This window comes from Fistularia commersonii, chromosome 3 (assembly GCF_037954325.1).
Source record: "Fistularia commersonii isolate RoL2024-O1a breed Wild chromosome 3, RoL_Fcom_v1.0, whole genome shotgun sequence".
Classification (NCBI taxonomy): Eukaryota; Metazoa; Chordata; class Actinopteri; order Syngnathiformes; family Fistulariidae; genus Fistularia; species Fistularia commersonii.
Window position 1 is genome coordinate 17,525,578 of NC_141286.1, and position 128,425 is coordinate 17,654,002.

Genomic DNA, 128,425 nt, shown 5'->3' on the forward strand with positions numbered 1-128,425 from the left:
TAGGGGCTGGGCTGGAGGAGGTCAGGAGCAAAGACGGGGGCGTCGACTCACGTCACATACGCTGATCTATTTTAAGGCAAATACACTATTCCCAAACTGGTCCAAGTTGTACCTTTGCTAAAATGTATCTTTGGTTGAAATGTGATTTGTAATTTTTTTTCAAAGAAGAGCAAGATACACTTTGAAATCTCATGACACTGTTTTTTATTCTTTCCCTCTTTCTAAAATATTTTAAAAAGAATAAAATGAACAAATATTCACATTTTGAGAATTTCTTTATAACCGATGCAAATTTCTGATCTTACGGGCGAAATGATTTGTTCTCTCCAGCCGTAGGTTGATGTCAATGGGAGCTCATGTTTGCCTCCCACTCCCTTTAATTTGATTATCAGCTGGTTTATATATACTGTACACACACATACATAGCACATAGTGTGGGTGTGTGGGTGTGTGGGTGTGTGTGAGGGTGTGTGTGTGTGTGTGTGTGTGTGTGTGTGTGTGTGTGTGTGTGTGTGTGTGTGCGTGTATTTGTATACTGTGTGTACCTTGTATACTGTCTACACGGTATACTGTGTATACTGTGTATATGGGATATTCAGTATATAAACCACTACCACAAACAGAAGTATTAGACATCAGTTTTCTAAGTGTATGTCATGTGAGTCATTTTTCATTTTCACCTAAATTGCTCAAAATTAGCACCTAAAAATTTTACTCATATATTACATTTCACATTTTGAAGTCATGATTAACACAAGTTTTATTGTTTATTATCTCTTTGCTCCTTTCTGCCATACTTATTTTTAACAACTAATTTTATTGCTCTATCTTCCTCCACCAGGCACATCTGCAGTCCTGCTGTTTATCTGAATTGTTTCTGTCCTTGTTAACATAAATGATATATTCTTTTTCTAATTCTAAGGGCTATACGCGGGCTTTCATCCCAATGAGTTTCTCACAAGTAAAAATGCATGTATCAAAGAATATATCTTTATACACTGTAAACACACACACAAACACCCATACACAACATATGAATCTTTGAACTGACAGGTGAACAAAAAAAAAAAATCTGCCCCTTCAACAAATGTCTAAAACTAATTAGACTTTCTAACTAATGAGTCTTCGAGAACAGCTGTTATTAGAGTTGTTGTAATGACCGAAATTAGTCACGAAGATGCTCTTTTCCTGCCGGTCTGTTTGACAGTCAAAGGTGACTTATGTCCTGGTTGGGAACCCCGAGGTCATTAGTGACCAACTTTAATCTTGTACTGTTCACTGATATACATCATTCAAGTCGGATTGTCGGTCCTGCAGCTACATGATAGTTTCATGAGAAGAAACATCCAACAACATGATTGCGGTGGCACTCAAGAAAGTCTGAAGGAATATAAAAGCATCTTTTAAAATCAACTTGAGTGGTTCCAAAAAAAAAAAATTGAAAGTGACGGAAGTGACGAACAACACTGTTATTCAAGTGAGTAAAACTTTTATTGAATGTCAGGGTTGGTGACTACTTTTTGTCAGAAAACATTCCTTACAACATTGTTCTGTTTTTGAAATGTCTGGTTTTTTTTTCAAACATCAATCTTTAAGCTGACATTTAAGACAGACTTTAGTTTAAATTTTGTTCGATCATTGTCAAGCACTTAACTGTACAAAAGTATTACGGATGCTCCACTAAATATGAGTGATAAAACGAATAGCTTTTTGTATTCAGTTAAATGGATTTTCACTAAAGAGTATACAAGTAAACATAAATGTCAAGTCATGATTTGACGCATTAAAACACATTGCTGGTTACTGATCATTCCTACATCTCTTGGAAGAACACAAAATATGCACTGGTATTACAGTGGATAACATTTTTGCGAGAGACGTATTACACTATTCATATCTGTATAAATTCAATTCATGGTGTCTGGAGAAGCAGTTCAGCACAAATAGCAGCTAAATAAAAAGCCACATGAAACACTGTCCTTTTGATTTGGATGAATAATGTTTCAGTGACAGTGATAAAACTTTAAATATCTCATGCCACATTATGTTGTCCTATCTTTCAAACATATAATGAATCCTCAGCATTTTTCAAGTCTGATTGTGATTCAGAGTAAAAATCACGTCCTAAATAAGTGGCAAGTAAAACACCTGTAATTGACACCACAGCCACAAACACACACACACACACACACACACACACACACACACACACACACACACACATACGCATGCAGTTATTTGTCCACCCCAATAGAGAGCACTGACCCACAGTTATTATCGACAGCCCAGAGTTTGACCCTGACAGGACCTCAGATGAGACTTATTACTATATCTGGACAGAATGAATGGCATCCTGAGAACCAGTGCCACTGAAGTTGTTGTCAATACCAGAAAAAAAATCCCGAGAATTAACAAACAACGTAGCCTCATATACAGCCGTGGCATATTACAAATGTAAACCAATAGAAAACAAAGTTTGTTGAAAGCAATAATAAACTAGTATTTGGGATTTGAGGTGCTGGTAGTTTCGGTCATTTTAGCCTCATATACAGTAGGCTATTAGTCTAAATGCAGAATCCTAATCTTGAGTAGATCACATTTTGAGAGACCTCCAAAAATTACATCTTCATGACTAGTTTTTCAAAGCCAATTGTTACATATGAATGGGCATCCGATCAGTTATAAACTTGAAGATCATGTGTCTTCCATGCTCTTCAATGAAGAATACTACTGGCATAAAGTAGATGTAAAAAAGCAGCACGAGGACATTTCAAAGAGAGATGCTGGGAGACCAGAAGTTATAGCACACAAACAAAAGTATATGCATGACATTTTAGAAAATCTGATCATTAGCATCTCACGCCAACATACTTTGGAATACATGCATTCGTTTAATTCAAATTCAAATTTTTTATTTGTCCCTGGAATATCACAATTACGTATATGTATATGTATATATATATGTATATGTATATGTATATGTATATGTATATGTATACGTGTATGTATATGCGTATGTATATGCGTATGCATATGTATAATGTAATAAAACAGGCAAAATTCACTTGATTTGACTTTTTAGCACATTGTATCACAAGCACTGTCTTAATAATTCCTGTAACCTGGTGCATTCACTGAATTAGGAACATATTACATTTGTGTGAATAGAGAATGCCAAGTTTCACCTAACATAATCAGATTTTTCTGTCCAATGCAACTTCAGACAGGGAGGATTATCACCTACTCAAGTGCTGTAGTGAAAAAACCCTTCGGGGTTCTGATGGGATGCTTCAGCTCAACGTGCTGCTCAGTTATTTTCGATTCTCAAACAGTAATTACATGAGAAGAGGCAGCAGGAACCCTAAATGCAGTGAGATAAACTTGGATATTAGTGAAGAAACATCGCCATCTTTTGGAAGCACGCCATGGTGCACGTATTTCCTTTGACTTGTTTGTTTGTATTGTCATTTCGAGAAGAGCATTTGTCTATTTCTGTAAATGAACCCTTTGAGGTAAGTTGCTTGCTCATGTATTGGAAATCTGTATTTTCATCTGAGTATGTGCTCATATTGCTGTAAGGAATATTACAGTTTACACCTGGAATATTCTTACCTGACTTGCAGGGCTTCTACAGGACTGTCTTAGAAAATTAGAATATTGTGATAAAGTTCTTTATCTTCACAAAAATTACTTTTTCATGATATTCAAATATTTTGAGATAGGATTTTTGAGTTTTCTTAAGATGTAAGCCATAATCAGCAATATTAAAATAATAAAAGGCTTGCAATATTTCAGTTAATTTGTAATGAATCCAGAATGTATGACATTTTTGTTTTTGTAATTGCATTACTGAAGATAAAGCATTTTATCACAATATTCTAATTTTCTGAGACAGTCCTGTATATCAAAGTACTGACAGCCATTTTTCTTCAGTCTGAAGCAATTGTTAAGATGAGAATCAAACATGAGCATTTAGATTAAGGTTTTTCCCTTGCATTTTATTTGCATGATTATAAGATTATATGCAATCAAAGTAGTAATTAGTAGTTTAGACATTTTATCCACTTTGGTTCACAACTCTTACATTCATTTTCAAACACACTTTTGTTTAAAGGTGTCTCATGGTTTTTCCATTTGCATCAGTATCCTGGGTTGACATCGTGAGTATTCACATTGAAAATACAGAGTCCAATAACATATTTTGCCCAGAGATATGGATGATGGACCGTCTTCATAAGCCATAATGCTGTGAAAGCTGTTTGGGATTGTTTGTCCCATTCATAGAGACATTATGTTGACGTCACATTTTTCCACTTGTGTGTTTGATGGACCATTCACAAGAGGTTATTAACTGAGCACAAACAAAACAAAACGCAACAAAACAAAACAAAAATGGATCAGTATTCATCCATGTCATGAAAAAAACAGGAACAAAAGAGATTCACCTCTTCAAAAGCCTGATTAAAATGCAGTCTCAAACAAATTGTATTCTGTGGTTTTTAATATGCATGTATCCGACCACTACAAAGACTTGATAAGTTTGAGCAACTTTGGCATATGCTGTATGTAAAGCATTAAAATCCCTTGAATGTTTCTAAATGGTCACACTAAACATTTGTTAAACATAGATACAGCACACTAACCTGTCATTGTATTTCTATAACAATAACGTCCATCATAATAATAATGTGTTGCGAAATTACTGTCATTTTGGTTATAATTTTTCCGTGCAGCAGCGCATCATTTATACTATTACAGTGAGAACAAAATGAGAGCCTTGTCTGACTGACTATTCAGTCAGTCAGTCAGTCAGTTGTTGCTTTTTATTTGTCATTTACTTGGTCATTCACTACCTTTTGCAAATCAGGAAGTCAGTCCTTCAGTCTGTCAGTGGATCAGTGAGTTAATATGTCAGTGAGTCAGTAAGAAAGTGTCCGTTATTCAATTTGCCAGTGTGTTGTGTAGATATACAGTTTGTCGGTCAGTGACTCACTTTTTCTATCAGGAAGTTAGTCATTGGTCAGAGATAGTTTGTGGGTCACTCAGTAATTCAGTCAGGTTTTAGTCAGTCTGTCAAATTGTCAGTCAATATATGAGTGGGTTAGTCAGTCAGATAACAAAATCATTTGATGAGCAGCTCTTTGTAAAAAGTTACCAGTGTATTTATATTGGTTCAACTGTATTTAATAGTTCCCTAACGGTGAAGGAAATATTGACTGTTGCTATTCCGAGGTTAATGTCCTGTGATTAAATTTGTGATAAATATTGACAAATAGAAATCAAAATTCCATGCATTATTGCTATTCAAATGCCATCCCTGCTTGAAATGCAGCTGTTTGTAGATTAACAGTGTCAAATAATTTACTGGCATCTTAACTTCCAACTTTCTAAATCCATCCATAATTGTATTTTAGCTTTGAATGCAAAACCCTTGAGGATCATACATGCTTAAAATGTAATCAATTTTAACAGGGGAGACAAAGGCATATAAGAAAAAGTGCGTTTCAGTGATTCACAGACATTTTTTTCTCTTTCATAACTAGATAAGACAGTTTTATTATCCTCTTAACATGAGTCAGCAGTTCATCTTTGTTTTTTTCTGAATGTATAATCAGCCACAAGTCTGGAAGAATACAGTCCTGCTCGTGGGCATCAGTCATACCCCTCCTTTTCATACCAAGGTCAAAGGTTAACAACAGACCAGTCAAATGAATCTCTAGGCATCAGCCGAATGAGCCGGGTAAATGAAGTCATGTCAAGTTAGAACCAGTAATTGCTCTGTTCCTCTCTACTTCTGGGAAACATAAAAAGCCCCATACATGCCGTACCTAATAGTTAAGAAATGGTACACCCACTAACCAATACCAGGGTGATTATGACTAATCTTCTCATGTGGTGTGTTTTAATGATTAAGCAGTTCGTAAGCCATTTACCATCCATTTTAATTTTTTTTTAAACCCCCCTTGCAATGCTGTTCCTCTGTTAGAGCTGTTACAGCTCTCATTGCCCTTGGCTTCCAAAATAAAGGTGCCAGACATAGGCGGCCCTTATAAATCGTGTTGCTCTTTAGGCAATTTTATGCTTTCAAAAAAATTTTTTTTATTTTTTTGGGGGGGCAATTTCTCTGCAGATTTAATACTGAGGTGATCTGATGAAAATAATCGCTATATTGTGGGAAAAAAAAGGTGATTCCGTCCCAACTTTGTGGTAACTTCTTGATCCTCTGTAAAAATGTCATGATGAATCTAAGAGTTCTAAAAGCAACTGAGGTGAGAGTGGAATATGCATACTGCATGAACTTTGATCATTTATTGATTATGATATCACACCAACTTTCTTTTGGCCATCCAAAGACATAAAGCCATGCAACAGGCAGATGAAAAAAAAACTTAAAGCCAGCAAAAGTGAAAAAGAAACTTAATTCACTATTGACTTGTTTTTATTATAGGCTAAATTGCTTCAGGCATTGAACGGGGGAAGCATTACGCTGCTGGTTGTCTCCTATCTTTTCCTCAGAGGACCTTTAAATTAGCTCTTCAGTCTTTTATGGCTGTGCAGATTAAGACTCCTAGGCCAAATGAAGGGACGTATCTTCTGGCCTCAGGCCACATGCATTAGTGGTGTGGATTCTTCCTATCTATACTTTTTGTACTTTGATGATTTATATATATATATATTTTTTTTTTTTTTTTTTGATTGGGGGAAAAAAAGCATAGCTTTTGTCACAGCATGATGCTTTGTTTTCTTTTGTTACATGTTTTGTGGAAATGAGGCTGTATGACATTGTAAATGAACTATATTTAACTTGGAAACTTTGTATTTAAAACTCATAAAAAGATTTGTTGCATCATCTGCAAAAAAAATTGTTGCACCTTGATACTTTTACTTTATGACCATTCTAAATTCAGGCCTCTTTATATGTAACTGAGCATGATCAGTTTAGCACTTCTACCTTTTCCCACTCCACAATTAAGCTTTTGTACTTTTTAATAGATCAAAAGATACCTTTCATTTTGTTCTTCCTTTTATTTGGTAATGTTTTTTTCTTTTCAGACCTTTTGAATTTCAAAATCTAAATGTAAAATAAAAATATAATATTACTCCGCAACTTCTTCTTCTTCTTCTTCTTCTTTCGGCTTTTCCCGTTAGGGGTCGCCACAGCGAGTCAACTTTCTCCATCTAACCCTATTCTCTGTATCTTCCTCTCTCACACCAGCTACTTTCATATCCTCTCTCACTACGTCCATAAATCTTCTCTTTGGTCTTCCTCGAGACCTCTTGCCTGGCAGCTCCAATTCCAGCATCCGTCTACCAATATATTCACTATCTCTTCTCTGTACATGACCGAACCATCTCAGTCTGGCTTCTCTGACCTTCTCTCCAAAACATCGAACATGTGCCGTCCCTCTGATAGATTCATTCCTGATCCTATCCATCCTGGTCACTCCCAAAGAGAACCTCAACATCTTCATCTCTGCAACCTCTAGTTCTGCCTGCTGTCTTTTGGTCATTGTAACAGTTTCTAGTCCATACATCATCGCTGGTCTCACCACTGTCTTGTACACCTTTCCTTTTATTCTGGCCGATAGTCTTCTATCACATAGTACCCCTGACACTTTTCTCCACCCATTCCAACCTGCTTGGACCCGTCTCTTCACCTCTTTTCCGCACTCTCCGTTGCTCTGGACTGTTGACCCTAAGTACCTGAAATCCTCCAGCTTCTTGATCTCCATTCCCTGTAGCCTCACCGCTCCACCCGAGTTCCTCTCATTCACACACATATATTCTGTCTTGCTGCGACTAACTTTCATTCCTCTCCTTTCCAGAGCATACCTCCACCTCTCTAGATTTTCCTCTACCTGTTGTCTGCTCTCACTACAGATCACAATGTCATCCGCAAACATCATGGTCCATGGGGATTCCTGTCTAACCTCATCTGTCAGCCTATCCATCACCATTGCAAACAAGAAGGGGCTCAGTGCTGATCCCTGATGGAGTCCCACCTCCACCTTGAACTTCTCTGTTACCCCTACAGCACACCGTACCAGTGTCTCACAGCTAGCATACATGTCCTGCACCAGTCCAACATACTTCTCTGCCACTCCAGACTTCCTCATACAATACCAGAGCTCCTCTCTTGGCACCCTGTCATATGCTTTTTCTAGGTCTACAAAAACGCAGTGCAACTCCCTCTGGCCTTCTCTGTACTTTTCTATTAGCATTCTCAACGCAAATACTGCATCTGTAGTACTCTTCCTAGGCATGAAGCCATACTGCTGTTCACAAATGCTGACTTCTGCTCTCAGTCTAGTTTCCACTACTCTTTCCCATAACTTCATTGTATGGCTCATCAACTTTATCCCTCTGTAGTTGCCACAATTCTGCACATCCCCTTTATTCTTAAAAATAGGCACCATCACACTTTGTCTCCATTCTTCAGGCATCTTCTCACTCTCTAAGATCCTGTTGAATAATCTAGTCAGAAAATCTACCGCTGCCTCTCCTAGACACTTCCACACCTCCACAGGTATATCATCAGGACCAACTGCTTTTCCACTCTTCATCCTCTTCAATGCCTTCCTCACTTCACTTTTACTAATTTTTGCTACTTTGTGGTCTACAATAGTCACCTCTTCTACCCTTGCCTCTCTTTCATTTTCCACATTCACCAGTTCTTCAAAGTACTCTTTCCATCTTCCCATCACTCTTCTAGCATCTGTCAATACATTTCCCTCTCTGTCCTTTATCACCCGGACCTGTTGTACATCCTTTGCATCTTTATCTCTCTGTTTCGCCAACCTGTATAGATCATTCTCACCCTCCTTACTATCCAACCGAGCATACAAGTCATCATAAGCCCTTTGTTTTGCCTTTGCTACCTCTATCTTTACCTTTCGCCGCACCTCCCTGAACTCCTGTCTGTTCTCTTCAGTCCTCTCAGTATCCCACTTCTTCTTCGCTAACCGCTTTCTCTGTATACACTCCTGCACTTCCTCATTCCACCACCAAGTCTCCTTATCTACTTTCCTTCCAGATGACACACCAAGTACTCTTTTACCTGTCTCCCTGATAACACTAGCTGTAGTTGTCCAATCATCTGGAAGCTCACCCTGACCACCCAGACCCTTTCTCAACTCCTCCCTGAAAACCATGCAACACTCCTCCCTTTTCAGCTTCCACCATTTTGTCCTCTGCTCTGCCTTTGTCCTCTTCATCTTCCTTGTCACCAGAGTCATCCTACAAACCACCATCCTATGCTGTCTGGCTACACTCTCACCTACAACTACTTTGCAGTCACTAATCTCTTTCAGGTTACCTCGTCTATACAAGATGTAGTCTACCTGCGTGCTCCTACCTCCGCTCTTATAAGTTACCCTATGTTCCTGTTTTTTCTGGAAAAAGGTGTTCACTACAGCCATTTCCATCCTTTTTGCAAAATCTACCACCATCTGTCCCTCTGCATTCCTATCCTGGATACCAAATCTGCCCATCACTTCTTCATCCCCTCTATTGCCTTCACCAACATGTCCATTAAAGTCTGCACCAATGACCACTCTCTCATTTCTGGGAATATTCTGCATCACTTCATCTAACTCATTCCAGAACTTCTCCTTCTCTTCAGATTCACATCCCACCTGCGGGGCATAGCCACTAACAACATTGAGCATCACACCTTCGATTTCCAGTTTCAGACTCATAAGTCTATCTGACATTCTTTTCACCTCTAGGACGTTCCTAACAAACTCCTCCTTCAAGATAACTCCTACTCCATTTCTCTTCTTGTCAGTACCATAATAGTACAACTTAAAGCCTGCTCCTAAGCTTCTAGCCTTACTTCCTTTCCACCTGGTCTCCTGGACACACAGTATATCCACCTTCCTTCTCTGCATCATGTCGACCAGCTCTCTACCTTTTCCTGTCATAGTCCCAACATTCAAAGTCCCTACTCTCAGTCCCAGACTCTTTCCCTTCCTCCTCTCTCTCTGCTTCCGAACACGCACTCCACCTCTTCTTCTTGTTCTTGTTCTTCGACCCACAGTAGCCCAATTTCCATTAGTACCCTGTAGGTCATCAGTACCAATGGCGGTCGTTGTTAACCCGGTCCGCGACCGATCCGGTATGGTATAGTTTTGGTTGTCTCGCATATTTGGTTTTGGCAAAAGTTTTACGCCGGATGCCCTTCCTGACGCAACCCTCTGCATTTATCCGGGCTTGGGACCGGCACAGGGAGACACTGCTCCGTGCCCCCCCAAGGCAGGCTTGGAGAGGCACGGGCCAGTGCCGCCCTGAGGCTGCATTATTACTCCGCAACTAATAGAACCTAAAAGCTTTTCACATGAAAGCGATACGTCGATTCTGTCTTACAATTGCATCTGACAATTCCATGGCACCACATGAGTATAAATACTCCTTCTGTGACAGCTACTGTGCAGGCTATTGACTTAGCCCTTGAGGTATAAACCAGCATTTAGAGCTGTGTGTACATAAATGGGTAGTGGGTGTGTGTTAAGAGTCAAGTTCAAACTGGGCAATTCTTTTGTTTGTCATTCTTGTTAATGCCGCAAGTCAGGATCATGTGTTTCACTTCCCTTTGACATCTTGGAATAAAAACAGAGAATGGTACCGAGGTTTGACAGAGTTCTGTGTTATATCATTAGCTGGTGGGCTTCATTTGGAGTACTGCTGTACGGAGGTCTTGTCAGAGTGGGACAGTGAAGTGTGCAGATGGGTTATACCACTTTTTTTCATCAGGCACTTGTTTGTCCACTTAACTTTGTTGCTTTTGGATTCATCATTAATGATCAAGCAGGTCACCGGTGCAGCTTCACACTTACTGCTCATAGGCGAATAAGAACCACCTACAAAACTACCACACACGCATAAAACACTAACAACATCTGATACAGGTACATCTCAAAAGAATTATGATATTATGAGAAAGTTAAATAGTTTTTGTCACTTATTTCAGAGAGTGAAACTCATATATTACCGTAAATAGATTAACGACACGGAGTGAAATATTTCAAGCCTTTATTTCTTGAAGTTTTGAGGATTATTGCTTACAGATAATGAAACACAAAATTCAGTGTAGCAGAAATTCAGTGATAGCAAGATCAATAAAAAAGAATATTTCAAACAGATAACTCAGTTGTCTCACAAGTATGTTAATTTTTCTGCACTCGGTACTTGTTTGGGCCTCCTTTTGCGAATGAGCTGCATCAGTGGGGAATTGCATGGAGGTAATCAGCCTGTGACACTGCTAAGGTGTAATGGAAGCCCAAGTTGCCTTGATAGTGGCCTTCAGGACATCTATAGTGTTGGGTCTGGTGTCTTCCTCTTGTTAATACTCCGTAGTTCTTCATGGGGTTGCGGTCAGGCGAGTTTACTTAAAGCTTACTTAAAGCTTGTCAGCAGATGGGAGCATGAAGTGCTCTTTAATTTCCTGGTAGATTGCTGGATTGACTGTAGCCTTCAGAAAACACAGTGGACAACACCAGCACATTACATAGCAGCTCAAATCATCACTAACTTTGAAACTTCACACTTAATCTCAATACTCAAAATTATTGAATGGGATTTTAATTGACAATCCTCTGAAGGCTGCGGTTATCTCTTGCCGGTGCACATTTTCCTAGCACACTTCTTCTCTTAACTCACCTTTCTATGAATACGCTGGAATACAGTACACTGTTAACAACCCATTTCTTTTGCAATGACCTTTTATGTGTTTACCCTTCTTTAGGGGGGCGTCTGTCAATGAATTTCTCCTAGCCTTTTTTCAAGTCAGCAGTCTTCCTCATGACTACTAACCCAAACTGAGACAATTTCAAGGCTCAGGAAACCTTTGCAGGTGTTTTGAGTGAATTAGCTGTTTAGGGTGTGACACCATGACTTTCTAACATAACTTTTTCACAATAGTCTAATTTCTTAGACTCCGATTTTTTGTTTAATTGAAAGATATAATCATGATTTAAAGACATACAGGCTTGAAATATTCCAAGCAATATGTGCAAGAGCGGCACATGGCGCAGTGGTTAGCACTTTGGCTTCACAGCAAGTAGAACCCTGGTTTTTGTGTGGAGTTTGCATGTTTGCGTGGGTTTCCTCCGGCTCCTCCGGTTTCCTCCCACAGTCCAAAACCATTTAGGTTAATTGGAAAAAAATGGGAAGATTGCCCCGAATGATTGAGTGAGTGAATGTCTATATATGTGGCCCTGGGATTGACTCCAGGGTGTACCTCGCCTCTTGACCGATGACAGCTGGGATAGGCTCCAGCACCCCCTGAAACCCTGAGTGCAGGATAATGGGATGGATGGATGGATCTCTATGTGCAATGAGTCTATATAATATATGGCTTTCGCTTTGTGTCAGCTCAACTTTGTAGTGATAGCCTAATTTTTTGAGATAAACCTAGAAATATTGTTCCTGTTTTGTAACAAGGATTGTCATGCAATTTAATAGGTTTGAAATATCATTTTATTGATACGATGAGATTGACTGGTGTCCCTCCCAGTGATGAATGAATTAAAGATCATGTTTGTGGCCCTTCTGATAAGGCTTTTTTGAACTTACAGGTCTATTTTTATGTCACATTTTCAGGTTCACTCAGATTCTTTTTTGAGTAAACAAACATTAAACACTGAGTATAGAAGCAGAGAAAACTAGCTAGCTTTTCACCCTATTTGACAAAAGGAATATCATTTATGCAGAGCCACTCAGGAAGAGGCTCTGTAGAGATGGCTGCTTGTGTAATTTATGGCAGTCCTCCGCCTGTCCCATTAACTGACAAAAACTTACAATTACTGCAGAAATTTACAAGTGTTGAGGGATTCAGAGGGACATGGGTGCTCTGTCACATTACAGCTAACTGCTTTCAATGACATGATTCTGTCCTTCCAGCTGAACACACGTCTTGTCTGCTGTGCAAGCAAAACATAAACAAATAAAGTTTGCTTATGTTTGCATTTGCACCTGAACTTGGCAAAAACTGCTCATTACATCCTCATAAAGTGAGACGCTTTTTTATTTTTGCTGATCTCAGTAAAACTGACAGAGTTGCTGCAAGAAGTGCAGAATTAAGCCGTAACATGGTCCCAAATACGATGCTTTCCCACTTTTATTATTATTCAGGATGATGAGAATATATTGTCATATTTAACTTGAGGTCAACTTCGAGTTAAATATGATTAGAACTGAAAACAGAACCATCCTAGGGATGTAAAAACGAATCCACTCATCAGGTTTTACGAGTAAATAAAATAACAACAGATATCTTGATATACAGTATATGTTTATTGGGCATGAAATGTTGACATGCTACATTACATAACCAGGAATGGCCACAGAACAAAACCACATTTTTTTTCTTCAGTCCACGAGGGTCTACAGTTGATATGAGAAATGATATTTGAGCTGAAACACAGACATTTGTGTCTTTTTGGAAGCTAAGGGAAGTTTATGCAAATCTGTGTCTCTAACAAAAATATTTACAAATGAGTGACTCAGATGCACTTCAGCAAATAAGAGTTGCAGTTGGCTCCTCTGCCGCAGTCACATAGCTTTCCGATTCGAGGCCCAAACTTCATGGCACAGCGATCGCCCATCCCGCACTGAGGGCAGCACACAGGAGACACACACACTTTCGTAAAATAATTTTCATTAAACATTCAGGATATTCTTTGTTAGGTTCTACTTTTCTGCCATGTCACTGGCAGTTGAGTTTTTTAATGTGATGTTAAAAAATGGGGGTCAATTATATTTCAATCCAGTTCATTAATGTCAGTGGGGCCAGTAGCTGAACGCCTTTTTCCTTGAGGAGACATTCAGATGATAGCTTTTTTTAACTTCTTCAGCTCCTTGCAATTTGACTGCAACACTAATTAGTCTGTAATTGAACTCAATAAGATAAAGCCTTCGCCATGTTCTTATTATCTTTTAATTAACGAGAAGTGTCTTTGGCTAATCAAATACCAGCGACATAATGCATGAAACACACAGCAGTGACTGAACACTGTATTATAGCCACGCATTTTCCATTGTGTACCTCATGCCGCTTTGGAAATTAATTGCCTGAATATGTAAATGAAATGGAGTTACCAGTGGAATGCTGCCTCTTTTCTCAGTGGAAATCCGACTGTTGATCCTGCCAAGCAAAGACTCGAGGGCCTCGATCTGCACACAAGCAGAGAAAGGGTGAAATATTCGATTAATGGCAATATTATCTAAATGGCTTCCCATGCTTTGTGACTGCTTTTCAGTAAAGCCCTGCTCAGAACAGTATTCAAAGCAAACTATTTTTTTTTTAATTGTGGCAAAAATCTCTTAGAAGAGGATGCACAGAAGTGAGTACCATTTCTACTTTATAACCTCAGAAATCCAACTTGAAATTCCATGAATACTGTAATACGCTGAAATCTAGTTGAGTATATGTTGGATTTGGAGAAGTAAAGTATATAACTTTACTAGTTGTATAAAATTTTACTTTGGAAAACCCCTGATAACTTGAAAAATAAATTAAGATGACTTTTGAAAGAATCCAAATTAACATACCATAGATTGGAAAAAAAAAAATCATAGGGATACTGGACTTAAACACTGAGTCAACTCTATCCAACTAAAGTTAAGAGCATAACACTCAATTTTAGTACCGAAATGTATATTTTATTCAGATTTTCAATTTTTTTTAATGATTGATTTTTGTGTTTTTTTCCCGCATTATTGAACTACACTTAGGGTTAGGGTTACTTCACCACAATTTACCATATAATTTTCCTGTCCTATTTTATTGCCTTTTATTGTGCATCTTATACATTGCAAAAAAATAAATAAAGGGAAGCAATTAATCAAACTTGTGTTTTCATGATTTAATGCCTAAGCTAGTAAGTTATCATTAAGATGATTTCATTAATCAATTTGAGAAGTTTCTATTGCACACACCACACACACACACACACACACCCACACACACACACACACACACACACACACACACACACACACACACACACACACACACACACACACAAACAAACACATTATATAGCCATGTGTTGTACCTTTGGCACCATGACAGCGCACAAGTGGCTTTGCACAAACTTAAACTGCAAAGTTTTCTTCTTCCACGCCTGCAGGAACCGCCTTATTACTAGATAATCTGATCGCAATATAAAGCTACGAATCGATATTCTACACGCAGACGTTTCCTCGTATACTGACCAGATCTCTGTCTGCAGGTGGTTCCGGCCCACCCAGGTCCTCTGCGGACTCTTCCTGGGACGCCTGGCCTTGACACAGCGCGGACAGCAGGCCGACAGCCAGCAGCCCGCGGAGCACGCCGGAGCTGTCCATGGTGCTGGTCCCAATGGACGGGGGGGAGGGCGGGGGGCGGAGCGGAGCGTAGGTCCAGGGAGGCGGCGAGGAGACGAGGAGTGATGGGGAGGACGGCACAGGGTCCGCATGAGAGTCCCTTACTCACCCAGAGGTCGGTCACTCTTATACTGAACCTTAGCCCCGCCCGGGAGGCCACTCAGGAGAGTTGTAGCTGGAGGACCAGAAGCTGGATGTGTAGTGACCTACTGGTCCAAATGTCAACACCGCCGGAATCCAAACCCCAAGATGAACGGTTAGAATACAGCTGGAGATTATTTGGTGGAGAAAACCTATTTAGTGATGGATAAAGTAGCCAGATCCTTGTATTACCGTTAATTGTTCATTAACTTTAGTACAAGGATCTGGCTACTGGAAGCAACTGGTCAATTGGAGGTAAAACCCTACCTTTCATATGTCATCCTCATCCTAATCAATAAAATAATTATCATCAAAATGTACTGAAAGAATACAAGTGTATAGTAGATATTATAGAAACGTGTTATTATGACGTTTAATCTCACATTTTCATCCCTAAAAATATACAATGAACTGGTTTGATTGTGGTTTGTCTATATCAAGCTAAACTTAAATACCTTGGATGGATTAGTAGAACTGGATATTAGTTTCATTCATTCATTCATTCATTCATTCATATTCATTCATTCATTCATTCATTCATATCCCTCTTCCTGCACATCCTGCAGGGCTGATCCCAGCTGTCGTTGAGTGAGAGGCGGGGCAAACCCTCGACCGCTCGCCAGTCAACCACTGATTATTATTATTGATATTGTTGTTGTTGTTTTGAAGAAAATTTGTTGATCACATTTCATAAAATAGATTTGAATCACAGATATTGAATCATAGATAATATATTTGAATACTTTAACAGGTTTTAATCCCTTGAAAGTCTCCCAAAATTATTAAAACTCATTCATTTGCTTTAAATGATGACCATAAGAAAATGGTAAATACATAGACTGGAGGAAAGTAAAAGGATTGATAATAAAATACAAAAAGCTTCAAAATCGCTAAAGAAAACATCATTCATCCTCAACAATAATGTTTTTTTCAATCTCATTCACATTGGAAATCTTGGACTGCTTTATTATTTTACAGTGTACGAGGTAAAACATGTGTTACTGAATATCAGAATTCATCTTTTTCAATATTCTCTCATTTTTTTAGGTTTTTTAGGTTTTTCTATTTGAGACAAGTAGCTTTAGAAGAAACCCCAGTAACTGAAGTTCTAATACGTAATATTAGACCTCCAGGTTAGTCTGTAAACAATGAATACAAACCTTTCTCTAAAGTAAAATAGATTTTCCTTAGATTACATTTCTGCCGAGGGGTGAAGTGACAGTTGTAAACCCTCGGCTGGAGGGGTATACTTGATTCTCCATCAGTCACATTATCCTCTGTGATAATGTCAACATCACTTACAGTTTACAATAACAACAGAAACAACTAATTTTATGAGCGTAGATGTGAATAATGATTTTCCATTTAAATAATAAGGATATTATTAGGAATAATTTCACTGATCGACATTTGTCTGCTGTAATAGGAAAGTAATAATATGATTTAGCGTTGCCAATTTCTCTTCTATTTTAGAAGGGGTCTACTAAAATATTACCAACTACAACACTGGGGCTTGTATTGATTATGTCAAGGATTTGTACTCTGTTAAAGATCTTAATTTAGGAATTTCTAATGCACTTCACACTATTCATCAGTGTGTTACCACATCCTACTTGTGATGACCGCAGATATATGAGATTTAAATTGAACCTTAAGATTAACCTTGGATATCTAAGTCAACTATAGGCAAAGATGGAACTGCTGATAATGAAAAACATACAGGAAAGTCCCTTTAAATTCATTTGGGAAGGCATTCTTCTTCTACATGTAAGATCTTGGTTGGAGAGATCCGCAGGATCATCCAACATTGTCAGTGCCACAGAACAACATTCGCCATATTGATTCACCTCCAGGTCACCCTGTGTGAGTGCATGTGTGTGTGCTTGTGAGGATGGGTGGGCAGGTCCCATGGGGTTGGATTGATTATTAATTAAATTGATTTTTAAAAGATGACCTTTCCAAGGCCAGCGTTGTTGATATGTTGTCTGAATAACTTTAAAACCATGCATGCACACACACATTAGCACGCATGCAGGGGTGCACACACACACACAAATACATGCACACCCACACACATACACCATCCGAGGATTTGGTGTGTGTACACTAGATCTCTGCATTGTTTGTTACAGAGCTTTACTAGCTGTATAGCCCAAACCATCACTTATGAGTAATAATAATAACAGTAAGGAGAAGAAGAAGAATGGTTTATTTGTAATAGCTCCTTTCATGCAGATTGTCCCCATATGGCTTGATGCGACTGTTAACTGGCACCATAGAAAGATTAATTTGTTGAAAACAAATAGAGCTTTTTAACATTTGCAATTTTGTCTTTGCATAGAGGTGGAAAATGAGCAGCAAATTATTCATATATGCAAGAGATACCTAGGCACAACATCAAAGAAAATTCAATGTTGAAATTAAAATGATATTTAAGCAAAATATTCCGGTTAAATGTGCTGTGGCAGGAAGGGGAACGTCAAGATTGTTTGTTCTTGAGCTTTGCACTGTGGAATTCAGGGCCTCTTCATTCAAAGGTAAGAGCTGTAGAGGCTTCACATTCATAAAACTAAAATATATGCAAAAAATTGGACAATAAAAACATCAACATTTTTGAGAGGTTAAACCAGACACACATGAAGTGGGATCAGAGTGTCTGTTGTGTTATTAGATCAGTATTATTTTATATTCCCATTCAGCTCTAGTAAGGACTTTTTTTATTATTTGATTCACTGAAGTAAAAAAGTATTTTGGAGTGAACGTCACATGGGAGTTTCTATAATCTATGCAGCTTTGGAAATGTTTAAAAGAAAGCAAGCAGAAGTGAAAATAAAAGTGGGCCAAAAGAGTTTCCTTTGGCAACACCCTATTGTAACTGTAAGCCCCACCCACAATCTGTCTGGCAAAAAAAGGCAGTGAAATTGACAGAAAAAAGTTAATATAGATAAATTACAAACATATGTTCCAGTTTAATGTTATCTCAGTAGTCTTTTCCTGCAAAAACCCATGGTGATACGTGGTAATACCGCCACATTTGGACCCCCTCTACAGAAATTTCCCCGAAGAAAACTATCCAGTTAATCCAGTCAAGGGCAAACCATCTTCACTGTGGTGCAACAATAATTTGAAACTCACTCTATCAAAACATCCAGGAACCATAGATCACCTGAAAACATTGCAATAATCTAGTTTATGAATGTTAAGACATGATTATTAGCGATAGAAAATACATTTTGAAAAGATTTGTTCTGATACTGTTAAAAACAACCCTATATTCTATTTTTTTTCTATGTTATCTGTATTCTTGGGGTCAAGAGGGATGAAAAACAACTTTCATGAGATATTACCATATTTGGTGTTTAAAAATGGTGGTGAAGCAGTGACTTTGAATGCCAAAGCCAACAAATTACATTGTTTTCATTCTTGTTAATCCACAAAACAACTCCAGTCCACTTGTTTACTCAGTGATGTTTATAAAATGATGATGGAGAAAATCCTGGAGTTTGGTATTTTTAAGCCTTGAATATTTGTATATCCACATACACGACATGGCCAAAAATATTTACTCACCTGCCTTGACTCACATTTGAACTGAAGAGATATCCCACTCTTAGTACAGGGGGTTCAATATGACATCAGTTCACCTTTTGCAGCTATAACAGCTTCAACTCTTCTGGGAAGGTTATCAACAAGGTTCAGGAGTGTGTTTATGTGAATTTCTGACAATTCTTTCACAAGCACATTTGTGAGATCACACACTGATGTTGGACGAGAAACCCTGGCTCTCAGTCTCCGCTCTAATTCATCCCAAAGGTATTCTTTCAGGTTGAGGTCAGGACTCTGTGCAGGCCAGTCAAGTTCATCCAGACCAGACTCTGTCACCCATGTCTTTATGGACCTTGCTTTGTGCACTGGTGCACAGTCATGCTGGTAAAGGTTGGAGCCAGCACCAAACTGTTCCCACAAAGTTGGGAGCATGGCATAGTCCAAAATGTCTTGGTATGATGAAGCTTTCAGAGTTCCTTTCACTGGAACGAAGCAGCCAAGCCCAGCTCCTGAAAAACAACAGCACATAACAATCCCCTTCCACCAAACTTCACACTTGGCACACTGGAGTCAGACAAGTACCGTTCTCCTGGCAACCGCCAAACCCAGACTCGTCCATCAGATTTCCAGATGGAGAAGCACAATACATCATTCCAGAGAACATGTCTCCACTGCTCTAGAGTCCAGTGGCGGCGGGCTTTACACCACTGCATCCGATGCTTTGCATTGCACTTGGTGATGTGTGGCTTGGATGCAGTTGCTTGGCCATGGAAACCCATACCATGAAGCTCTCTGCAAACTGTTCTTGAGCTAATCTGAATGCCGCGTGAAGTTTGGAAGTCTGTAGCGATTGACTCTGCAGAAAGTTGGTAACCTCTTTGCGCCTCAGCGTCCGCTGACCCCGCCCCGTCTGTTTATGTGGCCTATCACTTCTTGGCTGAGTTGTTGTCTTTCCCAAACACTTCCGTGTTCTTATTATACAGCTGACAGTTGACTGTGGAATATTTAGGAGTGAGAAAATTTCATGACTGGATTTGTTGCACAGGTGGCTTCCTATCACAGTTCCCCCGCTGGAATTCACTGAGCTCCTGAGAGCAACCCATTCTTTCACAAATGTTCGAGAAAACAGTCTGCAGGCCTGGGTGTTTGATTTTATACACCTGTGGGCATAGAGGTGATTGGAAAACCTGATTCAATTATTTGGATGGGTGAGCGAATACCTTTGGCCATATAGTATATCTGCTCCCTTGCTTTAAAACATATTAACACTGACCACTGTCATAAACTTAAGGCACATGAAATCTTACTGAGAAATGCATTTTTAAAATTCATTAATTACAAATGTTGATTCTGCTATTCAAGAAATTGTGTCAGAGTTAATTATACAGCTTCATCCCCCATGTAAATAGGATAAGTTTGTATTCAGATGCCTGGTTGCAAAGAAAAGTCAAACTTTCAATTCAAGGTATTCATCAATAAATGACATGTTAGATGGTTAACAGTGTTCAGTTGAACCCTGAATTTGTCTTCATATGACATATATTTACCCAGAAAGAGATAGGCATAGTGTTAACTGCAACCATTACATTCTCCTTCTAACATGCAAAATAAACAAACAGATTAATTAAAATCAACTTCTTGACCAATTACATGTTTGTATTTGAAACTGTACAAAAAATAAATAAGACCCATCGCTTTATACAACATGAATGTGCTAAAGGTTACATTTGTATTTTAAATAAAAAGATAATAAAAAAGCAATGAAAATGAGAATGGTCTTGAATGTAATAAAGCAAAGTGTAAGCCAGTCAAAACTAAATATACAGATTAAAAAGATCCTTCAAGGAGCCTGCAGTGTCATGAGAGAAGAATTTACCTCTCACAGTTGCCACCGGGAAGGTGCTTTCAAGCATTCTGGCTAAAATATAGCATCTATCTGAGAGCCCTCATGAACCGAAGACTGCTAAACCTTCAACTAAATGACACCACTCCTGCATCATCACAAGGAAAAAAACAGGAATATTACCTTCATGCAAAATGAGGATGTGGTGACACACATGTGCAATGACCTTGAAACAAAAAAAAAAAATTGATTATGCCAGGATATGATAATCTCATCGTGGTGTTCTATAAGGGCAAGTGTGTGCATATGTATGATTTTACATTTTTTGTACAATGACTTTAAGGTTTTCTGATTAAGTTTCCTAATATTGTATTCGGTTTATAAACTTCGCAAACATTATAAATATTGACTGCCTGGATGATAGAAAGCAGCATATACAGTTAAAAGACACACCTCACTCCTGTTCTATTTGATCTGGACCCAGAGGAGGCTTTTACTTCAGATTGGAAGAAGTTGTTTAAAAGTTGCATGTGAGACACGTGTAAATATTTTTTTATATTATAATATTATTTTAAATTTTTCAAGTTTTTTCAAGTTTTAAATTTTTCAAGTTTTTAAAGTTTTCCATTATCTCAAAACTTCAGGATCCGTCGGAGGCCCATGAAGGAAACCTCAGATCCGGGTTGAGAAGCGCCAGCAGGGGGCGCTGCATCGACCGCCTTCAGGCTAACGTGCGCCGTTTCCTGAAACGCATACTTCTGGACTAGAAAGAACACACCCAGTGACATCAGTGGGGTTTGAAGAAGAAGACGAAAAAAAAAAGTTTTCAAGTCAAACTCTGCAGGAGGAACGAGAGGGCCGGAAGGTCCTTCCCGAATTGCTGTCGGTTTTTAAGCGGGATTTGAAGCTCTGGACACTTCGGGGGGGGGAAGCAACAGTTCGGGAACTGTACGTAAACTTTTGTTGAGAAGCTGACCGTGTTTCCGAAGAGAGAAGGATGTCAACTTCAGACGACACGGACGGGCCAAGGCCGAGATATGGCTGTAAGTTCTATCTTTTTCTGATGCCACAGCCCCCCCCAAAACACACACACACACATACACACACACACACACACGTTTGTGTGAGGTGGGAAGCGGCTCCAGACCCGCGTCCTGCTTCCGCCTCTACCGAATCCACCGAAACTCCCAAAAAAAACCTTTCGATTAATCCATCTCGCTCTCTAGTTGTAGTTTTTTTTTAATCCCCCTTATATCTGACAGCGTGGTTCCAGCCGTATCATCACTTCCGCGTTTTTTTTTTCTTTTTTTTTCTGTAATCCGGAGGGTGGGGTGGTGCTTTTACAGTATACTCAACTTTTCCCGCATTGCTCTCAAGTGTTATCAAGAAGTTACGGATCATCTCACACCAAGTCAAGGAAAACAAATTAAAAAAAAAAAAGGAATCGGAGACTTCTTGTAGCTCACAAGTAACTATTTATACCATACATAGATGTTTTAACCAGTAGGTTTTCTTCGGGCCGTCAAACTGACATTAACCGAGTCTCAATTGAAACCAGCATTTGTGATTCCACTCGAAAAGAGGCCTCTTTGCATTGCGCGCCTTTCTGGACCCCGTCGCCCCTCCACCCCCTTCCCCTCTGTAATTTGAGGAAAAAAAACATAGTTCTCGGCACACACGAAGGAATCACCCTGTCAGGGAAACCAGCCCACTGAGCTCAAACGCATTGTTTCAAAGAGATCTAGATAAGCAGGCATCTCCAGACAAAGGCTGGCCCACATCAGGCAGTCAAAGAGCCTGTGTCCCCCTTGTTGGTAAATATGTGTGGTTTCTCTGGAAAGAGAGGAACTTGGGGTTGGACAGACCTGGGAAGAGTTACACAACAATGCATGGAAATAATACCATGTCACAGGCTGCTTTATGTGGAAGTCGCCTATTGATTTTGTAATTCCCAAACTCTTTCTTACGCAGTATAGTACTGTATCTCATGTCATGGATTACTGTCTGATAGGCAATATTAATATTTAGTTGGTTTTTTTTTCAGTTTTATGCTAAGAAACTTTCCTGAAAATGAGCAAGAAATGGTTACACGAAAAAGACCAAAATAAGTATGGAAGTAAAATAACAATAATGGAAGTGATGGTTAGAAGATCAGATCAGTGATGCATTGGATTACAACAAGCCTCTAAAGACAAACTATCCAAAGACAAATTCAGTGTATTTGACATATCTCAATATATACTGATAACTATTTTCTTTATTTTTCCATGTGTCAGTTAATTCTCTGCAAGACAGACCCCATTTGCTTTAATTTGCTCTGTTTGGTTGTACACTGCATGCACAATTATTAGGCAAGTTGTATTTTTGAGGATTCATTTTGTTATTGTACAACTACAGTGCTCTTGGTCAATCCAAAATGTTAACAAACCCTCAAACCTAAACATTTAAGTAGTAAAAGTGAAGTTTTGGCTTTCTTAAGAGAATATCTATATGTACACCATTATTATGCATCTATTATTATTAAAAAAAAAAAAAGAATGATTAAAAAAAAATTGAAAATTTTTCAAATAATCATCAATGCAATTAAAAAAAAAACAACAAACCTCAGTGACCAATATAGCCACCCTTCTTTTCGATAACAGTCACAAGCCTTCCATTCAGAGTCAGTCACTTTCTTTATCTGGTCAGAATTAATTTAATGTGCCGTCGCAACCACAACCTCCTAGACACTTGCCAGAGAGGTGTACGGTTTACCTTCACTGTAAATTTCCTGCTTAAGAAGGGCCCAAAAGTTCTCAATAGAGTTTAAGTCGGGTGAAGAAGGGGGTCATGTCATTTCATCTCAGTTTTTCATCTTTAAGGCCTTTACTGGCCAGCCACACCGTGGAGTATTTTGATGCATGTGATGGAGTGTTGTCTTGCATTAAAATCAAAGTTCTCTTGAAAGATACAGACTTTTTCCTGTACCACCCATTGAAGAAAGTTTCTTCTAAAAATTGGAAGTAGATCTGAGAGTTGATTTTGAGTCCATTTTCAACTTAAAAACGTCCAACTAGCCCATCTTTCATAATACCTCCCCATACCAGTACCCCGCTTCTACCTATTTGGCGTCTGAGTGGAAGTTGAGCTCTGTTGAGCCAGTTACTGATCCAACCACGGGACCGTCCATCTGGTCCGGCAAGAGTCATTCTCATCTCATCAGTCCACAAAACCTATGAAAAATCTTGTCTTCAGATATTTCTTGGCCCATTCTTGACATTTCAACTTATGTGTCTTATTCAGAGGTGGTAGGGTTTCAGTTTTTCTTACCTTGGCCATGTCTCTGAGAATTGAACTCCTCGTACTTCTTGACACTCCTAGTAGGTAGCAGCCGTGGAATACGGTAGTACTGGAGGATAATGGGTTCCTGGTAGCTTTTCTGCTTGACAATTCTTGTGACCCTGTTGACTATTTCCAACAAAACGTTTGATGGTTCTGTGATCACGCCCCAATATCGTAGATATTTCAAAGTAGTATATCCCTCTGAAAGACTTAATACAATTTTTGTCTTTTCAGTGTCAGTTAATAGTAATTGTGCACACTGTATTTACTGTTGATATTTCGCTCTCTGGTGCTCCAGCGGTCCTGGATGGCGTGGAACGGCTCACGGCAGAGGAGATGGACGAGAGGAGGAAGCAGAACATGGCCTACGAGTACTTGTGTCACCTGGAGGAGGCCAAGAGGTAAGAGATTCATGGGGTGAGGAGATCAGGAGTGGAAGAGTTTGATGACATGGTTCTGAAACATGGCACAGCGTGCCTCTGCTGGGGCTATTCTCTCGGGATTGTGTTTCAAAATATTGAAAGTAGGATGCCCAGTCTTTCGAACCCATTAAATTATATGGGAAATATGACAGACGTGAAGATTCAAGTGAATTAATGGCAACACCAAATGGTAGGATTAAGTGCAGTTGGAATATTTAATCATGAAATACCTGTTTATAGCTCCACTTAAAAAGTTGGAAAATACCTGTAGAACCAGGTTTTGATCATGTGCAAAATGAAAATTATTTTATGTTTTTTTTTCTTCTGTGTATGGTATGGTGGTGCAGTGGTTAACGCTTCGGCCTCATACCATGTAGGACCCTATTTCGATTCCAACAGGGGGACCTTTCTGTGGGTAGTTTGCATGTTCTCGCATTCTGTGTGGGTTTCCTCAGGGTCATTCCCAGATCCCAAAAAACGTGCAGCAGGTAAATCGGAAAAAAATTGGGAAATTTGACCCTGAATGAGTGAGTGAATGTTGCCTGTCTGTTATGTGGCCCTGCGATTGATTGGCAACCAGTCCAGGGTGTACCCCGACTCTCGCTGGATGACAGCTGGGATAGGCTCCAGCATACCCCGCGATCCTGAGTGCAGGATAAGCGGCAGAAGATGTATGGATGGATGTTTTTTTTTTGTCTCCACTTTCTGAGGTGACCCTTGATTTTAGAGGGGATTAGTCATATTTGATGGAGTCTAAATGATGCTGGAGCCTAAATGATGCTGGAATCTCGGAGCCCATGCTGATATTTGGAAGGAAAATGGCTGTAATAGTGCATGCAAGTCCACGTAAAGTCAATTTGATCAATTACCCTTTCTTTTTTTTTTTTTTTTGCTGTGATTTTGCTGTGACAACCGAACCTGATTTTTCTTGCCACCCGTCATCCGGGAGACCTCTTCAGTTCACAAATTCATTCACTCGCACCTGCCTGCGTTCATTTGAACTGAATAAGCCCCTCGGATGAGAGGTGAAATATCTTTCAGAGGAAAAAAAACTGAAGCCCAGTAGCCACAACAGGAAGTTACAATACTTTATCGTGACATGGACTCGTCATGACTCTGTCTGCTAGTAAACCCTCCACAAATTTGCAACGATCTTTTCATGTCATGTCAGAATGTTATTTCAATGGACGCCAGAGTAGTCTAGATGTTAATATGGTTGAACGGACGTGTGACATCAGTGGTAGGACTTGTAATGGCAAGCATTTGACTTCAATAGTGATGTTTTATGTTAATATTACATTATCTTTAGGTTATGCAGCTCCTTTACCAGAACATCTCACAAAACATTTATGCTCACACAAAGTGACATTTAAATGTGCCACTTTGCATCTTTTTATTGTTAAGCTGACATCCGTAACAGCTGGTTGTGTAAGATAGTAAACTTACCGTGTGATTAAAATGAGCTCAACTGCAACGACAATTAATGCTGCTCAAATATCTGCTTATTCAGTGGGACTGGACCCAAACCTGTGTGACACTGCACACACACATACACACACACACACACGCACGCGCGCGCGCGCATAAATTCAGAAGTGTGCGGTGTTGCCTGAGCTTGTTAGCAGCTGCTTGTGTTTGCTCTGGAGTGGACCCGGCACAGGCTCTCAGTTTCAAAAGAGGAAGGATTGTGCATGACAGGAAGTGAGTCAGTCCCTGTTGATTCTAGAATCTCCCACTATTGCCACAGAAACGATCTGTTGTCATAGCAACAGGTTCCGGTGTGAGCGATGGCGTCCTTGCAGCAACAGTGTATGCTATGTGTAAAAGAAAAAATCTTGTTCGTTCTAAGGCTGCTAATATTGCTGCTAAATATTCTCTGCTGATTGGTTTGTTTGATCGATCTCCATCTGACCCTCATCTATTTTTGGTCTTTGAGGATTTGCCTGCTCTCCTATTTCCCACAGTGCTTTTGAGAATCAATCCATAACAACCACAAACTGTCCACCGAACAAAAATGAAAATCACTTTCTTGGTCACTTCTAGACAGAGAGAAAATCCAGACAAGTTACTGTCTGTGGATAAAAACAAATAAGTATCTCAATTATTGAAGTGAAATAAAGTTCATGATACGAGATCAAAGTTTATAACTGATTTCTAACCTCCTCAGCTTCCTTTTTTCATGATTCTTCTCTTCCGGTTTGCAAACCCTTAACACGCTGCTTTGTCACCACAGTTTCCTCCAGGAAATCAGTATATTGGGCCGGAAGGGGTCGGGGGGGGGCATTGGGTTCTGAAGAAATTCCGAAATATTTTTGTCACATTATCGAGGATGGCAGACTTTTTTGGTTTTCACAGCATGTAAGGACCATTATAGATGTCCCTGTGATCCAAAGGGTCTAGAGTCAGGGTAGCTTAAATCATTAGAAAAGCTACTTCATGTTTTTCTTTTTAACCAAAAAAATAGAACTGACTTTGCTGACATGAATGGTTTTCAACTTTTTCATGAGTTACCATTGATTTGGCGGATATCCTTTTGGAATTTTTCGTTCAAATGAATTACAAATATGTGACGGAATCGTGAGCCTGCTGCCCATACGACTATTTTTGAAGTCTACTTCCCTATATGTGCATAATGTCTTGAAATATGAAGAATGGCAAAATATAAAATGCAATATAAATATTTTTGTGTTTTTTTTTGACCTAAGAAAATGATTTCATATTCAATATTCTAGCTTTCTAGCAATATTCTCTTCTATATTTTTCTATCCTTGTTGCCTGTAAAAGTCAGTCTAAACACACTCTTGTTTTGTGGCCATTTGTTTTTGTGCTTGCTTGTCAACAGGAGGGATCACAGCAAGTCAACACGAACGTCATGCTAAATAAAGCAATTTTGGTTTCAAGTGCAGCATCTGTCTATGTGAGCTCCATTTTTCATGTATTTGCGGTAGAAGTGCGACCTTCCTGTCTGTTCAGAAACAAAAAAAAAAAGTTGTTGCTCATTATAAATCCTAATTGAACCCTCAGTATAACACTGTTGCAACCATGCTGATAATTTCCTCTTAATCTAATTAATTTTTACTGCTCCAAATGCTGGCCATTTATTCAGGATTTGTTTCCATGGGAACTCGGTAATCTGTGTGTATAGTCATCAAGGGTGGTTTTAAATCCAGCACAACAACTTTGGATAGGTCACTTTGCGGAGAGCAGGGAAAACAAACATTTCTCAAAGTCTTTATCTTTTTTCTAGTCCTAAAATTGCAATAAAGAGGAATAAAAGGAATGATAGAAAAAGGAAAAATAATGAAAAATGTCAATGTATTTGGCAATTTATCGTGCGTCGAATGTGGAAAATTTGGATCTGAATGTGTGATACTCCCTCCCCATCTTGCCCTATAAATGAAGAAACACTTCCTTGAGAAAAATGAACTCAGAAAACCCTTAATGAGCTGTTGCCCTTGTTGCTGCTGCAGAGTACTTTCACCCCTCCACCCTCCCATTGTGAGCCTCCTGATTGGCGGCCTGGGCTGTCTCGCTGTGGTATGAAGGGAATGCCTCTCCCCAGGTGCACTGCTGGGTGTGCGTGCGTATACCTGTGCTTTGAAAGAAAACGTGGTGGTGTTAATGAGAGGGGGATACTTCTGTCAGAAAAGTATCTGCTCAGAGAAAAACATGCATCTCAGAAAAAAGGGAGAGAGATGTAAACTATGTAGATGACCCAATGGTGATGTTGAAAACAGGATTATCACACCGTGTTTGAAAGCTTTTGGCTCTCCTCACAGCCTTTTTGAATTTCCAGGTGAAATTGAGGATTAAATGTTGCTGAACTTGCACTTGTCATGACTTTGAATTTACCATTAATGAATTAACAAACAAACAAAAAAACAAGCCCAAGACAACCTCTTTGCACTACTCTTTACATAGAATTTGTATATCCAAAACCCCTGACAAGCAGTTCATGATTATGCAATTCGGCAAGCCAAAAGTTATTCAGTTCCATTAGATTATACTGAATGCTGACCTTTGCATGGCTGATATGTTGAAATTTATTCACCGCGAAACCATTCTGAGATGTAATATGTCACTGCAGCCAAATGGATAAGTATTTTTTTAGAGATAAACCGTCTCTTTTGGCTTTCTGTTGAACTTTAGTAACATACATTTCATATTTTATGCGTTTCTGTTCCCATCATCATCCCTCAATCTTGCATCCTGGGAATGCAGTCCGACATGTTTTCTAGTATCTCACGTGAGTGTGTTGATCCGTGCACTGCTGCCCCTGATGGCACATTTACAGCATGTTTCGTCAGTGAACAATCCCTGGCACATTTTAATCATTTTGATTGAAATAGAAAACCAAAACCAACAACCCAACAAGAAGTTTTTTCAGTCATTTGTTTTTCCCGTCATGTCTCCCATCACTTTTTATGGCCAGTGCCCGGTTGCGTTGTAAATCATTCCAGCAGACGTTCTCAGCAGGTGATGTAGGTATTTTTGGGTGTAGCTGTTTTTGATTCTTGTGATGAGCCAGATTCCATCCTGACCTGACAGCACAGTGAGAGTGTGAGAGAAGATGATGTGACTGATAGGAAAAATGAGAACTTGTTCTGACAATTACATGGGTTGATATTGAATTTATGTAATATTTGTTGTTTTTTTTTCTCAATTTCTCTCTGACTTTACATACTGATTTTTAGTTGTTCTTTTTTTAGTTGTTTTTTTTTGGCCATTTTAAGAATGTTTCTTGCACATTTATATTAATTTTTTTTTAGATGCAGTGACTCAAATATTTGAAATTAAATTTACTGTAGAATGATGATCGTGACCCTTTGGTTGTGGGCTGTAAACAGAAAGGAATCTGACACATTAGGACTGATCACACTTTTAATTAAGATCGAAGTTTGAGTCATTAGCATGATTAAAAAAAAAAGTTTTTTCCTTGTTTTGCTTTTTAAACCTGCTATTTCTAGCCCATCATTTTGTTTCAAGAGACTCACTGGTTCTTGTGACATGACAATATTTCCAGTAATGCAGCAAATAAATTGGTAAATAAAACACAGGAATAGAAATTGTGTCCAAAGTGAAAGGAACCATGGCAGCAGTGGAATGTCATGCGTTTCTTATGCTCCTGTTGTGCAGTGGCCAAGAACATTATGTTTCATTTCAGACTTAAAAAGGTGAGCGCTTCATTACCTGCAGTGGACAAAAGCACTCAACTATTGGTTATATGTACCGGTATTCTAGGTAAAATGCAAGACAAACAGTCTATTTCTTTCCAGCTAGTCAGGCATTCAGTTTTACAGTTATTGTTCAGGCTAAATTGGCATCATGTGTGTATATGTACATAGATGCACATGATATTTACACAGCAGTAAGTATGAGCATTTGTTGTTTCTACACTTACAGTCATCATGAAGTGGTGTAGATGCTGCTCATGAAAGGTGCTTCATGAAAGTGTGAGTGCATACCTATAGCCATGAGAATATACATACCTATACCTATGTATACATACTTATTCTGATTTGTATGTTTTCCAATTGGTAATTTGCCATCAGAATGTCTCAACTAAATGACAGAATGAAGTAAAACCTGAACATCTGATTCTTATAAATGTCATCCACAACTCTATTACATTTTTTTCTGAACATGAACTCATCATCACTTCCTGGATGGTCTACTGGCTGCAATCTGCTATGCAGATTGTTCCTCCATCACCGCGGTTAAGTATCACGGTGGTGTACGGTCAGATCTATTTATGGCCAAGACATTTAACCAATAAGGAAGTCTAATCATTGCTTAATTTTCAGTGATCAGTCACACATTCAAATTGAATAGTTATTGAAGATCTGTCTTGTTTAGCCTTCAAACACACGCTGCACCTGGGGAACATTTAAATTCCCAAAGTCACCTAATTTGGGAATAAAAATCCTTATATCAACATATACAAAAGTTTGTAAAATGAATTTAGATTAAATGTACAATGGATAATGCAAAAGTACCAGTAAGTTTTAATTACATAACTTAAACTTAAACAATCTCAATACACATTAGAGGAGACTGAAAAAATGCTTTTTAAAGTCTGCCGCCCTGGATTTTGCTTTTCCTCCAGAAATAAAGGTTTTCAACTTATTTGACTTATTTGAAAAGGTTTTTTGTTTGACATTGTGTTGCAAATGCCATGGGCAGAATCAGTTTCCAGACATGATGGCTGAATAACTGGAGGTTGTTTGTTGTAAAGTAAAGCTCCAAAGTATTTTTAATAAAGGACTGCTATTTGAAAGGTGCTTAATAAAAACTTATTTGCAATGACGTCTGCCACGTGTCATCTGCTGCCCTCATCATTACGCTGATCATATTTAAAAGCCATTAGCACATTTTTCAAACCCAATAATAGTTTCTCCATTATGCCCCACAGTCACTGCAAGACCGATGGACTGTTGACTGTTTGCTTGAAAGAAATCTGATTAAAATCTTTGTTTATAATGATTTCTCACAAAATATAATTGTCCTGATCTCACCGCTGTACATAAGAGTACACTCGGATTGCCTGTGTGTCCATTTTTCCAGTATTTACCCTCAAATTGGATGATTGAGTCATGGTGTAACTGTGGTTAGAAAGTCACAGTTTATGTTATTTGGGCTAACACAAGTAAAATGTTAGTGAACGCACTCATGTATCCTCATTTGATTTTCTCCACAAACAGATGCTTTGGACCGGCTTAATTAACTTGTTTGTAAGGATTTTTGTTCCCGACAGCTTGAAAATCCTTCATTGTCCAGTTGATTTCATGCCAACAGTCACAGGAAGAATCAGTCTTTTTAAACAATGTTTGATACAGGATCTCGTTTTTAGCTTTGACTTTCCAGAATCCTTGAGTATCTGTAAAGCTGAGAAAATATTTTACAGAGATGTGTCAAAAATTCAAACACATGCTTACGCGTTCAGTCTTTCAATGAGCATTTACAGAGATGCCCATTGATGAGAAAGCAGTGAGTTTCACATTTTCATAAGAGAACTGGAATGCCATAAACAGTTGGTATGGCAATAATAACATCTACCTGTCCTTTGTTTTAATTTTTGTGATGTTTTTTTTTTTTTTTCCTGGGCTTGGTGCAGCAGACATTCAATTGTGGTTACATCATGGAGACACTTTGTATTGTAGACGGCTGCCAACAAAGACATGCCATCCTCATCTCATGCTCACTATTTGTAAATCAAATATTAGTAGTGGTTGAATTACAAAATTCACTTCTGAGTTTTAACACTGTGAGTTTAAACACTTGACACAAAAATTTGCAGAGGTTTTTCTTGTTGAAAAATAGTGTGCATTTGAAGTACTTATAGTATTTGTTAGTGTAACTGGGACAAATTCAGTGCAGTTTGGTTATTACTTGAAGTGGTCACCCTGACTGAAACTTTTGCAGGTAGTCAGTGTTTCTGTGTTCCTGTTTTACGTGTGTGAAAACGCGTTTTTTTGAAAACCACAATACCTTTTGTAAGGACAAAGGCGTGGCAAGTATCTGAGTCTGCTCCAGTTAACTCGCTGGCTAGTCACAGTATTGTTGGACTTCATCGCTGGTTGTTTTATTTGAGCTTTTTTTCCCAAAGTGTATTTCCTCTGTTTGATAGTCTGCCTTCTTTGGAAAATTCAAACTTTTAATAGTAAACCTCCCTCTTAATAGGGGAGCACAGAAGGCCTGTTTCTGCAGACAGATGCTACTGGAGATGTGTCTCTTGGTTGGCTTTTGCAAACTGCATCAGGAGACATCCCAGGAGACATACTGTTAATTTGCAGGTATGTCAAGATGATGGGGACAAATAACCTTTGTTTTCCCATGGACTGATATTATGAAACAAGCTGTTTTAGAATGGTGGATCACTTTTCTTTTTTGAGACTCACAACCCCTGATCAAATGACTCAAGGAACTATAATGATTGGATCAATTTGTTCCAGTGGAATTTATAAGTCTAAAATAGTCATATGATTTGATTATTGTATTACATTCAAGTAGCAGATGCCTAAATTAGATGTGATGTCTCTGCCGGTCTCGCTAAGCAGAAAGGCAGCACACTGGACTGAATTCACGTCATATTTATGTCAGGCACCACTAAAATCCATACAGACAACTGTTTTTGAGATGCATTTCTTGAATGCATTGCTTCTGCTCTGTTCATCACCTTCATTAAGACAGGCTGTAGGGTTTTGAAGTTTGTTTAAGATTGACATGTGGCTCAGCTTTGGTATCCTTTGAATCTGCATGTACATTTAAGTCAACTACCCACCCACCTGTTACCTTAAAATCACAACTATGTAAAGGGACATGTCTGTTCGAGAAACAAACAAGAGTAATGAAACGCTGAGAGGAATTGGACTTGAATATAGAAATCTATACATATCGAGAATGATTACAGTGACATGGAATTCATTGTTGATTCCATGTAGTTTCTGACACAGCCTCTAAAAGTCATGCACACAGTTGGAAACTGTCAACACTCCCTCAAAGTATCAGAGTATCTGTATCAGAAATCCTGTGATGACTTCTTTTTCATCAGCATGCTACAGTATATTGATAATATCTTGCCTGTACAGTCCAAAGAGAAGCCATGGGACTGTGCCTAGAGGAAACACGAAGCAGTGAACAGTATTAAGCTGCTGTATTCATTCAGTAATTAATAAAGAGCTAAAACTGTTGAGTGTATTTAACAAAGTTATAACATGTAATATCCAGAAGGCGAATATCACCTAATAATCTTTTGCAAAAACCTTTTTCAGGGTTATTTGGTAGCAGCTCGAGAATGACATTAAAATCTTTTCTTGCAAAAAAAAAAAAAAAACACACCTTATTATTTATTGTTGAAATCTTCTTGATTTTCTTTACTTGAAGATGTTTCACCCCTCTCCAGAACTGAAGAAGCCTCTCAGATCAACAAAAATTCACCATGACCTGGCTGACTGAGAACCTCCTCCGACATACACTTTATTAAAAATCCTTTATATGTTCAACATTTTATGACTCTGGATAAACATGAATATTTATTCAAATTCTCATTAATTCTCATCCCCTGGGGATAAATGGCCTCAGTAACATCTGAGAGAAAAGAATATCAGTGTGCATAATTTCTTTTTTAGGCGACAGTTCTGAACTCAGACGGAAATTCTAAGGAGAGTGCATACTTTCCAAGGGTTCTACATCAAATTCTGACACAATTACAAAACACACCATCTTACTACATGTGTCAATACTTTCTTTAAGAAGGATGAAGAGGGGCTGTTGGAATTGTCCTCATTTTAATCTTTCCTCAAAAGACAGTTTGTAAAGATAGACAGTTTAACAAAGCAAGATAATCCACTACCGTGAACAGAAAGCTTATCTCTATCTTGCCTCCAGTCTGTTCAGCGGAGATGCTAAATCAGAAGTGCATCAGATTACTCTGTGTTTGTCATTCGACTCCCACAGTATTAAACTGAACATCTTCAAGGTGTTTGTACTTGAAAAGCTGTCATGTCGATAGAGACTACCTACAGTTCCCACTGACAAAATACTGATTTAATAAGAGCCTAATCAAAACTGGATTTTCAGAAGCAATATCAATATTTGTTTGTTAAAATGTGTTCAAAATTTTGATTTTGGCGGAGCATTTGAATATTTAGAGCTCAATTCATTACAAATGTGTTGGATATGTGTGACAACATTACACTGGGCATTGATGTGTCATTAAAAGTCATTAATACATTGGATTTTTGGTTAACAACTGAAAAAAAAAACAGATCAATGTCATTATCTAATGTTTAAAACCCTTTATGTGTGGAAATATACATTCAACCAATCGAACCACATAGTGTTTATTTCATAAAAAGGACCACAAAATGTTCTTTTAGAAGTTGATGATCTTCAACCTCTCATTTAACCTAGTTCCTCTTACAGCTCCGGCCATTGGCAAACAATTTCCTGTTTTCAAGCAGTTTTCAAAGGCTATTTTCATTTGCTGCAGTGTGTATTACGTAATGTCAGGACAGTCTTTGTTTTGCTGTTGGTAGAACAATGGGAAGGAGTGATGTGTTGAAATACTTGCATCATGAAGCAGTCTGTTCTCAAGTAACCGACCCATGTGTGAATGTGTTTGTACAGTGGGGAAAACAAGTATTTGATACACTGATGATTTTTCAGCTTTCCCCACTTGCAAAGCATGTAGAGGTCTGTAATTTTTAGCGTCGGTACTCTTCAACTGTGAGTGATGGAATCTTTATGGGGCGGTGTGGCGCACGAGGCAGCACAATTGTCTTTGGAACCGACCATTCCTGGGTCGATTCCCGGCGTCTCCTAGTGTGTCAAAGTGTTGTTGAGCAAGACACTGAACCCCTAACTGCTCCCCTGGCGCTGGTCCACAGCAGCCTAATGCTCATGGTTCATCCATGATGGGTCAATTACAGAGAATGAATTTCCCCACAAGGGATTAATAAAGGATAAATTTTATATTATTACAATTATTATAAAATAAAAATCCAGAAAAATACATTTTTTTAAAGTAATTAATTTGCTTTTTATTGTATGACATAAGTATTTGATACATCAAAAAAACAGAACTTAATATTTGGAATAGAAACTTTTGTTGGCAATTACAGAGATCAGACATTTCCTGTAGACACACTGCAGCAGGTATTTTGGCCCACTCCTCTATACAGATCCTTCAAGTTTTGGGCCAGTCGCTGGGCATTATGGACTTTCAGCACCCTCCAAAGATTTTCTATTGGGTTCAGGTCTGGAGACTGGCTAAGCCACTCCAGGATCTTGAGATGCTTCTTACGGAGCAACTCCTTAGTTGTTTCGGGTCGTTGTCATGCTGGTAGATCCAGCCACAATCCATCTTCAAGCTCTTACTAAGGGAAGGAGGTTGTTGGCCAAGATCCTGTGATACATGGCCCCATCCATCCTCCCCTCAATACGGTGCAGTCGTCCTGTCCCCTTTGCAGAAAAGCATTCCCAAAGAATCATATTTCCACCTCCATGCTTCACGGCTGGGATGATGCTCTTGGGGTTGTACTCATCCTTCTTCTTCCTCCAAACATAGCAAGTGAAGTTTAGACCAAAAAGCTCTATTTTCGTCTCATCAGACCACATGACCATCTTCCATTCCTCATCTGGATCATCCAGATGGTCATTGGCAAACTTCACATTGGCCTGGACATGTGCTGGCTTGAGCAGGGGGACCTTGTGTGTGCTGCAGGATTTTAATCCATCCCCAGAACAAGGGAGATCGACCATCATCTTGAACTTCTTCCATTTTCTAATAATCGTGCCAACAGTTGTTGCCTTCTCACCAAGCTGCTTGCCTATTGTCCTGTAGCCCATCCCAGTCTTTTCCAGGTCTACAATTTTATCCCTGATGGCCTTACGCAGCTCTCTGGTCTTGGTCATTGTGTAGAGGTTGGAGTTTTTTTGATTGAGTGTGTGGACAGGTGTCTTTTGTACAGGTAACAAGTTTAAACTAGTATTAACCCATATTAACTGCACAAGTTAATACAGGTAGTGAGTGGAGAAAAGGAGTGCCTCTTGGTAGGTGATCAAATACTTATACCATGGGATAAAATGCAATTTAATTACTTAAAAATCATCCAACGTGTTTTTCAGGATTTTTGTTTTAGATTCTATCACTCACAGTTGAAGAATACCTATGATGAAATTTACAGACCTCTACATGCTTTGCAAGTGGGATAAGATGAAAAATCATCAGATACTTGTTCTCCCCACTGTATGTGTGTGTGTGTGTGTGTGTGTGTGTGTGTGTGTGTGTGTGTGCGCATGTGCGTGTGTGTTTACGAGCGTGTATGTGTGTGTATGCCTGTGCATGTGTGTGTGTGTTGTGGATTGATATTTATTTTGGATTTTGGACTTTTTCAATGTTGAAAATTTGTATGGAAATTTTGCCTTCTACAGCCAAGTATTTTTCTTTCTTCTTTGTGTGTGTGTGTGTGTGTGTGTGTGTGTGTGTGTGTGTGTGTGTGTGTGTGTGTGTGTGTGTGTGTGTGTGTGTGTGTGTGTGTGTGTGTGTGTGTGTGTGTGTGTGTGTGTGTGTGTGTGTGTGTGTGTGTGTGTTTTTTCTTAAATCCTAAATCACTTTTCTACTCTTGCAACTCACATGGTTGTATGAAAATCTTGTGAAAATGGAACAGGTTCAATAAATCATCTTCAAAATTCAGCAAAGTTTTGCCACAGTATTAGTTTTTTCAGATTATATCAAAAATGTGTGTGTTTGTAAGCAGTGGAAGTTATATATAGGGATGACTGAAAACATATGCTGTCGTCTTCTGGCTTTCTCTTCATGTCTTCAACAAATATTTTTGTAATTCATTCAATATTTTTAATGAGCATCAGAAGACTGATGTGCCCTAGCCACAGCTGTCATGTGGCTATTAAACGACACTCTGGTCCATTTGGACAGGCTTTTTACTTTATGCGCCTTTTTGAAATGAAAGTGGTTGATGAAATCATTTTGGCACTAAGGCCTCTTGGAAAATAGTCTTGTGTCACACAGTCAGCAAATAAGTAAATGTCAAAGAATGCAATGGGAGTTACAGGGAAAGGAGGGATCAGTGCCCCCATCCCACCCTTCCTTCCTGACTGTCGTTGCAACCTGACACCGCAAGGTTGACTCACACTTTGGATAGCCTTAACATTTTTCTTTTGTATTGGTGAATAACAATAAAAATTGCCAGTAGAAGTCATCTAGATGAAACTGTTGTCTCAGATTGCCCCTCTGGCCTACTTAGGTCTCTGTTTCTACACCATTGCATTCAGCTCCTGAAAGCTATTTGCAATCAGTTGATGCCCGCTGTGACCTGATGGCCAGAAACCTCCAGTATCACATATACAGTAGGTCAAAAGTCAGAACCAATACTGGCACTACCTGTTTTTCATTCCAAAGCCATTTAAATTTAAAAATTATAGAGTGTGTAAGCATCTTAAAATATGAGATTTAAATAGGCTAGGTGATAAGGTAGAACAATTGATACTGTTAAAATGAGACCTTATTTAAGCTCTTGCTTACATTTTAAATTTGATTGCCAGTTTACACATTAAGCGTCTGTGACTTTACAAATAATGAAGTTAAATTGCTTAGTGAAGTTTCCATATGAAGTTAATAATAATAATCTAATATAGCTAACACATGAGATCTCAGCATGGATGTACTGTACTTAACCTGTTACTTATGGTAGCTTTTCGTAGAAATTAATGGAGGTCATGTCTCTAGCAATTTATCAAGTTAAGATTATAAATGCACATGTGTCAGGTTTTTGCTACTGAACCCTGGAGAAAACTATTCTGTCCATTGAGGGTGGCTGTGGCTCGGCATATAGAGCAGTCATCATTCTAATCGGAGGGTTGGCAGTTTAATTTGCATCTTCCCCTGTCTGTATGCTGAGGTGTTGAAGGGCAAGACACTGCCCCTCAGGTGCTCCTATTTTCTGGTTCGAGTCTTGCATGGCAGCTGTCCCCCCATGGATGTGTGTATGAATGGGTTAATGTAATCCAGTTCATACTGTAGCTCTTTTAAACCCAGAGGTGGTGAAAGTGCTATATAAATGGAGACGATTTATCATCATAGCATGTACATGCCAGAATCAACAAGATCAGTTTGGTGTCATTACTTCACTTACAAGTGTGAAGTCGACTGGATGAACAAGAATACAAAGTACTCACAAACAGACTTCCTGTTATGTAAAGGAACAATAATAGTTAAATCAATGTTCCATCATGGATTCATGTTTCAAAGATTCAAAGCGTTTATTGTCCAATGTACGGTGTAGAAACAAGTTTCCCTGCACAGTGAAATTCCTACTTTGCTGTCTGCAGGGCATTGGGATATGTGCTGGTGGAAGAGTGTAAACATTGTTATAAATATGACTATAGATATGAATGTGAACATTGCAATAGAACAGAGAGTAGAATACAGTGCAATAAGATGTTTGAGTGCAGCTTTGTGAGCAACTCACAAAGTGCAGGTGCAAGGATGAGTGCAAATTAAGTGGCAGTAGACTTTACATTTGCATGTAAAGTATGTATGAAAACCATATGCAGTATTTGGTATCAGGACTATTTTAAAGCTGTTGCCATGTTGTGGTGATTATTAGATAGTAGGAGGTAGATTATTTCCCATCACTTTAACGCACCGTGCATTTCACACATGGACTGCCATGATTCAGTTGTACCGTTTTCAGGCTGCTTATATGTGAGGTCATTTGGTCCACAGATTCCACTGCTGCAGCAAAGCATGTAATGGACAATTTGGCTCTCACTCCTCTTTTTTCTCTGTCATCTTCTTTGCTCTATCCCCTCCCTTTGTGTGTTTTCTTTTATCAAAGGTTGAATACTGAATTGTAAAATCAGGGTGTTTCATTGTGCTTGAACTTTTCCAGAGGTCTAAAATTAGACTGTAGGTCGACCTCATGAGGTGAGAGGGTGACGGGAAGCAGAGACCCAGACTTTGTCTGGTAGAATCTAGTCAGATAAGAGTCTCCAAACATACTTTGCCGTTCAAACTGTTTTCTTAAAAGATCAAAGTTCTCCCATATTTATTCTCTGAATCATAGTTATGGAGCCAAAACAAAGACTAAGAATAGGACTCATTCACTCAGGCTTTGGACATATTTAGGCTATATTATTGATGTGTATTCACAATTTCCCACTAGCTCTCAGTGCTTCTGTTGTACTGACATAGAAAACAGTGTGTGCTTTCTTGTATGTGCTTTCGGAATGTTTCCTGAGTATTGACTTTCTGAAGACTGAAACAGAGGTTGGGGATTTTAGCTCAATTTAACATGAGCCCTCAAGCTTTTCAGCTAAACAATTCACAATGTGAAACTTGGAGAGAGAACATGAGTAATTTTAACATATAAATAGACTAAGATAATTTTCTAACATCATTAACAAACACCTCACATATCCCACTACCTATGAATGTATATTTCGAGGTGAATATTGATGTGTATATTCAATAATTGTGTTTAGAAAAAAAACAGTGTTATTTTTTGTTCTCCATCTAGTTTGGCATGGCTGGTAGTTATTGAGACAATGTGCAAATTTGACATGTAGCCTAAATGTCCCATTTTATGCGCCTTTCTTTGTTACCATTCATGTTGTTACTCCCCAAAGGGGAAAATGGTTACCTCTACCATTTCCCCATACAGTAGATTGTTGGGGTAAACCTGCAATCTCCTTCCTCTCTCCTTTCTGTATGTTACTGTTTTCTTGAATCACCTCAATAGGGGACACAATAACTTGAATTAAAAAATTAATAAATAGAAACGAGGCACAAAACTCTTGGTTAATCACCAATGATAGGACTTATCAAATCTCAGAGAGGAACAATTTCTGCTGCCTGATATTGATAATTATCAATTGAACTTTGATCGGTACATCTTCTTTTGGTGGTGGAGCACAACTTAATTAGTGATACCAGTGTTACAAACCGTACTTATAGTATAGTGGTATGATCTGATTGTGTGACACTAGCCTTGATATAATAGAGTGAATAGCACTTCGCACACAGAAAAAATTAAATGTGAAAAGAGCGTGTGGATGAAATCATCAACAACATGCATTCAACACATTTGTTCTTCTATGCTTGCTAAGATAAATAAAGTCAACTGTGCAATTTCTACTGTAATAGTGGAGATGATAAGAAGCAGGCAGAGCAGCAACATTCATACATTCCTGCTTTTAAAGCCATAATATGGGCTTTTTGTTCTCTGTTCATGATGATCTTCCAAATGCAGAATTTGAAATGATTGCACAGTCTTATCTTTTATTGTGGAAACATGCTGGTTTATTTCCTGATGACTGTAGCCTATTTTTAGAAAACCAAACGAGATCAAAACAAGATAAATGGATCGGAGGAAAAAAGAGATTCATAAACCTTTAATTGTGATTACAGATTTTGCCTTGACTGCACCTGTGAATAAGATCATCTGACTGAAATGGTGAAATGACAGTAAATATTCTGAACATTGCTTTATCCATTGAAAGCTAAAAAGACCTGATCTAAAGTGAACAACTGTTTCTAAAGCGCTTTAGCGAGTGTGTAGGTAACTAGATTATTTACATGTGTAATGACAGAAAAAAACACAAATTTCAAACATGTCAATATCATTTCTCGTAAAACCTACAAATAATATAATATTTAGCTCAGATATAGCAACATGTTTTTTTTTCAAGACAAGAGCAGCACAAAGCACTGAGATGTCTGCCAAGCTGTGATATCTGTGTGCGCTTACAGCAATGCTTTTAGCTCTTGAGGTCATTACTAGCTCTGTTTATGTCACAGACTGATGCTGGATAATATGAGTGTGAGCTGTTGAAAAGTCTTGCTCTACCTGACTGCCATCAGACTATTAAACGGCTGACATTTATTCTTGCACATGTAAAGTCTACTGCCCACTTAAACTACACTCATCCTTGCACCTGCACTTTGTGAGTTGCACATCAAGCTGCACTCAAATGTCTTATTGCAATGCTACTGCTCTATTGCATTGTTCATATTCATGATCATATTTATAATAATGTTTATACTCTTTCTGTCAGCACATATCCAAATGCACTGCGGACAGCAAAGTATGAATTTCACTGTACAGGGAAATATGTTTCTACACTGTGCATGTGACAATAAATGATTTTAATCTTGAACCTTGACTGACATAAGAGTATGATACTATACTGTATATTGTCCATTTTTTTTTCTATTTCCTTGGAACAACAGCAGTTTTTCAAATAAGGAAGCTGTTAAATTTATCATGCAGCTCTCTGATAAGGACAAGGAACAATGGCTCAGAGTACAGCAACGACAGCATGGGGTTTGTTAATATCAGCTTTATATTATCTAGCTGTTTGGCATTATTAAAGTTGTAGAAAAGACTATGCAGGTGAAAGTGAATCTTGGGAAAAGCAGGAGCCTACAAGTGATAACGTTGATAACGTTGTTCATTGATTCTTTATCTTAGAACCCTTTCATCATGTATCACTGATACATGGTGAAAGGATACTTTCTGCTGAAAAAATAGAAAATTTGCACATAGAAATATATAGGGATTCTATACCATGAGCATATCAAATATAGTCAATTATGATATATTACCCAGCATTTCCCCCTTAGACAAAATATTGCTTACTGGCCCCTTTCAAAGCTGCTGGCCAGGTGCCTATGTCTTCCTGTGGAGACAGGGGTCAGTAACTGGCCTCTTCCTATGAGGCTGACCCCTGAACTCAGCATGGACTTCAGTTTCCTCCCAGCTCGAACAGTCTTGGCAGGATGAGACGACCATTGTCAGCATTTCTACATTTGTACTGCCCAGCACACAACGCAAGCAGTGCAAGTGTGGTCTTACAAGTTTGATCTATCATCTTGTGCGTAACCTCCTCCTGCTTATGGTGGATGGTTGGTATTTATCAACTCGTAAAAGCACATGAACTAGAAAGTAACCAATTTTCTGTAGTATATCAAAAGACAATTGAATGAAATGTGTTTCTGACTTAATTCATACAGTTAAAAATCTAATCAGACATTGTGTCCCACATTTTCTTTAAATGCTGCACTAAGAAACTTTTTACAACTATTTGTATAAAAGTGGAATTAATTGAGTTTTCATTGTTCTGAAGAAATAGTTTTCCAGTTTCAGGCATGTAGGTTCCCATACCTAATTATATCTGATGATTATAAGGTTGTGGAAAAGGGTCTTCCAAATTTTGTTCTATTAATATGAATAGATAAATAGCAATATTGATATATGAGATCTCATCTCATCATTTGATATTAAATGTTCATATTCAAATGACTACACGCAGAAAACACAATGGTAGCTCTGATATATAAAATTTTTCGAAAAAACATGCAATCACTAATAGAATATTGACAATGCTAGGTTTTGTACTGCATAATTGCTTGAGTCTGTGAATCACGGCAACAATAGTCTTCAACATGCAGTTCACATTCTCGCTCTTTCCAATTTATCTCCTCCTAATTATCATTCTTCAGAAGGAGGTCTGTATTTGTGACTTTTTAATTTCTTAATTTTCCACCTGCCTCTTACCATCATTATCACAGCCATACAGTCTTCTGGCTGCTATCCACTTTTGTTAAACTACACATGTCAGCCTTCTAAAATCCCTTTCATAACTACTGTGCTTATTGGTTTAGTAGAGGGTGTGTCTCTGTTTGTGCTGGACCTGAAAGGGTGTGTTGCCCTGATAAAAGAACTATTAGCTAGCAGTCTTTATGGAGCCTTTCACTGCTCCAGTGTGCAGTGAAAGGAGGGGCTTGTTCCAACCCTGGCAGGCTCAGGCTCTGCGCCGCAGGTCGGCCACCTCGGCCTCAATGGCAGTCCTGTCCGGAGAGCCTGGAGACCCAGAGTCATGACTTCCTTGGAGGGGAGTTGTTTCAGCTGCAGGGGCATTGGCCTGTGCAGGGGCAGCTGCATTTGGCGTGTTTGTATATCCTTATGAGGTCCAAACTATGAAAGAATTTTATGCTTTCAAATATAAATCAAATATTAGTTTCGACTTGGCCGGATGTAGTCATCCAAAACTCGTCACTGTAGTGGTATAAGGTTGTATCTGTTTAAGATGGAGCTTCTGTGTATAGGATGTGTAGAAGAATCTTTTAATCTTACTCAGGATATCGTTAACCATGTTTTTTCTTGACAAAGACCAAAGCTGCACAAGAGCGGGAGTGTTTTCTTAGCTGATGAAAAGAGAGAGTCTGTTTGCTTTTTTCAGAAGGAAATGTTTGACCTCACTCCGTCTGCTCTAACTGTGTGAAATTCCTCACCAGTGATAAACTCAAGTTTTTCATGGTCAAATCTGATATTAGAAGGTCTTCATAAAGTGGGGCAGATGCACACATTGGCATTGCTTTAGGTTGTTTGAATTCATCACTGCTACACACAGTGTGTCTGTACTCTTCTGTGTTCTACATGTAGTTACTGTCCAGTACCTCCAACAGTATGGTATTTTCAATGTCTTAGTACAAGATGTACATGTTTAGTTAATCCCGAATCCAAATAGTCATTGGTCAAACAGAGGAAAGCCGCTATAAAAGAAAAGGGCAGTATCTCAACACATTAAAAAGAACTGCAAGATGTTAGTGATTATGACTTGGAGAAGACCATGGTGACATTACATAGAAATGTCTACATTTTGTAGCTGTTTATGTGTTGGTACATTATCTGTAAATAAAATCCAGATTTCAGTGCTATTTCTTTGAGAATGGTTTTCAATGTCTCACTGAGCACAAGGGTATATTTTCCACAGGTTTACCCCAAGTGCTGTGACAACCTTTGACATCCACAGTTACTGGGTGGTGAAGATGTTAAAGGCTGGAATCTGGTCCCACCAGGCCCATCCCAGTGCGAGAGCTCAGCATGCATCCTCTGTGGCCCAGGGCTAATTTGAGGAAAATGCAGGAATGTGGCTCCATGTTATGAGCTCAAAGAAATAAAATGTCACACTTGAGGAATGCTGGGAACTCTGTTCTTGGGGGAGGGTGTAACATTGGCAAGGTGTTTGTTGTTGATTGTTTGTTTTTACAAGGAACTGTGTTGGTAATACTGCACTTATATTTTACTGCAGTGTTAAACACGGTGCAGAGTAAATGTTACTTTCAATGCTCTATGGGCTGATTGTGTTTAAGAAAGAGGGAAGCAAAGTTGGAAAGTTATATAATTGAGGTGCAATCTGTCCCCCCTCTGTGCTGAAAAACATCCGTTTTACATTGTATTCACAGTGTGAATTGTGTTCTTGGGACAGAAGGACAGGCTGACAGAGTACATTTGTCAGTAGGAGACGAAAACAAGCCCTTTGTTAGAACCCACATGGACTGGTTTAGGTTTCAATCATTTTTAAATTTATTTCTCAAATAATAATGTGAGTATAGCGTCGCTATGAAAGTGTCATATTGATGTTTGAACTTTCAGGCAGACATGGATCTTAATTTGGAAACTGTTCCGATACTGAGGCAATTTTCTCCCCTGAATGTTTTACAGCAGGATCACATTTACCCTCCAAAACTCAACTTGTTGGCTTTTATGATGTCAACTGCTTTTGTCAACAGTCACTAATAAGATGTTAAATCAAGGCAGCTTGAAAACCATGGCAACCCATGAAAATGCAATACTCATGACAGCAGATAAGTGTAGGGAAGGACATCTTCTGTACATCTACTCTAAATAACATGTCGAGATATTATCATAATGATTACAAATCAAATCCCCTCGAAACTGTTTGGTGGTGATCAGTGAGTTGTTTTTTTAGGAAATGAATTAAATTCTATTTACCTTTTCTGAAGTTTCTGAAATTTGATCTTTAAATCTCTGTGTGAACAATTTACTTAAATATAAAGCTTTTTTTTGTTAAACATCAACACCATGACTTTTCACTCCCCAAATCCTGATGACACTTTCAGTTTATTCAGGCATTTTTCAACATGTTTTGCTGACACGTCCAACTGTGGAACAAACTAGGGAACATTCTATTCTCTTTTCATTTCTGTAATATTTTTTTTTCCCTGGCTGCTGCACAAGTTGTCCAAAATATTGCTTTAGAAGTTTATTTTAGTCATGAATTATTTCCAAAATGAAAATTTCAGTTGGATATTTCCTTAGTCTTTCATTAAGATGAAAGAAACCTCCTTAATATTTATATAATGCCATGATGTGTGTTGTGCTTTAGTACAAGTATATATTTTTAATAAAATATGTACTATGCTCTATTCTCAGATGGATCGAGGCATGTCTGGACGAGGAGCTGCCTCCTACTACAGAGCTGGAGGAGGGTCTGCGGAACGGCGTCTATCTTGCCAAACTGGGCAACTTCTTCGCCCCACGCACGGTCTCCCTGAAGAAGATTTACGACCGCGAGCAGACACGCTACAAGGTGGAGAAATATATACCGATCACAGAAAAACATTTCTGACTCGGAAGAGTGATCACACTGTTTAAAACTTGACAAGATCTATTACGGCTACATCTATTTCTTTTTAAAGATTTTAGAATAAGTCCCATGTAATTTTTCAACTTTCCCTGTTGAGTAAAACTGAGTTTATAACCTGAACAGTAATTCAGTATAATCTTATGAACTCTGCAGCAAATCATATTTACATCAGCGCAGCTGTTAGTTTGGAGCCATAAAGCAGAAAGGGTTGGGAACGATGTTGTCGTTGAAGATGATTTGCATATTTTTTGTGGGACCATTCAATTCCTGGTAGCCATGAATAGCCATTTGTTGATAGGATCTTTTTTGTTTTTCCTCAAATGCAGACTAATCCTGCCACAATCTTACAAAACAAATGCTGGTCTGACAAGTAAAATGATTTCTATTAAATCAGTTATTGTAGGAACCATTTAAATATTTAAGTTGGGACTGTTTTTAAATTAGTGAGAAGGAGAATGTATTGAAAATTGCTGTTTTTTTCAACGTGTCAGCCACCCTCCACTCAGAATGTAACAGATAACAGTTTTAATTCTGGTCATGACCCCCTGAGAGGTTTCCATGAAATCATTATAGTGATCATTAAATGAAAAAGAGAACAGTATGTTTTAGTTTTTGTGACTCAGGATTAAGGACATTTTTGTCTTTATTTCCAAATAGGTTAGTCTTTATCTATACTCCCTTTCAAAAGCATTAAAATAAGACATGCATTCCTTGTGGGTTTGACATGTGCCTTTGGGGAGTAATTTCTGGCTGGTTCAGAGTTTATTTTTGGCAATTTTTTCATGTCTTTCAGTATACTTGTTTTTAGAAAGTAGTTTGTGTCCACTAAACCGTTACTGAACTGCTTTGAGTTTTCATCAGACGAATGGAACTTAAGTCCATGCAGTCAGTTTGTTGTTATTTTTGTAGTGTAACTTTTTTTTTTTTTTTTTTACCTTTTTACAGGCCACAGGTCTCCATTTCAGACACACAGATAATGTCATCCAGTGGCTCAATGCCATGTCAGAGAAAGGACTGCCAAAGGTGAGTGTGTGTGTGTGTGTGTGTGCGTGTGCGTGTGCGTGTGTGTGTGTGTGTGTGTGTGTGCGTGCGTGCGTGCGTGCATTTGCGTGCGTGCGTGCGTGTGTGTGTCTTACACTAACACAGGCTCTATGAGCCCTAATTTATAATACACAGAGAAAAGTGTGACTATTAAGATGCCCTGTCAGGCAGAATTTCTTTAATCATCTTCACATTTTGTGTCTCCTGAGTGCCTTTTCCTCTAGGTTTAGTATATTTGGTTAAGAATGTTTGTAAATAAATTCTGATCATGTGATTAGTTCTGGGCTAGCATGACTTTTAGCTGTGAACCATTCACAGCTAATGTCACAGTAATAATGCACATGATTCAGTTTTCCACATACAAGGAATGCATTGGTTGTAGTTGATTTAACCACTGTGTGAAAGTAACAGGCAGTAACTTGTTCATGTGTGTGTCACCCTGGTGGATAAATGTACTGTTTAACTTTTGGGGAAAATCAAGCTGGGAAGCAACATGAATACACATTGGTCTTTTAGGGTATTTTAATCAATAAATTACATATTTAAAACTGTTTCAATAAATACTGTGTTGCTTTTACCCTTTTAGGTCCTGTTTTGCAGATTATTAAAACTTATTGCTAATTTAATATTGCCTTTTCCCCTTATTTGGAAACGTCATGCATATTTTCTAAATTACAAAATAAGAAAAAGCAAACTGGAAATATTTTTTTTGTAATAAAAGAAATACCAATTTGACTATTTGATTTATCTTGAAATACCTCTGTATTGCTCAGTAAGCTACATTCATGATGTGTCGTTAAACCACTAATTATCATACGAGGATCATCCCACACTCATCTTTCCAAGTCAGTTGATGACTGGGTGTGTAAATTTGAGTCACCTGTGCACACATCTTGCAACGTGCTGTCGTGTGCTGTTATGCTAACTTCCACATGCTGCACATTATTGTTTCAGATCTTCTACCCCGAAACCACAGACATCTATGACAGAAAGAACATGCCACGTTGCATCTACTGTATACATGCACTGAGGTACTGCTACTATGACCTGTTTTCATCTGATTGTACAGTTCAGGCTCTGACTATCACTCCCAGCAGTGTTAAGTGTATGACACACATTTCCATGTCAACAGAGAAATATTGTCTTTAAATGTTAGTGGGGGAAATCACATTAATTCCTCATTCAGAAGACATGATATTTCCTCACATACAAAGCTTGTCTTACTCTGAGTTGCATTCACTTCTTATCTTGTTACACCAACTGTGACGGGTTTATAAGGTAAGCAGTGCAATTTTTTTTTCCAGCAAAAAGACATTCAGTGGCACACGATTTCTTTTAGTTTAGCTTTCCAGCTCAGGTAAAATGTGTGCAGGAGCTTGCAGTGATTGCAAGGCAACATATTGATGTTCGAGTGCCAGGCCTGCTCACATATCACTAATACAGAGTAGCTCGCCAGGATTTAACAAGATTGCATACATTGTCAGTATTGTTTATCTAGCTTATAGCTGTTAGTTGACATCATTATTATTGACAGAGCTAGACTTTTTCCTGTCAAATCTACCAGTCCCATGTTGCTCACCCTCCCCTTACCTCACCCAAAACCATTTCACATTGACTATCATAACATGCACACACTATTCCAGTTATTGGCCACATTTTGAAAATTATAACATTAACTGCATAAGTGTCTCACATGACTGATCAAAATTAATATTCAAATTTCATATGAACAGTTCTAAGATTTTTCCTGTCCTAAATTCAGGATCTTTAATGATCTCTACTGTTTTTATTACCGGTAGTTTAAAAAATTTTTTGGTGCACCAAATGTCACTAGAGATATTAGTAATTCTATAATTGTTCAGTGTTTTCTCTTTGGGTTCATAAATCTACAGAAAAGCAGGCTATTTTCCTTTTTACTGATTCATAGGTTCCGTTACACATGCATTATTCCCTGCGCTAGTATGTACAGTAGAATTTAAGTGATGCATCCACCAACAAACAAAGCAAACTTTGGCATACTTGCTTGCAATGCTTGCAATAAGTTGGCATGTGCGTTTCACAACTTTAAAATACAGAGCCAGAACAAATAGGGGCTGCGTGTTGCAACATGGGGTCAAAAGCAGTTTAGACAAATAATCAGAACGTACCATGTCTTAAGAACACAAAAAACCTAATTAAAAAATCAGATATCTTTGTTTGACAATGCTGGAATTGAAGCAAGGCCGAATTCTACTGATGTAGCAGTTACCTGATATTATCAGTCTTTAAGAGATATCTCAGCAGCAGATATAGAAAAATTCAGATGTGTAGACTTTGATGGCCAACATTGTTAAGGGCATTGTCTTTTTACTTTTCAGTCAAATAGTGTCATAAAACATGTCAGTAAGGTATGTACAAAAAAAAATAGTTGTATAATTTATTGCAATAAGCTCATTCCTGAATGGTCAACATGTATCACTCAAAATACAGTAGCCATGACAACAGGATGACTCACCTCATCTCGCACTAAATTTATTTAGCATTTTTTATTAAACAGTTCATTATGCAATCAGAACAACACAAACACTTGTTTGTTAAATGTTGCGCTCGCAATGAGAAAAAGAAAGGCTGAGTAATAGAATATAATAAAGACAAAGACATATGGAAGAGAGTGAAACTGGAAAAAAGATGTGGAATATTAAAAAGAAATATGTATAATGAATGTTCTACACATTTCATGTATTTCTTTCCATGTAATCTCTAAACAGCTTTTTCCTGTGTGTTTCCCTTTTCATTCATATTTATCCAGTCTCTACCTGTTCAAGCTGGGCCTGGCCCCACAGATCCAGGACCTCTATGGAAAAGTAGATTTCACTGGTAAGACCCGCTCAAACTGGTGTTTCCAGTTTCCCTCTTACTCATCCTCTTTTCCACAAAGTAATCCCATGTCCAGAGCAGAGCATCACAAACCAATTGATTTCATGATGAACCTGGATGTATTCACTATAGTTGCACCTTGAAATCATGAACTGAATTATATGTTTTAGCCATTGTTGGTTCAAAAAAAAAGTGGGCCCAGGAGAATGTGAGAAAATAAAATCAGATTTATTCAAGTAGAACTTAAAATAAGAAAAATATGGTGATGAACTAATCATAATTTTATACATAAATTTCTCATGATAAAAACAAGACAAAAGAATCTAGAAGGCAGAAAGCATACAAATGATTTTAATTGCATGATTAGTTAAAGAGGTCATATCCCTTGGAGATTTGCCACTTTTATTTAACAGATGTCAGTTTTTCCTCCCAAAATGAAGCCTTTTTTTCCCTTCTCAAATTGTGAATATTTTTCCAACTGGCTCTGAAATTTATGTTACCTTTAATAGCCCCCGCCATGGAACTTTGAGAAGAGAGCACTGAGGGTTTTTCAGCAAGCTGTGGGTAAAATGTGAAAGGCATTAGTAATTGTGAGTGTGTTTCCTGTGTGTTGAGTTCCCGCTCAGTCAGAAGTCTGATTATCATATGTCAGCCAAAAACCGCCTGCCTCCAGTCCCTTCCCTAACCCGCCCCCTTTTACTTCTCTCCTCTCTGTTTACCATTGTGAATCGGTGGATATGTTCCCTCCTTCTCCCTCCCAGAGGAGGAGATTAACAACATGAAGAGTGAGCTGGAAAAATATGGAATCCAGATGCCCGCCTTCAGCAAGATTGGTGGAATCCTGGCCAATGAGCTTTCAGTGGATGAAGCCGCATGTAAGAGGGGCTCTTATATTGATGGAAGGGGGATAATCCCTAAAATTATATTTTATATAAAATTATAATTAAATTATTTAATTAATAATTTAATTTAGATTATTAAATGAATAATTGAATTATATCAAATTACTTTGAGTGTCAGATTTTCAACTACACAGTTGAAATGACTGCATAGCTTGTGAACACCCATTTACTTGTAGTGTTGAAGACAAAATGGACATTCCACCGCATGTGCCACACATTTACATCTAGAAACAGTGTTTGTGCATTTAATTGGTTTCCATCGGCAGTTAAGTGACTGAAATCCTGCAGCACCCGGCAAACACTGCTATTAAATCAGTGTTTTATCTGCCTATTTTTTTACATAGTAAATACTGATCATATCTGATGATAAATTTAAACTGTATGATGGTCTAATCCTCATTACATACAATACAAAACTCCTCCATGACTTCACATGACACATTTTTGTTTCATCTGTGATTCTTTCAGGCCCAAATAGCCATATTTGGGCCTAAAAGAACCATTTTTATGTGTGGACCCTTACTCCCATTGACTCTGATTAGAAAAGTTATTAATGCTTAAAATTCTTCACAATCAGTTGAACATATTCCTCCCTAAACATCTTCTTTCCTTCAGAGATCTTTCAGAAGTACTTCAGTGCAGACACCTGAGGTTTCAGTGTTTATATTCTACTGCCTTTAGTTTAGTGTTTAGTAACAGAAAAACCTGCTCCACTGTGCTGTGATCAGATGACTGAGCTAAGCCACTGAAGAATATCTAATTTATTGACCCTTAGAAACTCTCCCATCGTTTCACCGAATATTTTAAGTATTTATCCATCTGCTCCGTGAAGCTATTGTCAGTAATTAATTCACCATGGAATACAAATTGGAAGATTCTAACATTACATATTTATAAGTATTTAGACATTTTTATCTAACTGTATCAACAGTTCTGAACAATTTGGGACCGGTACTTTTTGCCTGTATTCCGAACATGAATTTGGCTATCGAAAAGTGTTGTTTTATGTTGCTATTCAGTTGTTGAGGGTTCCTAATTGAAACCATTTGACATTATTTGTTTTTATTTTTCCTGACAAGTATCAAATTTATTTATTTTATATTTGTTTCCAAAAAAAACAATGATATTTGAATAAACCCCCAGTATCAGTCAATTACTAAACAATCAAATTCTTATTGTATAATCCAATCATTACTTACAGCAGCTATTCCAAAAGTTACGTTTGTGTCAAGCCGTATTCAGACCGTGAGTTGTTTGTCAAAGGAACCTTTTTAAAGCATTGCTTGTGCTTTGATTATTTACCAAGGTTACTGTATCATTTGTCAAACCCTAGCTCAAAAGAATATTTCATGACAACATTTTGTCATGTGGAAGTTATGTCACAGTTTCAAATAGCTACAAGTGTCCCCTTGACTACAATATTGAGAAAAATCATTATTTTGACCATTCACTTCTACCAGCTATCTGATACATGATTGATGTTTGAATGATAATGCACTAATTAACATGAAAACTCTTGAAAGGATTAATTCAAGTATCTCACACATCTTCATCTATACCCTCAGTACATGCTGCTGTGATCGCCATCAATGAAGCCATCGACCAGGGTGTCCCTGAAGGCACGCTGGCAGCCATGCAGAACCCCAACGCCATGCTGGTTAACCTGGATAGCAAATCTGCCCGCCATTACCACGACACACTGTACCAGGCCAAGGGGGAGAAGGTTGCAAACTCACGTAAACGGGTATGAAGTTCAGTCCGTACTGCAGTGGTAGATCAGACAGTGTGAAGTAAATGTCGTGCACACGTTTCAGATGGCTGCATGTGAATGGTGGCCTGAGGCGCACTGCCCCCGAAAGACCATAAAATGGCCATAAAATGAAAAACTGTGGGCTCATTTGAGTCGGTGTCCAGTTTTTGATTGGAAAGTAATTGAAGTCAAAACATTGCCTCAAGCAGGCGAAAAATTGGCATCAGACTGTGAAATACATGTGCTGCCCGATCCACATGGGCCACAAAATGAAACAGCCATCACACTAAACCTGATGGCCAGCCATAGTGAAATAGAATCACCCCAACCTCTGCAGGTCTGCCACTTAACAGAAGATTGGGATGTAAAATAACAAACCTCTTTTGATGGAAACATATTGGACTTAAATGTTCTATACAGAATGGAAGAATGCAATCAGGGTTTCATTCAAATCTATCCCAGCTTTTAAAGACACTTTGAAAATATTTGCTAAATTAGATCTTAACTGCATGTGGTGCCGACCCACTGTCTGAATGCTAAATGCTAGGTTTTGATCTGTTATTACACCAGATTTAGATATTACGTTCTAAGAAAAGGGCTAGGCTAGAGTCACATGACTTTGGCTTGAGCCAGACTTAACTTGCAAAGTACTTACTTTTTGTCAGCGCTGTCAGTTCAGCCACTGCTAATAATGAAATCTCACCATTCATATATTTATATTCCCATTCATATAGGGCATGCTCATATTGCCCCTGTGGCACTTTCACCATCTATAAAATCCAAAATTTAGATTTTAAAGTCCAAGAACCTTTTGATGCATCAGGATATTTCACTAGGGATGTTAATATGATATTTGCCATCGTATTCAATGGAAATTCTATTTCTATGACCTCAACAACTTCCCTCATCATTGCCCTGTAGACATCTAACATGCAAAGTTATGAAAAAGTTACTGCAAGCCGAAGTATTCATGAAGAAACCAGGCTATAGTATTGTTTTGCACCAATACATTTTTCAAGTCCAAAATATAACTGTTTCCAAATGTTTTGACAGCAATTGGAGAACACAGAGTCAGAGAGAGACATCTATGATGAGCTTCTCACTCAGGCTGAAATCCAGGGCAATGTTAACAATGTCAACGGTCAGTTCACCGAACACCTCCACCTTCCTTATGCCACTGGATCTTTCCATGGGACCGTTTTTAAATGTCAACCCTTTTTCCTGCAGTTAGCAACGCATTAAATGAAGCTGAACAAGCTTTGGTGAGCGGTGATGAGGATAAATTGTATGAGGCGCTGAAGGCCATGGGCATCCACAACCTGCTGCCTCAGAACAAGGGCTGGTACCTCACACAGCTTCAGACTGACAGAGAAAACAAGAAGCAGGTGGGACTTCTGTTTTATTTTTCATTTGATAATCATATGAAAACAAGGCATGCATCTCTTAACTCTAATTTAATCCCAACATCGTCTTTGTTAGGTGTCTCCAAATGAAGCCCTGACAAAAGAGGACCTACAGGCTGGTGTGAATGTGGCAAATGAGATAGCAGAAGGCTACTTAAAGAGTATGATCACAATTATACAATACTTGTTTCTCCCTTTTTTGTCTTAGACCTTTGACCTCTGTATTTACTGTATCTGCATCTGTATTCTTTTCAATGCTACAAGTCTTTCTGAGACAGATTGTTCTTAGCTTAACTTTAGCAACAAAAACTCAACTTAAGATCAAACTGGTGATCAGATAAAGATGAAGTAAGGAGGAAAACTTATTTGCAAAGACTTATATTTTAGAAATTTTATTCATAGTGATAGATTGGGGGTGTTTTTTTCTGTTGAAAGATAGCATGAAAAAAGTCAACAAGAGGCCAAATAATCAGAACAATATTACATAAAAAAACAGTAAAAGTGTTTGAAATGAACACAAGCTTAATGAGAATATAGTGTGAAAGATCTGGGAAATAAAAAGAATGAAAAAAGAGGTTTCAGTTTGGGGAGGAGATTGAGGAGATGTTCCAGTTTCATCCTGGTTAATGCTTGTGAGGGTCAGATGCTTCTCAAACTAATTTTGAAAGACAAACTACTTTAAAAATGAAAAAGTTCAGAGGGGAAATGCTTTTTATCAGATGATTTAACAAAAGACTGGAAGTTGCAATAAAATAAACAATTAATTTCTCAACAATTTATTGTGTGGTGCTCAAAAGTCACAAGTGAGCTTTTCTGCATTTGGCAGGACTGTGTTGTTGCCAGGGATTTATATTTCACCAGGCAATCAAGCAGCAGTTCATAAATATATGACAGCAGGGGAAAAAATGAGTTTTTGTGTTGCTATGGTCAAAACAATAGTCTGGTTTTACTTGTTTTAAACACAGACCTTTTCCTTTCCAATCATTTTTCAGAGATCTTCTAAAACAACTGTTGTCATTCAAAATGCAACTCGAAAACACCCGCAAAACCTGTGATAAACAAAGGGGGGATAATTCTAGTAGTTGATTGTAACCTCATTGTTTGACAACGCAATGGTTCAGGAGTCACTTCATTTTGTTAGATTTCCTGAAATGTTAACATATCCTATCTTGCCATTATTATTCAAAAGTGATATAAAGAATCTGTCCTTTAAACGTATGTGTGTCTGTGTAGTGTTGAAGGCAGTTGAACGCATCAACAATGCTATTAGAGGAGGTGTGGCCGAAAAGACCGTGGAGGAGCTGATGAATCCTGATGCTCAGCTTCCTGAGGTCTACCCACAAGCTGCAGACCTTTACCAGAGAGAGCTGTCCATCCTGCAGGGCCAACAGGTCTCAAATACAAAGCAAAAATACACCACTGCTTTATTATTTCCCTTAACATCTTGTTAACCTTGAAGCATCTGTCCTGCAGGGTTCACTGTCACACCCAGAGCTTCAGGTTGCAGTAGAGATGCTGTCATCGGTGGTTCTCATGAACGAGGCCATGGATGTTGGAGACCGAGGCGCGCTCTTGAAACAACTGTTTAGCTCCATCACTGGGCTCAGTAATGTCGAGGATGACTACGCACAGAGGTGAGCATGCAGACACACACAAACATACACAAATTGAGAAAAACTGACAACTTCTCTGAAGAGATTAGGCCAGATGTTCTTCTCTGCTTGTCTGATTGCAGATACATAGATGAGCTGATGCGGCTAAAGGCTGCAGCCAGAGAGCAGGGCTGTGATTTTTTGACCTGGAATGACATTCAAGCTTGTATAGATCAAGTCAACGCAACAGTGCAGGAGGAGCATGAACGTAAGACCATAGGATTTCCGCCCATTGTCAAGTTTTGGTATCTGGAGACTTTGATATCGGGAGTTTTTGACATTTCCTTATAATCTGTTGAATGCTAGAGAAGAATAATACTAAAATTCCATATTAGCATGCCAGGTGTCTATAGTCTGAGCTATTACTAACTTGGACTTCTAAGTCATCACTATTCTGTCTTACTTTTCTCTGTTGCAAATAGACTTTTTCCAAGTTCTGCAAGCAGATTTATGCAGAGAGGCCTTCCAGATATTTGTGATATCATAAAAATAACAAAAGATGGAAAGATCCAGCTTTTATCACTTAATGTTGAAAGAAGCTCTTTGTCCACAAATGTTATTCTCCAAAATAGAATTTAAACATAGATCTGTAGGAATAAGAACAGAAGCACAGTTTGAATTGAAAGAAGACCACATCATAATCCACATCATAACATTACAACAATCACTGAGAACCTTAGACAGTTGCTAAATGAAAGGAACTGCTTGGTGGTTAAATTTCAGATTTTTTAGAAATATAGTAGTATTTCACCAGGTCTTGTCTGGAAATTAAAGTATTTAAAAAATATAATTAGAAATAAAGCAATGGTCTCCACTGCACTTCCTTTGTGTTTGCAGGAATCGCAGCTATCGGACTGATCAACGAAGCCCTGGACGAAGGGGATCCCATGAAGACTCTGGCCATGTTACAGAATCCCTCGGCCAAGCTCACTGATGTTGACCCGTCTGTGGCCCAGCACTACCATGATATATTGCTGGAGGCCCGTAGAGAAAAGGCTCATGTAAGACAATTATACACACAAATACACCTGTCTCAGAGCAGCATGATAAGATCATGATCATAGATTTCAGTCAACCCTGCTGTCAGTGTCCTGGCTTATTTCAAGGTTTTCTATGAGCATCTGGTAGACTAAGCCAGAGTCTACTGTAAACCCATAGCTTGAAGCTACATGCTGTGGTCCGTGCCTCGGCAATACGGATGTTTTTCCTTGGATTTAGAGCCGGTAAAAAGTTACATATTTGTACAATATTAGTGCAACTGTAGTGCACTAATATTTACATTACTTAATTCAACACAAACATATCTCCAAAACAAGGAATTTGAAGTGAGAACACAGTGAAGGCACACAAGATATATAACAGAAATGTAATACACAAACATTCGTAATATGAATGGGAAACAAAACGCCTAACAATACACTTTGCAGCTGTATTTTTTGAGTTCATGCTTGTGCTGGGCAAATTCCGACGCGTGCACCATAGTTCAATGAGGAAAGCTTCGGACTCCACCTTCGAATAACATAATTTCCCCCTGGGTGAACATTTCTATGTTCTTTACAAAAACTCAGGGCCAACTACACCAATATTTTAAGAGCATATGAAGTGTTGGATCTGAATGATCCTGCATACAGTATATAAATGTGGCCTTTCAACCACTGGCAGAAGGATCCAAGGCACACTACTGTTGCAGATGTTGCAACATGACTCAAGGTCTGAAACCCACATGTCTGAAACATATTGCTGATGTCATGGTGTGATCATCTTCCACCCATTCACTTCCTCCCACTCACAAGGAGAGTGTATTGGACTCTCTGCCTGTGTGGTTGTTGGTGACACCCACCTTTTCTGTTTACAAGACTTCATCCACCTCTCCTCAGAGACCAGGGCATAATAGACCTACAATTGACAAGTTCATTTTGTACTGTTAACATTTCAATAACTAGTCTAGGCCTTTTTTTGTTGTCTACAGTTTTGATGTATATTTTTATTGGGCCATCAACTGGTCTCTTTCTTTACAAATTCTGGTCAAGTTCATTGATAATGAAAACAAATGTAAGTTGTAGTCCTTCAATTCATATTCATGCGAGTGTTATTTCACGATTATGTGAAAATACCTTATTCATTCATAAGATAAATCTTCTCATGGTTTCCGCAGTGGCTTAGTAACACACAGGTTTGTGAAACCTATCGTGTCGTAGCCTGTGTGGTATTATAAAAGTAAGTCACTTATCTCTCTTTTTCTCTCTCTCTCTCTTTCTGTCATATATAGTCAATAGTCTAGTCTCTTTTTAACAGAAACTTGGCCAATTTATAATTTTAATGTATGCAACTAGTCATCAAAAAATTACTTACTGATAACTAGTAACCAGTTACAAAAGGATCACATAGCAATTCTTATAATTGGGAACTTAAGTAAAAAAAAATAAAATAAACTGTAAATATTTGAATGTGCTATCGATATCTGAATATCATGAAAGTGTTTTTAGCTCATGCGCTTTAAATACATAGATTTTTCCATCAAGACAAGCCCGCTATTTGTTTTCTCTTGTGTAGATACAAATTAAGGAAGTCTCTTATCAAGGTTAGACCTCTAAATATGTGCCGACTGCCTCAAATGTCAACAGCGGTCAATTTAATCCCAACCCTTTAACAACTTGTGGGAACTGGTCATACTTTTGGGACCCAGAACAAGGAGGTGAAAACAAACATCTTCCTGCCTGTATCACATCATAGGAAATCACAAGTAAGGCCTTGGCCATTTGTTTCCTTAAAAGGGCAGAAAACTGACTCTTACATTAATGGGGTTGGACCCATGGGCACTCACACACAGGGTCCTGTAGCTGTATGGTGGCCAATGTGGCAGTTAGGAGGATGTGGCTTGAGCCGTGGGGAGGGTTATCCCCCTCATCTGACTCAACTGTGCTGCTCAGAGTCATGCCGAAGTGTGGCTATTCACATGTGATCCCTGTCAGGTGAGGTTGGGAGATGAAGCCTGATGTTTCACTCTGTGGCCGTCTGCAGTGTTTTAAGCAGTGAGTCAGAGGGAGTCAGGCAGAATGGGCTTTGACTGCAGCCTGATCCTGGATAAACAGCAGCAAGTTGCGCCCAGACTCCACTGACTAACAAGCACAGAACGGTCTGCTGTGCTCAGATAGATACCACTTCATATTTTAATTACATCTATCATAGTTTGGAGATAATGAGGCTTTATCCATTCTAGCCCAGTCATGGACTTTGTTGAATGTATTACATGAGCCCAAATATGAATTACTCATGGTGTCTGAAGAACAAGGAACTGCATTGTAGAACAATTTAAGTATGATTACCCAACTCCACATAGTTTTCATCATCTTCTTTCCCCTTTTTGCGTATAACGCCTTATTACTCAAGCGTGTTGTAGGCTACTCCTTCACCCTCTGGTACCACACCCTGTCTAGCTTTCATAACTCATCACCAGCAAATGCCAATTACAGTGGCAAATGCAAACACTAATCAGGTATGGCTCTGTTTACTATAAAGATGGGGCCTGTTGGAGTTGGCATACACTGCTGCAGATGTTTGTCCCCCCCTTCCCTTAGAAAAGAAAGATCGGATATCATTCACTGAACCCTTACACATGCACGCCCACACTCACACACACCTCCTCTCTGCTCTTACTACCTCCCCTGCAGCAGAACCAAGAAGGGGCAGGACATTGGGAGGAGGTTGAAAACCAATGTACTGTCTGTGTGTCTGAGCTCAGAGAAGTAAAAGCTGTTAGTATTCTGCCTGCCTCACTCATAACAGAGAGAAGTGCGCTCTCTGGAGGCACTTAGGAATTACTGCGCTTCAACTAAGGTATTACTGAGCTTCAAAATAATTTGCTATACTTGCCCATAATTTCTTGCCAAACTGAGTACATTTACATAAAAACAAGTGATAAGCTACAACAAACACATATGAAAATCCACCTCACTGGTGTTCAGATAATGTGTTTTCAGGCATTATATAAACTTAATCCTCTTTCTTTCAGTTGTTACAAATGCAGTATTCACTGAAATTTATCATACTTTTACAGTTAGAACAGAAATGATCAGTCACAAAGAAAAAGATCCTTTACTGACAAATACACATCTTAAAGTGGTACTAGAGTGCATTGCAATAACGATAAGAAAATGTTTCCCAAGGCAGTCACACAGCATTTTAGGTGTTTTTGAACGCTTGGCACTGTTGTAATAGTTACCAGGTTTGTTTTACCCATAAATCCAGCAAATTTTGTCGCTGTTTGGTTTCTGTTTACATTGGAAATGAGGGTAGTTGATTGTTGAACCTAGGAGAATGATTGGAGAATGAATGAATGTTTGGTAAATTCGTTTTGCTGATGACGAGACAAGAGAAAAAGCTTGAACTGCTTTGCTCTGTCGATTATACGGGCAACATGCCTGCTGCTATGTGGGCTGCGCATTAGCTTCTCCATTCTGCTACTCCATACATGAAAGAGCCACGTGGAAAGGAAATGAATGGTGGCTGAACCTGTGAATGAATCAGGGAGTGCAATGTGGTATGTGTGTTTCTGTAGGTGTGTGTTGGGGGTGGCGGATGTCGATGAAGATCCGGGTTTATCATATTCAACCCATTTTTTTTTAGCTCACTTTGAAGTCCATGCCTGCTCTCTGCCTTGTTTGAATTTTAGATTCATTTTCAGTTTCATGTTAAAAAAAGATGGAGGAAAGCTGCATAATAAAGACAAGCAACTCACGACCCTCTTGTAGTCTTCTAAGCATTAAATGACTGAGGTTCCTGTTTATGGACTACCTTTAATAAACTATTCAAGAATCCTAGTTTAAGCTGCAAGTTACAGCTTTCATGACCTACATTCTGTATATCAAGAGGGATTTTTTTTCTTTTTGGCTGTGCCCCACAGATCTAAGTAAGCACACTGAAGAGTTAATGTGTCCGAGATCAATGTTCAAAATAATTTAATATAAACTTACCCCATGTGTTAAAAAGATATTTTTCTTTTTTGAGCCAACCAGATCAAATTGAGTTTAGTTCAGAGCATTGGTTCTTCATATATCAACATCCAGTGATAGCAATCTTCAGTCAAGGTTTTGGCAAACCAGCTTTATATCTCGATAAATCTGTTGCACAGTAATTTTTTTTGCGACGAACTGTGTTAGATGTCTGAATACATGCATGGGGATAAACATGCTGCGTTTGATAAATTCCCTTAAAAGTCGGGAGCTGACCTTAGTCAGTCTGACTTTATTTCATAGAAACTAAACATTCAGTTGCCGATGAGCAGAATCATATAGTCATGAAACAAGTTCAGTAAAATCAACACTGTGTCATTTAAGGAAGAATCTATGTCACTGTTGACTGCTGACACTGGCTACAGTGGCCACTAATTGAAGGATGGGATTCACATAAGTGATCATCCTCAGAGACAGAACAAAGCGGTGGGAATGTAAAGACTCAAACTACTCCTGATTCACTTAAGTAGATACAAGAGTGGTCGTTTGATACACCAACAATATGGTTAGTGGAAAAAAAAAAAGGAAACCAATATAGCCGATTTTTCATTTACGTTCTTCAAAATGCAATCCAATATTCCATCTTTTGCCTCAGTATACATTTACACCTCAGCAAAAGGAAAAACAAAATGAAGACAATTTAGTAATTTTACTTATTAAGTTAATTCCTCTAGTTCCTGGTGTTACTTTTCCTCAGCTCCTCTTCTAATAAAATGTAAATATTTTTAAACCGCAGGGTCGTAAAATAAATCACAAGCATGTCAGTTTCCAAGCCAGGAACAGTTGTTATGAATTTGTTTTTGTGTGTGAAGTCACTGCTGGCTCTCCACTGCTACTTTCCTAACATATTTTCCCATGTCCCACTAGGAGACTCAAGACCCCTCTGCTGTGCTGTGGCTGGATGAGATCCAAGATGCTATTCTGAGGGCTAACCAGGACACAAAAGAGGCTTTACATTGTAAAAATACACACTTTGATACACACTACATCTTATTGAAACCATTTATAGTCTTTTTTTGAAGGGAGGGGAGCTCGTGGGGCATTATGTGTGCCAAGTTTAAGAGTCCACGATATAAAGAATTTGAAGGATAAATGCAAAGTAATGTTTTTATCTCTGTGTCTGCAGTGTCTCAGTCCATCCAGGCCATAAATGAGGCGGTTGATAGTGGCGATTCAGCCCAGACAATTGCTGCATTGCGGAACCCCGGTGCAGGACTGTACGGCGTCACCTCTGAATGTGCGCAGACCTACCAGGATGATTTGGCAAAAATCAAAGATGAAAAGAAGAATGCTGGTGAGGAAAACACCTGTGGATGAATAAGACTGATTTGTGTCCCTCACTACTGCTATAAAAAAAACTAATGATGGAATTCTTTTCTTCTGAAAAGAGCAGTCTTCACCTCAATTAAGATACTCTCAATCACATTTTGTGGCATTAGGGCATTTCTGTTGTCCATATTTAGTTTATATGAAGAATTTTGAGCACTCAAGTCAAAGACAGACAAATGCAAAGCACATTTTTAGTCTTAAATAAGGGGTTTATGATTGATCAAATATTAATCTAAAGTGTACATTTGAGTCCCCACAAATAAAATAACAAAATCACTTTGATACTGATGTTGAATCCAGGAGATTCTAAAGGTTTTTCCTCATGCGATGCTTTGCATGTTACATCAAGGGGTTTCTTTTTAACTATTTAATCACAGCTTTTCCCATGGTGTACAGCCTGTGAAAACCATGCCCTATGTGCAGTCAGACTCACATTAATGTTGAAACATTAATAGATGAATAGATATTTCACCATAGTATATTTCTAAATCAGACAGAATTCAAACCTGTGTGGCTAAATCTCTCTTGATTTAATTCAGGGTAAAATATTTATTTTTTGATTGTAGTAGATATAATGAATCTTGGTTTATTAGAATCAGTTTTGATCTTATGCAAAGATGTGTGAGTTAGAAGCACAATTTGTTTAAATTAGAATTTTCAATGCTGAAGTATTTTAACTATCAATTTCTGCTTGTGAATTGTTGATCCATATATCCCATAGTTTCTGGGCAAAGAGAGGACTTAATTTTATTCAATGCATTTGATTGTTTTAAGATGTAAAGGTGGCATAGTGCTGGGTTCCTGTAATGTAGGACCTTTCTGGAAAAAAAACTTCTAGTACTTGAAAAGAAACTGCTGGTTGTTTTGAGGTTGTTTTGATGAAGATAGTTTCACAGTCCACCCCGCTGCTCTGCACTCAGACATACACCTATACCACCATCTTAGATCACAGTAAAATTGCAATCACGATCACCCAGTCCTTCTGTGATATTGTAAGACAGAAGTGATAAAGATTCAAATACCAAAGGCCAAAAAACCTCTTGGTAAACAAAGTGTGGCCACATACAGTTTCCCAAGATCTCACCCGTCTTACCCAAGATAACTTGTTTCAAAGTTAACAACGTTGTGCAATACTGTCGGATTGTAGAAACATCAATTCCTGCAACACTGTTGCACGAAGGAAACAGAACTTTTGTGGAAAAACATCATTTCCCTCTAAGTTTATTATCATTTTATACCAGATTGATATTTTTTTCTCCTGTATTTATTTAAGTTTACTAAGGCTAACTTATTTTGACAATATTTAACTGTGAAGTACTTTCCAATACTAGTTTGAGACATTCGTGGTAAATAAATGATTGTGGTAAATGAGTTATTCACCTTGCAACATAAGTAATTTCATCCATCCGTCCTGCACATTGTGATGTTGCATGTCCAGGTGATAATGGCAGTGACTGGGTCCAGCACTGGGTTAAGGGTGGTCACAGTTACTACTACAACCTGAAGACCAGTGAGGGCACTTGGGCACAACCAGAGGGCTTTCAAGAAAACAACTGCCAGCTTAACAAGGAGGAAATCCAGGTGTGTCACTGTCTCAGGGAAGCAGTGTAAGCTCATACCTTTTCAATCCGGCATTTAACTGTGTTTGTTCCTTTTAGTCTGTGGTGTCGGGGGTAACCACAGCTTACAATCGGGAGCAGCTGTGGCTGGCTAATGAAGTTCTAATAACCAAATTGCAAGCGCGCTGTCGTGGGTACCTTGTGAGGAAAGCCCACAAGGAACGGATGAATTTCCTGGAATCCCAAGACCCAGCTGTTACATGCATACAGGTAAGCGGGCCGTATACCAACATCATAATGGCAATCTTCACAGTTAAATCTGTCTATCTAATGCTATTCTCTGCATACTCTTCTCTCTAAGCTAACTAGATGCCCCCTTTCATAACATTCATAAATCTTTTCTTTGGTCTTCCTCTGGGCCCTCTGCCTTGCAGCTTCAACCTCAGCATCCCTCTACCCACATCTTCACTGAACTTCCTCTGTACATGTCAGAACCATCTCTGTCTGACTGTATTTCCAGAACATCTAACACTGTCATCCCCTGATGGTCTCATTTATGAGCCTGTCCACCTTCATCCCTCCCAAAGAGAACATCTTCATCTCTGCTACCTCCAGCTCATCCTTGTCTTTTCTTCAATATCACTGTCTCCAGTGCTGACTGAATTATTTATTGTTAATCATCCTATGAAGAGATTAATCTGTCTGCTTGTACAATGTGTGTGTGTGTGTGTGTGTGTGTGCGTGCGTGCGTGCGTGTGTGTGTGATATACTTGTTTTTCCTCAGGCTCACTGGAAAGGATACCAGCAGAAGAAGAAATTCCAGGATCGCAAGCAGTATCTGAAAGACCATAGTGAGGAGGCAGTCAAAGTAAAGTGACAACGCTGCTTCATCAGATATCATAAATGTATGCTAGAATTTCATAATAAAGAATTCCTTCTTTCTCAGATCCAAGCAATGGTTCGAATGCATCAAGCTCGTAAGAAATACAAGGATCGCCTAAAGTACTTCCAAGATCATGTGAGTAGCTGTCCCCCTTCACATTATAACAACTGTAAATTGAGTGTGAGAAAAGTGACTGTACATTTTTCACTACAAAAACCAATTTCCTGAGACTTAATGAAGGCTTTTAATCATGTTGCCTCTTGCAATCATGTCACATAGTTTCCCCTGACACATTGGCTGACATTTACCCAGGTCCCTTTGGGGTTTGAGGGAGGCAGATGGCTCATTTAACACCCTCAAAATGTCATTTCCACACTGACTCAGAGGATTTCTGTGGTTTATAATTTGGATTATTGATAGCTGTTCTTTATTGCAGATCAATGAAGTGGTGAAAATTCAAGCTTTCATCAGAGCCAACAAGGCCAGGGATGATTACAAGACCCTGAGTAAGTATTCCTCCATTGCAATTCTGTATTGGCAAGACCTTATCAGGTCTTCTCAACATCTCTCTGGCCCATTCTCATGAGCGTAGTATCTAAACAGGTATCGAGGGACTTTCCTCAGATTTGGTTCAAATATTCACTTGGACTGAGGATAATCTAATGATATATGAGTCATCAAATGGCATAGGTCATGTTCTAAATGATGTAACAAAACCTCTATTTGTGAATTTGTGTCTGCATAAAAATCTTGTTGACCTATTTTTCTGATTCGGCGCAAATGTTCATCTGAATTTAAGGATAATGCGATTGAGCTCATTACTTTCATCAGTCACTACAATGTTTCACACATTTTTCCCCGTTCTATTTATATAGAATCCGGCATTCCAGCTTGTTCTCAAAGGTTAATTTGGTGATCCGATCTGTTAGACTGAACAGACTAATTATTCTGTATTCAGTATTTTCATAAATTAGTTAAATTGTGTATTCAAATTCTAGACAAACATGGTAAAGTGAGTGACTGCAGTTGGTCATAAATTAGTTAGTAGTTTAATTGCTCATTTAATATTCCTTTGTCTCACAACTTCCTCACAAAGTCAATGCGGCGGATCCACCAATGGCAGTGGTGAGGAAGTTTGTGCACCTGTTGGATCACAGCGACCAGGACTTCCAGGAGGAACTGGAACTGATGCGGCTTCGTGAGGAAGTTGTTACCAATATACGCTCCAATCAGCAGCTAGAGAATGACCTGAACCTAATGGATATCAAGATCGGTCTGCTGGTGAAGAACAAAATCACACTGCAAGAAGTGGTGTCGCACAGCAAGAAGCTGACCAAGAAGAACAAGGGCCAACTCTCTAACATGATGATGATGAACAAGCATAGGGGAGGCCTCAAGGCCCTCAGCAAGGAGAAGAGGGTCAAATTGGAGGCCTACCAATTCCTCTTCTACCTTTTACAGGTAACTGTAGGTCTTTGATCATTTTAGTTAAATCCTCTCCAACTGTGCACCTTTTCAAATGGCTATCAATCATTTCACAAAAAAGAACTTAAGAACAAATTAATTTGAAGTACAGCGTTATTGAGTTTGATTGACTGATTTTGGCATTTACTTTTGTCCTTGAATACATGATGCCTGTTATCGCATCATTTACGTTTCAAAGAGTTTCAAAATCTGTGTTTTTTACTGGAAACCCCAAATTAACTCATGATAACCTGAGGACCCTAATTGGAAGTAATTAGGAGATCATGTGTCAGGAGGTATTTCGATTTGGATGGAACAATATTCCTTTCAGATCTAAGCACCAGAATGTTAATGCATTGTGGATCTGTAATGTAAATTGAATCTGAATTTGTTACTACGTCATTTTTTTTTTCCTAAATGGACTTTTTTTTCTCTTGGAATATTCCTCAATAATACAGCAAAATATATAAAGAGCTAAATGGCAGGAAATAAATCGACAAAATTAACACCAGAAAATTTAATTGTCTTATATGTGAGGGTGGGATCAATAATTTGCCATTTTGTGCATTTCCTCTAAAGTAAAATCACTAAAGCCCGTCCCCTAATTGCAAATCCAGAGCCCTCATTCTTCATTATTTATCCTTGATTATTTAAATATATTTGCACGGTGATAAAACCCCATTAATGTAATTTGGTCACATCCAAGTCATCATGCCCACCAGCTCTGTTTGTTGAACCAGCTGTCTGTGTCGCTCTGTAAAACCGTATTTAACCTGATTTTTCTTTTTTTTTCCAGACCAATCCTACTTACCTGGCCAAGCTCATCTTCCAGATGCCCCAGAATAAATCCACAAAGTTTATGGACTCCGTCATCTTCACCCTGTATAATTATGCCTCTAACCAGAGAGAGGAATACTTGCTGCTGAAGCTTTTCAAAACTGCCCTACAGGAAGAGATCAAGTGAGACCAGATGCAGAGTCATTAAAATCCTGTATATTGAGCATTAATCATTTTATATTTGGTTCTTAAACTCTTTTTTCCTCATCTGCAGGTCTAAAGTTGACCAGATGAAGGAGATTGTCACAGGAAATCCAACGGTCATTAAGATGGTGGTGAGTTTCCACCGAGGTGCTCGTGGTCAGAATGCTCTGAGACAGATCCTGGCACCTGTTGTCAAGGAGATCATGGACGATAAAACGCTCAACATCAAGACCGACCCGGTGGACATCTACAAGAGCTGGGTCAACCAGATGGAGACGCAGACTGGAGAGGCCAGGTAAGCTTCAACCAGGTGGTCCAATACTGATAGTTAAACTGCTTGACTTGACTTGAAAATAAGCTGTCAGTGTATACATCAACATATTTACTGCAGTTTTCAATTAACTCACGTTTATCATTAAAACTTAATGTCAGGCCAGATTTTCAGTTTACTTTTGCCAGAAAAGTTAATCTTTCAAATTACCTTTGCCTAATGGTATCACCATAGACATACTCATTGTTGTCCAAAAAATATATCAAGAGTGTCTACCAAAATCCCCCCCCCCCAAAAAAAAACCTTAATTGAATAAAAAGGTTAATACCTTTTTGGTATCCTTAAAACTGGGCCTTTAACTCAGCTGTCATTAAAAAAATATTGTGAAACAAAATAAGATAGCTTTGATGGTTCTCAACAACCTTTTAGTTCTTTTAAGATAAGGTCCTTAAACTAAAACATCTTAGTATATTTTGTTTTCAAAGAGAGGTAATGCAAAAAAAAAAAAAGTTTATTATGATGTCACAGTTTAGGTGAAATCAAAATTTTGTGACAATAACGACAGATTGACCTTGCTTTTATAAATATCAATAATTCTCCGTGACCAATTGCCAAAAATGCAGATGCTATGTAATGGACTATACTAAAAACTCCATTGCAGTATCACTTGTCTAAAGACTGATAAAGAAAAACTCAAAAAGTTTAGCTATCATTTTTGGCCAAATTCAAATAAAAGTAAATTGCCTTCAAACACAGCTGATAAGTGTCTCAGCTGCCAGGTTGTTGCCATGTTAATCAATATATTATAATGAATGCTAAGCTGTTACTCCAGTCTTTTGACAAGAAGCTAACTTCTGTTGAGCACATGGTTTTGAGACTCATTCTATACCACATGTGTCAAACTCAAGGCCTGCGGGCCGAATGTGGCCCGCCTCTTCATTTAATGTGGCCCGTGAGAACGTCTCAAAAGGTCTGATTGTCTTAAAATTAATAAGTCAAATGTGTGCATTGACCATAAACTACATTTCCCACTATTCATGCTGATTATGTAACCCCTGATGTTACGGCATCCCGCCATTAGATTGCAGTGAATCCACATCAATGCCAGTGAGTAATATAAATGCCAGTGAGTAATGATAAATGAGAAAAGTTGATGCAGATGGAAGGCTGTTTCAAGACAGATGGGAATGCATATGTTACATTTTGGATTTGAATGAGTAATAAATTCAGAGCTATTTCACATTTAGGAGTAGTTAAATTTATTTGATTACATTTATACTGTTCCATGTGGCCCTTTGAGGGTGACAATTTTGCTGATGCGGCCCTCTGTGAAAATGAGTTTGACACCCCTGTTCTATACCTTGGATATCAAAAGGTTTGGCCTGGTATCAGAATACCAGTCCAGATGAATCATGAAATGTAGCAATATCACAAATGCATTTGCAATATCTTTACAAAATATTGATATTTACTTTGTATTTACAACCCAGTCATTTTCCTTTGCTGCATTGATTGTCTTCTTTTCCTCTCCTGTTTGTAACAGCAAGCTGCCATACGATGTAACTCCTGAGCAGGCAATGGCCCATGAGGAAGTGAGAACAAGACTGGAGGCCTCCATCAGGAGCATGAAGACCATCACCGACAAGTTCCTTTCTGCTATAGTCGTCTCAGTAGATAAGATTCCGTAGGTCCCTTAGATTGAGTCACATTTTTAATAATCAGCAAATTCAAACCTACAGCTATCACACGCTCACTGGGATTGTTTTTGTCTGTTAGATATGGAATGCGGTTTATCTCCAAAGTGCTGAAGGACACCCTCCACGAGAAGTTTCCAGATGCTACGGAGGACGAACTGCTCAAGGTTTGCTGTTTTAATTTTGTTTTAGTTCAGCACTTACAGGTCACAATGGTGCCATTCAAGCATAGCTGAGAAAAAGGACTGCCCTCTCGTGTTCTCGGCATCCCAATTTTATCTACTTGATAGTGTGGTAAATTTTCGGGGGGCTTTACAGTGGGGAAGGCCTTTATTTTACAATGTGCAGTAGCGCACTGATATGTTCAAAGATTGCATTTTATTATGTAAAAAGGGATGCAAAAGCCAGCAGCTTTCACCTCTATATCTTGTTCTTTAAAGACAATTTGCAGCAGCATACTAACTGTAAGCATAGTACTTTCTCTCCGGCTTCTTCATCAGGCATCTCATCTTTCCCCTTGCTTCCCTGCTTCTTATTCATCTATTTTTATACCCCCTCCTCTTCTTTTTTGACTTTCTGCATTGCCAAGCGGCTCCAGCCTTTGTATCGGCGCAGGGTTGTACTCCTGTCCGCTGACGTTAGGTGAGCCTCACCACTCTCCTGGCTCTCCTTCACTTCCTGCTCAAGCCTGTCCTGACATAGTCAACGGCACTTCCTTTTTTCATGTGACAGCACCTTTGAAACTGATAAATCTCAAGACAGTTTGCCCATGATAAGTGATGTGTAATTAATTTGCACCTTTTGATAGTTTTTTGAAAACAAACAACAATGGAAAAGATGTGTTTATCCTATTTAGTTGGCAAATCTACAGGGATAACCTGCTAATTTTGAAATTGTATTATGAGGGAACAAGTTTAAGAGGAAAAACATCACATATTCCTTTATTTGTTATTCTACAATGACAATTCTCAGTTAAAATAGATTTTTAATTTTAACCCAATCTCAAATGTGTTTTTTTTTCCTCCATAATCTGTGACCTTATAATATTTTAAAAAGGCACTGAGAATATTTCTTTCTCACAGATATTACCATTGAATATTGAACTTAATGTTATTGATTGTGCCATTTCAGATTGTTGGGAATCTGCTATATTACCGTTACATGAACCCAGCCATCGTTGCCCCCGATGCTTTTGACATCATCGAAGTATCTGCAGGGGGTCAGCTGACCACCGAACAGCGACGGAACCTGGGCTCAGTCGCCAAGATGCTGCAGCATGCCGCCTCCAATAAGATGTTCCTGGGTGATAACGCCCACCTCAACCCCATCAATGAATATCTCAGCAATTCCTACCTGAAGTTCAGGTTTGATGTTTATTATTTGAGAAAATATATAACCAGGAATGTTGGAAGGGATAAAGAAAGTTTCATGCATTTTTTGCATTTCAAATGCATTTTTTGTGTTGTTGTTTTTTTAACTTCCGCGTCTTTCAGACGTGATTCTCTTCTTACTGTTTGACTCTCACCGAGGCGAATAATACACATGTGGTTTAAATATGCAAAACCGGTTCAGTCCTCAAATAGTCATTGTTCAGACATGGGTATCCTGTTAGGGATCCCAGGCATCCATATCTGAATTCAAGAGAAAACCAGAAAATGACAACATTTCCTTAAAAATTCCCTCTTGGCAAGAAAAAGCTTATATGTGGAAACCCTGGAACCTGAAGGTTCTCAGCCACAAACACTGAAGCCAACATCCTGTGTCCAGATGCCTAACTTGGGCAATATTTGTGCTTGTTTTTCTTTTTTTTCTTTTTTTTTTTTTGAAAGGAGGGTTTATGATCAGATCATAAACCCTCCTTAAATCCCAATTTTTCAGCATACTATATCAGAAACACATACCAGTATTCATAATTGGTAGGATTTTTTGACCTACTGTATGTGTAAGGGGTATATTCAATTTTCTTTCATCACAGACGTTTCTTCCTGGCATCGTGTGACGTTCCAACACTGGAAGAAAAGTTCAACGTGGATCAGTATTCTGATTTAGTTACTGTCACAAAACCTGTAATCTACATCTCAATCGGAGAGATAGTCAACACCCACACGGTGAGTTTTCTCTCAACCTATGACATGGTTAAATATGATGCTTAATTTAAAAAAAGGCTAAACAATTTTGTGCTGAATGGCTCATTCTAGAATATCAGAGTCATAGACATTTAAGTCACAGATGAGTTTCAATTTTTAAAGATTGCTTCATAAAATGATTGTTAGATCCCCAAGAACAGTAGAACTGACATTGATTTTTCAGCAAAAACAGAAATAAAACAATTAAAATCTAAAAGTCACCTGTCTATGCCAATTTACTATTAAAGGATATTTTTTTCTTAAATTAATAGATTATCTCCCTTGTATTTCTCTGAAAGGTTAAGTCATTCATATACCCTTCAAATCTTCCATTTTCGTTGAAGTCAAGCTGCTTTTAAATTTTATTTTACTGCTAGAATCCAAACTAATGCTGACCTTTTTTCAATTACTGGATTTTTTTTTTTTTTTTTTTTAATTTTATCAAATAATCAAACATGTTAACAGATCTGTAAAATGTCAAAAACATTTTCCGGAAATTCTAATTACCTTAAAGCCCCTGTGTTTGAACAAATTTGAACATTTGATGAGCTGGTATCGGAGTGTGATCTTGACTTTTTTTCTCTTTCGTAAAGTTAAGACTGATTAAATGATGGTCAAAAGTGCAGAAACTGAATAGATGCAGTTTATAAAACCCTGTTTTGAGTTTTAGAAAATAAAAAAAAAAGAAGCATTGTCTATTTTATGACAAAAATAATGTTATGACGTGCATCCTTAAAGAGCATTGCAACAGCAGGCTTCCATCCAGTGCCATGAAATTCATGAATTTCTCACTTAATTATCGCCATCACTCGTAACGTGTCCACCTCGGGGGTTCCCTCTGTTGTTAGTTGCTGCTGGACCATCAGGATGCAATTGCTCCAGAGCACAATGACCCCATCCATGAGCTGCTGGAGGACCTGGGAGAGGTCCCCACTGTGGAGTCTCTCATTGGTGAGCGGGCTTGGCCTGACTTCTAAACACTCATCCGTGACAGTAGGAGAAATTCGTCTCTCCAAAGCAGTGCCTCTGCATGCAGTTTGTGAAATGTCCACCAATATTATGCTTTTAGCTGTAATGCAGCCTGCAACTAAATTCCAAAAGTGTCAAGAGCAAATGATCACAATGTGACTGCTGCCACAAACCATTTCCACAAACTAACCAGTAGAATACAAGGAAACAACACAGAAAACTCTGAGGTTAACTGAGGAAAACATGAGAGGAACACAGTGGCAGGAATCTTATGATCTAAACGACTGAAGTGAAGACATAGAGCAATTATTTACAGAATGCGCACAGCTGCTCTGAGCAGATGGTTATTTTGCTGTTTCCCACTCAGGTGAAAATCCACTCCCTCCTGAGGATCCCAACAAAGAACTGATGGGAAAGACAGAGGTCTCGCTTACTCTCACTAACAAGTTTGATGTCCCTGGTGAGGCCAACGCTGAGGTGGATGCCAAAACTCTCCTGCTCAAGTATGTTTAGACTGATTATTCAAGGAGAATAAAAAAAAAAAAACAATTGTTCGAGGCATTTCAATTGATTATTTTTATTTTCAGCACCAAGAGGCTGATTGTGGATGTGATCCGCTTCCAGCCAGGGGAGACGTTGACTGAGATCCTGGACTCCACTTCTGGCCCAGAACAGGTCCAGACTGAGAAAACTGAAATTACTTACTATAGTGAATCTAGATTGTCACCTGATGGCAGTCAGCTGGTCGCTGTGTCAAACTCTAAATCTACTTAATATCTTTGTGGCAATAAACAGAAAGAGGGTGTTTTACTTCCTTTGGAAAAGAAAGGCCTAAAGGCAACATCTTTTTTTATATATTGCTATATATAACCAATGTTTTATGATAGTAATAATTTTCCCCAGCATATAAATTATTATATTTAATGACTAAACTAATAGAGTACAGTTTAGTGAGTGATTCAGCAGATAAAAGTCTGAAAAAGTAACAAAAATCACCAGCAGTCAGCATGAGCCTGTAGAAAGAAATCCAAGATGTTCGCTGAAAAAAAGTGGGAAGTGATCTGAACAGCAGATGGTAAATCAGCAAGGAAAAAATGTTTTACAAGAAACTTGGAAAGTATCATAAAAGTTGGAGCTTAACATTTATCCCCCTCACTATTGAAATGTTATATTCAAGAGATGATCAGGGATCCTGTGCGTCACAGATCGTGTTTATTAAAATGCTTGTGAATGCAGCTTTAGACTATTTTTCTTTAGCTGGCCAAATCTAAATCTATTTAGCAGCTGCAGGCTGTTTCTTTTGCAAGCCAAATATAAAATTTTCTACTAAATGATGTAATAATTATGTGTAGTCCTTCATCACTCAACTGGTACTGCACTCTTAAAACACACCAATGGGAACAGTGTCTGTCAAAAGAGGCAAAACACTATAATATAAGCATTGAATAACATTAGTTGCTTTTTAGTGTGTTTGTTACACAAATGACAGTATTTGTAATCAGAAAAATTCAAAAATAAAGCATTGTGTGCTGTTATAAAAAATATTGTTCAGACTGTGCATTCTTTGTTGTGTTCCTGTACAACAGGAAGCAGAATACCAGCGAGCAATGCAGAGAAGGGCAATAAGAGACGCAAAGACTCCCGAGAAGATGAAGCAGGTGAAGCCAGTGGTGGATGACAGCCTGACGCTGCAGGGCAAGAAGGACAAGATCAAGAACAACCTGCAGAGGCTGACGGAACTAGGGAAGGTTCATCCTGAGAACCGCTATCAAGACCTGATCAACAATATAGCTAAGGTAATAAAGAAAAAAAAAAAAGGTCTGTGTTAGTAATCAAAATAAAAGTGGCATTTGATGCAATTGGTATGCTTTGTTCCCAGGATATCAGAAATCAGAGGAGGTATCGTCAGCGCAGGAAAGCTGAGCTGGTGAGACTTCAACAGACCAACTGCGCTCTGAATTCGAAGACCACTTTTTACAACGTGCAGATCGACTCTTATAATCAGTATATCAAGACATGCATGGACAACTTGGCCAGCAAGGGCAAGTGAGTGTCCTCCCCTTCTATTTAAAATGCCATGTTTTCCATTTCCTTTTTGCCCTTCTAACTTAATTTTCCAAATCATATGGAATTGATATAATATACCAGTAATATGTTGCCCTTTAAAATATAATTTTTACCTGAATCAGCAAGAATTGACTTGAAAACAAGGAAAATACTACATGGAAGTTTGCAAAACCTGGCCAAAGAAATTAGTATTTTAATCAATATTTGAATGTTTAATCATAAAGGTGAAATGATGCATCTTATTTCTTCATTCTAAGTTCTTGTGACAGTCTTGTGATGCAAGTTTTAAAATTAAATTGGTGAATTTTTTTGTGCCTATTTTGGCATAAATAACATTATCCCGAAACCATTAGATATCTAATGTTTTCCCCTATTCCCCAACCTCAAATAATTTTAAACACATGAGGTGGGGGATTAGTTTGAGACTGGAAAGACGTGTGTGAGGAAGCAATCGAACACCTTCATTCCCTCTTTAAAAGAATGATTTTAAATGAATGATTTTAAATGATTTTAAATGAAACTTTAAAAGAAACTTCAGGACAAACCGTAATAGGATTCAAACGATGGTTTTAAAACTTTTGTATGCAGAAGTTTCTCATCGAAAAATGTTTGTAGCTGAAACTTGTGGGTCAGAGGTAAGTTTTTTTTTTTTAGAACAGGTCTGGTCAATGATAAAAGATGGCGCAAATACAGACTTCAAAATGTGAGATTTATTTTATAAAAGTATTTTTGCCAATAAGTTTGAAAATATGTAAGTAACGTGAGAAGGCTAAAAATGTAATCCAATTATTGTGAGCACGTTAGGAGATGAACTGCCGCTTTAAACACATCACAGGTTTTATTCTAAAAGTACTTCTTGTCCCTCCCAGATGTTACTTATTGACTATTCTTAGTAACAATTGTGACTTTGAGTGTATGCTGTGCAAATTACCTTGCATTGTGTTGTACTGCTTTGTTTTGTACACCTGTCTTTCTGTCTTCAGGGTGTCAAAGAAACCAGGTGACAACAAGGCTAAGAAGAGTAAACAGATTTCACAGAAGTACACAGCAGCTCGCCTCCATGAGAAAGGGGTGCTGATCTCGATAGACGATTTGCAGCCCAACCAGTAAGTCAAAAGCTACTCATCTTCCAAAGACTTAAAGTTCACACATCTCAGTAGCCTCTATTGATTCATTTAATTTTTGATGAGTCTGTAGAAAATACCTGTTGGAAAGTAAATAAACAGTATTATAACTCAGGACAAGCCAATCCCCTATTTCATGGTGTCGGTCCTCATTAGGTCATGTGGGAGATGCATTATGAATTATTAAGGAATTATTAAGTTTTACAACTTCTTAAAACTTCTTGTAGATTTCTATTGAGTCATTGTAGTTCAGTAACAAACTGAATTGTTGAAGTTTACTGTTTGCATAGTTACTTCTTTTTTTAAATATTGATCAAAAGTTTCCTGTTCCCTCTTTTCTTCTCAGGTTCAAGAATGTTATTTTTGAGATTTCGCCATCAGACTCTGTGGGAGTGTTTGATGTGAAGGCCAAGTTAATGGGTGTGCACTTGGAGACATTACCGCTAGAATATCAGGTATTCATGACTTGATCGTGATTTCTTTTTTATTTGGGGGGGGCAAAGTTTTACTCCTAATAGAATTTGCATTAATTTGATTAATTTGTAAATAATACATAGAATAGTGTTATCTCAGCATAATCAAAAGATAGATTTAAAAGTAGTAAATTCTCTTAAAGAAATTAGTACAATACTTAAACATTAACGGGGAGAAGAAAGAAAGAAACTGAAAATCTGGAAGAAATTCCCAGGGAATTCATTAAAAATTTCAAAAATGTTGGAGACACTAGTGAAAGACTGCAGATGTTTCAGATGTTGCCAGGTGACTGCTTTGACTCTTTGACCTTTTTCCTCTCAGGATCTCCTCCAGCTGCAGTATGAAGGCGTGGCGGTGATGAAGCTCTTCGATCGAGCAACGATTAACGTCAACCTGCTCATTTTCCTGCTCAACAAGAAATTTTATGGAAAATAGAAAAACAGTGGATTAAGGGGCCAGAGACACTGATTCAACCACAAAACCCACGTCGAGGGTTGCTAGAAGCCTTGACCCAATTGCTCATCATTTTCCCCAATGCACTTGTCTTTTTGTGCCGGTGGAAATGTACGTGCATTATATTTTAATACATGCATCATGATATGTGCTTTATTCCCAATGGAACAGTCTCGGTGCAGGCAGGCACACCAGTCCTTTATTTTTTTTAACTGTCTTATAACTGCAGCAAGTTCAGAGGTTGTATTTTTTGGCTTCAATTATTATGAATATCTTGTGCATGGGCTATGATTAAGTATATAAATGAATTTTATATGTAAAGAGATTGCTTCTGTTGTTAGCTGACTGCTCACCTGACTGATGAAAGCTTGGCAAACAACTCTTCAGCAGTACTGTAATACATGAGCTCCTACTCTTTCTGGACATTTTTTTAATTTCACAATTCTGTTGTCGGTTAAGATAAATGTTAAAGAAACCCATGAAATTCAGAGAAAATAGAGAAAAGAGTCCAGCCTCTGTGTCTTTTAAAATACTGTTGTTGGACCTAGAGCCCGACTGTCACGCACCAATACTGAAATTTGGGGATAAAAAAATTCTATCAATAATTACCTGATATGCCCTATGTATTAAATGAAAATTTGCTGTCAGTAAAGTTTATTAAAAAAAAAAATTTAACCCAGGAGAATGTGTTTTCCAAAATTTCTGAATTTGTTTTACCAAGCGGATATATTTCTGACTTAAGTAAGTTGCTTTTAAATGTTGTCACACCAAGCTAATGTCAGTACAAAGTACTGTAGTTTATATTAGTGTCCACAGATCCTGAAGTGATAGATATTGTGAACATTACCCGTTCAAAAGACTGTATTTTGCCTAGTTAAAGCAACTTGGAAACTGTTGTCTTCATCAAAATCTGATTAAATATTTTACTGCTGAGACCTGACCTTGATATCACAGCCTAAATCCAACCAAATAACATTTAAATAATGCATGATTTTTAGTTGTATGGCTTGTGTGAATGTAGAGATGATAAATGCATCCGATCAATTTTAACATTGGCCAAAATAGACACTGACAAACCAGTGACATGGTGACGATGTAAGAACTGATATTTCAATTGGATTCTTATTAAACCAAATGTTCACATTTAGAGCAGAATTTATGTATGTCTGAATTTAACCCTCTATAGCTATATTTTATTTTGAAAGAAAATCTAGTACCAGGCATAGGAGAAGACAAGAATACAAATTGTAATAGGCTCACATTGAGCTATTGAAATCCAAATATGCTTTTGTTGTAAATGACTCATAAGAACTTAATTTGAGGCATGCATAGTTTACAAGTACACCAGATTTATTCCCAGGATGGTTTGTATTGGACTGGACCACTGCAGCCCTGATGCCAAGAACCAACCTTCAGGACATTTCTATGTGACGTCTTATACAGCTCCACTTCAATGTAATAGAAAGATTACTTCTGTTGATGTGTAAGACACAAGAAGGGATCTAGTAGTGTCAACTGTATGTTGTTCCATATTGTTTTGAAAATGATTACAGAAGTTTGCCCTTATTTATATTTTATATGTTGTCCGTCTGCAATATGTAATTAGTGTTTGAAAAGTGTGAGATCATGTTAACTGGGATTAAGGATGGGATTGATTAGACTTAGAAAACCAGTTAATGTCATCCAGTTTGATCAGAAAAGTATCCAAACACACTTATTTTAAAGGCTTTCAACTTGTTTAAACTGGTTTTATTACACGATGATTGTTATGCAAAGCTGTCCTGACTAAAGGTGGGAACCCTGCTCTCATTCACAGTAAATTAAATGTATTTTTCCTGTTTCTGAATAAAGCTCTAGACATGCAAACAGTTTCTCAGATCTGACACTTAATTCAGTGGGCAGTCATGGAGAGCAAGCGCTTGACTCAAGAGTTATACTTAAAGAGTACCTTAAACCACTTGTACTTTGCTCGAGTATTTAATAGGTATCCTTCTCTGGACTTCTACATTTTAGACATGCTTATGAAAACAGTGCTTGTGTTTATTTATTCTGAACATAGGTATAAACTTGTACAGACAAAATCTACAAATGTCCTCACATGTCCAAAGTAAGTTAACTTCCTGTCATGCAGAAACTGGTAAGTATTCATATTTAATAAACGGCATTTAGTTAGCAATGAGTGTTGTTTTTTTTTAGAACATGATTCAGTCACGAGTAATTATTCAAACGTTGCCGCTCTAATTAACATGAAACAACAATGTACTTTGTGCCAGTATTGTGTAATAATACTTTATACTTCAAACTATTTTGTTCATGACCCAGAAATAGTATATGCTTAGAAAGTAAGACTGATTTATTATCTTTACAGAAGGTCTTCAGTTTGAAACCCATTAAAACAAGTATCGAGTACAAAAATTTCTATCCAAATTATAAAATGTAACTATTTCCATCTTCCCTTTTTAAAATTCTCTTGAAAATGGCACATGTAATACACTTGTGTTGGCTTTAAAATTTTGGTCCTGATCAGGCACTGTATTGCAGGTAAGCAATACATTGTTTGTAAACAAATCGACAGGAAAATAGATATGAATATTAGCAACAACAATAAGAACACCAACTAATTATCTTGCCTTTTGTGTAATTTCAGCATCGTAATCTTTTGCAACGCTAATAAAAATAAACTTCTGATAATTTTAATTTTGCTTTCCTGTCAATAATCTTGTGACGCTCTGATCTGTAGCACACAACCCCCCTTTTGGACACTGCACTAAAGTGGAGAGGTTGACCAAATGTACACGAGGAGTTTGTTTTGGCTTAGTGCACTTCTAGGATTTGAATGATCACAAGAACTTTCCAACAGAAATGTAGAGAAGCCATCAGAGAACAGCATTTAGGTCTCAAGAAAATGAAAACATTGCAATATTCCAGTAGAGAGTTAACAGTATATTAGCAACGTACTGTTGTCAAACATCTGCCTGATGCACCATCAATGTATATAATATTGCAATGTTGTATAGGGGGAAAAAAGCCCAATAAATGTAATGTTTCCTGAAGGTTTTTGAATTGTACACACTGTTGACTACTGTGGCAAAACATGTTGGTGCCACTGCATAGGTTAAATAAAGTGGTATTACTATTTCTGTGCAAGTCAACGCTCCAGCCTCCTCTAGGTCTTCTTCGTTTGACCTAAATGGCTCGGAAATAAAAGACGAGAAATGCAGCCACAACAGAAAATAAACAGCTGCAATAAAGTGACCAACTCCTGCCCCCTTCTCTTCTGCAACTGTTGCGTCTTGGATATGTAACGTTGTCGCTACCCAGTGGACACCAGCGGTAGCGACGGAGTCTCGACACGGTAATGTTTTTCTCGCTCTCGCAGTAGTAGTGACTATGAGGATAACAAGACAGCGGATCTGAGTTGCTGGTCAAGCGCTGTCAACCGACGGCTACGAGGCTGAATACACAAGCGGCGATTTGCCAGGAGTATTCGAGGAGAATCGAAGAAAGGAGATTCGCTTTTGGGGCTATTATCTTCATGGATCCGTCGTGTCGGAGTTTGTCCGAGATGTCTGTACTGATCGTGGATTAACGCAGAAGACGCGACACCAAAGCGCTGTGATAATCAATTAAAGTGTGAAATTTGTGGATTATGCTCCCGCGTCAAGTGTGAATAGCTGCGTGCTTGTGGAGGAGCGTTTCCAATTTCAGGGGTAGTGAAACTCGAAATTCGCCAAGTCCGGATAAGACCAGCGGACACTTGTTGAAATACAATTTAGCGAACAAACATTTGCCCAATAACAAGTTAGCTTGGAAGCTGCGCTAACGTCAGTAGCACGATTTGGCTAGCGGGACTAAGTACTTTATCGAGAACTGTGGCTTAATATCTTTCTGCAAGTTTCTTCATCACAGCCGTACTTCATGTTTCCCGAGGCAGTGCGTAGAAAACTTGATACAGTGCATTTGTAGAAATGGTCGAGATGTCTCTGACATTAGTTTAGCTGACCTAGCTAGCTGCGGCTATTTCGCTCTGCGCTCACCTCCAATGTTACATTAGCTTTGACAGCTAACGTTATGTTAATGTTACATTCAAACAAGTGCTTGTCTGGAACGTGTCAATATGAAGTTGTGACTGACGTTTAACGTATTTTCGGTTTTAACTTGTAAAAGTTAAACTTCTCAGCACTGGTCTTTTTCTAGCGACATCGTTTGCTCCACTATTCAGGCGTAGGTTGGCAACTTTTAATAGCTATAACACTATATTGGCTGATACATCCCTGCTTGCAATATAATAACAGTTATAACGTTTACTCAGTTCTTGACGGCACTGTCTGTTCACTTTAGACAATACGATATGCATTTCCATTTCTAATGGGTTCACAGCAATGCTCGCTGAGAGACTATAACAAATAGATCCCCTGCGCCGTCTTCCACTTTTTGAAGGAGCAGAAGTAGTAAAAGTACGGCCCGCACAATGTCCGGCTCCCCGGGCACAGGTGGCTCCAACCCCAGGAAGTTCAGCGAAAAGATTGCGCTGCACAACCAGAAGCAGGCAGAAGAGACGCGGGCCTTTGAACAGCTAATGACAGACCTCACAGTTTCAAGGGTAAATATTTTTTATTTTCATTTATTTATTTACCCATGTTCTATCTCATTCATAAGTTATGTGGAACGTGGTGCAAAGTTTGGGGTGCTGCTTGAGGTGTCTCATCATCCTCTCCTTTGACGCAAACTTTTTCAAAGAGCTTTGGTAGTTTCATAAAGGCAACATATATACAGTGTAAGTGTATTTTAAAATAACACATTTTTATCTCAAATGGATTTTATACCCAACATTGGAGGCATAGTAATGCACATAGACTTGTTCTGAAATTGCAGCCAGCTTTAAAGCAGGAAATGTTAAAGTGGTTCTTTAACATCTGCATCAGAGACCAGTGGTTCCCAAGGCTTTAAGCTTCTACGTTCCCAGAGGAAGCAGCAGTGCCTGTGAATACACAGATTGTAACGTAACTGATGCTGAGTTTCTATCTTGTCATATTCTTGATAGGATTAATGTGCAGGCACACACACACAAGGGAGGGTGGGATGGTCTCTGGGGTTGTCATAATTTGGGAATGTCATTCCAGACAGACACAAGATGTTATTAGGTTAAGTATTAGCTAATCAATTGGTTATGTTTGATGGTTACATAATCAGAAATATGATCTGAGGTTGTGCTGCAGCTGAGACAATTCTTTGTCAAGTTTATACAAACCCAGCTTCATATATCATCTGAAACTCAGGGAATGGCATGAAGTATTTAAGCAGCAATAACAAAAATGACTGTAATGGTAATTTAATTTTGGTTTTATGATGCAATATAAGCTAACCAATAATGGATGGTGCCTTTTGATTTGAAATCTGTTTCATCCTACAATCCATGCTCCAGACATAGAGACAAGCCACAAAATGACTTTGTAAAAGACAAAACAAAGATAATTAACTTGCATGTTGTCATGCCTTGTTAGAGGTTGGGAAAATGGGGGACCACTTTACATTGTATAATATATATCATGGTACATGTTAAGGTGTGGTCAACCTTTCACTCAAAAAATGTGGATATTTTATTGGTATTCTAGTCATTTGGTAAAATAATTTTTCTATTTTTTTTTAGTATTGTGTATTCATATTATGAATTACTGTATAGAAAATGTCAGCATCTGTTCGTTTATTACTATACTGCTTGCATTGCATAAGGTCATATATCTGGTGGGTCCTCTTCCAAACAGTTGCTTCTGAATTAATATTTCATACAGTAACAACAACAACTGCAGTTTTATCAGAGGCCCACATCAAGTAATTATGAATTAAAGAGGCTGATCAGTATGATTTACACAGGTAAATTGTACAGCTAAAAAACACACTTGAATTGTTTGAATTTTTTGAATATGTTATTTGGTGGATTTGACAGGCAGTATCTTCAATGACAAGAAATTCTCAAATAGTAAAATCATTCTGCATTAAAGTTGCTTGATTTATCTTTGAGTGCATTTACACTTTCTTGGGGAGGATGTTGGTTCTTTTGAAGTTGTTACTTGCCATTGGTTTACAATGTGCTCTTTCTATGAGTGGGAGAGGCCAGAATTACCAGTCCAAAAGGATGTGGTTTTGAGGCAATGCTGAATAAAGTTGGCCATAAGGTATGAACTGTCAGTGACCCTTTGAAGACAGATGCCCAGTGAGAGACGTTTGGCCTATTGCAGGACACAAAGTCCACAAACAGCTGGAATTAGAAGGAGCTGCCTCAACATTTATACCAATGACCAAATGACTGAATATAAACCCCCAGAAGGACTCTGAAGAAATATTGTACCTGAGTGCAAACAAACCCTCATATTTCAAGCACTTGGCTCCTCGGGGTTGGCATCATATGTAAATGTGCGCTAAATGTGTTTCTAAATTTAATTTGAGTTTGCTATGTTTCTAGCTAAACCAAGTATAATTTTGGTGTGTGTGTGTGTGTGTGTGTGTGTGTGTGTGTGTGTGTGTGTGTGTGTGTGTGTGTGTGTGTGTGTGTGTGTGTGTGTGTGTGTGTGTGTGTGTGTGTGTGTGTTTACTTTATGTGACAGATAAAGAGCGATGGTAGATTTTGTATGTGCCATATTTATAGCTGCTTATAGGGTTTTCCAGCAGCTGTACTAAAACAAGCAACATACTTGCACCATGGCTGAAGCAGAAGACCTCCTTTTCTTCATAAATACTGCTAACTGTTATCAAGAGAAATCGCATCAAAGTTGCAGAGGTTAAAGTTCTGTGTTAAAGTTAAAGAGCAGAAGTTCTTGTGCAAAAGTTAATTCTCTGTAAAGCTGGGGTCTAGTTGGTTGGCATGACAGGATGTAGGTGGAACCATTTATTGCACAGTTATAAAGTGCCAAAGGAACAACAAGTTTCCAAGTGTAACATCGACATGAAATGAGTATAAATATTCACTTCTTTTTATTAAGGTGCCTGTAATAAATAACAAATTTAGGGGCAGGTAAAACGGAATTTGTCCCAAAATTATTCCCTTTCATTACTTTCAATTATACTGATATTTGCAGAACATAAATGTGACTGACATTTGTTCTCCAATTTAGAATTAAATTATACAGTGGCCCCTAAAGATATGAATCACTTTATGTACAATTTTTTTAAGATACAAAGCATGATTCCAGCAAATTTTATCCTTGAAATATGAAAAATAATTCATGATATGAATACGTAAGCAATAAAATCAAAATTCTAAATTTGGGTGGAAATTTAGAGCTCTCACAACTTGAATATGCTTCAGGATGCCACTGCATCCTCTGGATTGGTGCTGCTTACTGCTCTCACTTTGTAGAACACCTTGCAGCTTCTAGCAGCAACCAGTCTCTTCCAGTCTTGGCCTTATCACTGCTAATTTTTTGTATTTTTTCAACAATCATTATGGGTCCTAAGAAAGCAAGTTGTGAGCCTAGAAAGAAGATACTTTCTATGGAAATTAATCAAGAAATAATAGCGAGGCAAGAATGTGGTGTACTTAATGACTGATATCGCACGTGAATATAATCGCATCGCATCAACAATATGTACCATCCTGATGCAAAAGGAATCTATATAGGCTATGAAGCCTTACAAGGGCATTACTATTATGTTGCAAAAATGGACATCTATACATGACAACATGGGAAAAACTGCTTCTGATGTGGCGGCATGGCTTTGGGGGTTAGAGCAGTTGTCCTTGGGACCGGACATTCCTGGTTTGATTCCCGGTTCCTCCTGGCCTGTCAAAGTGTTGTTGAGCAAGACACTGAACACCCAACTGCTCCCCTGGCACTGTTCCTTATCTGCCTTCTGCTCATTGGGCATCCATGATGGAACAAATGCAGTGGTCCAACTTTGCTGATGTTGTGCTCTATGTATAACTGAATTTGACAATAAAGATATTTCTTCTCATGAAGAAGAGATCGCTAGCGATACCATAGCGCAGACAATCATAAGTTGGGAAGCCTGCTCTATGTATCATGATTTAAAATGTGAGTTTTGGGGGGGTTTGAACGAATCGATTTATTTTCTGTTATTTTAAATGGGGAAAATTCATTTAAGATACGAAACAGTCAACATACAAACCTACTTATGGAACCAATTAAACTTGTATCTTAAGGGACCACTATACCTTTAATAAAATAAGCTGCTTAATTTGTATGGTCAATGTATGAGGAAATCAAATATAAACTTTTAGACTGAGTTTCAAAGCAGTAAAGAAACTAAAAATGATAAGGCAGAAGTGATGGCAAATATATGTCTTAAAATGTTATTAAATATGAGGCTTACATATTCAAACGTATGTAACTGTGTTTGTGACCGACAGGTGCAGTTTCAGAAGATCCAGCAGCTTCGATTGTCACAGTCACGTGCACAGTACTATGGAGGTTCTCTGCCCGATGTCAATCAGATTGGCAACACCAACAATGAATTTCAGGTGGGATCATCAGTCATAACACATACATCTATACTTAATTATTTTCACCCTAAAATTAATATAAAAATGTCTAGTCCTTCTTTAATGGTTTATAGTTGTCATGTTTATAGCTGGAAACTTAATCTATGTCTAATCTGTGAGCTGATATTTTGACCCTCTGCATTGGCAATTCAGTATTGCCAGTGCAGCAGTGTAACCCAATTGAATGAAGAGGCAGAATTTTCTCAAACTACCGTACTTATGACTACCCAAGTATTTCCTGATAACTGTGATGTCATTATTGTGATTCATGTTGTGCTTTGTATTCAAACCAACACTCTTCCTGATAGCCAGAGGTATTTGTCTGTAAAACTCAACATGAATATTTTCTTTAAAAGGCTGCTTACCTTGGGACCACCAGCCACACCAAGTTCAAGGTCGAGTCTTATGCGCTGTTTTATCATGGCCATTCGTATCAGACCAGAGAGATCCTCACTCCTAGTCTAACTGAAAATACAGAAAGCAGCTATTCTGAATCCTCAGAACTGCAAACCAGCTTCTCCTGAGATGTTATCTAATTCAGCAGAGTTCCAGCAGATTGGTGAATAAGATGGAATAAAAAATGAGCACAGCAGTTCTCCACACTCTTTTAAGACAAGCAGCTCTGTGATCTGACAGTGATTCTTTTTTCTTGTTCGAACTTTATCTGTGTCAGCTCTCTAAGGACGGGGATACCCTTGTATATACAGGGTATCCAGGTGAAAGTACCCTTGTTACTTAAAAGAATCCCCCTTTGAGGCAGAGTAGTAATTGCAGTTCTGTAACTGGTAATCAATCCCCAATGCAGAGGGAGAAAGTCCCTTCACTTTTCTTCCATTCGCTACCTGCCCTTAGACTGGTAGCTGAAGCTCTATGGATGAAACAACCTGTAGATTTTACAAAATCATAAAACATCTGTTTTGCTTAATATAATAAATACACTACAAAACAATTAAAAAAGCTTTACGTTTACATACTACATTTAATTTAATCTAATGTAATCTATGATATGATTTTTTGATCAATCTAAACTAAGGTTTGGCTATATTGGAAAACAAAATCCAACACATGGTTCTCCAGACTGCTTATGTATATGCGACAGAAGGAATGGCTTATAGATTAATCTTGGTTACCAGAGTTCTATTAGTAACAGATTTTTGGCTTAGCTGAAGTGATGCAGAGGTGATAATGTAACCATCAGTTGTTTGTTTCAGGTGAGATTGGCTACATATTTGAAAGTGGTAACATTTTTGAAAGTGGTTCAGCATGACAGTCATGTGTTTACTTGTTCATTTGTTTGTGTTTTTAGTCATGACCAACTAAAAACACAACTCCACACGAAAACATATAAAGAAATCTGCAGTAGCATGTCATAGTTAATCACTGTACTATTGACACTACTCAATATGCACCAGCCTTAATTCAGACACCTTATATTCATAGATTTGATTACAAATGCTCTAAAGAAATGCTCAACAAAACTTTTTGTTGAAAACAAAAAAACACTGAAATGATTGAAAGTATTAACTTGTTGTCTGACTGTTATGAAGTGTATGCAGTGAAGTGAATATGTCTTGCTTTAATGAACAATTTTATTTAGTATTTTGAACGAGGACTCAGTATTGAATGAACTGCAGAATGAAAAGGAAGGTTCCAGTTAATTCTGCGGTACAACTGTTCTTGGAGTAGAATCACATACAGTATGACTAAATGAACAGGATGTCTGCTGTCTCTCCTGCCAACCGTTTGATGAAAATGGCATGTGTCTTATACAAATAGCCTTTTCCTTTGTCTTTCTCAGGGGGGCTTTCCTTCAGGATTAGACTCAGTCCGAGGGACCCGCCACCATGGGTTGGTAGAAAGGGTCCACAGGGATCGCAACCGCATCAACTCTCCTCATCGCAGACCCATTGACAAGCACGGACGACAGATATCCTTTCATATCAAAGTCATCAATAGTAGGACATTTTTATATGAAGGAGATATGCTTTCATCACGAGGCATAAAATGCGATGTACAAATGGGTGTTACATTTATTAGGTGGTTTTATTGTTTTACTTATCCTTTTCTCCCCAAATTGGGGGTTTTTGTGGTATGTTGTCATCATGATACCATTTATCAGCTCAGGCAGCTATATAAGGGCCTCAAGATTACTTTTGGTTAGTGCACAAACTGAAAGAGAATGTTGCATTTTTCAAATTTTTAATGAATACTGGCAGCAGCTAATTGTCTCCATATTTTATGGAGGGGAAGCAGCAAAAAATAGTCATTGTTATTATGGTTTAGGATAACACCAAGAGTGAGGAACAGAACCTTTTGTTGCTGGTCTCAATTTTGCTTTCAAGATCACTCTGTCATCAGCAGTCATTGGAGATAAACTATAGGTCAGCTGTGTTTTTGCTGATATTTCTTGTTTATCTCTATGAAATAACATGACATGAGTTGTCTGGTTGCACATTGGAAAGATATGGACATCAATAGTTAAGATGCACATGGTTCTTGAAGCGCCTCATAAGATGTTTGAAACCCAGTTAAAAGGGTCAAAATGAGTAGCACATAGAAATTTGTTTATCACTTAACATTGAAAGTGAGAATTATTTGTGATGACGCTTTCATTAGAGAGCATTGGCCTGTTGTCAGATCTATATCATCTTGTACAGCTAGCCTAATGATTCCAACAAGGTGTCAATGGTGCATTGTACTCAGGCTGCGGGTTCTAAATTTTGTTCTTTGAATCCTGAGCAACCCCTCACTCTGTTGAGTAGTATACCAGTCTGAGCAATTTTGTGATTTTTGGCTGTGAGGCATCCACGAACACTGCCATGTGGTTGTTCAATAGGTTTGTGCTGATCATACTGAACTAGTGAATAGCTTAATAAAATTGACATGAGTTTGTTGCCTTTTGAGTACAAGTGAGGCTTTGTTTTGTGTGATAAACTTTGTCTATCAGGGTAATCGTTAGCAGAGTCATAAGCAGTGTCCACGAATACCTTTGACTAACACAGAGCATGTAATCAATAAAAATGCTCAGTAGTTAGTTTTCATTCCTTAGAAGTACCCATGTTTGAGTGTGGTATAATGTATTGCATCTTTGTGTAATTATTTCAGGCGGTATACAACTAAACTAGTTTCTATCTTGAATACATCCTGTAATTGAAGTGCACAATTATAATTTCATAAAGCCTGAGAGATATACACATTATTCCATAAAAAAAATTAAAAATTAAAACTAAAGTAACCAACTCAATAATAAATTTGTGGTTAAACATGCTAGTGTATGACAGCATGCCTGCATAAACATGCATGTACGTTGTCCTTGGGTGTCAAAAAGGCGCCTTCAAATAAAATGCATGATCATTATCATTAGAGATTTGTACATTAGAAAAAGTAATTGAAAACAGCAAATAAATTGTAGTTCTCAACTGACTGGATGTTAGAAGATGATATAAGCTGGATTTTCTGATATACAATTCACACCCAATTTGATACATGTTTATGATATAGCACCCAGTGCACTGAGAAAAATAGAGTTGTCTTAATTAGTGCCATAAGACTGAATTGATTCCATAACCTGTCAGCTGCTGCAATGTTGTAACCAAATTTCTGTGCCACATAATATTCTGAGCTACAAAACTCAATCACTTCATTGTCTTTGTGTATGGTTGATGTTCTCCTAGTAGACTGTCACATTTTGTTGGATGGCTCATTTCCAGTTGAAATAATTCCCTCCACCTAGTGGACTGGTATGTGGAACTGAATCATTGTTTGCCACACTGCAGGACAATGCTTCTTGTGAATTATTTTGTTTAGAATTTTTTTGCTTGTGACACCAGCTCTGTTTGTACTGCTTGAAGCCACAATGAGATGAGATCAGAGACAGCTAAGCACTGGAGAATTTTTTCACAGGAAAAATTAAATATAGCATTTGGGATTTTCCTGCTGTTCACAGCCAGAATTTTGTTACATACACACTACTTCTGGAGAATTTTGGGTTTGACTAACCTATTTGAATGTCTTTATAAAAGAAAAAAACTTATGTTGCTGCATTATTGCATCATATTACCTCTGACACAACTAAGACATCGTCCAAAATGTTCTCTATACATATATTTTTCATCTGGTGTCCCTGAACAGATGTAAAAGGGCCACCCTAGAAAAAGAATATGAACAAAGCTACTAGTAACATTAGATTGGTAAAAGGGGAGAGCACGATACAGCAATCATTTAAAACATAAAACATGTCATTTTTAGCTATCAAATAGGTGTCTGAGTAGATATCAAAACAACACATTTGTTTAAACCAGATGTAAAAACACTCCTAGATTATTAGAACATAAAGTAAATTATTATGAATTATTAAATTATTACAACATCAAAGTTTGTTAAATAAAAAATAAATCTATAATGAGCAAAAATATATGTTGTTGATTATAACAGACGTGATCAGATATCAGAAAACTATGTACTGCCGGCACCTTCTGACTGCTACATACTGCTGACTGGGTTCTGGTAACCATTGGGTATTTTCAAACATGTTTAGCAACATTATAATGATGGGTCTGCCATTTCTTATCTCTGTGGAATTGCAGAGTATACATTTTTAAAACTCATTTGTTATTAAACTGCTAAACCATTTTTTCCCCATAGTACTCCACTGCCAGACAGAAAAATACATGCATGCACACACACACTCAAGACACTAAAGTCATTATTAATATTTTTTCTGTTTAAAGGGTAAAAACCAAAAAGTGATCATCCTTACCATGGTTTTTGGACTTTAAATGTGGCCAGAGATGGCTCTTGACTAAGGAGGCAGCCTTTCTCTCATCTTTAAGACTGAAGAAGAATCACTGTTGAATTTTTTTCATCACACAATTGCCTACTGATGACAAAGTGTGAAACATGCATTTCAGAAAATGTACAACAGATAGACCTGAGCCCTTAAAGATTATCCTTGTTTACTAAAGAGTATCCTAGTTAAAAAATACATTTTTCAGAGCTTGCACCTGCTGGCGGCAAGTGTGCAATTTGCAAATGACCATCTTACCAGTTTATATTTTTAAAGGGTGGTGCTACCTGGGGGGAAAAATGTGAAGGGAAATATATTTTGGAACCTGTTTCTTTGAAGGCAATATGTGTTTAGAAAAGCCTATAATAGATACAGAGCAAGGAATTATTTCATGAGTAACACTATTCTATTTTCCTTGAATACTTGTAACAGGCTACAGGCTTGCAGTCACTTAACCTTTGAATGTAATGTTTACAATTTGAAATTTTATTATTTTTAAAAAGTGCTGCTCTGTGTCTAATGTAATGCAAAATCTACTAATTGTTAAATTATTTTTAAGACTATTTTCTTGATAATTATCCTTAATAATTTCAAGGTTTTTTTTTTATGGTGATGATTTTTATTCAGTTTTCCCATGATTTTGGAAGTAAGAATTTACTTAGTGATTATCAGATTAGTATTTTTTAAAGCAATTTACATAATTTTAATACCACCAATACTCTACGCTTGGAGATTGTGTGTTACCAAAGCACAGGAGGGTTTCTTGCCCTCAACACAAAGTAATATTTGGAAAGATAAATAACGCCCTACTGAAGTACAGTAGTCTTGCCCTTCTAGAGACAAAGCCAGGAACTCTGTGCCACCACTGAGTAGTAAATTAAATAATGTTGTCATTGTTTCTCTTAAGAATTTTAAAAAAGGTAGCTCTCTTTGTTCACACTAGTCAGGGCACTGATAGGGTTGTTGCTACAGCATCAGTGTTGTCGTATATCCCTCATGTTTAACTCTCCAAATCTGAGTGTTCAGCCCAATTTCACAGTTGATTGAATTCCAACTATTTTTGCAATCAGGGCAAAGTTTCACCATGTGGGTTGTTGTTTTACATTCAGTTTAAGACCTCTGACATCACTTTCTTAATTGACTTGTACAATGTACAAGCTAGCTCACAAATCCAATATTGAGATATCTGTCAGATATTGACACAAATAGTTGAATTGGGTCTGTTATAAAAATAGACTGTATCAGGGGGGAATCATCAGGATAGCTATAACAGGAGGTGGAAGCAATACTAACTGCTAGCCGTGAACCTTAACAAACTGGCTGTTCCATCTGTTATGCAAGCTGATCTCCAGCATTAGTTAGTCTAATTAGTCTCGGTCTTTAAATGGTTTCTTAGTAAAGTGAGAGGGATGAGGCCATTGCTGATTTTGATCTATGATGACTTCCTAGACAGCAACAAATGGAAATAGAGGCCATTTCAAAAGTGCCCCACATTTGTGATTTTTATATTTTATTTACCAAGAGCCGTGTTGATAAGTCAGCAATGACTAAATACCATAGTGTCATCACTGAGCAACTGATAGCTTAGGCCAGTCCATAATTGTTGCAGTAGTTTCTCCTGGCAGTAGCCAGATAAATGCGCTGTACAAAATTCTATTAGTTGGGAAATTCTTGTTGATATATAGATAATGTATATACCCAGTCACTGTAATTAACTTCTGCTTTCCCCAGTTCATTTGGACTGAAGCAATGAAGATCTGATTTCAGTTGTAAGGAAATGTAAAAGTCTTTGCTATTGTTTTTGATGTGCCTAATTCCTTGATGGTGTAATTACGAGTAATTATATTATTGAATTATTTATAAATGTTATGTTTTATTTCGAATATTATATACTAAGGAACTTCTGTGTTTCCCCACCTAAGTGGCTTTCTGTTTTCCAAGCCTTTAGATGCTGTTCCATTCCAGATGAATGCCTTCTTTTTTTTATAATATACCAAATTGTGGATTTTTTATCCATAAAATTGTTGGTTTTATCTTACTGTAATAATCAAACTCGATGATTTGACTTTTCTTGAGTATCTCTTTTATTAATTCTAAAATGTGTAACTGTATTGATCTTTTTGAAACCCAACACAATTATTTGTATGTTTATTGGCTTAAAAAAATCATTTTTCATTTGGGCTCTAGTTAATTTATGTTCTTTCTATGTATTGAGTATTTCCTAAGGCATCGCATACAGTTACCCAATGTATCATAGATACATTTGTAAGATGAATGTTGCTGTACACTGACATTAAGGACTTTGTTCTTCTTTTTTGGCATGTCATAAATTTTGGCAGGCATTGCATGTAGTTTTCATCTATTGACAGTAAAATTGTATGTTACAGTTGTTTAGAAAGTACACCACAGTAGTCGTACAGTACAGATCACTTTTGAGGACAATGATGAAGTTTTGAAATAGCACTCTGAATGTGAAGGAGTGTCTACCCATTCTGACAGGCCAGTTCAAATATAAACAGTATATTGACACATTGTATATACACATTGACCAAGACTTAAAAAAACAGTATCTGCAAAGCTTTTTTATTTTATACTGTTACAGTCTATCATATTTGAGATGTGATGCATGCCTCACATTTGAATTGTGTGGTATCTTATATTATGTATACTGTTCAAATAATTTGTTTACATTTTGTAAACACAACAGATCTAAATGGATCTGGGTGACTGTGCCTCAGGACAGCATTGTCTCATAAGGAGCATACCCGTTGTCAGGCATGCATACAAGCATGTGGAGGTCACACAAGCTACTGAGTATCATTTTGAGCTGCTACAATGACATTTTTGATAAAATTGACCAGTCTGCTGCATTTTTCTCTTTCATTGTTTGGTTGTCTTTGATTTTACCCCTCTGAAGGGTGATCATTTTCATTTCTATCAAATTATGTGGCATTCTTTTGTCAGTAATACACTTATATAATATATATACATATATAAATATATATACGTTTGTGTGTGTGTATACACACAAGTATATATATATATATGTACACACACACACACGTGTATGTATATATGCATATACATATATATTTATATATACACACATATATTTACATATGTATTCATATATATATGTGTATGTATGTGTTTATGTATGTATACGTTCGTATAGATATATATATAGTCTCTTCTTCTCCTTTCGGTTTTTCCCTTCAGGGATCGCCACAGCAAATCAACCTTCTCCATGTAACCCCATTCTCTGTATCCTCCTCTCTCACACCAACTAACTTCATAGCCCCTCTCACTACGTCCATAAATTCATCGAGATCTCCTGCCTGGCAGCTCCAATTCAAGCATCCGTTTACCATTAGGTTCCCTATCCCTCCTCTGTACATGACCGAACCTTCTCAGTCTGGCTTCTCTGTCCTTCTCTCCAAAACATGTAACATGTGCTGTTCCTCTGATTCCTCTGATTGACTCATTCCTGATCCTATCCATCCTGGTCACTCTCAAAGAGAGCCTTAGCATCTGCATCTCTGCGACCTTTATACATATATATATATATATATATATGAGCAGTGTATATTTGCTGTTTCAGTGTTTGTGCCAAATATGTCCTTAATCAAACCTTACATAGAGAGCTCTCCATATGGAACAGTGTACCTTTCCCCACCTCCGGACAACAACTGGAGAAGGTGAGTTACTGATCTCATGAAATATTTATTCCTTTGTTTTTGTGGTTTTACTAGATCATTTTTATAACTGGCATAATATCCTTTTGCTTTGACGTCTTTTATGTCGATTTTATGTCTTTGTATCTTTTGGTTTTTTGTTCTTTGCTTTTTTCGATACAGCCATTTAGCGCAGGGTTTCATCAGAGCTTTGCCGTGTGTAACCAGTGGCTACTCAGAGCTGAGCCAAAGGATGTGATAGGCAAAGATGTCAGCCTTCATTGTTTCTGCAAAACTGCATAATGTGTCAGGATGCTGTTTTAGGCCTGGGGAGGCTATGTCTGCATAAAGGTGTTTGACAGATGGACTTTCTCTTTAAAGGTCATGCCCAATGGCACTTGTCATACTGTTTAGGGATTTTGTATTTTCGGCGTAACATTGCCACGTTGTACCTCTGGCTTAGCAGAAAATCTTTCACAGTACCTGCTCAATAACAATGCTGCTCTTGCTGTTCCTGATATACCCTCCGAGCTCTGTGTTTCTTGCTGTGGTTGTGTCCACATAAAGCAGTCTGTGTAGTAGTAGACAGCTTTTCTTCAGTGTTTACAAGGGAGTGAATTAAGGCCCTCTGATAAAAATGCTTAGCCAAGCTCCTCCCCACTCACTCTCTTTGGACTCCTGCACTGTCTCCACACTGGTGTTTTGAATGCTGCTTGGCTGGCTGCCCATTACCCTCCTTCGTCTTCACCAAAATTCTTTACGCTCTATGTTGAGAGCAATGTAACAGCTTGTACTGTAGACATGAATAAGACACACACCCTCTCGTCATTATTGACAGAACAAAACAGGTTGATTGACAAACATTCTTGCAGATGTACCAGACTTCAGTGTTCTCAGAGTGGGTGTGTTTCAAACTTGCAGGTCTGATTTAACTGCAAGTATCTTCTAAATTCTGTTTCTCATTTATGGATTGAATAGCTATTATTCCAAAATTAACTTGAATATATTTTAAACATGTGAAAAGATTCTTTTATGATTACACATACACTTTTGATTTGTACGGTTTTGTTGCATGCTGTAGCTAAGCAATATTTAAAAGATGACTATACAAAGAACAATTTTTCAATATAATTTGTACCTACTTCTTCTTCTTTCGGCTTTTCCCATCAAGGGTCACCACAGCGATCAACCTTCTCCAACTTGCCCTATTCTCTGTATCCTCCTCTATCACACCAATTTTCAATATTATTTGTAGATATCATGATAAATGGTCTATTCCAACAAATCACATGTAAGATATCAAACCCTCAGGAAAATCTGCATTTAACATGAACCATTCAAATTCACTTTACAATCATTTATTGGAATTCTGACATTGCATGAGTTATTTTGCCCTTCCTGTGGATAATTTTATTGTTTTCTAATGATCTTGTGAAACTTTATTACATTTTTGTTAAATTTTAGGTCTCCTTATATTGTTTGTAGAAATATTTATGCCAAATTGATACAATTCTCAATCATATTTCTTCAACCATTCAGATAATTAATCACTGATTGATGAACTAAGGTTTTTTCATTTCATGTTTAACAGGGTATTGTGTAGTGTTTATTATTCACCTCAAACAGCAAAGTGAATTGCATAAGAATTTTTTATTTTTTTTTTTAAAGAAAAAAAAAAAATTGGCCATCATTATAGGTCACACAGTGTACACCATTTTTTCTAGCCCTCCTGTAAAGTTGCATGTTTGTGTATTATTAGTATGATATGATTGGCCTTATATGTGTATGGTAAAGTCATGGGGTATAACACTGTAACATAAAATTATGATCTGACATCAGAGTTTACAAAAATTAGGTTCTAAAGCTTAAATGTAGAGGATCAGTTACACAGTGATTGATGAATACATGCAGAGCTGTGGTAGCAACAATGTGTTGAATTTCTTTTAAGAACAGGTTTCAGGGATAGGTAATGGGACATTTCTGCCCAAGCAAGTCACATAAACTGCCTGGGAGATGACAGAAGAAGATAACATACTGCACTCTCTCTGCTCTTCAATAGTAATGGGAACAGTCCTCCTGGATATGGAAAAAAGTAAAATGTACAATTTCAACTCATATCTGTCCATTTGTTTATCACGTAATTTCCACTATAGCTGTCTATGTTTGTGCAATGAACACTGTCAAGTCTCGGCAGGCCAAACGACTTGTCCAACCTGAAACAGATTGTTGTCACACTGTGCATCAAGGGTATACTTCCCCCTTCGCAGTTTATTTGGCCAGGTTAATATTTTCAGGCTGCGATAAAGTAGCAGTGCCACTAACAGCTTAATGATATCTAATCCTACTTCAATTTAGTCACTGCTGTAGACTATTTTGTGATGATGGAAATGTAAAGAAATGCAAAATGCCAGTTATTTTGCAAATGAACTGTCAACAGTGGGATGAAACCTCCTGGTATGTGCAAGATGCTTTGAAAGTTTTTACCACTTTGTGTCTATCACACAGCAGAGTGTGAGTATAAACAACTGTGCTTATTTGAACTGCAGTTGCACAACTCTCAGTAGAATGAAGATCACATTTTATCTCAGAATATTTTGTTTTGGTGTAAGTGTCAATGTTATCTGAATGGCACACTTAAAAACCTTGCTGAAAAATATTCATTGTAATGGACAGCTCAGCTATAGGTTGATTTAAGCACTGAGGCCTTATACAGATTTTATTGGAAGCTCCATTTTGTTGGATCTCTTGTCTTGGTGTTACAAAAACCATAATATCATTTGAATTCCCAATTTAAGTGTGGCCCGTTTTCATCTGTGCAAACAAGATTACCACAATAAAATGTCAAGTAAAATATTTGACACTATTCTAAAAAGAATATTAAAGGCTTTGTTTGAGCCAAGAAAGATATTTGCTATTTTGATTGATCAGTAAACATAGTGATTTCATCTTGTGTTTTTATGGCAGTGTACCTTTCATTGTTTTGACAAATCCCTGATACGTTACATTTCACAGAATTCCTGTTAGTGATTAAACATATTTTGCGGTTACACACCTATTGCTTTCTACAGAGTTTTCACCTGCACATCCTTGTTTTGATACCTATGTTGGCGGCCAGAGGGATTGAAGACCCTTGTTATATGCCTGTACTCCAAGGCCCCCCCGACTTAAAGCACACAGGGAGAAATCTTATTGAAAAAAAACATGCTGTCACACTTCCATCGGGGAGCGCTTACCAACAATATGCTATACCTCTTGTAAACCTGCTTCTCCAAAGGACACATCATAAGCTTTATTTGATATGTATGGAAATGGTTTAAGAACTTTTATGTAGTGAAAGGAAGATATTCTGCCTCTATCTCAAGGGGGAATTGGGCAGTAACTGTTTACAACACCAGCCACATCTGCACTACATTACAGCCTGTCAACTCTGGAAAGGAGCCACAAAGCTCTTTAACTATTTCAGGGCTTTAGCTACAAACACAACATGTTCGGATGTCTGTATCAGACATCCAGGCACAGACAGAGTTGATGGAAAACAAAAGGGCATCCATTTCAAATTTACTAAGATGATGAAAAGTAAAAGGGATTCAGACATTTTGAAATATACCCATACTATCATTTAAGATGAGGCAAAATAGTCACAAAGGTGATATGATACTAGTGCTAATTACAGTGTGGGCAGAACATTTAACAGGATACATTCTGTGCTTTAATCTTCAGATGTTGCCTTGTTCCCAAGAATAAATCCCACTTTTTGGGTTAAGATTTTAGTGAGCTCAGAACCCAACAGCACTGTACCTGTCTCAATGTTGACTATCAACTATGAAGATAAGAGCAATATTTGAAACCTGTGGATGACCATTGAATATCTTCCCCTTTTCTTTTGTCAATATCTGTCAGTGTCCTCTCTTAACATGTGATTTGCACATTGAAGTTAAGATGACATTTACAACTGAATCGTTTTACAGTTTAAAGCAAAGGTCTCTGTTTTTTTGGTAAAATTGACTGCTCCTTCAAATGTAACACAGTCAGACTACAAAATGACAAGGCGGCACATAAGAGTTTGAGTGAGTGAATCTATATTTATGTCATAATGGCTAAGCATTAATTGCAGATTTAAAAGTTGATATTATCTTATTTAATGTAAATACGATTAGACTGGCCAACCTGTGAAATTGATCCAACACACATTTGAATATTGTTACTAGTACAAGCATAAACACATGCCATTCTGATAACAGGAGCATCAGGAGAATAGTATTAGGGTCTTGCTCGGGACTCTTAGAACATCAAATCTGGGGAGAACAGAAAGCTTTGAAAATGTTGTCTGGTAAAAAGCCTATTTGCATATGTTTGCATTTTCAGATATTATTTAAATTGCAATACAGGTGAATGAAAGTAACTGATTTGAACTCCGTACTGAAATTCAGTATGGAACATTTTCCTTAAGCTTATTTTTAAAACATTTTTTTTGTGGCAAAAATTGCCAAAGTTGGTTACTAAGCCCTTTGAGTACATCAGTGGAATGGGCAGGCATGGGAGAAATGCAGGGAACAGCTGTTCACATAGCCTTTAGCCACTCAATGAATGACCAGTACATCACTAGATTCAGTGAAGCTGATTTTTTTTTTCTTTCTGTTCCTTTGACTTTGTCAACACTGTAGTGACAAGGCCTTGATTTTCAAAAATTACTCAAAGTGAACTGCATCTGAGGAATTTTGAATTGTCAAAGAATATCATTGAGCAGTGATAGGGAAGAGAGAGGTTGTTTTTTGGGCTCCTCAGCAATTAGAACAGAGAACAGCCCTGGATGCCTTTAGGGACCATCTGCTTCAGGGTCAGGACTGTGGACCAGTCCCACGCTCTCCTCCTTTCTGTTCACTCATCTTTGGCCAGCTATTCCTGTACCAGCGTCTCCTGGGATAAAATCTCAGACCAAACTCCCTTGAGGTTTTTCGTTACAGGAGTGTTCAAAGTAGTCAAAGTAGTATTATCTTAAAATTTCCTCTGCTCTCCTCTTGGGGCCCTTGAATATTCCCAGCGGCTTTTCCTGCAGAACCAAAATGTGACCACTGCCATTGAGTTATAACTGTTCCTAAACTGGCCTGTGCCAATATTATTTGTGCAGGAACTTTCATTGCTGACATTTACAGCTGTTTTTTTACTATCAAGTTATAACTTACACTTTTATGGTAATATCATTGATTAAAATCTATCTATCAGTCTTTTTGTTCTGTATTCACTCCATTTTCTTTGATTATACCTTATGTATTTCTTTTATTTCATGGACTGCATAAACATATAAAAGTGAATTACTGCTCATCTCTGTGCAATTTTTATGTCACTTTAAGAAGTATTTGTTTCGGTAAGTATTTTATAAACCAATTCCTGTTCATTTTTTAAGTCTTTTTGATATGGAGAATGGCCAATCAACTTTCCTACAATTTGCCAGAAACATTCAATTATGTGCTTAGTAAATACAAACATAAATATAAATAAGCAAGATTGTCAAAATCAAAAATACTACATCTTATATGCAGTGTACAAGTTAGGTGGTGTTCTGTCATGTTGATAGCCCAGCTGATAACCCTAACGTATTTGTACTTAGTTTGATGATGGTTATTGCTAATTGTGTCAGTGACACTGTGTGTGAATGGATGAAATCCCAATCCATATCATCAGTCCCATATCATATAATGTACCTCAGGTTAAATTTAAACTGCAACAACCAGTTGCAGGTTCAGTAAGAGGAATGTGCATGATGATAGTCCTTCTTTCTACTATAAGTGCAGAAGATTTAGGGACTGAATTGTTTGAGCATATTTTGAACAGTGGCATCATGGCTTTGTTCTTAAATTTGCTCTTTTGTTTTTTGTTTTACTCAGTGTTTCGAATATTTTCTATTGGTCTGTCATACGATTATTATGAAATAACATACTTTTTTCAATTCAGATCATCATAATTTTTGGTAATTCTGTCTTCATAAATTCATCATGTGAAAATATAAAAAGAAAATCCCACTGATAAACTGATGTCATGCTCAAGTGATACGTGGTTTCTGGAGGGGCTGCACAATTATGTCCAACATTAGAATCAGAAAAGTTTTGATTCATAACAAGAAGATGATTTTATTTTTAATACTGGTTTAACTTCCATGCTGTGCTACATTTCTGTGAAGGCACAAATCAAAATGTAACCAGTTCACATGGCCTGAAGCAACCAGAAAATATAGTATTCCGACCTTTAATTTATTGAACAAAGTATCATTCTCTTTCCTGGTAACATTTCTTTACATAGAAAATTTCCGAAAAGTAATTTCAAAAGTTATAGGTACAGGTTTGAAAGAAAAACTACAAAAATGACAATTTTCAAACTATTACTGCTCATCTGCTTATATCACAAGATACAAAAAGTCAGCTTTTCAACCCACCAACTTGGCCTTTCAACAAACTGGGAAGTGTCAAAACTGTTTCATTCCTTTTCAGTATTCTCAGGTAATGATAATGACTCTTCACATTAATTTGTTTATGTTGTTTTTTTCCCTGACCAGCCATTTCCAAAGAGCTGGTTGTGATTAACCATTTTGTCCTCAGTCAGTAATGGTACGATAAGAGAAATCTCAAACTGCTATTGTGCTGCATTGATTCGTCCCTCTTTATTGCGTGATTCTTGCTTGTTTCATGTGTCAGTTTTCATATTACCGGTAATTATTTTGAGCTTCTGTATTTCTCAAATATGCAAGGCTTAATTATTTTCCCCTAAGATGTTTCTTTGACAGCCTTTCATGTTATTTCATCTTTTCTTCCAGGGAAACTAAAACACAAGGATGTTGTTTTGTTTACAGTAACAAGGGGACTTTGCTTCCACCTAATAAACTGTCTTTCCTTTCCTATGTCTCTCTTTGAAGGGAACAGCCACCTTGGACTGAGGAAAAACGGCCGGGGTTTAGATTAATATCACAACTCAACAGGTGACACTTGACCTCTTTCTTTCTCTCTCTTTCCTTTAGTCTGTCCTCACAGCGTTACCCCTTCGCTCACACAGCAGCCAACAGCTCTGTTTCTTGTCTCAATGCAATCTCTCTTGTCTGTGTAATGTCCTAGATTCTGTCCTTTGTAAATCTGCTTGATTTGTAACAGCTCAATGATCCTCTCTTCCCATCTTTTGAAGCACTGAGATAGAGGCACACACAGTCTCAACTAAGTCTCATATTTCATGGTGCATTCATCATGTTCTTCTTGTTGTAGTATTGCAATATCCCTCCAGTTCGGTCCATCTGAGACGTTAATTTGTAGCTGTTCTTGTACTAACCCAGCTTTCAGAATTTCATCTCTTTTCCAGGCTTATGATTCACATTTTCTTCCTTCCAGCCATTTTACATTTTCTCCAAGTGATGCATTTGCTAAGTGTTTTGTTGAAGTTCTTTGTGAGTCAAAGGTTTTTGAATTTAAATCACCACTACATCCAAGTATTTGTTACAGCGTGAATGTACGTTGTGATGAATTGTGAGTGCAATTGAAAACCCCTCATAAAGTTCAACTTGTCAGATTTTATGGTGAGTTTTTGGTATTTATCACACAGCAAAAACAACTCATCATAACAATGGCGATATATCATATATAGATAGTCACATATTTTTTCAGGGGTCTTAGCATGGAATTGTTGAAATATGATTTGTCTATGAAAGAACAGACATCATATTAAAATCACGAAGCTCAAGACGTTGTAGGTTGGTGGCAGGAATACTTCTGAGACCTCCTCAACGCCGTTGAAACACCTTCTAATGAAGAAGCAGAGCCGGGCGACTCTGGAGCTCCTAATTCTGGGGCTGAAGTTGGTGAAGTGGTCAAAAAGGTCTTCAGTAGTGGGGCATCAGGGGTGGATGAGGTCCGCCCTAGGTTTCTCAAGGCTCTGCTGTCGGGCTGTCCTGGACGACACGCCTCTGCCACATTGTGTGGATGTCGAGGACAGTGCCACTAGACTGGCAGACTGGGGTGATCCACCTTTTTAAAAAGGGGGATCGGAGGGTGTGCTCCAACTACAGGGGGATCACACTCCTCAACCTCCCTGGTAATATCTATTCAGTGGTGCTGGAGAGGAGGGTCCACTGGGTCGTTGAATCTTGAAGAAGGAGTGTGGTTTTTGTCCTGGCTATGGAACAGTGGACCAGCTCTATACTCTTGGCAGGTGATGTGGTTCTGTTGGCCTCATCAGGCTATGATCTCCAGCTCACATTGGAGCAGTTTGTAGCCGAGTGTGAAGCGGCCAGGATGAGGATCAGTACCTCCAAATATGAGACCGTTTTGCTAAACTGGAAACAGGTGGAATGCCCACCTCAGGTCAGGGCAGAGGTCCTGCCCCAAGTGGAGTATTTCCAGTACCTCGGGGTCTTGATCACGAGTGAGTGAAGGATGGAGTGGGGAATTGAGAGGCGGATCATTGCAGCGTCTGCAGGGATGCAATCCGGTCTGTTGTAGTGAACAGGGAGCTGAGCCAGAAGGTGAAGCTCTAAATTGACCGGTCAATCTACGTTCCCACCCTCACCTATGGTCACGAGCTATGGATAGTGACCGAAAGAAAAAGATCCTGCATACAAGTGGCCGAAATGAGTTTCCTACACAGGGTGGCCGGACTTTCCCTTAGAGTTAGGGTGAGAAGTTCGGTTATCCGGGAAGAGCTCGGAGTAGAGCCGTTGATGAGGTGGCACGCGCATCTGGTCAGGATGCCTCTTGAACGCGTCCGGGCAAGTGTTACGGGCATGTCCATCTGGGAGGAGACCACGGGGAAGACCCAGGACATGCTGGAGAGACTATGTCTTCAGGCTGGCCTTGGAATGCCTTGGGGTCCTCCCAGAGGAGCTGGACGATGTGGCAGGGGAGAGGGAGGTTAAGGGAAAAAGGTTGAGGATAAGGAAAAAAAACTACATGAAATTCCTGCTATCATATTAAAAGTTTTTTAGTCATTTTTCTGTCATTATTGCATATGAGAGCATAACATCACCTTCCTATGGCCACTATGACCACTATGATTTTGTTCCTAATCCATTACTATCATGTTCTCTAACTGCCCAATTTTTTCACAGATCATTTTGCTTTACATGTACCATTTTACATTGCATCATTCTAACAGTCCATTAGTGACATCTGTGTTCATATTTTATAATTCCCCAGTTCATCTACTCGACTTTGTTAAGTTTCTATTGTGTTTTGTTAACAGTTGAAAAGTGACCTCAATTATTAAAGCACAAGGCCTTATCGAGCAAATTTTATGGGGGTGTCGAACATACTGGTGTACAAATATTAGAAGCACAAGAACCAAACAACACACTATGCCATTTGAGAATTTAAAAACTACTGGGAACACCTGTTACAGCAAAGACTTACTGTTTTTCTGTGCTAATTGATGAATCAAAATGTTTCTGCATAATTTCACTTGAATGTTTTTGATAATATTTAATAATATTATATAGACAGTCTGTTAAACATATTGATATAGAAAGATATTGGCAAATCTGTTAAGGAATGCAAGGCCAAGCTGTCATGAATGTAGTAGTCTTTAGCAAATGTCATAAGGGTATCACAAAAATTGTGATCCAGGTATTTTTGTGACCTGAAGTCAATGCAAAACTTTCGAAATTCCCAAATTACCAATCATTACAAAAGGAATTCTTTAAAAAAAAAATTTGAATGAAATTATCTCAAAATTTGAGTAGGATGGATCCTAAGATATGTGCAAAACAATTCCTGGTTACCAAGCATTAACAAGGATGATATAGATACAGTATTTTGAAAACATTTACATTTATTAAAATATTTTCTTTAGTTGTGTGATTACCAATGATTGTCAAATTTTCTGAAAAAAGCATGATAAAGATGTGTTTCCAAATTGAGTGACTTAGTGACTCGTATGACCCAGCTATATTTTCAGTAATATAAAACCAAGTTAATATTGATGATATTTTTTTCAGTAGTTTTTCAGAAGCTCAAGGGCACTTTTGCAAGCTAGATATAAAATGACAAACAATCAATAGAATAGAGACAAATACGAAGACCAGCAGCAACCCTTCTTCATTCAATTTTTGCATACCTCATATATTTTGCAGTGCGTTGATGGTGATATAGTTCTCTGTGTCCTTGCTTTTGCTGTCAGTATTTTAAGGTGATCATTAATATATTTTTTCAGCCAATCCAAAAGTGTTATTTGATAATATTTGACCTTTAGTTTGAGGGCATTGATGTGTGACGCCAGATTAATCGAACCTGTGTGGAGGAAGCAGAATGAATCACTGAAGTTATGGCCCTTTGAAGTCCTCTGCCTCTGTCCAAGGTGCTGGAACACCTTGCGTAATTTTCACCTTCCTCCTACACAGAACCAACTCAGACTCTGCTCTGCATACAAGTGCTATGAACCCAAACCCTCAGGACCCCTTCGGCATGAACCAGCAGATGGGTCGAGGTCCTCCTCAGCGTAATGGTGAGACTAACACACACACAAGCAATGCTTACAAAGACAATTGTATGTTTGTATAACTGCCTGGCTTTGTTCTAATGAGTGTTAACTGGCTTTGACTATTTGTGATTGCTTTAGACCAATACACCTTTCTGTTTTCTTCGCGTCCGTTTAATCGGCCCTTAATCCACTTTTGCATCAACTGTCTCACAATTTAAATGCCATCAGTTTAAAACACTGTCTTCCAAATTCATGCTTTCATGCTTTCATGATTCCAGTTCTTTGTCTTTTCCACCCAAATGAGATTTCCCCACTGTGGGAAAATTAAAGGCACATTCTATTCGATTCTAAATCGGTGTTCGTTTCAATAGATAACAGGATGCATACTTTGAAATGCTTATTTCTCAGATACGTGCTTTAAAATCCATAAATGTGCCAGCCATTTAATAAATCGAGTGTTCTTTGTAATGTGTGAGGCACTGAATCTTTATAATACTGAAGCTTTTCCCTAAATAGATAACTGACATTGTCTTGACATATGGATGATTTATATTTTTACTTTCTTATATCTGTGAAATAAAATTGTGTTGTTTTTTTTAACATGACTTAAAAACTAGTTGTGTCACATACCTCTGTTTTTTCATCACAAAGTGAATATTATAGCACATTGAGGCACTAAAATGTTGTCATGGTAGATATATTAATGTGGTACATATTAATGCACGCGGCAGCTCCAAGTGTTTACCAGACCAAGACTTCTGAAAAAGAAACACTCAAGGATAAAGAGAATTTTAGTCTTGGATTCATTGTATGTTTTGTTTAAAGAAAGCACAAAGAAAGTTAAGTTCTTTGTGGAAACAGGTTTCTGGCCTACCTAATCTTGCATCACTGGATATACACAAACATGCAACTATACCTGACAGTAGGGAATGAAAAGGATTCATGGTATGAGAAATGCCCTCCCTGGGTCGCAGAACACAGTCAGGACATGATTAGACCAAAATAGATACTCTTTGTCATACACGAGGCTTACACTTAGGTTAGGCATTGTTAGAAAAATGTAGTGACAATAGCGCAGACATGCACTATTGACCATGCGTTTTGGATTCTTTTTAAATAGGGCCCATTGCCTTTTTTATCAGGCCTGTTTGTTTGAAGAACACTTTGAAGTAATGTTGCTGCCTTGTGAGAGTAGAACTCCAGCTTACTTTAGCATTAACCCGACATGGTTAAACCCTACTGTTTGTCTCAGGTTGCTCATATATTGGTTGTATGTCATAGTAATGATGCAGATTTATGGTGTTTGTGTTTCTGTCCTTCTGGTCATTTATTAACAGAGCACAGCCAGCTTAGTATCAGACCTGGAAGCCTCAAAGGGCTACTTTACATAAAACATTATGCATTATCCAGTTGATCTGCTTATACCTCTGCTATTGAACATGGCTGAAGAAACTAATTTGACTCTTATAAGTCTAAGGCCTCCTTGACATGCTCCAGCCCTTCATTGGCCAACCTTCCATTTTGGTGAACTGTATGTTGGGTGGATAAATTAAACTTCACTGAATTACTATTCCTTATGTTTGACCAACAGGTTCAAAGGGGATATTGCTTTAAAATCTTGGCCAAGTGTGACTATTGTTTTTAAACTGGGTTATACCCAGCAAGAATGATTAGTTGCTGTTTTTTCAGTGTAAATGCATCACCGAATATTGTGATGTGTTGTTCGTATTTACTGAAACTCTAGCTTCTTAATCTACATGCCGCAGAGGCAGAATAGCTAAGTGAGATTTTCCTAATAGTATGTTAGAGAATGTCAGGGGAATTTTTTCATTCTTATCATATCAAGGAAAACTGTCAGTGAAAGCACATTTTTTATCAGGTGAAAGTTTGCTTTAGATGCATGAATAGGACAAAACAGTGAAAGCACATCATTCCAGTCAGTGTATTAATCTGCTGTCATGCAGTTGTTGTATAACCATATTAAATTAACAAAATTGGATTTATCCATTTTCTGCCATTAATCATAGAGGACTAAGTCCTGGTGGTAGCAGAGAAAGGTAACACAGGCATCCCCTGGCAGAACACTACAGCAGAGAAATATAAGAACTCAATTCAGCTAAACACAAATGACTAACAATAAATTAAATGAGCAATATACATTTTGAGAAATGCAAGAAGCACCATTGGGCTTCATAAATAAACTAACTCCCTCCTAAATGGTAGAAAAAAAACATAATCATAGCAGAAAACCCAAATATATAAACAATATTATCTCCATCTCAGTTGATCCGCAATGTTTTTATGAATAGAAAATCCTGAATGATGATACCATACAGCCCCACATCATTTTTAAATACCATCAAGCTCTCTAACAGTTCTGGTCTAGTAATATTTCCACTGCCTCAAACCAGATGCATGCTACGCAAATACATTTGACAATTAGAACTCTGTAGCTGCTGTGAATGAATGTGTTTTCTGGTGATCTAGACTTTACTGCCATTGTGATGAGCTAGACCATCAGCTGAAGATTCATTATATTTGGCATACAACTAAGAGCTTCATCATGGACTTTTTGTAGAGTACAGGGTCATTTACCTTCAGCCATTCAATAGCATAGGCCCAGTTATGCCTATCTATTGTACAAGGCCAACTTGCTCTTTTAGTTTGATATAATTTCCACTTGAACAAGTTATGGTATTAAGCCGGTTTAATTCAGGCTGTACTCTTCACCATTCCTGCCTTCATAGGAGTTTTGAATGCTGTAAAGCCTCAGGGCTTCATCGACACCTTGAGCCACATCATTTTATGTGGCATTAATCTTTAGTTGCTTTATGAGAAACTAACTAGTTGGAGTTGCAGTGAGTCACTCTGCCTGGTGGAAACATAAAGCTTAGAAGTTTTGCTGCAGAGTTTTGGTATGATTTTGCCAGTTATTGTCAGTGGAAAAGCCACTGCTTCAGTCAGAGGCATCTTATATTACTTCTGCAGCTGACAGGCCTTTGGTTGCTATTTTGATCCATCAGAAGATTTATTTAATCCTGTGCATTTACAACACGCACACTGAGCACACTGGTGCAAGCCAAGGATGCATGCCAGCCATTTTCCATTCAAGTTGTCCTGTTTCTGTCTCTACAAGTAACAGCAGCTAGACGCTCTTGAAGGGGAGGTGAAATTATGCCAGGCCGTTGTATCGCCTCATTGTTCCATCCGTTCCAACCAGGAAAACGCTGCCTCCTCAAAATGAATGGGCCTCAGAGAAAATAAGAGCATGGAAAGAAAAGGAATGGGTAGAGGAAGGTTCAAAGGACTATTTAAGAGAACTTGATTTCATCTCGAAACAGCAAAGACTTGAAGGCGACATCTGGAAAAAACGAAAAAAAAAAATTGCTCAACACAAGTGTTGGTAATGGAATAAACAAAAGTTAAAATGACTTAGAGACCAATGCATGAGTTCTACAGTAATGAGGAAAGGAAACAAGTCTGTTTTTGACAAGTAAAAAAACAATGGTACTCTCTATATTCCGCATCAGTCTCTGAAACCCTACCATATTGCTCTCATGCCTTTCTTCATCTCTGCAACTGATAACATGATGCCTGTTGCATTGTAAATGCATAGTAATCACTTCCTGTTCTCTAAAACACCCAGTACCAGTCAAAACAAATTACTGTGGCAGAAATGCTCGGATAACTCAGAGCCGGTTGATATTGAATATGCTCTAATCTTCTTTTGCTTTGTTTTTATGCCTTTCTTTATTTCCCCATAAATCACCCCGCTCCCTCCTCTTTCTTTCTGTTTGTTCCTCATGGAGGCTTGCATGCAGCCAGTGTAAATGAGACAGAGGTTGATGGCTCTGGAGATGGTAAGTAAATACACAGATAACTTTAAATTATTTCTTCAGAACACATGTGTAATCAGAACACTACTCTTTTCGTGCAGTATTTTCCTTCCCTGCAATGCCTAATGAGGAGAGTCTAATAGGTGTGAACAAACCTCTTCCTAAACAGTTATGGGAGGCAAAGAAGGTGAGAATTTTGCCTCTTCTTTAAAATGCCTTAGTCATGCCTTATTTATTATTTGACACGATGTATTGTATTCGCATGTATTGTTACCATACCGACTGAAAAATCTAAACTTCACAAGATATACGAGTTACACGAGTTATATCTGCAATCATCTGGAAGAACACAGGTCCAAAAATGTCATTCATTGATTTGCCATGTTATTAACAACCGAAGACACAGGGGATTTGATATTTTACATTAGTTAGGAAGGTAAAGTTTTAAAAAAGGATAAGAAAAACACTTCTCCAATCTGAATACTCAAAAATGAACTTGATTTATTTTGTAGTTCACACCTTGTATTTCAGTTTATGCACGCAATGTATTGATATAGGACCGCATCATAATCTATCAAGGTCTGTTGTCTTTTAATAATCAATATATGGCAGCTAGAGTTTTATTTGTGCTCAGCCATTCACTACCCAGTTGCTGTGAAGAGGAGCACGCACCATGTCTGTCTGAGTTCCATAGATTCTCCAGTAACTATCCACCAGATGTAGGAGTTTCTTATCCTGTTTGGTGAACTAACTTATTACAGCTGGGACAATATACAAGTGCCCACAAAATAATAGCAAAATCACAGATTTCTGGAAAAATCTAGCAATGGCAGGGAAAAAACAACATATGAGGTGTTGTTTGTTACAGGATTCATCTACTGGATTCTTTATTTGAAAATCTCATACTGAAGAATTCAGTGTTTCCACTTCCATTAACATTCATTTTCACCCTGGTCAGCTGCCACAACTCCTCTAATGTTTCAATATAAAAAGCCTAAATCAATAATAGTAACGTTAGTTTGGGGCTCAGTGAAAGCTTTCAAATGCATTTTTTTTTTGTTTTGGGCTTTTTTCAGGTCCAATCTCTGGCATTAAGGCCCAAATCGTGTGAAGTGCCTGGAATCAAGTAAGTCAAAGATAAGAATAATGGAGATGATATGTGTTTTTAAATGAAAAATGTAAATGTTGTATAGTATTTATTTTTATGCAATAGTGCTTTGGCATTTTGGTGTTTTCAATAGATAGTAGCTTCTGTGGATTCTGAACAGAAAGAATGGAATTCCAAAAATGAAATATCACACATTCCCATTTCATCAAACAGGAAGTCTTTGTTCCTCTTTGCACATCGTTAAATGTATTTTTGAAATGGGAGGAAGACTGTTGTTATTACAATCAGGTTCCTTTAGCATTGTTTCACAGCAATTCACAATTTGTGTTACCTTAACTTTGAAATTTGTGACATGACCTGTAATCTTTGCTTGCTGTACCACTATTTAAGGCAAACACATTGTGTACATTTGCTCTTGTTGTTTAGCTATTTAGCCCATCATCTGGATTAGCTATCTTGTAAAATCTGAAAACTATGTTCCCTTTACAGATTTTAGATAACTGTGGTTTCTTAGAAAGATGCCTTCTTATGTAATCTAGCGATACATGGTGAGCAAATGAATGTATTTAGCAAATAGAAAACACACAGTTTATTTTTCAGTTTGTCTCTTTCAGACAGGGAGACGTGTTTATTGAGAAAGCATTTGTTCATTGTTTTGTGTTGTGCCAGTATATGAGAGTTGGGACAGACAACAATGAGTCACAGTTGCTGCTCAGATGCTGTTAATGCAGCATATGAACAGAAATGGAAATTCGAGGAATAATTTAGTAGAGTGGGTGGAAGAAATGAGAGGGGTGGACAATTGAATGACAGTCAAAGAACTGCCTTTGTCAATTTTAAATGGACATGGCAGCCTTTTTCATGACCCCGCCTTTATATTGAATATCAAAATTTATTGAAAGTGATTTTGCGCATCACTCTTGTTGCTGATGTTCTGTTTTCTATTTACCTTCCCTGCAGTATATTCCCATCTCCAGAGCAGAACCCTGGTCTATCCCACTACCAGGGCTCGTTAAATACTGGTGGCTCCCTGCCTGACCTCAGTAACCTGCACTTCCCTTCCCCTCTTTCCACGCCACTGGACCCAGAGGACAGTGGAGCCTATCCCAGTCTCAGTGGAGGCAGCAGCACTGGAAACCTGCCAGCTGCGATGATGCATCTAGGTATTAGCAACTCACAGGGTGAGTCTGGTAAAATCTGAGGAGTCTTGATTCATTATTAGCAAAATGGTTGATGAACGGAAGATACACATTTTCTTCTTCCCTCATCCTTAGAATAAAAACACTGTCAATAGATGATTTCCAACCTTCCAGGACATAGTTATTAAGAAATACAGAAATTGTGATAATATTTTTAAACCTTCTATATTTTGGCTTTTAGGATGTCAAAGACTTATTTTGGGCACCTTTGTTGGTTCTGAGTTCATTTGTTGGTATGTTCCTAATATGGCAGCCCAGTTTTTAGCATTATCTCCTCACAGCAGGAGGGTTTCAGGCCAGCAAAGGCCTTTCAATGTGGAGTTTAGCTTCCCATGAATACTGCCTTCCCTCCTCAATCCAAAAACGTAGAGTAGGTTGAGCAGAGTCCAATTGTCCATAGGTGTGTATGACAGAATATATGGTTGGATGTCTTTGTGTGTGGACCTTTGATCAATTGGAGATTGGTCCAGGATGAAGCTCTCACACCCACTACCAGATGGGGTTGGCTCAATACCTCACTCTGAGCCTCTGTGCAACATTAGCAGAATACACAATCAATGAATGAATACATGAAAGGGCCTTTTTCAGTTCTGTTTTGTGTTAGGGGTTTACTGAATATCTGTTGTATTGTCATACTATGACAGGTCTTTTACCTGCCATGTTTGATTGTTTTATTGTGTGATTTCTATAATTTCTCATTCGATTTTCTCTTCCTAAGTTTTTTTTTTCATACGGAGAGCACAGCTACCACCAACTGATAGGACTCCAGGGCATCTATTAACAAATAGATCACATGAGAAACGGTTTTTCCTGTCATGAAAAGAAGTTAAAGAAAAAACAAAATGTCCTGGAAACACCTTGTGTTGTTTGTCAAGGAATGGAAATATGAACAAATATGAACAAACTGACAATGACCAACTTACTAACGCTAGCCCAGTCTAACTCTGGCCCAGTAGCACACTGGATTTCTAAACCATCCCCTCACCTGTAAAAGTAGATCTGTCCCCCTTGAAGCTCGCAAAGCCATGACCACAGGCCACAAAAATCCTTCCTTCTGTCAGACTTCTGTCAGTAAGTCAGATGACTATATTTCCCCACTCCATCTTCCACTGTGTTGACTCACTACCAAAAGCTGGAATTTCAAACTGTTCCTTATGAGGAACAATTACATCAATGGCTTTCAAAAGTGTTAAACTGTGTGTCCTGCTCTTTGTTCTTTGTTCCTGTGTTTGTTTTGTTTTTCCCTTGGGGTCCTAATCATGTTTCATATGCAGAAAAAAAATTTGAGATGAAATGAGATGTCTTTTTTTTTTTTTTTTGCCAAATTCAGACTCACCTCTTAACTAGCAGCTTTGTGTTTCAACTCTGCTGTGCTCTCCCATTGTTTAACTTTATTTTCTTCTACATTCAGAGTTATGCTATTTTGTAATTATTATTGTCAACCTTTTTAACTTAATAGCTAACACTGTTATCAATTTATCATATTGTATATCATAGAAGAGGGATCCTAACATGACAGTAGATGGCAAACCCGAGTAAACAAACATGCATTGCTAGAACATGTCATGTGTTCTTTAAACTGTTGTAAATTGTGAGATCCAAGTAGGATTCTGCTTTGTTTTACACCAGCTAATGGCAAAAGGCTGCATTTAATGTTTCATGTAACTTAAAACATGTTTTGAAACATGTTTCACTTACCTGAATGGTGTGAAAGATGAAGTACCTCCTTGAAGATTTTTTTTGTACAAAGCACTGTCAGCAAGGAGAAAGTATAAAGCTGCATTGTCTTAAAAGATAATGATCTTCACCCAGTGGTTTTCACAGCCACTAAATTAGAACTTTAATCATCCAATAGCTAGAGACAGATTTTATCTACCCAGGCAGAACTTACATATGGAAAACACTGGCTTCAGTCATGTTAGGCAACCTCTACTCTAGTTTTTGAGCACCATCCATTTTTTCCTCTGCCAGCCTAGGGCATATTATGGATGGCTCATTGAATGATCTCTCTGTCTCTGACTTCCTCACTTTGAAGTCGTCTGCCTGATAGAATCACACCCACTCCTGCTCCTTCTGCATGTGTGTTTGAGCTTCAGTGACGAGCACAGTTCAACTTGGCCAAGCACCAGAGTGACACAGGATCTTTGGCCACGGCTTACCACAATCAGCTCTTTTCTTTTGCTTGTTTACCTTTGTCCTCTCATTTTCCTTTCCTCTGCTCTACATCTTTCTCTGCCTTCCCAATGGCACAATAAAGTCCAGTGTTTTGGACTATGGACTGGAAAGCATGCTGGAAAATTGAGTACAAAATACATCACCGTTTCCACATGTTCTCTTGGTTTCATAGGGTTCATGTCTGTTCTGGAAGTTATTAGTTTCATTGTAATGTAAATTTACACTGTGAAACTTTTTCAATCTGGTGATCAAGTTGTCCTGCTTTTATTCTCCCTACAGGTCTCTCCTCCTCTCTGAGCAATCCCTCTATTCAGGTTTCCCTAAACAACTGTCAGCTGCAAGCATCGCTCAGCAATCCCACCATCAACTCGTCCCTACGACTGTCTGGCAACTCACCTCGGAGACGGCCAGCTCCCATCAGCCCCCTTACCCTGTCTCCTGGTGCAGAACAGCGCCGGGGTCTAGCAAAGCAGCTTTCTCCTACCATGTCCCCCTCTCTCTCACCAATCACACAGGTACAATTTTAGCAAGACAAACTGACAACACACTTAGTCTTGCATATGATTTTCCCAAAAATCATGATATATATGTAAGTGTCATGTAATTTTAATATGACTCACAAATACTTCAAATCCTTTTTTTTGTTTGTTTGTTTTCACTCATCAAGTGTACTGAAGTAAATATACCACAACCAAAAACAATCACTTTAAAATCACAAATCTCCTCTGTGTCTTAAATAGGGAGTGGCTTTGGACACCAGCAATATGCCAAGGGAGCCGCCACCCCCATACCCACTCTACCAACAATCCCAACATGCATTGGACCAGGCCCGCCAGTGCCAGCAGCAGCAGCCTGTTTCACCTCTGCAGAGCATCCCACTAGACTTCAACACTGGCCAAGTGAGTCCCAAGAGGGCCACCTTTTTCAAGATTTGCATGTACACATCATATCAAAAACATTGCATTTTTGTGACACTATTTTTGATGCAATAAATGTGCATTGTAGCACATTTGTTTTGATTTTTTTTATCTCCCTGCATAGTACAAACTAACTAGAGTGGAAGAGTAGCTTGAACAGGAGATATGCTGTCCTGTCCTTTCATGTTACATTAGCCTATATCCATATAAACCATGGAAATGTCATGCTTTTTCCACAATTTAACATCCTAATGATTTGCAACATTTCTCCTTTGACAGTCTAACAACTTGTCGACGTTCTTCAGTGACCCGTTCATGGAGCAACAGTTCACTAATCGCCAGCACAAAACTCTCCCCTGTCAGGTACACAGACAAACATATGCTCACCAAAGTTGTGAGCAGAAACAGTCCTGTATCAGAAATTTATAGAACCAGCAGAATTAAGCGATTAAAAACAAAGTTTTCTGAGTCACTGCTGATGCTCAGGTACCTCTTCAGTCAAACTCCACTTCTTTGCTAGATACATAAGATTAGGTCAACAAAAATATATTTTTACTCTGCTTAAAATTATCTATCAGCTGGACAAAACAAAATGTTACATAACAATTCACACAAAAATTGGCTTTTTGTCTCACCCCAGTTTAGCTTTATCATGACAACAGTTAGACGCCGTTCAAATTGCTGCTTGTCATCTGTCAACCAGTACCAGAGGAAGGACTGATTTTGGCCAATGTTGTTTCTCTATTATTTTCAGAATATTCATTCACTGACCTTCTATACATTATTCGACATTCATTATCTGATGCTGCTTTAGAAGTCGTTCAGTTTATTAGTTAATTATGGATTAACTTCACTCAATGTGAATATTATATTTCTAAATGATCAGTTTTATTATCTACTACATTATACACATCTTAAATCACCTTGTTCTGTAATATTAAATTGAATAATTCAAATGAATGAAAAGCAAAACATGTTAAATGTATGTAAAAATAGAACCATCTTTACTACAGCTGCAGTATAATCTGAAGTGACCTTGGTTTGATATTATGTTACATGAACTGTGATTGTTTACAGACCCTGAGAATAATGATTCAAAATCAAAGAGAAAAAAAATTATATCCGATATTTTTACTTGTTAATATAATGAACAGCCTTTAAGGAGTGCATGACTTGCCCCAGATTTTTTCATAGATTGTCAGCTGTGTCTGTGCTGCTTAGTGGACTCATATCTATATGTTAAGGATCTGACGCAGAATCAACTGCAGGTTGAAGATTTGTGCACACCCATCCATCAACTTTTTCTTCCTTTTACAATTTCCTTTCCCACCATCTGTTGACCAGTTGGACCCGTTCAGTCTGTTGGAGAATGCAATGAATACTACAGCAGGCGGTTCTTGCTTCGACCCTTCCTCTTCCGCGCTCTACTCCTCGCAGGCAGCCCTCTCAGGGCTTGGGGGTAGCCACAGCAACTTGCAGGACCCCATGCACATGAGGTCCAATATGCTGTACTCCAACTGCAGTGGAGGTTTGCCTAACATCATTCTCACTGGTGAGTCTACTGATCCATCACTGTGTGTGTGTGTGTGTGTGTGTGTGTGTGTGTGTGTGTGTGTGTGTGTGTGTGTGTGTGTGTGTGTGTGCGTGCGTGCGTGCGTGCGTGCGTGCGTGCGTGCGTGCGTGCGTGCGTGCGTGCGTGCGTGCGTGCGTGCGTGCGTGCGTGCGTGCGTGCGTGCGTGCGTGCGTGCGTGCGTGCGCGCGTGCTTGTGTTCAATGGACTTGGAAAAATGTCTTCAGTGTGGTCATGCCCCTTTTCTTTGTTTTTTTTCATTTTGATATTATTTTTTGTGGAAGAAAAAATAAATGGATTCATTGCTCATTTTAAATAGATAGTTGGTACTTTATGCATTAGCCTTCATGCATTATTCAGAAATTTGTTAAATTAATTGGCTGATGATTGGCAAAGAAATATAAATGAACTATTCTTTTTTGGAAAAATATAGATATTTTTCAACAAATATGTACTGATCTTTAGGAGGACATATTTCTTTGTTTGTTTACTCAGCTCCAAACAAAGTAGGCATCATGCTGCACTAGCTCATAAACCTCTATAGTGTATTCCCATATTCCTTGACAGAGGCGTAATGTATAAACAGCATCTGTGACTTGAGTGAGCTGTTCTGCTGTTCCAGCTGGCCCTTCAACACAGACCTGCGCCATGGATACAGGCATGCTGCAAGGCCTCTATTTAGAAAAGTTAATCTTATAAAAGAGGTATTTTTCTCTGAGGCCGAAGCTCTCAGATCCAGAACAAAAGAAAATGTAAAGGTGCTGTAGTCAAAAGGTTTAACATAATGGTAAAGGGTCTGAAATAAAAATGTAATTAAACAATTGTATTGAAATCTTATCTGGAAAAACATTCAGAAAGCATCTGAGCTTTTATTATAGGTTGGACCCAGGGCAGAAAGATCTTACACCATATCTTATCAAAACTGTATGAAGTTCATATTTAAGTCACTATATTTGATATAAATATGTGTTGTTATTTTTTTCCTATTCCTAGTAGGCAGACAAGCGAAAAAGCTAAACTTAAAATTTAGCCTTACTGTTCCAGGCAATTTGCTTTCAGATGGAGTTTAATAATCGTACCGCCAGAGAAGTAGCAAAGATAACTAGATTAAAAAAGTAGAGGGGGCGTTACGCAGTTATGCAGTACTTCATTGCAGGCAGTCATTATCGAAATCAATTGGTTGCACTGGTTTATGTTTTTTTTTAGTTTGTTTGTTTTTCATCAAATTCAAATTCCAATACAGGAGAAAAGGTTTGCTTGTTGACAGTAGTCATAGGAAGGAAGGGAGCAAACAGTTGTGTAAGATAACTTTGGCGGCCTGCTTTACAGTAAAAAAGAATATATGTAAGAAAAAACAATATGAATACAGATAAATAATTAACTCTCTAATATTTATGTACCATAGCAAAAGATGGGATAATGACTCTTTCCTGAAAGTAATGTGACCTCTCTGAAACACAGCCTCTTAATATTTTTTATTATCTTTGTATTTTTTCAAGTATTGATTCAGGAAGTCATGTTTTGCCTTCAACACAATGCACATAGTTTTTAAGAGTTGTAATTGCAGTCAAGAGGAGGTGGAAGCACAGCTGAGATCTTGAGCCAGAAACCAGTTTATGGTTGTTGTCCCTTCTGTCTTTAGATGACTCCAACCCCAGTCTGTCAAAGGATATAAGCAGTGCGCTGTCAACGGTGCCTGAATGTTTTGACTCAGAGGGGGGCTTTCCATTGGAGGACGAACTGCGCATTGAGCCCCTCAGCCTGGATGGACTGAGTATGCTCAGTGACCCCGACATGGTGCTGCCTGACCCGTCTGTAGAGGATACATTCCGCAGCGACAGACTCTAAACCAAAAGAGCATCTTGGAAGTCATGGAAGAGACTTTTTCTGCTCCTGCAAAAATTCAGGTTTGCAGTGTACGGAGTGTAAGAATCTGAATATGCATGCGTTTTTTTTAGGGCCACTGTTCATGCATTTACTGCCACTAAGATTCATAAATGTGAAAGACGTGCCACATACTTTCTGAGAAGGAAACCCGTGAACAAATATTGTTTACACCTGCTTCATGCACAGCAGTTGCTATATTTCTGACAATATTTCTGAAGAAAACAGAAGCGCAGATAGCACAGAAGCTGGTGACACCCCCATCCAACCAAAAAACCTCGAGCCGGACATACAGTGTGAGGAGCTCAGGTCCTTCTACTTCTCTCACTCATCATCAACACACAACCACCCTGAAGCCATGACATACTCATTACCATGGTTACACACCATAGTAACCCCCTCGTTGTGTTAAAGAGTGGCAGAAATGCCACCACACACTTAACTTTTGTCACTGCCCAGAGCAGCAAGTGGAGGTCAGGTCAGATTTGCAGCTTTCTGTGCCTGCAGTCAAAGCAGCAACACAGTCCCTCCTGGAAAAGTGGTTGAGAACAGTTCAGTCTCCATTTTTATTTTAGATCAATTTCTTTGCATATTTCTGAGAGGTTTGCCACAGAGATATAATTTACCAGCCTCAGTTTCATAATGATTAGAATGTATTTTCCAACCAGAGATAAAAGGGCAAACTGTTTACAAAGGTGAGATTTTGATAAGAAATTATTAATGAAGAGTATAGATTTTAATATTTCTAAAGAAAAGATAAAATTCTAAGATGTGCTGAGTAAATGTTATATCCCCTTCCCAATAGCCCCTCCCCTACTAAGAAAGTGTACATATCCGTCAAAAAGAGGAAATAATTTTTTTTTACGTTCTTGTTTTCTAAAAAAAAATTCTATGTACATTCATTGTGTATGTTTTATTTTGAATTTTGTACTGAGTTGTAATGGCGCTTGTTCTGTACTTAAACTCTTGTTGTGAATAAGGGCATGCGCTGTGCTACTGTGGATCAATTATCTGTTTGCATCCAGCTTTCTAATGCTCATATTACGGCAGCACAGTAAACACACACACACACACACACTTGTGACTAAAAAGTCGAGTTGAAGTGACTCTTGAGAGTAGACTGTTACCATGTGGACATCGGACATCATGTAACATTGCACTTAATCTTTTTTTGCACTAATTGGTTCATGTGGTCTAGAAAGATCATTTTCCACCTGGTGAAAATGCTATTTTAGACCTGGTACCCAAAAAAACCCAAAGAAATAGATTGAAGCCATTATTGAAAGTCAGAATAAAGATGTAGTTAGTGCACATTAAATATGTGTTATCTTTTAATGTTGAGAGAGGGAATAAATTATATTTTCTTAGCCTGTACCGTGCAGTCATATAGTTAAGCATTTCCATTGAATTCTCGTACTCATGACAGCATAAGAACTCTGCCGCTAAGGGCCTTGAGTGCCCCCTATTGCCTGTTTCAATGAAAACTAGTTACTGAAAAACAGTACTATTTTTAATTTTTTTTTTTTTTTTTTTTTTTTTTTTTTTTTTTTTTAAATAAAAAGACTGAGAGAAATGTCCGGACTTAGCTATGCAACTTTTTTCCACTGATGAGCGGAACCTGTTGAACAGGTTGTAAGTTATGCACAGCTTCAACATTCTTATTATTTGATAGAGACCCCAATATTACATGTGTCCAGTGTCCACAGTGTTTGCTGAGCTTCAGTCTTACTCTTGCAGGATCAACAGTCAGAGAACAAGACCGTTTGTAATGAGTGACAAAGAACTCGTGACATTTTGGGTTGCAGGCGAACACTGAATGGCACTGTTTGTTTTGTTTTTATTACTTTGCAGGCAGAAGGTGTCATACCCGCTCTGCATACCCTTTTTTCTGGCATATAAAAAGAGATTCTGTATGATTGGTCAACTGCAAAACAGATGGGTTTGGGATATCATGAGGTTGTTTTGTAATCGCTGAAGCCCTCCATGTTTCTTGCTCTGTTTGAAAGTCATCAAGACAAAAGGGCTTGCCGGGAGTGACGGAGATCCTTTGCAGTTTAAATTCTTGGTTTTCTGTCTTTGTGTCCCCTGCCTGGTTCCTGCTGTCGAATATGCCTGCCTTCTACTGCCTTACATTGGTGTATTTTAACTTTTGATATTGCAGCTACTAATCACCTCCCTTTAGCTTTAGTTGTTTGGTACCAACTGCCTGTGGTTTTTCTCTGTCATTTAGCATCACTTTTTTTGTTTGTTTATTTTAGTGTCTTGCTTTTTTAGCTACATATTAAAATGTACAGTTCTGTTATTTAAAAAGCGTTAATGTCCACTAGTGTTACTACTTTTTTGTAATTCATTATATTTTTTTTCCCTCCCAAGATTTACAAGTTCTCTGGTTTGTAACATTTGTTATAGTACTTGCCTTTCTGATTTAATATTAACAATAAAACTATACTGTGTATCAAATTGTATTTTCAGGCGTTACAAGGTGCTTTTTCTCTTTCCCACCAATAGATGACAGCAGAGTGGTGCATTGATGCTTACAGGGGAGATTGGACAGATCGACGATTTCTGAATACATTGAAATCTTACACTTCCTTCACGGATCTTCCATTATTTGATGGGGAGAGCGTGAACAAAATTGATTTCAAAACCCATTTTTACCTGTCAGAATAATCTTATGACCTCTTGGACTGCCTGTTTTTTTCCTTTGAGACTGGAAGAAGCCTCATTTCAGGTTTCATGGTTGACTTTTTTTTACTTTTTTTTTTTTTTTTTGCATAATTGCAACCAGAATGTGTTTTTGGGCTACATCAATGGCATAACATTTATTTTTCAAGCTGTAAGTCAGATGCTGGTGGAAACAATTCAAAAAGGTCTTATCCACCACTATGAAAAGATGTTGGATTAAGTCATAAATCTTTATTTAAAACATTTCATCTATACATATTTATGTGTGTGTGTGTGTGTGTGTGTGTATGTTTGTGTGTGTGTGTGTTTATATGCATTCCGGTCTTACAGGATTGTTTAGATCATATTTATAAATCTGACATTTGGTCCTCAGCAAATGCGATTTACAGTTCCTAAAAAGAAACAGCCTGTATATACATCCAGCAGGAGTGTGTTTGGACAGTATAGCCTAGCAGATGGACAGTGTGGGCTCCTGGAAGCAGTCCAGACCTCATGTTCCTAAAACACCATATACACACACACACATATAGACACCGAGTGACAAGTAGTCAGGGAGTTTTAACAAATAATCACAGTCATCAGTTTGGGAGCTGGAGTCAATCCAAAGATGAATTTCTGGCCAGGTCATGATGCCAGCCTTAAATTCCAGAGCAGAATGTTGTGTGTGTGTGTGTGTGTGTGTGTGTTTGCGTGTGAGTATGTGTGCACGCCATCCAGCTGGTGGGAACCTGGAGGTGTCCTGAGCTGAGCTCCAGGCCAAAGTAATTAATGAAATCTGCTGAGCTGCTGGCAAGATTGCTGTGCAACAAACTGCCTCTTATTGTGGTTCACTTGAAGCAGCAGCAGCAGTGATTAAATACAAATTTGGCTCCGGAGTGATAATTAAAATACTACATGGGATAGACTTTGTTATGAGATTGAAGTCGATGATGTCTGGTTTCCCTGATAATACTTTGTTGAGTTTTGTGAAAATGTTGGCATTTCTATAAAATTGCATACTAAACTCTTGCTTGAGGGGCCAGGATAATTCCTGGCACCGGGTTTGGCATTATTATTCGATATTATCATTTGATATAAATACATGCAGGTGTATATAAAGAATACTGACATACCTCTTAAGTTGACTTTGATAAATATCAGCAGAACATTAGGTTTAATTTTATCCAAAAATCACCAAGATAAATACATGAAAAAAAACATTTCCCTTACTGTAAGATTGGCAGGGATTTTTTTTTACATCTATAATAAAGATCAGACAAAAACATTTTCTTTAATATTCACAATCTGCCTAGCCTTACAAATCATTTCAAGGGGAACAAGGTGAAAGGCCAGCGGGGAGAACAAGTCATGAATATGAAAAATGTAAGGAATAAATGGAAGTATTTAAAAAAATGACTAAAAGCCCACTATTTCACCAATATTGAATGTGACATACTTTCAATCAACTACTTGTCTATATTGTATCTTCAGGAATCTTCAGGGAACCTGCATCAACGGTCCAAACAGGAATCCTGTTTGGACCGTTGACATGTAAATACTGTTTAGTGTAAGCAAATTTGCAAATTTTAGCAGGCTATACTTTGACCATAAACTGAACAGTGTATATGATTATCATGGTAGCAGGCCCAAACCCCCAGAGAACACTGGGCTTTGAAACATATCGGTTATTTCTCAGACCTGTTTCAATACAAAACAGTGATTGTTCTGCGGCTCATTAGTTGAGAAAATAGCAAGTTCCCGAGACACTACTTCCTGCATTCAGATTCAATTAAAGAATGAAAGTCAGAATCCAAATCCATGACAACTTCATTTTGTTCTTTTTAATCAGATTGGATTTATCTTTTAAATAATTGAAATCATCCATGCATCACCACCATCTCCTTTTGGTTCTTTCACCAATTGCTAAACCCGGTGCTCCAGCACCGATTGGAAAAATGCACCCTGAAGAAAATTTTCAATTCATGTCAATTTATTGCATTGACTAATTTTTCTCTTTTCCTCTCTAAGAAGGTAAAAAAAAAAAAAAAAGTTCTCTTCAGCATCCTGCTTGTGCCAGGATTCTGTGATTTTTCAGTTGTCCAAGGAGAAACAATCGACCTACCGCTAGAAAAGTCTGAGATAATGAAAATGTTAGAGTTTTGAAAACTGGGAGGAATTCTTATATTCTGGAAACAAAAAAATAAAAAGTATTCTTTGCCAACAAAAAAAGCATTACAACATAATTAAGCATACCTATTTGTTATATTGGTTAGTTATATTGTTTAGATGTTAGAAGCTCTATGTGTGAATTATTTAATTTCTGTTAAATCTAACCCGGGGTGAGACCTAAGGTTAACCAGTGATTGTCACTGGAATACTTTACCCAGATGTCAAACATTTTTAATTAATTAGATTTAAACATGATACTCGTTATCATTGACAGCGGCCGAGTGCGTGTTGATGTCATGAAATTAAATATTTATATGTTGAAGAAAAATTAAATATTCAAGAAACTCAGCAAAAAGTAACATGGGCATTTGAGGACTGTTGAAACCATTAGGTTCAGGTGCATTTTCTTGGAATCACGTCTAAAAGATGGAAGATATTCTGAATGATATTGGCATTTTTCATGTAGATGAACACAAAAACAACAAGTCAAGTGTGGCTGTCCTTCTTTTCATTGATTGTTTCTTCTTCAGGAGCGTTGTCTATATAGCGGTTGGTGTTTGCATGGCTGACCTGGGCCCTGTTTGATGCTGTTGACTTGAACTGGGGCCAGAATGTCCTTCCAGGATGCCAATTACAGGTGCAACATCCATCAGTCTGTTTTTTAGCTCATTGTCATGGTTCATTCAGACTGCCTTCATCACCGTATTTTCCAAAAATATATTACCAAGAAAGACATTCCAAATGGAAAAATTTAAAATTTTCAGGAATTAGCAACAGTAACTTTTAAATCTGGATGTGTCATTAAGAAATCCCATTTCTTAGCTTCTTCCTGCTTATGTACATAAAAGTCAAAAACCATAATGAGTGAAAATGTAAAGCACTTTAAGTGTGTTTATTGAATATTTCCAAACATAAAATATCATCAGACTTTTTCATCCAATCTAGTATCTTGATTTGACATATTTGCGATGCACTCTGCCATGTCCTTTGACTTTTAATGATTGCAGTGAAAAGCACCCAAGAATTTTACTGCCTCAAGTCTTTTTTTACCACATGTTTTTTGCGGATGTTTATGAGGCCGAGTGCTCCTTGGTGGCTAATTCTACCCAGACCCGACAAAGACCAACTTAAAGCCGCACCCGCATTTCTTCAGGTGGTTGCAATATTGATAAAAGGAGAGATAGAAATGTGGTTTGAACACGCTGCCCCGATCGTCATGTGACGGCTGGGTACACTTAAAAAAGAGCTGGCATGAAATTAAAGTCAGGGAATGGCCCACGGTTTTTGATGGAGTAAATGCTCCTTCAGTCCCACAACAGAGCTGTTCCTTTTGGCATTTCTTTTTTCAATAAGCTTGGCACAAAAGATACAGAGAATCCATTAATACCCAGTTGCCCCCTCTCCCTCAGACTGTTATGAGATCAACAATATGTGTACTGATGGTTGAGATTGAAAACAAAGAAAATCTACTTGTATCAACCACTGAGCTCAAGTTAGCATCAAGGCATAACTGTATGGTGAGTCAAACAAGTATGAAAATATTTCCATCAGCTGTTTTTCAACCTTTTAAAGAGATCATAGGTCAAGCATATGTGCTAAATCACTAGCAACCCTCTCTATTCATGTTACATTTGTAAACAATAAGATAATTATTTCACTGGTATGAATTAAAAGAACTGGGTCATTTTCAGTGACTGATCTCTTATGATCTTGTCCAAACTATGTGAGGAGTGAAGTCAGGCAAGTTGTGTTGTTTTTTTTGTTTTTTTTTCAGCAAACCACATCAAGAGAGGAAACTTTAAAGCTGACAGAAATCAGAAATGTGATTACAATCCGCGCTGATTTGTCATTTTGACTGCAAATGGATTAGATGTCATCAATGAAGTTATAATGATGCTGATGCAGACGCGTGATTACTTTAGAGCCCTGCCTCAATCAAAGGCTATTAGATCTGCCTTGCGTTTGGAGGCTTGGAGGTGTTTTATGCTGATTTGTTTTACTTGTTTACTCTCAACCAATCACTTTTTACATCTGCTTCAAAGAAACATCTGTCATCAATATCTCACTCTGAGGTAACTTTTTTGTGTCGTATTTTCATTTAGTAAATATAAAGTTGTTTAAATTTCGCACACATAGATGTTCCCCCCGCAGTAGCTGTGTTTGTGGGTCTATAGATGTTTTTGTTCTGAGAAATCTCAAACTACATGGTATCTGATGAAGATCTCTTAGACTAATGAGGTATTTGTGTTACCATGTACATTCAGTGAGTTTGACACAGTGCACTGAAGCATGTGGTTTACTGGACTTCACACACCAGGTAGAGACACTGAGATAATGTCAGTAGTTGTTTTTTTCTGTTTGGACCAACCCTGATAGATTGAATGTCCAATACTTGTGGCTGCTTTTATTCTGAAATGTTACTCCTTCGACAGATACTCCATTATGAAAAAAAAAAAAAAAAAAAAGAATTCTAGGAATAAGACATCTGTTAATGATATCTTAAATGCCAAATTGTATAAACGTTGTAATTCTTGTAAATCCAGGAGTCCTCTGCAGTTAGAATTTTTAGTTCCAAACTGAAAAAGCTTCACTGTTCTTGGAGAGTGGATTGATGTCAAACTTCACCTTTTTTGACTGTCAGTGTGCCATTTGGATGTTTCGCTTACGACAATGTAGATAGAAGAATCCCAATATATTTAGACAATGAAAACTGTTATTGCTATAAAGGCACCCCAGATATTCAGCTGTACTTATACCTACGCTGCTGTTGACATGTTTCTCAGCTGCCTCCTTCATTTTTCCATCAGAGTAGCGTGTCTGTAAACTCTCCTGGCAGATGTTCAGCTTGTTAAATTGTAAAAATTTAGTTTAGTAGATGGTATTTACAGGAGGTTTTAAGTGGCTTTTTATTCTTGTGTTGTTTACTGCATCAGGAGAGTGGTTGGTAGTGACCGCATTGGTTCAGTAAAATTAATGGCTGTTATGATTAGTTTAGACACAGAGCAAAATGGATTGCTTCAGACTTGACTGCGGATTTCTAACTGGAAATGTCTTTTATTTTACAAACCCCTCTCAACAAACCTTCACAGCCTCTGGCGATAGCTGAAATCTCAATATACAGTCCTGCCGCAGCCTCAGATCCAACACCACATCCACAACATGTCATAACATCAAGTCCATGTTCATGACAACATGAACAAGACAGCTTGAGATGAAAGGTCCTGGGATCTGGCAGCATATATACTTCCACTTCATTTCACATAACAAATGTTGGGATCGTGCCATGTTGTCACATATACAGTATAAGTGTACAACTGTATGTGAAGTTTATGAATGCATCATCCTACTGTCATCACATACTGGATAGTGTGTAGACGAGGGTGCCTCCAGCATGAACTCAGGTCTGTTCGCGTTTCTTATTCTGGGGAAAACTATATTGTCATGGGGCGCCGTGGTGCAGGAGGTAGCGCACTCGTCCTTGGAACCAAACATTCCTGCTTCGATTCCTGGCTCCTGCTGCTCTGATGGAGTGTTCAGCAAGACACTGAACCCCTGGCGCTGATAGACGGCAGCCATCTGTTCAATGCAGAGAAGGAATCCCTCCGCCAGGGATTGATAAAGTATAAATTATTATGAATTTGACATGGATTGTTAACAAAATGAATGTGAGAAAAAGTCTTAGATGCCTTATTTATTTCTAAAATATGCTTGCTTTTGGTGGTTATTTTGTTGTTTTGGTGTTGATATCTTTTAACTAGTTTCTGAATAACCACAATTCCTTTCCAGTTGTTCCAATTTTTGTTCTCGAGCACTCCTAATGCCCCCGACTACATTTGCAGAAGAGACACATGGAATCCAGCTACATACAGCAAAGCCTATTCAGTGACAGATGGTTACATCTAGGAGGGAAAATTGGTATTTTCAAAAATCATGTGAGAAACAGTGACTTGTACTCATGATAATACACTCAATACACATGGTGGCCACAAAAAAAACATTAACCTTCATTTTACATGTGCTTTTTAATATTGGGATTTCACTAATAACTGGTTACTTTTTTCATGACATTCAAACTAGGCTATGAAGAAATCCTCCATGCTCATATGATCAATATTCAAAACATGTTACCGATAAAAGAATAATTTAATTGTGTCGAGTTTATGCATTTTTGAGATACATTGGCTTGATCTCTCTGATAAACTGGAGTTGGAATCATTGAACTGGATTTTTCAGAAAAATAAAAATATAATATCAAATATTCACAGATGAAAAAATATTGATTTGGAAGTTTTCTATATCAGCCAATATGTAAATGCTAACACTGATAGATCTGAAAGACTCAAAAGAAACTTTTTTTTTTTTTTTTTGCTTTTTTTGGGGAAAAACAATGTCAACGTGTAACCCGGATGGGAGCTTTTAAGTCACAATATTAAGGTTCCCTACAAACAACAAGGAAACACTTTGATGTATATGATCTATCTTTCTAAGACCTTATGTAAAAGCTGTTGGCTTTGTGTAATCTATATGCCTTTTCGCACCCACACCGGCAGCCTTTTATAAGTGCTGGTGTGTGAAATCTAGTCCACCCTTCCATTCATACTGGCTGACTGCCAAGCTCAGTAAAACCCTGAAAAAAGACAAGAGTGTGGAGGGTATGATTCTTACTCCCCTTTAATGTCATTGAGGAGCAATGAAGTGATTCGTATTACAGCCTGCAAAGTGCGCACAAAGAAGCACAGCGCTTACGTGCATCACTGTGATGATTACTGTAAACACCAGTTGATCTGCTCTGTAAACACACAGCACTAATGTGTGTGTTCAGTAATCGTTGAGGGGAACCATGCAGGGGTGCGATGGGGAATCTTACTGCAAGCTGGAACAAGAAGGGAGCAAAAAAAAACAGCTTTGTCCTGTTGTAAATCTGACAAAATCATCTTGTAAGAACTTAAGTGTGAGTTTGATCTGTGGTGTCATTACGGGGGAGTTTTGAATCAGTCACCACACAGAAACCCTCCAGTCACAAATATGCTTCTTTTTCTATAAACTGCTCCATGTAAAACATTGTTTGGTTCTGCTCTGGCGCACTGACTTCCATCTGCGGAGGGGCTGATGCATTACAGTGCCCCTTCACACTGTTTCTTTATCTTCAGCTGGATGCTTGAGCTTCACAGTGTAAAAGGATTATCTTGCGGAACGTCACGTCTGAATCCCACGTTTTTCATTCATGAAAATGTAAATTTCTCTTATACATCATGCATATTTTGAAGCCCCTCCCTAACCAGTTATCATCAGTTACAAGTATGAGGTAGAAAGTTGAGGCCCCCCAGGATCAAGTACACAGAGGGTGGAAATCCAATTATCTGTCTGTTTATTTCTGTGTGACAAAACCCGACATTTTAATGTCTCTTAAATCTGGTTGTTTCAATGTTGGATTTTAATGTAAGCATTTGTTGTATTTCCAGCTAAAATGTAACAACCATCTGCTCTCTATTGACAGTAAAACTGATATCTCTGAGATGTTGTTTAACTTGACAGATTTATCGATATCTAAATATTACACTCCCAAATATCTATTCTCCACAAACCCCATACCAATCAGCGTCTGTTTTTTTTTATGATGAAAACAATATTTCTAAGAGAGCTCATTTGTGCTACCCCGATGGACTTTCAAATTTACGACGTTGATATTTTCAGCAAGTTGTAAGTTGCAGGTCAATAAATCATCCTTGACAGCATTATTATAGTTCAAACAGCTGCAGCATCACAGCTTGTGCGCCGGTAACTAATCTGATGCAACATGTTACTCACACCAGATCAATGAGCCATGAAAATGATTGATGAAATTAGAGTGAAGACTCATAGTCAAAGAGTGACTCCCGATGTATTTACGGTGTTTGAAAGTATAATTTGCACATGTGACCTCGGAGGGAGATTCGAGCCTCAGGTGACGTCTCCTGAGTTTGAAATGAAAAACAATCTGCAGGCGTGGAGTTAAACATTTGTATTGGCTGCCAAGTATCTCACAGAAACTGCGGAGATGCATTGCATTGTGGGTTATGTAGGTGTCAAGTTGGAACGAGGAAGTAATTCTACCTGTGATGAATCCGGCTGTGCTGCATCTTTTTTTTTTTTTTTTTAACCATTCTTGTAAGTCAGACAAAAAGGGTCAATTTATCTTTTCAAGACTCTGACTGATAAGAGTCCCATCCCCGGTCTTTATTTTGTCTCTCAGCTCGAAGTGACGGTTCAAGGTTGTCTGTTGAAACTGTAGCATAGCTGGAAGGAATAGTCTCCATCTTGGCTGGGCTTAGAGGCACTGAGGTGGAGACAGTTCCCAGGGTTCACCCAGAGGGCATGTGGTTACTTCACCATCATTAAGTCATTCTGTTTGTACTGCTGGACCAGAAAACTAGAAGAGCCTTCATGGGACAGGCCAGTACACAAACCTTGGAAAGAAAATGACTCTAAATGACTCTTCAGATATAAAAGGGAGGAGAGCCAGATATGTAAAGAGGGAATCTCAAACTTCCTGTCGAGGAAGGTGAGCTGGTATGAAGTGATTAACACAGGAAGGTGTCCTGACATGCAGATGCAGATGGGTTTTATCAGCCAAAAGCAGCGGTCTGATGAATCAGGAGAAAAGCAGGGTGGACAGTGAAGGGATGTGGGAGAATGAAAAATGTGTAAAATTAAGAAGTGAAACAATTAATAATTGTGAGTGTGTGTACTGTGTGTTTTTCATCTTTTGTCAAATGGGAATGTGTTGGATGTAATAGATATTTATCCGTCCATCCATTGTCTACCACTTACCCTTCCCAGGGTCGTGTGGGTAGCTGGAACCTATCCCAGCTGCCATGGGGTGAGAGTCATGGGACACCCTGAACTGGTCACCAGTCAATCGCAGGGCCACATATACAGACAGATCACCATTCACTCTCATTCGCACATCTGAGCAATTTTCACAAAATTTTTCAATTAGCCTGCTGCATGTTTTAGGGAAGAAACCAGAGAACCGAAGGTAACCCACGCAGACACAAGGACGAACATACGGAATTGAACCAGGGTCCTTTATGCTGTGAGGCCAACGCGCTAAACTGCACCACAGTGCCGCCCCCAGATATTTAATCAAGACCTGCAAAATCAATGAATCAGTGAGTGCTGTTGAATCCATCACTGTAAAATTCCTAAAAATAATGTATATATGATCATTTCTGACTCCAGGGTACCACATCTAAAACCAGCCGATATAAGACAAGTTAAGGTAATATTTCATTTAGAAATGAAAGTTTGACATGACTTTAGACCGACAGTCAGCAAAAGAAATTGAGCGCAAAAGTGATTTGAATGTCTCATTTCGCAGATGCTCACATTCAAACACAGGAAGATGCTAGATTTTGCAGTCCTGTATCAGCGGAAGCTACAGATGATATTGAAATCAAATGTGTAACATACATCTGCTTCTGTGTGACCAATCCAGAGACTTGCAGGTGAGAACCACCAGTTATTAACAACAGGGTTAAGAAAGCACCACAAAGATGATTAACACAGAAACTAAGAATATCAAAAGAAAGACTCTTATTTCTTAACCCCCTGACCACATTTTCCCTCTCATTATCACACAGTTGAAAAACAAATTTTCAAAAACAATTGAAAATCAATTAAAGCAATTGCAATACTATAAACCAGGAATTGCAAAAATTCTCAATTTTCTTACACATTCATTATCAGGGTTTCACATATTTCCCCACCAGTCCATGGTCCAATTCTCCCACCCCATCCTAAATTTTAATATCCTAAATTCATGATGATACTGTTTTCTGTAGTCGAGTCTGTTCTTGGGACATAAACAAAGATAAGGAATTATGTCAA

The 128,425-nt window shown here is 38.1% G+C and overlaps 3 protein-coding genes across 6 annotated transcripts; 2 read left to right on the forward strand and 1 right to left on the reverse strand.

Moving 5' to 3' along the window:
• Positions 1-13,288: 13,288 nt before the first annotated feature.
• cartl (cocaine- and amphetamine-regulated transcript-like) lies at positions 13,289-15,366 on the reverse strand. Its single transcript, XM_086139713.1, has 3 exons — positions 15,217-15,366; positions 14,098-14,172; positions 13,289-13,610 (listed from the first exon to the last, which is right to left on the reverse strand). Exons 1-3 carry the CDS (start codon positions 15,346-15,348, stop codon positions 13,503-13,505), a joined length of 315 nt encoding a protein of 104 aa, XP_085995839.1. The 5' UTR covers positions 15,349-15,366; the 3' UTR covers positions 13,289-13,502.
• A 6,322-nt stretch (positions 15,367-21,688) lies between these two features.
• On the forward strand, positions 21,689-76,295 carry iqgap1 (IQ motif containing GTPase activating protein 1). Its single transcript, XM_086143926.1, has 37 exons — positions 21,689-21,939; positions 24,516-24,618; positions 45,402-45,558; positions 46,561-46,638; positions 47,611-47,687; positions 49,445-49,512; positions 50,274-50,387; positions 51,980-52,158; positions 53,218-53,305; positions 53,392-53,549; positions 53,644-53,728; positions 54,801-54,958; positions 55,041-55,201; positions 55,303-55,427; positions 56,057-56,220; positions 61,099-61,189; positions 61,358-61,525; positions 62,999-63,141; positions 63,219-63,389; positions 63,904-63,987; positions 64,066-64,137; positions 64,439-64,508; positions 65,099-65,463; positions 66,263-66,426; positions 66,518-66,742; positions 68,262-68,402; positions 68,495-68,579; positions 69,544-69,776; positions 70,388-70,520; positions 71,387-71,489; positions 71,875-72,010; positions 72,095-72,182; positions 73,094-73,303; positions 73,387-73,553; positions 74,558-74,680; positions 75,045-75,153; positions 75,494-76,295. The coding sequence occupies exons 1-37, from the start codon at positions 21,894-21,896 to the stop codon at positions 75,605-75,607; spliced, it is 4,956 nt and encodes a 1,651-aa protein (XP_086000052.1). The 5' UTR covers positions 21,689-21,893; the 3' UTR covers positions 75,608-76,295.
• A 2,656-nt stretch (positions 76,296-78,951) lies between these two features.
• Positions 78,952-118,188, forward strand: crtc3 (CREB regulated transcription coactivator 3). Of its 4 annotated transcripts, none has more exons than XM_086143927.1 (15): positions 78,952-80,228; positions 83,994-84,104; positions 85,924-86,052; positions 92,548-92,609; positions 99,493-99,555; positions 102,955-103,058; positions 106,844-106,894; positions 106,972-107,057; positions 107,947-107,996; positions 108,939-109,159; positions 111,632-111,867; positions 112,093-112,251; positions 112,549-112,632; positions 113,614-113,821; positions 115,482-118,188. In XM_086143927.1, exons 1-15 carry the CDS (start codon positions 80,097-80,099, stop codon positions 115,685-115,687), a joined length of 1,902 nt encoding a protein of 633 aa, XP_086000053.1. In that variant the 5' UTR covers positions 78,952-80,096; the 3' UTR covers positions 115,688-118,188. The 4 variants fall into 4 exon arrangements, with proteins under 4 accessions (XP_086000053.1, XP_086000054.1, XP_086000055.1 ...); XM_086143928.1 differs by having other exon boundaries at positions 106,856-106,894; XM_086143929.1 differs by lacking the exon at positions 99,493-99,555.
• Positions 118,189-128,425: the final 10,237 nt, after the last annotated feature.

Excerpts from the sequence above, each read along its gene's own strand:
- iqgap1 (XM_086143926.1), top strand. The coding sequence starts at position 21,894 with ATGTCAACTTCAGACGACACGGACGGGCCAAGGCCGAGATATGGCT. Across the intron at positions 64,509-65,098 it reads GGATGATTACAAGACCCTGA|TCAATGCGGCGGATCCACCA; the intron begins GTAAGTATTCCT and ends TTCCTCACAAAG. Across the intron at positions 72,183-73,093 it reads CCACTTCTGGCCCAGAACAG|GAAGCAGAATACCAGCGAGC; the intron begins GTCCAGACTGAG and ends CCTGTACAACAG.
- crtc3 (XM_086143927.1), top strand. The coding sequence starts at position 80,097 with ATGTCCGGCTCCCCGGGCACAGGTGGCTCCAACCCCAGGAAGTTCAGC. Across the intron at positions 84,105-85,923 it reads ACACCAACAATGAATTTCAG|GGGGGCTTTCCTTCAGGATT; the intron begins GTGGGATCATCA and ends TGTCTTTCTCAG. Across the intron at positions 112,633-113,613 it reads ACAAAACTCTCCCCTGTCAG|TTGGACCCGTTCAGTCTGTT; the intron begins GTACACAGACAA and ends TCTGTTGACCAG.
- cartl (XM_086139713.1), bottom strand. The coding sequence starts at position 15,348 with ATGGACAGCTCCGGCGTGCTCCGCGGGCTGCTGGCTGTCGGCCTGCTG. Across the intron at positions 14,173-15,216 it reads CACCTGCAGACAGAGATCTG|ATCGAGGCCCTCGAGTCTTT; the intron begins GTCAGTATACGA and ends GCTTGTGTGCAG. Across the intron at positions 13,611-14,097 it reads AAAGAGGCAGCATTCCACTG|TGCGGGATGGGCGATCGCTG; the intron begins GTAACTCCATTT and ends TGCTGCCCTCAG.